The sequence below is a fragment of the Siphateles boraxobius genome, unplaced genomic scaffold (genome assembly GCF_051911475.1).
Source record: "Siphateles boraxobius isolate OS27281-9 unplaced genomic scaffold, OSU_SipBor_1 130, whole genome shotgun sequence".
Lineage (NCBI taxonomy): Eukaryota > Metazoa > Chordata > Actinopteri > Cypriniformes > Leuciscidae > Siphateles > Siphateles boraxobius.
Window position 1 is genome coordinate 2581536 of NW_027508734.1, and position 144179 is coordinate 2725714.

At 42.8% G+C, this 144179-nt stretch overlaps 1 protein-coding gene across 2 annotated transcripts; it reads left to right on the forward strand.

Annotated features, from left to right (window-relative positions):
- The first annotated feature begins 15323 nt into the window (after positions 1-15323).
- LOC143736762 (uncharacterized) lies at positions 15324-102297 on the forward strand. 2 transcript variants are annotated; one of them, XM_077227453.1, is made up of 10 exons: positions 15330-15444; positions 50088-50175; positions 50688-50809; positions 50951-51041; positions 97957-98057; positions 98847-98930; positions 99011-99078; positions 99192-99275; positions 99474-99528; positions 101272-102297. In XM_077227453.1, exons 2-10 carry the CDS (start codon positions 50088-50090, stop codon positions 102295-102297), a joined length of 1719 nt encoding a protein of 572 aa, XP_077083568.1. In that variant the 5' UTR covers positions 15330-15444. The 2 variants fall into 2 exon arrangements, 1 of the variants encoding a protein (XP_077083568.1); XR_013203570.1 differs by lacking the exons at positions 50088-50175; positions 50688-50809; positions 50951-51041; ... (4 more) ...; positions 99474-99528; positions 101272-102297 and adding an exon at positions 49977-49997 and having other exon boundaries at positions 15324-15444.
- The last annotated feature ends 41882 nt before the right edge of the window (positions 102298-144179 follow it).

The following is a 144179-nucleotide window of genomic DNA, read 5'->3' on the forward strand; positions in this document are numbered from 1 at the left end:
CTGTCTTTAATATAGAAAATATTTGAATGTGAATAATTGAAAAGAACAATTTGATAATGTTTAGGCCTTTATTTTTTAGAGATATTCACATTTTATTTGTACAACTATGTACAGAAAACCAATATATATGAAATATAACCAATACACACCAAATAGTAAGTTTTTCATTTTATTTATAGTACATATTATATAAATCTGAAAAAGGTAATGTATTAAATACTTAAAGATTAAACAACAACAACATTAATAATAAAAATAATAAAATCTAAAGTTTTGGAGAACACAGGGAAAAAAAAGAAAAATATTTTAAATTAAATAATTATGTGTAGAGTTTTAAAAGTTACAGTTATTACCATTTAGTTTTGACACATCTGAGCAAGATAAAATAATGCAAGTCAATAAAATAAACTTTAAAAACATTAAAATACAATGTAAACAAGGACAAAACTTTTGATACAGTATTTTAATGAACAAATGGAAATTAGTAAACAACAATTATAATAAAATCTAAAGTTGTGGAGAGCACAGGAAAAAACAAGATTTTTATTTTAAATTAAATAATTATGTACAGAGTTTAATTGTAAAAATAATTAACATTTAGTGTTATTTAAGTCTGAGAAAGATAAAATAACAATGCAAGTCAATAAATTAACTTTAAAAAATAAAATAAAATACAGATTCAGATTTTATTTAGTGCCATGTCAGCATTCAAAGCTATTTTTATGGCAAAAATTCAATTATAAAATACAAATATCATATAAATACAATAAAAACAAAACAAATATAAACAACAAGTCATAATATACAATATATATTTTTTTAAATTAACATATGATAAAAAATCCAAAACCTTTTCAGGCATAAGTAGTTATTAAGATTCACCTTGTGTCAAAATGATTGATGGTGACCTTTGACCTAGCCCCGCCCCCTGCCCTTCCGGTGAACCCTCCGTGGGATTAACCTTTGCCCTTGTCAGCGATCGATCATCCAGTTGAAAGGAATTTTTGACGGCTAGTTTTGAACTATTGACCTGGAAATGATCCGTCATTTTGACAGTTGGTTTTGATCCGGGGGTATAAATATATCAAGTTGACAGTTAGTTTTGAACTATTGACTGGGGTATAATAAGATATTTTGACAGGTGGTTTTGATGTTAACATAATGAACATAAGCTTTGATGATAATGGTTTATCAGAAGTGACAGAAAGTTTGAGATTTATTGGCTTTGATGTTTTTGATGTTATTGGCTTTGAAAAGCCGTAATTCCCCTACCACCGTGGTTACTCAAGTTAAAAAGCATTGTTCATTTAAAATGGTTATAAAATGTACATTTAGTAATTTACAAAATATCTTACACTAAGTAGATTTGAAAAAGCATTGATCTTTAAAAGTGTATAAAATATATTTTCAAAATAAAAATCATCCGACATGTTTTAGAGATGAAAAAACATACAGGTTATGAATGGGGTCCTTTAAAATAAAAAAAGCGACTGAAGCACTTATTAAAAAATAAAATAAAAAAAATCAACACTTACTTTTTCACTGTGGTGGTGGGAAAAAAAGTTCCCAGAGCATTTCTCTCTCTCTCTGAGTCTCTGAGTTAAATGTGTGTGTGTGTGTGTGTGTGCGCGCGCGAGGATGGTATTTGTTGTTTTAGTGAGTCCGTCGTAAAATTACTGTCTACTCCTCTCTCAAAGTCGCTCATCCTCCTATCTTAGTCAAAAGAACCGCGCGCACTTATTTTCCGTGTGTGTGTGTGTGTGTGTGTGTGTGTGTGTGTGTGTTACTGTGTGATGTCACCTGTTGTTCTCAGGATTCGTGCTTCATTATAGTAATTTAAGGTCGCGTGTATCCACAAAACACAAAGCAATAAAAAATAAATCCCAACACAGGCAGCAAGATTCAAAGGAGCCGATGTGTGTGTGTGTGTGTGTGTGTGTGTGTGTGTGTGTGTGTGTGTGTGTGTGTGTGTGTGTGTGTGACAGTTGGGCAAAAATTAGAGTGCCACTTCACCTCAGCGATACGCATTTAATTAAAAAACAGCATAGCTCAAGACAATTAGGGGAAGTTTTGTCATATTATCAGTGAACTACAGTGAGACCCACATCAGACGGCCTTGAGTAAAAAGATTCATGCATAGAACAATGGCGCCATCTTGTGGTCACACAGTTCTGCCTTTCTGCACAGCCTCCCACTCCAGTGAGATATATAAATAGCCACTCTGTTTTGGGCTGGGTCCAAAACTTTGGTGATTTCTTCTGGCTCATCATCTCTCCATCAAAGACAATGGCTAAAAGTGAGTATTGCTCTATAATTATTTATGTTTTTTATTTAAATAAATGTTTGTTTTATTTAAACAACGCTTATCTGCATTATGCAATAATGGTTATCTGCTGTAGCCTGTAATACAGTCTTGAACACATTATTGCATAATGCAGATTTTTAAAAGCCAAAGTCATACTTTATGATAAATTAATTTCTGTAACATCAGTCACATCAGATAAAAACACTGCCAATGATAATTACAATATGGTTTTATCTGCATTATGCAATAATGTGTTCAAGACTGTATATGGTTTTATCTGCATTATGCAATAATGTGTTAAAAGGTTAGTTCACCCCAAAATGAAAATTCTGTCAGTATTTACTCTCCCTCATGTTGTTCAACCCCGTAAGACCTTTGTTCATCTTCGGAACACGAATTAAGATATTTGTGATTAAATCTGAGAGCTGGATCACTCCTCCATAGCCTTCTTCAGGGATTGAACTTGCCGGCCCCGAAAAGTTATTAAAGACATCGTTAAAATAGTCCAAGTGACTACAGTGGCTCAATCTTAAGTTTATCAAACGACGATAATAGTTTTTGTGCGAAAAAAAAAAAAAAAACGACTTTATTTCAACTATTGATTTCCTTCTCTGTGGGCCTCGAGTGAGTTCACTAGAGTAAAAGCGTAGAGCTTCTGTTGTTGTACGTCACACACATCACACACATGACCAGCGTCGGCCAATAGTGAGCCTACGTGTGACGTAGCTCTACGCTAATCATAGATGCCACCTACGTCACTAGAAATAGAACGCTGCCATATTGACGACCGATCTCGCCTGGTATGGCCGCCCAAACTGCCCAACTGAATGAGTTGAGTGAGAGAGACAGAGATACATGGATAAAAATTTAAATTTTAGGCTCCGATCCTGATTTGTTACCCCCAGTTTTCTTTTGTCCTTTATTATCTGCCCCAGACTTGCCCCAATTTGCCTTCCATGATATATATATATTTCTCTTGTGCATAACCCCTCCCCATACATGGGGGATCGCTTGGAGGCTTTCAACAGTACAGACGCGTATCAATATGCTGTTGCTGGATGGGTAAAAGACGTAAAATAGCGGCACCTGGCCACCAAGGATTTATATTTAATCATGGGAAATGTTGGTATTATAAAAGAAATTCAAATGAATGATTATGGTGGTAGTTTGCTCTGACTAGGTAGCGAGTTGTTAGCTAGCTAAGTGGCTCAACTGGTAGCTTGCCAGCTGTTAGTGTAAAAGCCCTGAAAAGTGGGAATAATTGAGCGAAAGATGCACGGACACAAACTTTTCTCAGATCATGTGTATAATGACTGAATATCAAAAACCATATGCAACTTCAGTACAGTTTACATATACAAAATAATATTACGTGCGTTATACATACAATTCTATCTCTAGTCAGCAATTATACCTGTAGAAGCATTTCCCACTTTTAACTACAGAGTAAATACGGCAATACACAAGAGGTACAAAACACAGTTATACTGATAACATACATACATAACTCTTTCCACTATTAATAGTACTCAGTATATTTTAGAACTACTAAGTGCCGTTCTTTCATCCACGATGTCGCGGTTAACATTGCTAAAGGCACATTTGGCTAGCTTACTCGTCGTCATGTAATTAACGGCCTAACTTCACAATGTTCGACTAACTGTGCTACAAACACTCTCCTCGACACATGTAAACATTCACATAATACTCTGATAACCCAAAACACATATTATACAAGATTCATACCTGAAAAGGGGAATAATTGAGCGAAAGATGCACGGACACAAACTTTTCTCAGATCATGTATAATGACTGAAGGAAAAACGCGAGGTGCACCGTAACATAGCTCAAACGTTCCCCCTGCTGGAGCCCTCTTGTAACTATAACACACTTGTTCACACTCACTGCTGCTGTCATTAGAATGACATTTGCACATGAAAAATAAAAAAGTACTGTACTTTAACTGCTGCAACTAACAATAACAACTTAACCATAACATATGATATTCTATGATAATTGCAAAATTACCTTACTATGACCTCAACTGTTACTCTACTGCTTACTCAAATGCTAATGCTTGCTATGAATTACTGCACTCTTAGAACAGATGTGTTAAAAACAACACATAATGTGTTACATTTTAACACATGTGCTGAATCAGCTCAGGGACAACACATGTTGTGTAGATTTTAACACATGTAGTGTGTGTGCTCAGGGACAACACATGTTAAAGTCAGTGCTACCGAAACTTAAAGTCAGTGCTACCGAAATTTCACCAGCATGTTTCCTGTCACACCAGAGGAAACAAAACTTTAGACCATGTTTACACAAGCATGGCTGGAGCTTACGTCGCAACACCCCTCCCCCACCTGGGACAGTCAGACCACCTTTCTTTGTTCCTCACGCCCAAGTATGCACCTCTCATCAATCGCGTGAAGCCATCAGTGAAGACCATCAAGGTGTGGCCTGCGGGGGCAGATTTCTCACTCCAGGAAAGGTTTCTACACACTGACTGGAGTATGTTTGCCTCTCAAGCCACCAGTGACACTCACACGGACATTGACTGCTACACCTCCTCTGTACTGGATTATATTAATACCACCATTGACAGTGTTACAACCCAGAAGCAGATCACCACATACCCAAATCAGAAGCCATGGATGAACAGGGAAGTGCGACTCCTATTGAAGACACGCAACACTGCCTTCAGATCAGGAGATGCACAAGCCTATAGCACTTCCAGAGCAAATCTGAAAAGGGGCATCAAAGAGGCCAAGCACTGCTACAAGCTTAAGATAGAGGGACACTTTTCCAACGCTGACCCTCGACGCATGTGGCAGGGCATTCAGGCCTTCAGTGGCTACAAACCCACTCACTCCACCTCCGCACCCACTGATGTCAACTTCCTGAACGAGCTAAATTACTTTTATGCTCGCTTTGAAAGAGACAACAGTGAAACTGCCACCAAGCTCAAATCCCCAGCAGACCACCCGCCAATCACACTCTCCTCCACAGATGTCTGCAAGGCACTGAGCAGGATCAGCGGGCACAAGGCTGCTGGACCAGACAACATCCCTGGACGCGTACTCAGGGCATGTGCGGAGCAGCTCGCTGGGGTTTTTACAGACATTTTCAACCTGTCTCTTGCCCAAGCAGCAGTACCAACATGCTTTAAATGCACTTCCATTGTGCCAGTGCCAAAACACTCCAGCCCGAAGTGCCTTAACGACTACCGCCCTGTAGCACTCACACCCATCATAATGAAGTGCTTTGAGCGGCTGGTCCTGGCACACCTAAAAGACTCTCTACCATCCACATTGGACTCACATCAGTTTGCCTACCGTAGCAATAGGAGCACAGAGGATGCAGTTTCCATGGCACTGCACTCTGTGCTCACACATCTGGACAAAAAGAACACATATGCACGCATGCTGTTTGTTGACTTCAGTTCAGCATTCAACACTGTCATCCCAACTAAGCTAATAGCCAAACTTGGAGACCTGGGCATCAACACCTCCATGTGCAACTGGATTTTGGACTTTTTGACCAACAGACCCCAGAATGTTCGATCTGGCTCCACCTGCTCCACGTCCATTACACTCAACACTGGTGTACCACAGGGCTGTGTGCTAAGCCCGTTTCTCTACTCCCTCTTCACCTCCGACTGCAAGCCTGTGTACGGATCTAATTCCATCGTCAAGTTTGCGGACGACACTACGGTGATTGGTCTCATCAGCAACAACGATGAGACTGCCTATAGGGAGGAGATCAAGCACCTGGCCACATGGTGCACTGAAAATAACCAGCTCCTCAACACCACCAAAACGAAGGAGCTCATCGTGGACTTCAGAAAAGAGTCAAGAGGCACACATGACACCATCCACATCAATGGAATGGCTGTTGAGCGTATCTCCTGTTTCAAGTTCTTGGGAATCCACATCTTGGCGGACATGTCCTGGACAACCAACACCTCCTGCCTGGTCAGGAAGGCTCACCAGCGCCTTTTCTTCCTGAGGACACTGAGGAAGAATCAGCTTTCCTCGACTATCCTGGTGAACTTCTATCGCTGTGCAATAGAAAGCATCCTGACCAACTGTGCTACAGTGTGGTATGGGAGCTGTTCTGTTGCAGAGCGCAAGGCACTGCAGCGGGTGGTGAAAACCGCCCAACGCATCACTGGGACTCAACTACCTGCCATCGAGCACATCCAGAGGAAACGCTGTCTGCACCGAGCTCGCAGCATCCTTAAGGACTCCTCTCACCCAGCCCACAGACTGTTTTCTCTACTGCCCTCCGGCAGGCGTTTCAGGTGCCTCCGGACCAGGACCAGCAGACTAAAGAACAGCTTTTTCCCCAGAGCTGTCTCTTTATGACAGTTCAAGATGGCGCCGAGTATGGCTGCTGCGTTGCGAGCTCCGTCACAACATGGTAGTTTTTTGTTTGTTTTGTTTACAGTTCTTTTGTTTTTTGTCTTGGATGTTGTCTGTCTTATTGAGTACGACATACAAACACTTTTGGACATTGGTTCGGCAATCGAACACCGAAAACTGGACTTTCATTTCTTCAGTGATGCCCCGCTGTTTACAAACACGGCAGCGGAGCCCTTTGTCTGGGCAGCTCGGCCGCAGAAACGCAGACGGAGAAGGGGAAGAAGAGCCGGCGTTCTCGTCAGAGTAAGACGGCGCGCAAATCTACCCCCGCTTCCCAGTATTTTGCTAGCAAATGTTCAGTCTCTAGACAACAAGCTCTGTGAGCTGAGAGCGCGGATCTCTTTCCAACGGGAGACGAGGGACTGCTGCATTATCTGCCTTACAGAAACTTGGATGTCTGCTGAGATTCCAGACTCAGCCATTGAAACCGCGGGGTTCTCAGTGCACCGAGCGGACAGAGTTAAAGACCTCTCAGGTAAAAGCAGAGGTGGGGGTGTATGTTTTATGATCAACAAATCCTGGTGTGATCAGAGGAACGTACATTCTATCAAGTCTTTCTGCTCTCCTGATCTGGAATTTCTCATGCTTCTGTGTCGACCATTCTGGCTACCAAGGGAATTCACAGCGGTCATTATCACGGCTGTGTACATTCCCCCACAAGCCGACACAGACCGGGCACTAAAGGAACTGTATGGGGAAATAAGCGAGCAGGAAACCGCGCACCCTGAGGCCGCGTTCATTGTGTCCGGGGACTTTAACAAAGCCAACTTCAAGAAAATAGCACCTAAATACCACCAACACATAAACTTTAACACACGAGGGGACCAGGTTTTGGATCATTGCTACTCCTCTTTCCGGGATGGCTACAAATCCCTCCCCCGTCCACCTTTTGGCAAATCGGATCACTCTTCCGTTCTCCTTCTGCCCGCTTATAGGCAGAAACTGAAACAGGAAACACCCGCCCTCAGATCGATCCAGTGCTGGTCGGACCAATCAGATTCTATGCTTCAGGACTGTTTTGATCACGCGGACTGGGAGATGTTCCGGTCGGCCTCTGATGACGATATCGAGGTTTACGCTGACAGTGTAACATGTTTCATCAGGAAGTGCGTAGAAGACGTTGTTCCGACCAAAACAATTCGGATTTACCCGAACCAGAAACCATGGATTAATAGCGATGTTCGTGCGGCACTCAATGCGCGGACTTCCGCTTTTAACTCCGGGAGTGCGGAGGACAAAAAACAAGCAAGTTATGCCCTCCGTAAAACTATCAGAGCAGCAAAACGCCAATACAGGGACAAGATTGAAGGACAGTTCAACACCTCCGACTCTAGAAGCATGTGGAAGGGAATTAATATCATTACGGACTACAGAGGAAACATAAACTCCACAGTGAACAACACTGCCTCTCTCCCAGACGAGCTAAACACTTTTTATGCTCGCTTTGAGGGAACTAACACCCCCCTCGCGGAGAGAGTTCTCGCGGCTGAAGCTACAGAGGTTAGTACACTCTCTGTCTTTGTAGCGGATGTAACCCGATCTTTCCGCCGAGTGAACATCCGTAAAGCCGCGGGTCCAGACGGTATTCCGGGCCGCGTCATCAGAAAGTGCGCGAATCAACTTGCTGGTGTTTTTGCGGGCATTTTCAATCGGTCCCTCTCCTTGTCTGTAGTCCCCACATGCTTCAAAACATCCATCATTGTACCTGTACCGAAGCAAACCAACATCACCTGCTTAAATGACTGGCGCCCTGTTGCTCTGACCCCCATCATCAGTAAATGCTTTGAGAGAGTAGTCAGAGATTACATCTGCTCTGTTCTACCTCCCTCACTGGACCCACTGCAGTTTGCATACCGCAATAACCGCTCCACTGATGATGCTATTGCATCTACAATACACACTGCTCTCTCCCACCTGGAAAAAAGGAACACATATGTGAGAATGCTGTTTGTAGACTACAGCTTTGCATTCAACACCATAGTGCCCTCCTTGCTTGATGTAAAACTCCGGGCTCTGGGCTTAAACAGCTTGCTGTGCAGCTGGATCCTGGACTTCCTGTCAAACAGACGCCAGGTGGTTAGAATAGGCAGCAACATCTCCTCATCACTGACCCTCAACACTGGAGCCCCTCAGGGCTGTGTTCTTAGCCCACTCTTGTACTCCTTGTACACATGACTGCGTGGCAACTCACAGCTCCAATTCCATCATCAAGTTTGCTGATGATACGACGGTCGTAGGTCTGATCACCGACAACGATGAAACGGCCTACAGAGAGGAGGTGCTCACTCTGACGCACTGGTGTCAGAAGAACAACCTCTCCCTCAACATCAGCAGAACTAAGGAGCTAGTGGTCGACTTCAGGAAGAACGACAGAGAACACAGCCCCATCACCATCAATGGAGCACGGTGGAGAGAGTCAGCAGCTTCAAGTTCCTCGGTGTCCACATCACAGAGGAACTCACATGGTCCGTCCACACCGAGGCCGTCGTGAAGAAGGCTCATCAGCGCCTCTTCTTCCTGAGACGGCTGAGGAAGTTTGGAATGAACCGCCACATCCTCACACAGTTCTACACCAGCACCGTCGAGAGCATCCTGACTGGCTGCATGACTGCCTGGTATGGCAACACTACCGCTCGCAACCGCAAAGCCTTGCGAAGGGTGGTGTGCACTGCCAGCCGTATCATCGGAGGTGAGCTTCCCTCCCTCCAGGATATTTATGCCAGGCGGTGTGTGAGGAAAGCTTGGAGGATCATCAGAGACTCTAGTCACCCGAGCCATGGACTGCTCTCACTGCTACCATCAGGCAGGCGGTACCGATGCATCAGGTCACACACCAGTCGACTCCATGACAGCTTCTTCCCACAAGCAATTAGATTTCTAAACTCTTGATCCCTCATGATCAATAACCATAAACAGTCTAACTGTCAACACAGCACAACATAACCTACTGCATATAACAAATATATATATTTTTATATATCCACCTTACGTGCATCTATTGCATGTATACATACCTCTTTTTGTATTTTTTGTATATTGTATATTGTTGTATATTGTAAATTGTTGTATATTGTATAGTGTATATTGTATATTATTTATTGTTCTGTTAGTGTGTATGGTACTGTGAGTAATTGTGTGCACATTAGATGTGTAATCTATGTAAATCTGATGTTTGCTGTAATTGTTTACGTCACATCGTATCGTACTGCTATGTTGCTCGGAACTGCACCTAAGAATTTCACCCACTGTTGCACTTGTGTATATGGTTGTGTGACACTAAAAGGATTTGATTTTGATTTGATTTGATTTGATTGAAGCTTGTATGACCATCATGAGTCTGTGTAAGACCGCATTAAAAGCAGACAGCGCTTCCACTCTTCTACATCTGGATTTCTTGATTCCCAAACTGAAGGAGGAGGGAAAAGATGAATGGATGAAGAACCTGGAGGATCTGAGGAAAGCTGGAGAAGAAAGGAAAAACAAGTGAGCTTTACAGTATGTGTGGGAACGTACTGGGCAAAGATTTTACAATTTGTTCAGTGGTAAAAAATAATAAATGCAACAAATCTGAAAATACACGATGAAAGAGCAGAATAGATGTTAATCCATCAGTGAAAATGATTCTCAAAATGACTTTACATTATCAAATTACTGAATATATATAAAAAAAATGAACAACGCATAATAGCTAGAAATAACAAAATGAATGAATAACTATCATTTAAATGGGTACTGCTTTATTTAGTCTCTACTGTTTTAGTAATTGTTGAAGAAAATTGTATGTGTTATGTACTATGTTTGCATTTCTATATGTTTGATTGTCCTTTATTATTGGATTAAGGTGGTATTATATCTTAACAGGTTTCTTGGTGAAACAGTCTTGTGTTTGTATCAGTGGCTGTGCATTAATTTGGATGTAGTTTTACTCATGGAAAGGCCTTTGTTCTCCACATTACTGTTTACATGCAAAGTTGTGAATTAAACTTACGTGCAAAATTAGAATATTTCATAAAACATTTGCAAATAAAGCATAAAGTTTCCATCCCATGTGTTCAAGAGAATACAGTCGTCACTTCCTGGTAAAGTCACGCAAAGTATCAATGATAAAATTGAAAGATGCATAAAGTGTTACCATTTTTTTATAAAGAAAGTTGCCCATAGGAGTGTAAAATTAATTTGAAAAGTTGAGGAATCTTACAACTATCTGAACAACGGTTCAAACTAGGCTACTGTATTGTATTGGTTTGATTTATGTTAAAAGTATTTGAGACAAGGCTTTTAATGGTGAGCCTTGTTTATGTATTCAGACTATCAAAGTATATCAAAACTTTAATTGAAATTTATCAGCCAATATATTGGTTATCGGCTTTCAAATGTAAAGAATTATCGGTATCGGCCAAAATGTTAATATCAGTACATCCCTAAATGTTTTGAAATTAATATTGCTTGAGATATTTAGTAGCTTGCCTATGTCATTTTAATGGGAGCCCGTTTCCGCCACTGAATACAAAAAAAGAAAAAAATAAGGTAATTGTGACTTTAAAGTCAGAACTGTGAGATTAAAAAGTCACAATCAGCCTACCTTTTTTATAGTTTTATATGGCGGACATGGGCTTTCATTCTCTTTGATAGGCGGACATAGGCCTACATGAGTAAAAATGTATGAGCCTTTACACAAGAGTGTCATCTCTAGAGCTGCTATGAGTCACTTTGAGAACCTTTCAGCATTTAATTTGATACAAAAATAGGCCTAAATAAATAATAACAATACAAAACTTTTATTCACTACAACCCGCCAAAATAAAAGTTTGGTTTAACTTTAAGAAATTATTATATACATAAAGTAATATTGCAAAGAATGTAGCCTACTTCTCAAAGTAATAATAATAAAAAAATATTAAAACTAATTACACAATCACACAACATATTGTGTTATTGTAAAAATCGTTTTAATCATTTTAAATAATTATATCATTTTAATTATATAGCTAGACCTAATAAGATATTATTTATTTAATTTTTAATGTTATAATTTTAACAGTAGGCTAAACCTTTTTTTGTGCAGCATTGTTTTCTAAAATCAAATTAATTAGCCAATTATATTTTCTTTTGATTACATTTTAAAATATTATATTGGTAATGTTTCATGCCTTCATTTGATTACCCCCGTTTCTGAAAATAAATTTGTATTAAATCATAAATCCAGAAATATTAAAAAGAAACTCTGATATGATTGTGACATAAAGCCTACAATCTGTCAATCACTTCACTCAGAATAAAAATCTCTTCCCGCAATTTTTTTCCTGCTGCTAGCTAACTGACAAAAATGAAGTCGGCGACTGAAGCTTATTTCAAATTACCGTGTTGAGAAAATGCTGTGAGTTATATTCATGGTTTTATTGAGAATAAACAAAATTTGCTTTGAGTGTCAGGATACAGGCAAGGAGACAGAGGTAAGTGAATCCAAACACAGCTTTATTGAACGTGACACAAGTGCATAGGTGAGTATTCTCAGAGTTCAGGTGCAGATGCGGTGAGGGTCTCTACGTGCGGGGCAGATAACAGGTGAGCAGGTCCTCTTCAGGTTAATTGGATGTCAAGCGGTCACAGATCATTCATACTTGTCTTTTCTCTTTCAGGTGTCGTCGTGGATGAGGCAACTCGGCGTGAACACAGGGACTCAGGAAAATATAGGATTCTAGGGAACAGGGATCCAGACAGGAAATGCAGGAAACCAGGACTCGGGTAGGAGGTCTGAAGACAGTGGAACAGGAATGCAGAGGTCAGTAATACACAGGTGAGTATACGTTACTTGGTCGGCGATGACGAGGAGATAGACTTTGGTAGACAGCGGGAAATGGTCTGTTCCTGTTGGAGGCTTGACGGTGAATGAAGCTGTGGTGAGTGTTTTTATTCAGAGGCTTATAGATTGTGAACAGGTGCAGGTGATTAGAATTCTGGTGAGAGTGATCGTTGTGTTGTGAAGGATGTGGTGTCTGATTGGTTCCTGACACTGAGAGAGAGGCACACCCATATCATTGGTATTAGTTCATGTTAGCTCATCAAACTACAGTAGTTACTGTAAAAATGTGAGACTATAAGATGCAGACTAATTACTAGGATGTGTTCTGCAACTGTGTTAATTCTGTTATGATTTGTTGATTGTTCTGCCATTGATATATTAATTTTTTTATTGATATATTTATTTTTGATTATATATAATTTTAATCTAGGGAATTTTAATGTTTGGTTTTATTAGAACAAGCCTATGCTTGCTGTCTTGCTGTTGATTTTATGAAAGCTTTTAAGATAAATTACTTAGTATAAATGCTATTGAGTCCAAATGCAATTTAAATAAAAGACCCACTGTTTACAAGTATATAAGTGGTATTAACATGATTTAAACTGAAATGTGTTTCTGTTTTATAAACAGGTCTCAAGTTTTTAGGGTGAAAAATATTACAATGCAATTAATTCCAATGGCATTTAAGAGTACAAATAGTTTTAAGCATATTAATTACAGACAGTTATTGTTATGAGGGGGTCCTTGGAAATTTTTCTCCGCTCTAAGGCTTCCCTGGTCCCAAAACGTTTGAGAAACACTGGCTTAATGCGCAGGCGCTGAGAGATAAGTCTGAAGGGACCATCTGCAAAAAGCGGATTCAACACTTGAATGCGAGTAAGTTTAATTGAAAAAAAGCACAATTTTGAGGAAAAAGCTGATCAAATCACGTTTTTGTCAGACTTCATCCAGATCAGATTCAGAATGATGATTAAAACACAGAGTATATTGAGTCCATCATCACCCTCAAAGTTGCAAGTGTTTTGATCATCCTTCTGAATCCCATCTGGATGAAGTCTTTGAAAAGAACGTGATTTTCACAGCTTTTTTTATCAAAATGTTGCTTTTTTCAATGAAACTTACCCACATTCAAGTGTTGATTCAAAAAATAATGCATGAAGCTATAAAGGTTTTTGTTTTTTTTAAGCAGAGGGTCTGTTGTTTCTTTTGTTATATTGCATGTTCAGATATTCATACATTAATAAAAAAAATTATATAAAAAAAACGCTGTCTGGAGTTAAAAAGCTTTTATTTGTATGCTGTTTAATGTTTGATGACTGCGTTAGTTTGTGCGCTTCAGCGCAGTCAATGGAGAGCAACTGCGCTCCACTGCAGATTCGCGAGTTCAAAAACATTGTGTTGGCTTTTTAAAGATTATTTTGATGATGACTTTCACTCCTATGCTGTGGAAAAGATGGAGGAGTAGACAGTCAGACATTGATAATAATAAGAAATGTTTCTTGAGCATCAAAGAGACTTCTTTCAAAAACATTAGGACACTTAAATACTTCTTTTGGTCACCAGTGTACATGAATCCAACAAATCTTTGGAAATAATTATTTTGAAGGTGGGGTTATGTGTCATGTATTGTGAAAAGAACTGTGTTTTGCCCTGTTTTGGACATTTCCTTCTTGACTACTTAATGTATTTATATTCTGCAGTTTTATGAATGTAATGGTTGATTTCATTATAAAAATTGTATAAGCTAAACAATCAATGCTTCTTCAATAATTTTGTCAAATGCTAACGTTTTGTTTAGGAGTTTATGTACTTTTTTAAACAATGTGTACAGTAAAGGACAGCACATAATGTGTTTAACTTTTTTAAAATTTAACTTTACACATCTTTGTGCTAACCTTTCTGACATATTTACTGATGTACAGTATGTTAAAGCTAGTGTAGTAATGCAAATTATTATACTATTGATTTAGATTTTTTTTTTGCTCCAGATGTTGCACATACAGTATGGAAAATGTAAATTAAAATACAAAAATACATTGCCATTTTATACATTGCATTGCCATTGTGCATGTTACATTTCAAATTGACATTTGGTACCTGTATGCTACCATACTTTATGAATGTCAGTTTTATGTGAATATGCTTTCAATTAAGTGACAAAAATCTTTCAGATTTCATTTGAAGTGCAGTTTTACTGTGCTTTATCAAGATTGACAACACTCTGTCATTATGGCAAACAAACAACTTCATCAGAAAAAATTATATCCTATTAAGAACCTCAAATAACTCATTGTACTGATACTTGCCTCACAGCTGAGGATGCAGTCAGACTTTCAGATGTGTGATCAGTGAGACCAGACAGTTTACCCCATCATCTTCATGATCTAAAAATCAAAGACACATTTGCTGAGTTTCAACAAAGTTCTCTGATAAAATGAATGACATGTAGCCTATATGACAGGGAAGAATCAGGTAATCGCATTCATTTAAACACAGAGAACGAGTGATCAACTATTTATCTGTTTAGCGTTCAATCACGTTGTTCATTCAACAACTGCATACAATATTATGGACTAATGTAAAGTAGCCTACATGGCACCTCTGGTTAAGCATTCATTTACACTAATTACGTATTAAATGTGTACTTACGACACAGAAATTCAATAGTTTTACAATATATTTGCAGACGGCTAATATCACTGACTGGATTCTAACGTATCCCCAGTTGATCCGTAACACCTGTTATCCTGCCGCAACTATTTTTGGCCTGGGACACGACGTGTCCGTTTGCTGGGAAGAGTTTCTCCGTTTCAACTCGTGGACTTCAAGCGCGAGCTTCCCCAGTTTCATAGCATTTTTCTTTAGGGCGCAAAATACAGAAGAGCTTCGATCAAGACTGCAACCAGGTTTGTCTATTGTAACGTTAATGGATTACTGCAGTTTGCAATAACTTGTATTAAGATTGCATTTGTGAGGATTAAGCAATGACGCACCGAAAACCTGACCAAACCGAAACCAGCTAACGTTACACTTGATATTATTAGCTTAGACCTTGTTTAAAATAAAAATAAGAGTGAGCAGGTAATAGTCTATGATTAGAGTCTATATTATTTGTAATCAAAATGAGCCCTTTGTAGAGAAACTTGACTATATATATTTTTTTTCGTGTGTGCCTGTTTTGTGTTATGTTATACTTTCTAAAAACATTCCCAAACGATGCCATTTTTACCATTGAATTCAAACAATAAATGTTGCTTTGATGCGATTTAAGGCGCGTGACAGATCAAGCTTCCTGATTATTGCTGAATAACCGATCAGACTTTACTGTTATAGCATAAAAAGAAACATAAATGAACACGAGTCGAGAACTTCAACTCTTTGGAGTAAAAACATAGGCTACTTGGCTACTTATTAGAAAGCACAGACTTTGATTTGGTTTGAAACTTGTTTGATTTCGATGATTGTTAACAGTGATTGGTCTGCTAAACTGTGTCTTTATATGGCCATGTGAAACTATGGGATTATTTTGTTGCCTTTAATATCGTAAATTTTCAAGAAACGAATGAAAATATAAATGGACACTGAATAAAATGTCCTTGAAACCGGGGAAAAATCGCAGGCGAAATCCAAGAGCTCTTTATTAGACGTTACTGGACTGGACTAGGGTACATAAAAACAAGTTTAATGTTACACCACGTGACTGTAGTGTACACTTGCCAGTGTTCTTCCTGTGTTTTATAACTGAGGTGGTGTTTGGATCAACAAATAATAAACGTATTGTTAACTTGTTTTTATGTACCCTAGTCCAGTGACGTTTAATAACGATCCTGTATTAAAATCAATATTGCTTCTGTAGACGTCTGACTGAATCTGGTTAGGAAATAAATAAAGTCTACATCTGGTTAGTAATAACAAGTGGAAACTGAAGGTAATGCAGAATTTGAAAAAGACAAGAGGCATGAAGTGATTGGCTGCCAAAAACATCAACATCAACATCAACAACAACAACAACAACAACAAACAAAACCTTCAATCTAAAAGCTTTTAAAAATTTTGCGCGAAACTTGAAAGCGAAAAACAGTGGTTGAGATTCGTAGCAGCAGATTCAAGCAGCTGTAGTCATGCACTTGTGTTTGTGCTAGAAAAATATACAAGACATTTGTGAGAATTTTCTACAAGTGTGCAACTCTCATTGGATGAATTCACATACTGATATGCCTTGAGGCAAACTATAATTTATGTTTTTGTACAGCACCGTATTTGTATAGCCTGTTCTGTTGTCCTCCAGCAATGCTAACAAACGAGGCAGCCACGGGCGTTCACACATCGCTGTCGTCATGTAGATGCACTGCTGCGCTCGTGACAGAGCGCACGTTTATGGCGTTCCGATCGGCTCTTTAATATATGGCGTCTGCGTCTTCCAAACGTGACGTCTGCTGCGGGGGGCAGGTCGGCGGGGGGTATACCAAATAGCTCATATGGAATGAATAATACCTTATTCATTCTTTATCCCCCCCCCCCCCCCCCCCCCCACTGATCTTCAATTGTTTTTTTATATCAATTAAGTGTTTTTACCTTGCTTATAGCCTACATAGCTTTTTTTTTCAAATAGTAAATATTAATTCACACAAATTATCTAGCAAAGTCATATAAAACATTTCCTTATATTCATTCATGTGTTGTAACTAGAAGAGATAATCGATCAGTTCACGTCACAAAACTATGGTGACGCATTGCTGCCACTACATATTTTTTTTCCATTTAATTATGTCGCAGTAACAAGATGTTATGTCGTTAAAACGACATATTTTCTCGTAATAATGAGATCTTATGTCGTATTAACGACATCTTTTTCTCATAATAACAAGATGTTATGCCATTAAAACGACATATTTTATTGGCCTTATAAGGACATGCCATGTACAAAATATGCCTTTATCATAAAATGTATAGCCAATCATGTCTTTATATATGCTACTTGTACGTTCAAAAAGCTGAAGCAATAGCAGCCCACAATGAATATTTATGTTAAAAGATCAAATTCTGTACATATCTTATTAATAAAGCATGTGTAGCATACAGATTAGCAGAGCCCAGAATTCGAACATTGTGTTTAATTGCATTTTAGGCTAAGCGTTGAATTCCTCCCATAGAAAACCCTTATAGCCTATAAGAAAAAGTTTAAAGTGCCTTAATAGGCTATACTTCAGTAATAAAGATCAAATGCTGTACACGCCTTATTAATAAACCATACTATCCTACAGAAAAGCAGATGAGCCCAGAATATGAACGCAGCGCATTTAATTACACGTTAGGCGTTTTCCTCCCATATAGAAACCCTTTATTATAAAGAAAGTAAAGGTGACTCTTATGTCTTTCTATGGGAGGAGGGCATTGCGGTGCACAACAAATCCTTTAAATGGTATTCAATGCAAAACAAAAATGGAAAATATAAGTAGCCAATTAAATAAACAAATTATTGTGGCATTAATTAGCCTACAAACATTTATTATAAAGCCTAAACTAATTTATTCAAAGAAAAACACCAGCGTTGGGCGTTTATCTGGCTATAGTGTTTCAGCCGCCTTTTTCAAACTGGCACAAGGAAATGCAACAGAATTTGATTTGTTAAATATGAAGAGGACTTATCCTTCTGGTATGGCCGCTCTCTAACACTAACCTAGATAAATGTTCGCTATTATTAAGCGCATATCCGAGTGTGTGTGGGAGTGTGGAGTGCGCACTGCATGACATGGAGGCACCGGTGCCATCACTCGCATTTTCCTATCAACAGTGGAAACATATTAATACTCCATCATTTCTGGTCATACAGAAAATAATAATACATCAGTCGCAACTACTTTTATTTGGGGGTGAGAGAGAGATGGAGACGGACTTTTGATTTGAGCGCGGCGACTTCGCCAACGGGGGGGGGGTTTGGTGGACGGACTTTTGACTTCAGCTCGGCGTCTTCTAAGGGAGGCCCCCCACCTGCCTCGGGCCCTGGGTACTGGTACCCTTTTCCCCCCCCTACCACGCCCCTGGCTATAAGACAGACGGAAGTGTCACGTTCATTGAGACGAGTGCAAGTTGCAAATTCATATTAAAGGGGTGATGAACTGAGAAATCAAATTTTCCCTGAGCTTTTGACATCTAAGAGGTCATCATTTTATAAGAATATCCTGTAAGTTTCAGAACTGAAAACGTCCTTGTTAGTCCAATAAAAGCTTTTATTGACACCAGGCTCAGCAAACGATTTCAAAGTGGGGAACTATGACGTCAAAGAGGACGTCTTAGTTACCCCCCAACCCCGCAGAAGAAGAGCAACGCCGACTTCAACACGGCCGGTTTAGCCCCGCCCACCGATTCGCCTAAATAACATAGACATACCTTGTGATGACAAACCGGATCGAGCTACCGAGCAATAAACATGCCGTTTACAAAATATTGTGCAGTCCCAGCAAACATTTGGACGTTTTATGACCGTTGAAAAGACGTCCGTCCGACACGTCCCGTCATGGTTGAAAAATAGTTCCAAAATGGAAGTTGAACCGACGTCTTCGACGTCATCTGGCCGTGAACTCCACGTCTCTTCTGCGCGTCTCTGGACGTCTAAATGCGTCGTCATTTCTGTGTTTAAATGTGTTGCTGCGTAATTTAAGTGTATATATAATCCTGCATATAAAATAATCACACCTATTGTGTAACATCGTGAAAGGCAATGAAGTATTGAGGTTTACATGACAAAGGTCCAAAATTGGTCCAGTCAGACCTGACCCTCAATAAAATGTTTTAATCACGTGTACATCACAAACAAGAACACATTATTTGTGGACATAAGCAAAAAAGCAGCATGTTCTGATTTAGAACAACATTTTATTTATATTGAACAGACAATTTCTCTTAATTATTTTACATGTTTAACATTTGTTAACCAAACTAAATAAAATACAACAAATACAAAATAATGAGTTCTTATTTAAAGGGATAGTTCACCCAAAAATGAAAATTCTGTAATTTACTCACTCTCATGTTCCAAACCTGTATGAGTTTCTTTCTTCTGCTGAACACAAAAGACATTTTGAAGAATGTTTGTAACCATATAGGCGGAGTTTGACATTCGAGCCAGGGAAACAAAAAAAAACAAAAACAAAAAAAAATCATTGTAGCAGCTGGGACCTGCATGGCCTATCAATTGGGGAACGCACTAGCACATGGACAAAACAAACATGCTAAATAAACACATTTATTTTTAACCCAAGAAAAAACAGTACAACAATACAATCATATTTGTAAACAGGTAGAACTTCGCATAAACAGCCACTTGACTTCGTATCGCATCTTCGTTCGGACCAGTGCTCGAAGTGGGGCGGTACACTTCTACATTTTACTCTTAAGTAGTGATGGGCAGATCGAGGCTTCGTGAAGCAATGAAACAGTTGAACCAAATGGTCCATATTGTTTCGAGGCTTCGAATCAATCCGACACCCGTCTCAACGGTGACACCTAGTGGTCACCACTTTTTTTTTTTATTATTGTACTTTTCTAATATGTGAATCTTGTAACCTGGAGAAATTATCTGTAAAAAAAGAAGTAGGCGGAGTCCTTCCACAGCAGAAAAATTAATATTTCTGAATAAAAATATGTAAAAAAGTGAGACATTGTGGCTTGATTTATTTTATTAATATTCATTTTGCAGGACCAAAATAACATTATGCACAGTGAGGAACCTATACACTGAAAAAAATAATTCATTGGATTTACTCAATTGAATTGTGGACACTGGTTCCACATAATTTGTTTGGGTTCACAGTATCCAACACATTCACATAGCTTCTGTACAATAGTTTTGTTAATCACATGTATTTTAATGAAGTAATTTGTACATGCTCTGTTTAAGTTAACCTAACATAATTCAGTCATGTTAGCTGAATATTATTCTTTTATTTTAGATACATGCCTGGATCATGTTAATTCTACACAATCTAATCAAGTTATCTTTACATAATTTTTTGTTAAATTTTTAATGGTTTATGTTGTTACTTAAATGTGTTTTTGTACTAAACAATAAAAAAGCATTCATTTAAACCATTTAATTCGTTTATTGAATATTCATTCACTTCAATTCAAAATTATGCATGTAAAAACATACAAAAAGTACTGAATCTGATGTATGCAGTGACAGTCTCTATTTTCTAGCTAGACATATAATCTCATTTATGAAGACCATCAGATTCATATCATAGATAGATAAGATTGTAAGCAATATAATATCATATTTCTGTGAAAACGGAATTTTGCACAATTAAAAGAGAAATTAGTTCTCTCTGACTCTTCAAAACATTTAATATGCAGACCTAAAACGGTCAGTCCAGCACTGAACAAAATTGTATGACATCTTGAAATGACTTTGAAATAACATCTTTTTAGAATCTCTTTGGTGATTAAATATCAACAACACTTAAACTAGTATGTAAAAAAAACGGGGGAAAAAACTTACTGTTCTGTGCAGTATACATGCCCATTTTAGATCGAAGACGTGAACTCTTCATAAGAAATGTTTTAACAAGATCATAAACATGAGTTATATCTCATACCTGCATTCATGAAACTGTCTTTATAAACAAATAGAACATTTAAGCACAAATAATTTGATTTCATGAAATAAAAAAAAACTGTCCTCTAACTCCTCTGCACAACTTGAATTTGTAGAACTTGTGCTGAATCAAAACTGTAAGTGCCTATAAGAAAAGGCAGTACTCAGAACTGTTAGTTCATGCATCCTGCGAAAAAGCAGTACATCTCACAGGTGAAGTTTGGATTTGAAGTTTTGGGCCTTGATGGAGAGCTCACCCCCATCCAACTCCATGATGATTTTTTGCAATATATCAAAAATGTAGCACAACGTTGATGGGGTACTTCAGGTTAAGAGCATAAATGAGACCAAACAACATTGCAGTTGCAAAAGCCACATTCTCAAGGTCCTGAAGCACAATCACACGCTCAAGGACAATTCCCACACCTCTGGGTTCATTCTCAGCAATGTGCTTTATCACAAAGATCCCCATGGTGGTCTTCTCAATGGCACTGTGAAACAGATCCTCATCCATGTCCTAAAGAAAGTATTAAAATATTAGATGGTTATATAATTAAAACACTAACACGAACCATAAGGGGTAGCTTTTAGAGTTTTTACTGGGCAAGTGCATTTTTTATAATTTAACAGTTTAAATATACACATGGAAAACAACTATTACGTCCAAAATGTCTATGTTTCAGCCTATAATGCTGCAATAGTTTCAACCTACTTGTTACAACTACTGAACAGGCCCTGCTAGTCCACATTTACATAAAATTATATAATCATAAGATATGACGAAAATATATTAAACTACTAGGTGAGTGTATAATTCAGCAATTCTTGTAAAAAATCTTTGGACAGTAATTTTATAAAATCTTCACATGTTAATAATAAAATACAAATTACTATATGTATACTTATGAAATACATTCATTAAAAAACCATTTAAGTTATATTGCTGTTTGCAATTTGCCCATGGAGTCACAGTGAGCATTGAAATGTATGAAAAATACACATCGTAGAGTATATCTATCCAACAGTTTATAGATCATCATTTTGTTTCTTTACGGTTTTAAATTCCAGTTATTCTGCGTATGATGCCGAAAATCTGAACGAGGCCTGACCGGGCCTAACAGACAAAGGTAGCGGTGGCGACATCGTTTAGAAACCGCATTATTACCAAGCGGCAACCTCACCGTCTCTCTCTTGAAACCAACAAGGAAGTGAGTTAAACTGCAAATCATTGACTGGCCGCTTGAGGCTGACTGCACAAGTGAGTCAAATCTGTATCTCCCCCATGTTAAAATGACCAACTTTACAGCAGAAAAAAACATGTTTACAGCCTGGTTCTCTATGTGGCTTTGGTCTATACAGCTAATTTTGCCTTTCATAACAACTGTGAGGGGGTTGAATTTTTTTATAACTCATCCGTTTAGTTGATTAATATTTAAAGTTCTGCATAATTAAGGGTGTGTCCACTTTTGAGTGACAGGTGGATTCCCGCTGCTGTCGTTATAGTCATCATTAGCCGTGTGTCTGTGTCTGCTATCTGTTAGCCGTCACGTTACCTCAGCTAATTTATCGTATTCGGGATTATTTCATACAATTTAATACACGCATTATACCTTTGGCCACGGCGTTGGATTCCGTCGTTGTCGAGTATTGAGAGAACAACCAGAGCTGTATTTCCAGTTGTTTTCCTCGCATGCACTAATGGATGTCTGACCATTTCGTTGCTTTTTGGAGTATACAGGCTACACTCGTTATGCGGTACCATTGCTCTTACGGAACAGATATGCTTATTTAACTTTTAAATGTTAAATAAAAAGTAGGCCTACCGTAAGATGAAATCCTGCAGGTGCCAGAGCTTCTCTCCGTCCATGCAATAGATGCACGCCCTTGAATGAGCGCGGATTTCTATTGCATTTACTTGAACTTCTGAGGTAATATTTTTGGTTTAACCCATTTGAGAAATTGAGAGGCGGCCAAAATCAGATTTTAAAATCGACTGAACTGAATAAAGCTCTTTACAAACTTGACGTCGATGCCGTGCTGACTGACATGTATGCGCATGAATCACTGTCAAACGCACAAGCTCAGAGCAATATTGTAAGTTACTGCATGATAATACATTTTTAACTTGCAGAATAATAATGCATCACGATACACATAGTCTCCCTTTTAGTTAACTATTTTAATTATTATAGTATTTCGAAGGGCAAAAACATGAACTTTAACTATTGGCTTTACTTCTACATTCAGCTGATTCTTTAGCGTGAGGCCAGTAGCATAGCATTAGCACCTCAGCTCCACCCATGTCACGCCTCTTTGCCCATTTTATTTTATCCGGGAGTGACGAGAGATGACACGCTGCCAAGATGGCGAAGGTTGGCCCCTCCCACTTTAGGCTTCAAAAAACGCTCTTCAGAAACCTACGGGTGACGTCACGGACACTACGTCCATATTTTTTTACAGTCTATGATTATTACACTTCAGCAAGACGAAGTAATTTTATGCAGATCCACAGCCCTTTATATACAGATCAAGCATTATAATGGGATTATATCATATTAGAGAGAGTTTTACCGTGCTGACTCTGACTGTCGTAACCGTATGAGGCACGCTGGAATGCTGCAGCTGAACGGAGAATGATTGACAGCCACAGCAGACGGAAGACAAGTTTCCGTGAACTTTAATTTTAGGATGTAAATATTCTTATGCCCCTCACATTAATCTATAGAATGGCTTTAGATGACTTTGAATAGGCCTATAGTGGGACGAAATTTGGAGTCGGTCAGGTGGAAAACCTCGTAACGTTAGTTTTTAAACACTGACCAAGCGGCTAATGTTACAACATTCAACGAAATAAACAGTTGACATGATTAAAAACGTGTGAGATTATCTTAAAAAAACCTATTTATTGTATTTAAAGTTAGATGGACAGATATTTTCAGAATATAATATTACATTTGTAATAATATTCTTACCTCTTAAAGTCAATCCCCTCAGATGTCCTTCTCCAGACCAAAGGTCCTCGTGCAAGAGCGTGCACGGTCGCTCTCGTCCAAATACTCCCGCGCACACGAAAATTTAAAAATAAATAAAAACCTCAAAAAAGACAGACCAAACAAAAAATTTCGGGGATTTTTTTTCTTCCTTTCTTCAATAAAGCCAAATTGACTTTGTGGGCAGCATTTCAACATAGGTCTACAAATATGTTTTTTTTTCCCAGCATTGAAATTACACTACCCAGAAACCCGAATTTGCTAAATATTCTGATTGAGAACACATGGACACTAAAACGTCTTGTTTTTATCATATAAAAATTATAAAATAAAATAGAATAAGCTGAAACAAACATGTACCTCTCTTTTTTAATGCAGTTTCAGAAATACACTGATGGAATATTTACATGTTGCAACAACTGAATTAGGTTAATTATACATGATGAAATTAAGTGCCAAAATACAACACAATTGTGTTGTATTAGCTCATTTTAATTAAGTAAACGGAACAGCAGTAACATCATTTTGAGTGAACACCATCTATTTGATGGTAAATTGAATCTGAATTGATTTGAACATTTTAATGCAACATGATCATATCACTTTTTGATGACCGTGTTGAAATTCATTTGGAGTTTATGCAATGCAATTATGTTTGCATCTCAAACATAAATTAATTAAGTAGATTGTAAGTGTATTATTTTAGTATTCTCAATAAAGCTGCTTTCCTTTTTTTTCAGTGCAGCCTTTGAAAAAATCCTCTCACAAGGGACACTTGTTGCTGGCATGCAAAGATATTTTTTAGCAAGGACATACAAATGAGAAAAGATTACTGCTCTCTCTTTCAAGTAAATTAGTGGATCATGAGTTCTGTGCAAATACGCATCGTTGATGTATTTTTTCACTTCCACTGTGGCATCAGCTGTAGCATTGTGTATCATCTGGGTTTGATGGATACGAGTATGAAAAAGTTCCCATAAAATGCCCTGTGTTTCTACTGGTGTTGATGGTGATGGTGATGGTGATGGTGATGATGGTGATGGATACATCTATGCATACCTTGCTTAGATGGCCCAGCAGTGTCAGTAGCAGGTACAGGGGGAATGCCATCCTCTGCACCCTGCAGAATGGCAGGATGAATGCTCCTCAAATGGCGCATCATTGATGATGTATTGTTGCAGTAGGCGAGCTGCCGATCACAATACACACATCTCACTTTATTTGGGGTTTCTAAATGGAAATGCTCCCACACCACAGATGTACGGCATCTCTTCTGGGGAGCCTCCATTTTATCAATCTATCCAAATCTATCTAGATATGTATCTCTAATCTATCTATGTAATTAGATATATGTATCTACAATCTATCTATGTATTTAGATATGTATATATAATATGTATCTATAATCTATGTATTTATATATGTAGCCTATCTTTAATCTATCTATATATGCATCTATCTATCTATTAATCTAGCTGTCTATATATATTTATATCTATGTATCTATTAATGTGTCACTATACATAGTTCCTACATGACGTCACAACATACGGGCATTTGCAGACCCGGCGCCATTTCTGTGGGCAGAACATTAGAAGAAAAAGCTGAAACGAGTTAATGTCGTGATAAAAAGTGAAAATGGTCATCTCCTGCTGGGTCAATGGATGTTCAAATCGTGCCGGAGGTTCAGTTGAATTTGGATTTTACAGTATACCCGTTATTAGACTTCATGAATGTGAGAAGACTAAGCTTTTGTGAGAACAATGAAGGAGGTTATGGCTGCGGATAAACAGGAAAGAAACTCCCTCAAAACAAATATAAGTTAACACTTTGCAGTTTGAATGATGTCCTGTATCAACAAAATGACGAGGTATTAAAAACATACAAAAACAACATTGTTTCCACTGTTTGATCGCGATCGCGCCTGCGCCTCTCTCTCACTCACTCACTCACACACACACACACACGCACATTCCAGCATTGCAATCTCCGATTATGTCCCTAAAGAACCCGCGTATAAAGTAGTTCCGCATTACATTAATTAATTTGCATGCGGGTTTTATTTATTTTTATATTCATGCACCGAACCATGACGCCCGTACCGTTTCGGTTCAATACGAATACATGTACCGTTCCACCCCTATTCTTCAGTGTACAAATAAGTACATGCATATAAAAGAAAGCACCGATGACTGTTTTAATGGGAACATAGGAATTAAGTTGTGGAGGCTATGGCTTTTTAATAGACATTTGATAGTCTAGCATCATGCTACATTTGCTATGATGACTAATTTTCCATTGATTGCACTTGAGCAAACGTCACCAACCCAACCCTCGGCAAACTGATTGTACGCCTTCAGTGATTTCCAGGCTCGGAATTGCTCACATGTGAAAAAACTCCTAGCCAATACTAGATAATGGTACACATGAAAATACTGTATCTGAGGCAAAGCTGCATAATCAGTGCTCAGTGCTTCCTTCATTAGCGCATACGGATCCAAACCATTTATGAATGAAATTTTCGCATTGTACCTCTCTCTGTCTTGTGTTAATAGAGTCTCTTTATAATCTCTGTCATTTTGTCTCTTCATGATTTGCGTAACAATATTGTCACGTGTCTGTCCTGTCTCGTATTGCACATGGGTGTCTTTGTTATGTTGGGCCATGTGCTCTTGTCATTGTTTGATCCCTCCCCCTCGTTACCTGATTAGTGGTTGTGTTCTTCCACCTGTTCCCTCTTGATTTGTTCCCTATTTAAGTCTCTTCTTGTTTGCTGTCTTGGTCGGATCTTTGTCTTATGTTACCCCTGTTCTTTGTTATGGTCTTCGTGTTCTTGGTCAGTGTTTGTCATTCTAGTTCAGTTCTGTTTTATGTTTCATTGATTATGTTTTCCCCCTTGTGGGTTTTTGCTTTGTGTTTTTGTTTTCATTTGTTAATAAATATCCTTTTACTGCACTTGAGTCCTCTTCTCCAATTTTTGTAAATTGGATCGTGACAGAAAGATCCGACCACTTGTGGACTCAGCAGCATGGAGGACGAGGAGTTTGACTGGGTGAATCCGGATGATAATTATATGGACGACGATTACTTGGATTGCCCGGACTACACCATCGCCACATTTGGGTCAACCCAATTTTCGTCCATCTGTAGGGACAGCTCAGGACCTACTTCTCGCCGTCACGGACGGAGAAGGAGGGGGAAATGCCCGTCTGCCCAGCGAGAGACTGTTCACGTCCCGTCTGCCCAGCGAGAGACTGTTCACGTCCCGTCTGCCCAGCGAGAGACTGTTCACGTCCCGTCTGCCCAGCGAGAGACTGTTCACGTCCCGTCTGCCCAGCGAGAGACTGTTCACGTCCCGTCTGCCCAGCGAGAGACTGTTCACGTCCCGTCTGCCCAGCGAGAGACTGTTCACGTCCCGTCTGCCCAGCGAGAGACTGTTCACGTCCCGTCTGCCCAGCGAGAGACTGTTCACGTCCCGTCTGCCCAGCGAGAGACTGTTCACGTCCCGTCTGCCCAGCGAGAGACTGTTCACGTCCCGTCTGCCCAGCGAGAGACTGTTCACGTCCCGTCTGCCCAGCGAGAGACTGTTCACGTCCCGTCTGCCCAGCGAGAGACTGTTCACGTCCCGTCTGCCCAGCTAAAGACGGTTCACGTCCCGTCTGCCCAGCGAGAGACGGTTCACGTCCCGTCTGCCCAGCGAGAGACGGTTCACGTCCCGTCTGCCCAGCGAGAGACGGTTCACGTCCCGTCTGCCCAGCGAGAGACTGATCACGTTCCGTCTGTTCAGTCTGGGACAGAGCCAGAAATCCCCTTTGGCGTGGCCGCCAAGGTTGTGATGGACTATCTGGAGCGTCTGGCTCGGATCTTGGAGATGCCAGTCTCATCTGTTCCGGTTCCAGAGGCAGAGCCAGTGCCTGTTCCAGAGCCGGAGGCAGAGCCAGTGCCTGTTCCTGAGCCGGAGGCAGAGCCAGTGCCTGTTTCAGAGCTGGAGCCCATGTCGGTTCCGGACCCAGTGTTTGTGTCTGTGTTTGTGTCTGTTCTTGTAACTGTTTCAGTTCTTGTGGCTGTTCCTGAGCCGCTGTTCCTGAGCCGATGTCCGCTGTTCCTGAGCCGGTGTCCGCTGTTCCTGAGCCGGTGTCCGCTGATCCTGAGCCGGTGTCCGCTGTTCCTGAGCCGGTGTCCGCTGTTCCTGAGCCGGTGTCCGCGGTTCCTGAGCCGGTGTCCGCGGTTCCTGAGCCGGTGTCCGCGGTTCCTGAGCAGGTGTCCGCGGTTCCTGAGCAGGTGTCCGCGGTTCCTGAGCCGGTGTCCGCGGTTCCTGAGCCGGAGTCACCACCACGGCTGCCCCAAGGGTTCTCACCGCCACGGCCGCCCGAAGGGTTCTCACCGCCACGGCCGCCCGAAGGGTTCTCACCGCCACGGCCGCCCGAAGGGTTCTCACCGCCACGGCCACCCGAAGGGTTCTCACCGCCACAGCCGCCCGAGGGGTCTTCACCGCCCTGGCCGCCCGAGGGGTCTTCACCGCCCTGGCCGCCCGAGGGGTCTTCACCGCCCTGGCCGCCCGAGGGGTCTTCACCGCCCTGGCCGCCCGAGGGGTCTTCACTGCCCTGGCCGCCCGAGGGGTCTTCACTGCCCTGGCCGCCCGAGGGGTCTTCACCGCCCTGGCCGCCGGATGGACTTTGTGTTTCGTCCTGACCGCCCGATGGACTTTGTGTTCTGCCTTGGACTCTCAGGAATAAGCGCCTTGTCCCTCCCATCCCGCCCTGGTCTGTCCCTCCCGTCCCGCCCTGGTCTGTCCCTCCCGTCCCGCCTGATGGAGCGTCTGGTAGCCGCTCCGTAGGGAGGGGGTAATGTCACGTGTCTGTCCTGTCTCGTATTGCACATGGGTGTCTTTGTTATGTTGGGCCATGTGCTCTTGTCATTGTTTGATCCCTCCCCCTCGTTACCTGATTAGTGGTTGTGTTCTTCCACCTGTTCCCTCTTGATTTGTTCCCTATTTAAGTCTCTTCTTGTTTGCTGTCTTGGTCGGATCTTTGTCTTATTTTACCCCTGTTCCTTGTGATGGTCTTCGTGTTCTTGGTCAGTGTTTGTCATTCTAGTTCAGTTCTGTTTTATGTTTCATTGATTATATTTTCCCCCTTGTGGGTTTTTGCTTTGTGTTTTTGTTTTCATTTGTTAATAAATATCCTTTTACTGCACTTGAGTCCTCTACTCCAATTTTTGTAAATTGGATCGTGACAATTATAAACAGAAAGAAATATTCAAAATTTGCTTGTAAAACTGTATAAACACCGCAGATTATGCCATCAAAGATGGCGTCTCCGGGGAGGTCACGTGACATGAATTGGCCTGTGGGAACTATGTATATGTATACTCTGTGTCTCTAGCCTATCAGTCAATGTGTTGTGTAAATTTAAATGTAAGCCTAAATATAACTAAACAAATCTCACTATAAATGTCACTATATCACCAAAAATCCGCTATCTCAAAATCAAACTCCTCTCACAAAAACCCACGAGGTCAATATGCGTTGATTTCACTTTTATACAGATGTGCGATTGTGTGGTCTGTTTCCGACCGTGTCAATCAAACGCTGATTCGGCGGTTCACACCTGATGAAACATTTAGTGAAACACTTCGAGGCTTCGTTTGGCCATAGTCACGTGACATGGGTGCTTTGAATCACGCTTCGAATCAGTGTTTCGAAACATCTGCGCTTCGGGATCTCGCAAAGCTTCGGAACGACTGTTTCGCGTCAGCCATCCGTACTCTTAAGCGTACCTGCACTTTTTCTTGCGTACCGCTACTTCTCGCATGTAGCCGGTACTCTACCACTGACAGAAAAAGCGTCAGTGTCAAGCCCGTTTCACATATACTCCATTTGCAGTGCGTATTTTTTCCGCACCCGTGTTAACAGGTTAGAGCTTTCACACTGCACGCGGATGCGCCCCGGCGATCCGTTCCAGGAGCGGTGTGTATCCGGTGTGTATAGAGCTGGTAAGTCCCGCCCATCCGTAAAACTCCAAGTGGACCTCTAGGTTGAAAAGGCGTCAATGCAAGTGAATGAGAGTAAATAATTATTTTCTGATCCCGTTTGAATTGTGCCAGGAATGTGAACATATGTTGTCTGTGAATTTTTTATATAATTTTTCTTGTAACGAGTTTGACAGTATATTGTATGATTCTTTGGCTAGCAGTTGTGGAATAGACATAACGAGAAAGACTACACGTCGCATATGTGATAACGCCGGCCATCTCCCCACTTGCGTACCTAAACCCTTCCACATGCCCAGACCTGAAGTGGTTTTCACCACGCTCAACTAGTTTGTCCTCTCCCTGAAAGAAGGCGGTGAAGTGCACCAAATACAGAGGCATGTTTAGCGGGATCCGTGTGCTAGTGGTGGTGACGTATATCAAACGCGTCGAAAACAGCGAAGAGTTGTAGTCCACAAAGTGCTCTCACACAAAGTCTAACCGTATGAAAATTCTATCCGCTAAATTGTAGCATTCTTTACACGAAAAATTATATAAAAAATTCACAGACAACATATGTTCACATTCATTGCAAAATTCAAACGGGATTAGAAAATAATTATTTTCTCTCATTCACTTGCATTGACGATTTTTCAACCTAGAGGTCCAGCGGGGTTAGCGGAAGGGGCGGGACTTACCAGCTCTATACAGCAGTGCAGAGCATAGACATCATATAGAGACTAGATGTCCTATTGGCCGCTTTTTGGCGAAAGAAATGCGGCCGCCATCTTAAACCGGTCATACTCCTATTTGCGTTGCATAGCAGCAGTAGATGCCAGAGCACTGTGCAGCATATTCCTGCTCAAATCGGCGGACCATCACTCGGGGATTACTTTTCACAAGTAGGATTTAACATTTAACATTACCGTACTATTGTTTGTATTTTGTGAGTAAAATATTCAATGTGTCCTGTATCGTAGCTACGTGTATGACCTTTGCAGCAAAAAAACCCGTGTGAAAATCAGTTCGGTATTCAGTGAGATATGATTAATTAAATGCGCTGGCAGCTCATTGCACCTGCCAAACAGATTACACTGAGCGTAGCGGGTGACCGGTTTAAGATGGCGGCCCCACGGCTCGTCCGCGCCAATAGGCAGTAGCGGTCGATAGGGCGTCTATCTATATGATGTCTATGGTACAGAGCCATATAGAGAGAGTTGCGACAACGGAAGTTCTAAATGCTTGGTTGTCACGTGATTCGTGTAGACCTCAGATAGTTCCAGGAAGTGCTTCGGCGCCAATTCAAATCGATGGAGTTAGAGAGCAGAACTGTGATTTTTGGTAGTTTGTAGTCAATAAATGCGTTGGTTTACAATATGTATATAATACATTGATATTTGGATGTAGTATGTGTATGTAGTTACAGCAATATTGTTTTTAAAAGATAAAAATCTGCTAATATTTAATGTTTATTGTGGTCAACCAGCATTGCCTGCCTTTGTTAACATATTTTCTGGCTAACTTTACCTTGGTTAAAGACCGTTTTGAAGTTATTTTGAAGTATTTTTGTGTTCTTAAACGTGTTTGTTATTTAAGGGTTACACGTAATGTTCACTATGGTTTCACAAGGACAGGAGACTTGCAGGAAACAGGTGAATGTCTTAAAAAGCCATTGTAAACAAGTAAAATGTAAAATTGCATTCATCTTAATATTTACAATGCTTATGCACTTATTACTATATAAATGAATACATAATATATTTTATAGTCCTGTTATATCTTAACCCCCCCAAAATGTCAGGTTGTGCAACTGTCCGCACAAATGAACAGACTAAAATACTAATTTAATGATCCTTGTAGATCTCTATCAAATACTGGTAAAAAATGCTTTCAAGTATGAGTAGGTTGGTACACTTTCAGGTGAACTTAAACACTTAGAAATGTTCACAACTGAAACTTGTTTAAATACATTGTTTACAACACAAAAATATACATTACATCAGTTTTGAAAAGATTTAAAAAAACATTTATTTGTTTATTTGTCAATGACCTATATATATATATACACACTTTTGCACTGATTTAGCACAAAGGGATTTATAAATGTCTAATAAACTGCACGTCAAGCATGTTATCTGTCCTTTCCTCTTTGTTGTTCTTGTACTGTCCGACACAGAGAGCAGAAATATGCTCAAGTCAGGAGCAATCTAAATACAACTAAACATTTTGTGCTAATCATACTTGGGTGTATCTGCACTTTTTTACAAAGACCAACACTGGGAAGTTTAATGTTTATTAAAAATAAGGAGCAAGTAAAGTCTTGCAAAATCCAAGGATCTGAGACTGAAGGTGAGGGTACAGCGTCAGTGCAGGAGTCTTCAGGATCCACTCAATCCCCTTTGTGCTTCTTGTGTTGAAAGAGATAAAGGAAACAAAAACGGGATAAATTGTATATAGTAGTCAGTATATAATACAGTTATGGTATTTATAGTACCCCATTTAGCCTAGTGTGATTTGATCTAGAAAATGGCTTGCTGACGTTTTAAGCATGGTTTTTAATCTTACTTATAAACTTCCATCTCTCTTTCCCATCAATACAAATCAGCTGAGCTGAAACATAGACAGGTAATAGTCAACAGAAACACAATGAATAAAAAACTCCAACCATACGTTTTTGCTTACTCAAATATGAAATCTAAAATAAGGATTTTTTCCCGTTATTGAACATTTAATATGGAATGAAACCGATATTCTCATTTAATCAATTACAACTATCACACTCCCCAATGTTATATTTAACCCCTGTTTAGAAGTCTTTCCCTCTTATTACACAACAAAGGATATACATGCATTAATAGAACGGGTTTAACCATTAATAGGCTGTTCGTGGTTTGTTATGCGGTATTAACTTTATCCAAAGACCTTTATTTTACCTGATAACGTCCCCTAAAACTACTAATTTAGAGAGCAATAATCAACTAGCATGCTTTAATACATAAGTTAATTTGATTCAGATGTACTGATAATATACAATCTTATTCTTCAAACGTATTACCTTTTAAAAGTGCATCACAAACGGTCTGTTCTGCTGTAACTCTACCGCGCTGCTGCTACTTCCGGGAACTATTGAGAGGCCCCGCGAGCCGCCATTGCGGTAAAAAAACCGTTCTATTGAAGTCAATGGAGTTGTCGCAACTCTCACTCTATATGGCTCTGCAGCAGTGCAGCGATCGTTTCCACATTATTTCTGCTGTGCTGCGCTGCACGTGCTGAATTAAAGATACAGCGCATGGTTCGTGGTCAAAATGAACACAGATTGACATGAAAATATAATAATCTTACCATAATAAATACATTTATGTTGTAAATAAATAACAATAAATTGTTGTTGTACCAGCAATATCTCTTTGTTTTTCACAGTAGAAATTTCAAATGTCATGATTTGCCAATGCAAGAGAGTACCATGCAGCACCTTTCCCCCCCCCACTTCAAGCGGACACAATTGATCAATGAAATGTGGACCACTTTTGCACCGTTAAAATATTACCTTCAACCAAAACGAAAAGATTTTTGAAGTTTTTCTTTCCTTTTTTCAAAACACACTGTGGCAATGAGAGTGATTAAAACAAGTTATATTTCGCATTTTGTTGTAGGCTACTTCATGAAACATTTAAAACATTTTGAGACATGGGAAAAATGAACAGTCACAATACTCTCCACTTTTGAAACACATTGTGGCAAAGTTATATTTCGCATTTTGTTGCAGCCTACTGTCATGAAACATTTAAAGGGTAACTAAACACTGAAACAACTTTTTTTAGTTAATGATCTGTAAGAATACAGCTTCATAAATGCTGTTCTTTGATTCGAGTAAATTTTTTGACATTTGGGTATAAAGTGTTTTAATTTTCAAATATATGGTGTAAAAACTTCTGAGTGCTGCCCTCTTCAGGTTAAACGGAAAGCTCCTGCAGTAGGGGTACTCTCTGACGTAGAATACTCTCTGACGTCAATCTGTCACGCCCTTGGTGTGAGCTCACCACGCCCTTGGCAGCCCCTGGTATAAAAGCATCTGGTTCCGTCAAAACTACTGTAGGGAGTCAGGAGTTGGAATTACGAGTATTGAAAACAATCAGGATAGTTTTATATTTGAAAATCAACAAACAACAAATAAAACAAGCAGCTCTATGCACTTTTTAAGGCAAGATTCTATTCTGTGGCATTTCCTTCAGACCGTCGTCAATAGCAACGCATTATAAACACAGCGCAAATCCATGCATCACCACGGCCGCGCTCTCTCGTTTCATTCAAATACAACTTGTCGTCTTGCGTCTCCTTTTTGATTGTATTGAAAATAAAATCAGAGTTAATTTATTGTTTACAGAGTTTGATAATATTGTTGTGAATATCTTGTCTGGACGATTGTTTTGTACGCTGTACAAAATGGATTTATAAACAGGTAAGATTTAAAACATTAATGCAAACTTTTCTTCGTGGAAGCTTCGCGTTTATTTCAAGTGAGTGAGATAAAATATTTCAAATCAAAGCAACATTTTGAAGTGTATTGGAGCGACTTATTTTGTGCATGTTCTGCAGACAGGGTGACCATCATTGATTAAGTTTCCCTCAGGACTTTTGTAAAAGCCAAAATATGACCAAACCTCAGATTTGGTCCGCTTAAAAGGCAGAAAAATCAGGTGAAGGTGGGGAAGAAAAGACTTCAAATGACCGCTCTGTTGCAAAGCTACTTGCAGTCGGTCTCCATCTTAGCGAGTTTGACAGCAGCTGTCAATCAATCCCTCACTGCGGGTCTCAGGTGCATTACTGTTACTATTATATATTGTATATTATAATGTTACTGTTGTTTGTGTTGTATCCTTAGATCCCGACGACTGACTATTTGTATCATTTGGAGCTCGACGTTTTAAAAATCTCCTTATGTCCATATTTTGGTGTAACGAGTCCGACCAGATAACTATATAGGCTATTACATGCTAGCTGAGAATCGCTGGACTTACGTTAGCCTGTCACTTGTTACATGACCCAGAGCCCAGAATTTTTTTTTTTTTTACTAAAGCAATATATAAAATCAGATGTATTACCTGCCACCATTTAGTTGTTTTGTGTTATTTAAAATATTTATAATATATCTTTTTTTTTAATGCAATTACCCGTTTCAGCCACTGGGGGGGCAATGCTGACTTTCTGAAAGAAACTCTCAAAATACTATATTAATAAGTTACAGTAACAACTTTGACTGTATCATTAAACATACTTTATATTATGATATACCGTTGTATAAGTTCAAAGTAACTTTTAGCCTACTAGCTAATTTTAGCCAAACTTAGTAAATTTCAGTTGACAATGTGGGCATAATTTCTTTCGGTTCATTCATGCCAAACATGTAAAACTCAAGCACGTTAAACAAATAAAACAAAATGTACTTACCCAAAAGTAGATTTTTAACAATCCATACAACACCCTCCTCAACCCTTTCTCTCCTCGTGGTAACGTCAGTTAAATCTTCCGGAGTCTATGGGGAGAACGCGTTAACATCTCGTGAGATAATCTATCCTATCGCGGGATTTAGTAGTATGGCGAGATTTTTTGTTACTACATCTTGGCAGCACAGTTTATGGTTTGGGCAATTACATCCAACTCAGACATAAATGGTGACCGGGTATATTTCTGCTTTACATGTATTAAATACATTCCATAAAAAATAACAACGAATACATCAGGTACAACAGGTTAAAATAATGACTAAAATGCAGTGGCTTTGCAATCACTTGACTACACTGGGCATAAAGTAAAGTAAACAAGATAAAGTAAATATATTTTCTTTTGTATACAAATCGTGTATTTCATAAAGATAATTCCTGATCATTTTTTCTGTCTTGCTAGACTAGACGTGTAAAGGACGCCAGTGGACGTCTTCACAACCTCTTAAGAACTATTTGGGCAATTACATTAATTATTGCAGCATTAACCATGCGAGGATTAAGCGCAGCTTTTGCATATTTAACAAGGATTTCATAGAGGGTCATGATGGACTATAAATGCACGTGTAAAAGACGTTGCCATGGTGACATAACTACACGTAGCTAAAAGTTAAAATAACAATTATACATGCAACTGTAGACATGTACAAATGTATCTGAATGCATTTTTAGGAAATGTTCTGTGTTACATAATTTTTACCGATTTATGCCGTCCTGGCCCCAACCATTTTTGGCCAGGGACACGACGTTGCCGTCGGACCAATGTTCGCTGGGCACGTGCCTGGTTGTGGAAGAAGACAGTCGCTGCATAATTCCTCTGGATTCCAATAGGAATGCTGGTTAAACTTTATTTTTAATGACGTTCCAGCTGATGTGGGTAAAACATTGTCCGTTTGTTCGCTTCATTTCACTGAGGATTGTTTTGTAAACAAGACACAGGCCGAGACTGGATTTGCAGACCGATTAAGATTAAAAAACGGTTCTGTGCCTTCTTGGATCCCACAGGAATTGTGCAACACACTTATGTGAGTAAAATTTTGATTTAAATAATAATAATAATCTGATAGGCTAGTATTGCATTGTTACAGATCGTTTGATATCTAATAATTATGTGCACGTGTGTATCAGTCTAATCGTTACTGACGAGTGAGTTGAAACTCATTATAATATGCAAAACTGTTATCCACTCACAGCAGTGGGCGTTTAGTGATCGACCGATGTATCAGCTTACCGATATTTTTACCGATTTTTAAGCATTTTCCCATAATCGGGTATCGGTTTTGTAATATCGGATTTTCCGATAAACGGCGCCATCTTGTGGCCGTTTTGAGAATTCCGCCATTGCAGCCGCGTCTGAGGGGATCAGTCAATAACAACTCTGTGCACAGGTAAACTATATGTTCTACTTGCTTTGCTTTAATTATTTAACTTTATTTAACATAACAGACATGCATAAATGAGTTTTGAGACATAAATGCCTGATATAGTTTATTTATGCAGCTTGGTTCTAAAAAATTTAGACGAACTCATGGAGTCACGTAGCGTAATCCGTCATGTCATGCCCCAATAAAGACGTAACTTTACATGAATTAAATAAAACAGACATGGATGAGTGCATGTTGAAAATAAAAGCGCTGAATTTAATTCTCTATCTGTTGTATTTACTCACCATTAGTCTTGTCTTGGAAAAAAAAGTTCGCTCATATTGCTGAGCACTCACTGGGTTGATGATCAGGAATGCTCAAGCACCTCCACTGAATGAAACTTTTGACAAGATGATCTTGTTTAAACACCCTAGATTATATTATCATTTACTACATATACTGCAATTCTTTCGCTTTAAAATGATACAGCTTTGTGGAAATTAATTATTTATTACCTGCACGCGCGATCGCGGTTGAGTAGCCTAAGTTAGCCTATAGTTCTGTGTAAATGCATAGATAAACAGCACTTTGTTAGAAAGCATTTCATGATCTAGACCGACAAAAATATTATTAATAATTAGTAACATACTAGTTGGAAAATGCAATGATGTATATGCTGTTTTGTTTGTTACTTTCCTGACAATGTTATATTCCTAATATTATCTAATATTATCTAATATTATTCAGTGAATATTACCCAGTGAATTATTCCTCACTCTTAGTTTAAACCTATTAAACGACACATAAACCTTCGAAAACCGTTTAAAATTAATTACATTTCTGCAAAGGTGATATGACTCTTGGTGCGTTCAAGTCATCTCGTATAGATCGTAATTACGAGTTGAATGCACTTGAAGGCCACCACAATGTCGTAAATACCAGTGGGGAGCTCGGGATTTTCTTTAAGCCCCGATCTGTACGAGTTGGGGGCGTGTCAGTGAGAAATGGCGGAATCGATGGATGAAGATGTTTGGTTTCATTTCTTTGACATGTTTTGCGTAGCCACTATTTAGCTCGTAGTCAGACCGGTGTTGTGCCGAATTTCGACTCCCTGCCAAATTATTACCCCCCTCAACCCCACCCCTAATCCTAACCCCTCCCCCACCCCTAATCCTAAACCTACCATACAAGGGGGGTAATAATTTGGCGGGGGTCAGAATTCGGCACCACACCGGCTATTGTAGCCCAAATATAGTCAAAACTGATTAATTGTAGCTTTGTGGCCAGGCAGCGCATGAGGTAGCCTAGCTGATGACCCATCATGTTCGCATTGGTAATAATATGTGACCAGTCACGGAAACTAGGGACACAAGTCGGTTCTGGGGCATTTTGAGTTATTCATAGATTCTGAGAGTGTAATATCCAAGCTTTCCAACGATGTATAACATGTGGAAATCTGATAATATTTGGAGAAGTTGTGGCCATTTTAAAGTAGGCACTTAAAAAAGCTCAAAGAGGAGAAAACGAGCTAAAGATTGTGCAGTTCTCACCTGTCTCTGCTGCTGGGGGTGACAATAGGGCTCATTTACATCTCATTTAGATAAGCCATACCCCCTGTAAAGCTCCTCCATGTGCTTTACAGCTTTTTTTACACTTCGAATGAGTGCACTTCTGCCGCACTAGGCGAAAAACAATTGTGCTGCCCCTCTATTTGCAACGTACCAGCAACAACACACAAAGACCAATAATGCCATATAGCCTGCATATAACGCGAAACCAGCAACAACACATAAAGACCAATATGCCATATACATATAACGCAAAACCAGCAACAACACACAAAGACCAATATGCCATATAGCCTGCATATAACGCAAAACCAGCAACAACACACAAAGGCCAATATGCCATATACATACAGTATAACGCAAAACCAGCAACAACACACAAAGACCAATATGCCATATAGCCTGCATATAACGCAAAACCAGCAACAACACACAAAGGCCAATATGCCATATACATACAGTATAACGCAAAACCAGCAACAACACACAAAGGCCAATATGCCATATACATACAGTATAACGCAAAACCAGCAACAACACACAAAGACCAATATGCCATATACATTTAACGCAAAACCAACAACAACAAACAAAGACCAATAAGCCATAGGCCTACATATAGCGCAAATAGTACGCAACGCTCGTGTGCCCAAAATGTCAACAATATTAAAGTTTATGTAGGAGGCAAATGCCTGCTGGCATTTTTCTTTAAGCAGTCATTTCTGCAATTTTCCAAATAATCACATTTCACCTCCTCAAATTACTGTTGCAAATCTCTTTACACCACTTTCTTATGTGCGTATACACACACAAATGAAATGTCCGCAAGCACATTATATCATCAGCAGGTTCAGCATCTTAAATAACGACTAAAGAGCAAATGAAGCTTAACTTACATTTCAGAAACACGCACGGCAGGCCTTCATCGCAGCAGCAAAGGTCTTAACTGCATCCTCTATTTCGATTCTCCGTCACATATGAAACAGCCAGCCACCGCTGTCAGCGAGCCGAGCCGCCGTATTGAAGCACTGAGGGCGCGCGCGCTGCGCCCATACCTCCGGTTCAGTTTCCCGAGCCCACGAAGTGCGGCGAAAACATTTTCGGTGTAACTGCCAGACGGTTCATCTCGTCTGCGACAATCTTTGCGGCATCCATCTTCATTGAATTTTGATATCAGAGAGAGCTGGCCAGAGCACAGCATAATAAGTAGCCATGTGGTTGACTTGGAGGGCGGGGGCAAAAGCGCCGGGTTATTCAGTATGGAAATACACACAGACAATGACACGCCACGCCCCTACTGCATGCTAGAATCTCCGAAAACAAGCCGATTTCAACCTCAAAATGTAAGCTTTTAAATATACCAATACTGCTATCTCAAACATGGAGAGGCTTCTTCGTGATTTCAATTAACAGATTCTCCAAAAAATTGAAAATCACCAATTTTGAAAAAAAACTCTTCTTTCTCATTTTGCTCGAAAGTTGTGCTGCCGACTTGTGTCCCTGGTTTCTGTGACGGGTCACATATCTACATGGTGCAAGGGTTATTTCATTAAATGGTCGAATGTATTGACGATTTATCTCTGAATTGGACGGGCTATGTGCAGAGCCGGCGGCAGAAACAAATCAATGGACGGGCATTTAATATTCCTGGGGGGGCCTAATTATGACATCCAATAAATGGGGGGGGGGGCTGCTTACATGCGCTTCATGAGGCACACACACGCACGCAAGGTCTCGCGCTCTCTACCTCTCTGCCGTGCGCGCTGTTTGAGCATTCACGTAGACTTTCGAAAACCGGGACATATTCACGTAGCCTTTTGAAAACTGGGACATTCAGTGTCCCGGGAGAGTTTATACATTTCCCGGGACAGGTTGTTAAAAAGAAGAACAATCCCGGAAAAACCGGGACGGGTGGCAACACTAGCTACAATAGTTTCACAGCGATTTCAATATCCTAACTATAATTAGCCTATTGCCCAATCATATTTCGGCTATCATGAGATATCATGTTACAGTTATAGCCTTGGTCTGCATTGTTGCTGCATTGAACACAGCATGCTATACCAACTTCCTATAATAACAGCCTAATAGTCACAAATCTCAAGTTAAGTATTAAATCAACCATGCATAATCAACTACGACACACTCACACACATATTGCATATCAGTGTCAAATGCATAATTTACACCACGGCTGGTGCAACTTACGAAGAGTAATAAAAACAACTGGCCTACTCACGTTCACTATCTCACGTTCACTCACGTTCACTATCACTGGCCTACTCCACTATCATTCCTGTCCCCAAAAAACCCAAAATCACTGGACTTAATGACTACAGACCTGTCGCTCTCACGTCTGTGGTCATGAAGTCGTTTGAAAGACTGGTGCTGGCCCACCTGAAGGACATCACTGGACCTCTGCTGGATCCCTTTCAGTTGGCTTACAGAGCAAACAGGTCTGTGGATGATGCAGTCAACATGGGACTGCATTATATCCTGCAACATCTCGACAGACCAGGGACTTATGCAAGGATCCTCTTTGTGGACTTCAGTTCGGCCTTCATACCATCATGCCTGGTCTTCTCACAGCCAAACTGACCCAGCTCTCCATACCATCCTCGATCTGTCAGTGGATCTCCAGCTTCCTGACGGACCGGCAGCAGCGAGTGAGACTGGGGAAACACACATCCAGGACTCTCACCACCAGCACTGGTGCTCCCCAAGGGTGCGTTCTCTCCCCACTGCTCTTCTCCCTGTACAGTAATGACTGCACTTCTAAAGACCCCACTGTCAAGCTCCTGAAATTTGCAGACGACACCACTGTCATCGGTCTCATCCAAAATGGTGACGAGTCTGCTTACAGACTGGAGGTTGAACAGCTGGCTGCCTGGTGCAGTTATAACAACCTTGAGCTGAACACGCTCAAAACAGTGGAGATGATCGTGGACTTCAGGAGGAACAGCCCAGCACTCCCCCCACTCACCATCATGAACAGCACTGTGGAAGCAGTGGAGTCATTCAGGTTCCTGGGCACTATCATCTCTCAGGACCTGAAGTGGGACAATCACATTGACTCCACTGTGAAAAAAGGCCCAGCAGAGACTGTACTTCCTTCGCCAGCTGAGGAAGTTCAACCTGCCACAGGATCTGCTGATTCAGTTCTACTCAGCCGTCATTGAGTCTGTCTTATGCACTTCCATCACTGTCTGGTTTGGTTCAGCTACCAAATCCGACATCAGGAGACTACAACGGACAGTCCGGACTGCGGAGAGGATCATTGGTGCCCCCCTGCCAAACCTCCAGGACCTGTACTCTTCCAGAGTGAGGAAGAGAGCAGGTAAAATCATCACAGACTCCACTCACCCTGGACACCACCTGTTCGAACTGTTACCGTCAAGACGGAGACTCAGATCACTGGCCACAAGAACATCTCGGCACAGGAACAGTTTCTTCCCACAGGCCATTTCCCTCCTGAACAGTTAACACTCCTCCCAAGGCATATGCCTGTAAGTGCAATACTCCCACTGTTTAGTGCAATATCCTACAACTCAGGTGATACTTATATGTAGATTTATTTATTTATAATATTCAAAACACTGTAAATAGGTTCATAATCTGTAAATCTGAAAATGTCTATTCTGACTAAACCCAACTGTGATAGTTTTATTCTCATATATTTATATTTTTATTTTTTATTCTTATAATTTGTAGTATTATGTTTCATGTTGTATTTGTATCTGTATATGTCCACTGGAAGCCTCAGAACCAAAACAAATTCCTTGTGTGTGCAAGCACTGATTCTTTCTGATTCTTAATACAGCTGAAGTCGACCTTTTTGGGATTGGAATCTCCTCATGAGTTTCTCTTTCCATTCGTTTCTGAATCGGCAAAACCGAGCACGTCGCGTCGCTATAACTTTACCGAGATGCTGCGGTCAGAGCGGCTCAGCGGGAATCCCCTTTTTTGTAAACAATCAGTCAAACTTCCGGGAGTTTTTTTTATAAGATTATGAGTCAAACATTGCACTTAAATACACATCAATAAATATATAAATGCTGTGCGTAAATTATTATTATTATTAAAATAATTTATTAAATGCAAATTGGATGGAGGGGGGGCACAGGAGTTCTGTAGGCGGGCCCGGCCCCCTAAGGCCCGCCCATAGCGCCGGCCTTGGCTATGTGCAGTCTGCTTTTAGCCCACCTGCGAAATCGTGGCAATCAGTGTCTACGCTCAACGGCTTGGCTATAGCCCTGATTTAGATCGGCGATTAGTATAGCCAAATAGTCTTACAATTGTTTTTCGCACACGCAGCCAGAGGCGCGGCTAGAAATGTTGGGCCCTATGAAAGAATATGAGGTTGGGCCCCCTACCCCACCCATTCCATTAATAAAATCGATCTCTGGGGGCCCAAAAAGTGTGTGGGCCCTTAGAATCGTCCTAACTTTTCCCCCCTTAGCGGCACCCCTGCACGCAGCTTCATGTTTGCTGTCACACAGAACTTTATACACAATCTACGATATTATTTGACTGTCTTTAATTTTAAATTAAATAAAAATGCAATCACATTTTCAACCGCTAGATGGCAACAGCCTCACTGAGACATAACTACTGGCAACGCGAGACTTGATAGTTAGTAGAGATCACTGTTCTGGCGATCGCTCCATAAACATTTCCACCATTTTGAAACATTTTAAACGAGACAGAGCAGTGCATTCACTTACCTGTCGGTCGAAGAGAAGAGGTAAAATAAAGTCCTACTTATGTCTTGTAAGTATCTGTGTTTTCGTTTTGACATGTGCTCATTTTGTATATATACATATATATATATATATATACACATATATATGCACATACATACATATATATACATACATACACACATATATACATACACACATATATACATATATATATATATATATATATATATTAGAACTGGTTGAATAATTTATTTTAATGTGACATCAGGCTATATTAATATAAATGATATAGTCTCAAATCTCAATCTATATTGCTTTGGAAAATATATACATACATCTTAAAAACTCTGTATTGGCCAGCTCTAGTGTGCATCCAAGCAAAAGTCACAATTACTGTAATTAAAGTTAAAAATTATGATGTCAATAATGCTTTTCTTGTCGTTGTTTAAAAAAAAAGGTTTTGTATTTTACTTTTTATTTTGTCATTCTTAATATTTTTATTATCTTAAGTTGTTGATGTTCCATATTTTATTTGGTCATTCTTAATATTTTTATTATCTTAAGTTGTTGATGTTCCATATTTTATTTGGTCATTTTTATGTTTTGATCTTTTTGTAAGTTATCTAAGTTGTTAATGTACTTTTTCTAAATAAAACTTTTATATTTAATTTGTTTGGATGGATTGTCATTTATGAGAACCTGTTATATGTGAAAAATGATTTTAATCTTTTAGCCATAATTTTGTTGTCTATTAGATGTGGTTCTTCAATAGCTATGTTATTGATGACTAGTCTATATTTTGGGCTCTGGTTAGACGTCTATTAGATTTTCACTGACAGCCCAAATTCAGCCTTGTTTTAGCCTAGACCCATATTCACTGTCTATTATTTAGACGTATACATTAGTCGTTCAATAGCCGTCTATTTGATGACTAGTCTACTCTTGTGCTATGGATAGACGTCTATTACATTTTCACTGACAGCCCAAAATTAGCCTTGTTTTAGCCTAGACGTCTGGGCTGTGTTTTGACGGCTATTAGACGCATAATTGCTTGCTGGGACCGAAAACCTGACCAAAACGAAACCGAAACCAGGGACACTTGATAGACTTTGTTTGAAATAGAAATAAGCGTGAGCTCGTGATTAACTATGATTCGAGTCTATATTTTATTTTTACTCAAAATGAGCCCTGTAGATAAACTTTTATATATATATATATATATATATATATATATATATATATATATATATATATATATATATATATATATATATATATAAATAAATAAATAAATAAATAAATAAATATACATTTTTTTTTCTTTTTGCGTGTGCCTGTTTTGTGTTATGTTATACTCTCTAAAAACAGTCACAAACGATGCCATTTTTATCATGAAATTGAAACAATAAATGTTGTTTTGATGTGTTTTAATGTGGCGCGTGACAGATCGCTGTCTCCCTGTTTATTGGTGAATAAAGATCTCTACTAATCAGACATTTTATAGTAAGAATCATAAATGAACATGATTCGAGTGCTCACCAACTCTTTGGAGTAGAAACATACTAGCATATTTATCATTAGAAAGCCCAGACTTGATTTGAAACTTTTTTTTATTTCGGTGATTGTTATATTACAATCTGTCAGTGACCCAGATATTACCGACGCGTTTCCACAGAGATGTGTGATTGGTCTGTTTAGGCTAAAGTGTGTCTTTATGCCCATGTGAAACTATGGGATATTTTTTTTTTTTTTTTGCCTTTAATAACGTAACTTTTCAAGAAACGAATGAAAATATAAATGGACACTGAATAAAATGTCTTTGAAACAAAAAAAATAATAAAAAAAACCACAGGCAAAATCGTACTCGGTTACTAACGTGTTCTCAGTTCTCAACAGCAGCATCAGCCTACCGAGAGAGGCCCTGCGTGACGTAATACCCAATGGGGGTGCTTCGCGCCCATTTACGTTACGTCCCGCCACAATAGGCGTGGCCTTGGCCTATAAATATAGCTCGACAGGCTGATACAAACTGGTTTTCATCGCCGAAGCGAACCAGAGCTGTTGTATGCACGGCAAGATACGCAGTACTCGTTTCCTCTCTAGAGAGAACCGAGGTTATGTTAGTAACCGAGTACGTTCTCTTACGAGAGTATCTCTCGTACTGCGTAATATCTTACGCTATGGGGAACACAATAAAACACACCGTGCGTACTGGGATCCGACACCAAAGTCCCAAGGGCAGTAGCCCGGGGCTCATATAGTGCATGATCACCATAGACTCACAGAGAATCGGAGAAGAGAGGCTGCAAGCATCATTCCCCATGAAAAAGCATCCTACAGGAACTAGTTATGTTAACAGTGTTTCACGCAGACAGGGTGAATGCATTCAGCCTGAACTGGGTAATAGTACGGGTTATTCAACACCCATGGAGCTGTTCTATCGATCAGTGAACGATGCACAAGCAAAACTCAGCATACTGCGCCGGCGCAGCGGGACAGATAGTACTGAATTCTAGACCGACAGCAGCTTGGCCTGTAAGGCGGGAACCTCTAGGTTATAGAACCTTATAAATGTAGACGGCGAGGCCCAGCCTGCCACCATACAGATATCTTGCAAGGAAATCCCGCTAGACCACGCCCACGACGAGGCCACGCCTCTCATGGAGTGCGCTCTGACACCCAAAGGACACTGCAGGCTCTAAGAAGTGTAAGCAAGCGCTATGGCATCGACTATCCATCTGGATAGGCTCTGTTTTGATGTGGCCAGTCCCTTGGAACGTCCGCCAAACAAAACGAAGAGCTGTTCGGTCTGTCTGAAGACAGACGAGCGGGATACATAAGCTCTCAGTGCCCTGACAGGGCAAAGGAGACTCGTGTCCTCCTCCTCATCATGAACCGGGAGGGCGCACAGGGAAATAACCTGGGCCCTGAACGGTGTGTTGAGGGATTTAGGCACGTACCCGTGCCTTGGTTTGAGTATGAATTTTGAGTCATTAGGCCCAAACTCCATACATGACGCGCTTACTTAAAGCGCTTGTAAGTCCCCTATGCGCTTCACTGAAGCGAGAGCCATAAGAAACACAGCACTTCCGTAACCCCGCAGTCTACGAGTGAAAAGCCCTGAGCTTGACACCAGGCAGAGAACACAGACCATTTCGAGGAATAGAGCCGTCTAGTAGACGGGGCTCTAGCCTGCGTGATCGTGTTTAACACTCCCTCCGGGAGGTTAGCGGGTACCCGTTGATGGCCTATGCATGTAGGGACCATAAAGCCGGGCGAGGATGCCAAATCGAGCCCTTTGCCTGAGAGAGGAGGTCTCTCCTCACCGGTATCGGCCACGGGGCAGTGCTGGTCAGCCGCATCAGGACAGGGAAACAAATCTGGTTCGTCCAGAGCGGAGCCACGAGCAGCACTGGGCATCCGTTTACTCTGATTTGTTCCAACACTTGAGGCAGGAGCAAGACGGGGGGAAAAGCATAGAGGGGGCAGCGGGGCCAGACGTGGGCCAGCGCATCCCTGCTCTTGGAGAAAAAGTTCGGACAGTGAGCGTTTTCTTGGGACGCGAACAGGTCCACCTGCGCTCTGCCGAATGTCTCCCACATCAGTTGGATCGTCTGCGGGTGCAGCGACCATTCCCCTGCTGGGACAATGTTTCTGGACAGTCTGTCTGGTCCCAGATTCAGGTGACCAGGGACATGCGCTGCTTTCAGTGAAAGCAGCTTGTGCTGAGCCCAGACCAGGAGGCGTTTCGTCAGCCTGTAAAGGTTTCGGGACCTGATGCCGCCCTGGCGATTTATGTATGCCAACACTGACATGTTGTCCGACCGGACCAAGACGTGGTGGCCTTTTGTCTGGGGACAAAAGCGGCGTAGCATGTTGTCGACTGCCAACATTTCCATACAGTTTATGTGTAGAAGCTTTTCCCGTTCTGACCACTGGCCAAAGAACGCCCTCGAGCAACGCTCCCCATCCCGAGGTGGAGGCGTCCGTGGACACCACCGTCATACTCGAGGGAGTCCCCAGACTCACACCTGACTGAAAACCAGTCGGTTATTTTCCAAGGTTCCAGAGCCGAGACGCATTTCATATCGACCCTGAGGCGAAACAGACCAGAGGTCCATGCCCCGGGCGGAACTCGCGCTTTCAGCCATAACTGCAGTGGGCGCATGCGAAGCAGACCCAGCTGGAGTACTGACGATGCCGAGGCCATGAGGCCCAGCATTTTCTGAAACCTTTTGAGAGGGACTACAGAGCCGCGGCGGAAGGATTTCCTGGCGAGGATTTTCCTGGTTGTCAGCATTCTGAACTGGCGCTTCACAAGCACTCTGTTCAGCTGTCGCAGATCTAGAATGGGCCTGAGACCCCCGTCTTTTTTCGGCGGCGGCCGCAGAGCTCCGGTGTGCTGATACATAAACACTGTGTTTACAGTGTGCGAGGCGGGAGGCGCGCCGATCACATTGGGCAGCCTGGCCGCGCTCGATTTCTCTATGACAGATTGTGGAGAGAGAACGAGCGGGACAAACCCGTGGGGTTGAGCGTGTCTGTGAGGGAATGTGGGCGCGGGACAGCGGGCACACTCACTGCACTGAGAACACCGTCGGCTTGTGCTGACTGAATGTGTGCTGGTTTCGTTTTTACAGAAACCGCGGGACACTCATCGTGTAGTGTTTGTGGGCACGTTCACCACATTTATTGCACAATCGACATGAGTCGGTTTTATTTGTGCTAGCCCTGAACTGTGGCGGGTTGTGTCTGTATGTGGGAATGGGCACTGAGACGTGGGCATTCTTACAACACTCATAACACCATCGGCCGTGGCCGGGACACCAGAAAATACACTCTTTATTGGATTTATCTGGGTAGCCGTAAAAACGGCTTTTGTGTGCAGGCAAGCGGGCTGAGGAATCGGCTTGTTGACTGCTAAATACACTGGACCAGTTGCATTGTTTGGAACTGAACGAGCGAGAAGTGTCGGTGGAGTCTGGCCCCGGCGAGACTTAAACACCGCGTGTTGGTTTCGTTTTTACAGAAACCGTGGTACATGCAGTGTGTAGTGTTTGTGGGCACTGGGTTGTGGGCACATTCACTTACATTTAATGCACAATTGACATGAGTCTATCTCATTTGTGCGAGCCCTGCACTGTGGCGGGCTGTGTTTGTGTGTAGAAATGAACACTGGGCTGTGGGCATTTTTATTAGACTCATAACACCATCGGCTGTGGCCGGAATACCAGAAAATACACTGCTTATATGATTTTTCTGGGTCGCCATGGAAACGGCATTTGTGTGCAGGCAAGCGGGCCATGGTACCGGCTTGTTTACTGCAAAATACACTGGAACAGTCGCATTTTCTGGAACGGAACGAGCGAATAGTTTCGGTGGAAGTCTGGCCGCGGCGAGAGCTGGGATTGAACACGGGTCTCTCCTGCGAAGGCTTTGGGTTTCGCCATTGGGCCACAGGGGGAAACGACATAAGCTTAAATTAGCTCAAGCAGATAAGAGAGCGTCATCACAGTTTTGTGTGTGTGTCGGCATGTTTGCAGGCGTGCGTGTTATACCACAGTCTCATTGCTGCAATATTGACATTTTCAGCCTCTCAAACTAAGAGGAGCTGAGAAATGTTTGAGAAATGGAGATTGGTCCGGCCTCGGCGGGACTAAAACACACTCTTTCCTCATTTCGCCGATGACGCACGCCCATGGGGGGCGGAGGTGGGGTAGCTTTCTTATAACGTAAAGAAAGCTAGCCTCGGTTATGATGCTGGCCCGTTTCCCTGACGACTCGCGGGCAGAAGGGAGGGAGGTCCACAGAGCTCGCCCCATCCTCACTGTCCGACGCCAGGATAGAGCAGCTGGCCTCCTCTACAGATGCAGCTATCTCGTTGTCATTAAAGGCGGAAGCGGCGGCGCGCGGCGGCCGTTGTCCGTCAGTGAGCGACTCGAGTGAAGCTGGTGATGCTGGCGGGCGAACCGGGGAACCTATGTCTGCATGCTGTCGCAGCGCGTTTTACATTGATTCAAAATTAAGGATAATTTTTGGCTTCAATATCTCGTGGAAAAGAGGTTTTCCCCATAGTGTAAGATATTACGCAGTACGAGAGATACTCTCGTAAGAGAACTACATCAGCCACACGTGTTTCGTGTTAGGCTACATGTGACTTTAGTGTATATTTGCCAGAGTTTCAGAGTTACATATTGTTAACTTGTTTGTATGTAGTCCAGTGACGTTTCATAAAGAGTTTGTTTTAAATCACTAAGAGCTTCTGTACACGTCTGACAGAAACACAGTCAATCTGGTTTGTAATAACAAGTGAAAAACACGGTGAATGCAGCATTTGAAAAAGACAAGAGGCATGAAGTGATTGGCTGCCAAAAACACCCGTTAATCTTTAAGGTTTTAAAAATGTATATTTGATTTATTTATTTTAATGTATTGTTTTATTTATTTTAGAGCTTTTTATGGGAGACTATTTAAAATATATATTTTTTCATAAACACAAACTGCCCTCCAAACAGTGCTATTCTATCCAGTAACATTTTAACACACATTATGTTAAAACAATCTACACAACATGTGTCAAAATATCATCAACACACTCTGTGTGCTGTTTTTTTAACACATACTGGTTATACTGGTTGGTTTTTTTCACATCCAATTGTTTATATACAACTATTGAATTTTTATTTTATTTTTTTTAATTCTGAGTTAAGAGTATTTGTTTGTAATGAATTATTTTTGTTTAGCAGATAACTGAAGAGTTGTGAAGGGAGCTAAAAAGTAAAGGGGGGCTCGATCAACTATATTTAATGTGAATTTCATAGATTCTTTATTAAGAGGACGATTTTTTCCCCCTAAAGATGCATCACTATCGCCAACTCTCTGATGCCGTTGATGACAGTGACAGTGATTCCTCAAATAACAGCATCGAAATACCTCCTTCATTCAGTAAGTACACTTCATGATGAATTTGAGCAACATCAGTTTTGTGTTAGCAGCTTTAAACATCAAATCACCCTCAGAAAATGACAATTAATTTTTTTTAAGTGTAATAATGTGTTTGTACTAAATTTATTTGAAAATAATCATGTTTAAAGAGAAATTAATATTATATTTAGTCCTGCGTATGTGTATTTAATATCGATTGATCCGTAAATTTAATGTGCTAAAATTCATTGATGCATCAGGATTCTCTCTTCTGAGCTTAATTCTTTTCTTCAATGATTTGTTGGAATCCGACAAATAACAGTTCTTAGAGTCAATTCAGCAAAGTCAATTTAAAAAAAAAAAAAAACATACCTTAAAATCCCTGGTAATTTGGGCTGGGTATCGTTCAAAAATTAAAAATATTGTAAAAACGATTTTTAATTATCGTTACAAATCTTAAAATAAATGTATAATTAAAAATCATTAAAAATATTTGGGGATATTTTATTTCTAATTCTAAACTTTGATTTTAGGGTTGTTAGAAAAACATGGACACACTGTAACCAAAGAATATGAACAAGGGGTATCGGGAAAAGTGTGTCTGACCAAAAAAGAGGAAGTGTCCTATGCGGTCAAAGAGATCAACTGCAGAGATGTAAGTACAATCATCAATATGCCATAATAATTAGTTTGTTATTAAAATGTCATTTTTCAATGTGTGTGTAAGCTTCATTTTTTAATTTAAGTGATTCTTTTGCTACAAATATAATCAAAAAAAAATATATATTCCTCTCAGAAAAAGAGTCATCACAGAGTCAAGAAGGAAGTCAAGATCTTGAAGTCTCTGAACCATGGATATATTGTTTCCTATGTGGATTCATTTGAAGGTGTGTTTGTTTTAATTTTCTTAGAGACGGATGGTAATGTTCCTTTATCTATTACCGTTTGGTAAAACTTTATATATAATACCTGCATGCTGAATCATTAGGACGTTTTTCTATTGTCTTGGAATCGTTGGTATTTGCACTCGGGCTTGGTCATTGGTCTCGCCAAATGTTCGAGTTGATCTTGACCGAGTCCAGCAATGTATGTTTTTTTTTTCTCCTTCAAAACCAGTGATGGTGTGCACTTATTCAGAAAACGGGTAACGTTATTGGTTTAATTCACAATCCATCTAGAATATACATTGATATTGGTCGCCTGCTATATGTCTGGCTCCGCTCTATTCCTGGCTCCGCGTGTGCGCGCTGCGCAGAGGTATCAATCATTTTCATTTAGCTAACGGCATGTTCCAACCCGAATGTAAAAGTTAGCCTTAATTTTCATTTGAGTCTTTTTATGAGGTTAGAAAGTAGGGCTGAAAGATGAATTGTAATTTCAGTGTCATTGTGATATGAACATTATTCATTATTTAGCGATGGGCACCGAAACGTGTTATTAAACGGGCCGTGGGTCTGCAGACTGGCAGCCTCTGTTCTCTCTGTCGCACATATCAGCGCGGGCACACACACACACACACACACACACACACACACACACGCACGCACGCACACACACACACATCAATCAAGGTGTAGTGAAGAAGCGAGTTAACAACAGGTGACCTTAGTTAGCCTACATTTAGTTATATTCAAATTCAGTGGCGTCCTACCTGAATTAATAACTGTTAATAGTGTAGCAGCGCACAGACTCTCTGTAATTGTTGTGAAATTACGTTTTTTATTTTGCCCCAGCAGTTATAGGGTTAATGCGGTGACTTCGGACAAGGTCGGATAGAGAGAAACGAGCGAGTGAGTTCGGCTTGTGTTAGGGCCGTTACATAGTCAACGCGAGAAAGCAACATGAACGACGCGAGCGACGCGCTCCCTTTCATAGTCTAAACCAGGGGTTCTCAACCTTTTGCAAAGCTGTGCCCCCCCAAAGCTGGTTCATTGCAGATGACGTGAAAATGCTGACGTTATTGTACGCCTGCTAGATGGCCCCGCTGCAGTCAAATCGAAATCTGATTGGCTGATTAAATCTGACTGATTATCTGATTGGTTAAAGCAACAGTTTTATTGCCATTCATTGTAAGCTACAGGCGCCCGCACTGTCGATTCTGAAGGCCTGAAGGCAGATTTATTTGACCCTAGCAACGCATGATGGCTGAAATATGATTGGATAACAGCTCTAACATAAACATACACTACTGGAAGCAGCGCAACCAAGAGAAAAGCTATGGAATTAAAGCAGCACTATGCAGAAATTCTATTTTTGTCAAACAGCGACCCCTAGAGTCGCTGTAGAGTACTTGTATTTAACGTTACTTGTCGAGCGTGACAGTCTATGATCTGAACTCACGCCTCTCCACTTTATAATAATAAAGTAGCATACCACGTTAGGCTAACCTGAGCCTAAATGCCAGATGACATCAATAAAGTTACATCATGTACGTCGCATTATTTCATAACAATGTCCATTATTATGATGTTGTTAGACATGATTATTGCAATTTATCATAATAGTTTGCAAATTGCGCTCATTTACACTATTTACAACGTGTAGGCTTATTTATGTCCTGATAATTATGTGAGATATTGACAACTGTTCTCATGAGAAACAACTTTAACAGTGAAAGCCTGAGCGAGTGGGACTCTTGTCCGGTTCCTCACGCTGTCAGATTCTCGTTACCTTTTTCTAGACTCTTCCGACCGCACTGTCTTCGTTTTTTTCTCCATTCTGAAAACGCAGGTCCAATATTTACTCGTGTCTGACTCCTCGCTCGGTCGGTCTGCCGTTTCCTCTTTCTCTGTTCCTCCGACAATGCTTTCCTGGCTTTCTGCTTCTTGTATGCCGGTTTAGCCATGACGATAGTTGTTCTTATAGCTAGCCGGATCTGGATGGGGGTGTGTATGCTAGGGCTGGGGCGGTATGGATTTTTTCTAACCGCAGTTGAAAAGCAAGATTTTCCCGCGGTATGGCGGTAAACCGCTTTAAATAGCCAGCCCCCAAGCCTTGTCACCTACATCCGAAAAAAAAAACGAGCACAATTTGAAATAGTCATATTTTCATCAAGCAGTAATCTGGCATGAAACAATCACTGAATAGATTTCCTTATTTAAGAATATTCTCAGATACATTCGCATTGAATTAATCATTTTCAGGAGAATACATTATGATGTTCACATTGGAAATGAAAGAACACCTATTGCAACATGTCTTAATTACAAATATTATACTCCATATTTATGTTTACATAATATAATGTTATTTTTTATTTAATCTATGTCGATTATGAAAAGTGAACAGCATGAGTAAGATAGGATCATAAGATGGGTCAGACACGATTTTGACCAATTTATTAAGTTTTGTTTTGTAGAAAGCCTTTCTTTAAATTAAATTTCGTTTTGTATAAATTGTACCTTAATTTTAATCACCGTTTCATTAACTAATTGCCTGGAATTAATAAATAAGAAACGAATATAGCAGACATATAATCAGGAGGATGTGGAATCGCCGGTGCGATCTCTTGCGGGTGAACTGGAGCTCGTCTCTTAAATGAACCAACAAAATTAAAAACGAAATGATAAAATTTTAGTCTACAGTAGCCTAGTCAGGTAAGGTCAGGTTTGCCGATGTGCGTTATAGGCCATTTACTTATTCATATTTATCCCTGTGCGCCGATCGGAGACAGAGTTCACTGCTGATATTCTGGGGATACGACATAGCCAATATACTAGGCACTTTAGCCTTTAAATATCTTTGCTGCATTGGATCTTTCTAGAACAGCCAAGAGCTTTCTAGCCTCGCGACAGCAGCGCCTCGCATTGCTCATAGACCTTAAAACAGTCAGCGCCGCGGATGCGGTTTCGAAAATTGATCAAAAAACGTTGGTGCGGATGGATGGCGGACAGATGATGAGTTTTGTGATGCGGTTGCGGATGGAATAATAATAGCCCATCCGCGCATCTCTAATTCGAATGGAATGTTATTATGTGTCGTGGAACATTGCGCTCCTCAACTCGCGAAAGGTCGGATTTGCTCCATCTTTTGATTATAAGTTTTGTTTAGAAAACCTCGAATCCATGTAAGCCACAATATCATTAGACATAATCCATGTCATAGACACAACGTGCACATGTGCAGGCCAATGTTTTTTTTTTTTTTTTTGTTGTTTTTTTTGCGGTGATGACGGTGACTAGCTCAGACCCGCGGTTGGAGTCACGTGACCGCGGTATTGCGGTAATGCGGTAACCGTCCCAGCCCTAGTGTATGCGTGTAATGTGTGCAGTGCCGTAAAGCAATTCGTTACATCGCGAGAGCTGAAATCACGCGATACTTCCTGACCGCGGTCCGCCGGCCCAAAGTTGCAAGTGCGGTTTTTCCACTCACAGGCACCAGGGGGCGAGACGACCACCATTCAACCCGAAAAGAGTCATATAACCATTCCAATAATTCTGAAGCTGTTCAGTTAAGCTAAAAAACTGCATAGTGCTGCTTTAAGAGAATGGACTATTGAGAATAATTGAATACTCATTCATGGAAAACATATATTAAAGTACAAGTCAGTGATTCTGATAGTGTTTAGGCCAGCAGAGAAGGCTTTGCTGGCCCTGATGGCCCACCACTGTTCAAATTAGTGCTGTCAATGCTAACGCGTTAACGTATGCGATTAATTGTCCGTTTAACGCGTTAAAATTAGGGCTGTCAGTTAAACGCGTTATTAACGGCGTTAACGCAAAACCATTTTAACGGCGTTAATTTTTTTATCGCGCGATTAACGGTCTTTTTGGCCTAGCAAACTTTGTAGTTTTTTTTCACATGCTTTTGCAATAGGACGCGGCATGGACGTTTTGAAAGCGCAAGCGGATCTAGCTAGACCGGAAACAAAACAACAGGCACGCCGCACACACTTGTTTGGGCTTGCGAGCCGGATGCGCGAGCGCGAATCTCTCTGCTCGCGCGTGGAATATAATGTGCCGAGCACGAATCTCTCTGCTCGAGTCGCGCGCTCTCAGATACACGCTGCTCTTGTTAGAATTTTCTCTGGGCTCGCTCAGACAATATGTGCCTGCACTTAAAACGTGTTCAGTGCAATCGCGAATCTCTCCTCTTCCCCAGCTAACAATTTTAGGTTATAAGAACGTTTTCATAACGTTCCCATTAAGTTATAAAAACGTTATTTCTGAATGTTATAGGAACGTTCAAAACGTCCAGTTTTGAGTGGATGACGAGCGCGAGACACCGAAATGGATGCCAATAAGATTCTGAATGGAACGTTTACTTTTAAAAAGTTGCCAAATGGTTCCATTGACGAGACCAAAGTGATCTGTGTGTTTTGTCGTTGTGAACTGAGCTATCATCATCGCAGCACGTCCAGTCTGAAATACCACTTGATGATGGCCAAACACACACACACACACACACAGCTGATGCGAATTCTCCGCCCCCTCGTCAATATCAGGACCTCGTCAGTATTTCTTTCACCCTTTTATTGATGGACAGTGTTACATTGTGTGAGAGATTATTTGCTCCAAGTAAGAATGTTTTAGTGTGAAATTGAACACAATATATGCCAATGTTGTTTTCAATAAAAAACATTTGCACAAAGCAAGCCGATCCACTTTTCCATGTTAATAAGAGCATTAAAATGAGAAAAAATTATGGGACAAAAAGAAATCAAGAGACATTTAGAATAGATAAAAATGTGCGATTAAATGCGATTAATCGCGAGTTAACTATGACATTAATGCGATTAATCGCGATTAAATATTTTAATCGTTTGACAGCACTAGTTAAAATATTTAACGCAATTAACGCAGCATCCGTATTTTCTGCCATCCTTTGGCAAGCGTTACATTATATGATCACGCTCTTATTCATTTAAGTGCTTTAAACATTTCAAGCGCGGCAAGACAAAAGAGAATGCGCTGTCTGTGAATGTCCTTTTTATGTGACGCGCACACACACACACACACAATACATAGATAGTGCGCCAGAATCCAGTTCTCTTTCGCGCTTCAACTAACAATAACAATCCCAAAAGGTCCTTACTAGGGATGGGACGGTATGAAAATTTCATATCACGATTATAGTGACCGAAATTATCGTGATTATCAATATTATCACGGTTTTGTTAAAACAAGATGAAACTGTTAAAAAAGAACTGATGCTCACACTGAAAACATTTCAACAAGTTTAATATTTGAGAATCAACAAACAACAAATAAAACAAGCAGCTCTATGCAATTTTTAAAGCAAGATTCTATTCTGTGGCATTTTGATTTTCTTCCTTATGATGACCGTCGTCAATAGCAACATATTATAACAGCGCACATCCATGTATCACAACGGACGCGCGTTCTCATTTCATTCAAATACAACTTGTCATCTTGCGTCTCCGTTTTTGATTGTATTGAAAATGAAATCAGAGTTGATTTATTGTTTACAGAATTTGATAATATTGTTGTGATCATATTGTCTGGACGAGTTTCAACATTTTCAACTCAAAACAACATTTTGTGCCCAATTATTTCCCAGACGTAGTTTTAGTATTGCGATCAATGTTAACTTGCCTTGCGTTCGCTACAACAGTGGATGATGGTCACACAAGACGACTCGGCAGATTTGAAGTGTTTACCTCTATCACTGCGACTTTTTTTGAGCATGTTCTGCAGACAGAGTGACCATCCTCGATTAAGTTTCCCTCAGGATTTTTGTAAATGCCAAAATACGACCACACCTCAGATTTGGTCCTCTTAAAAGGCTGAAAAATCTCCCGAACACGGTCACTGCCTTCCGCCATTCCTTCTCGAATAAAAAAAAAACCCAACATTGTGCGCCTGCGTCAGACTGTTGCTGGCTGGACAGGATTTATAGTGAGTTATTAAAATCGCGATAATCAAACACGGTTTTAATGATAATTGAATTCTAAACGATATTACTAACCGTCAGTACATTTTATCGTGGTTTATAGTGAAACCGGTAATCGTCCCATCCCTAGTCCTTACCAAGGCAACTTCTCCTTCAAGCAAGGGAGATCAAAAACTGACTACAATGTACTCACAAAAAAAGAAAGAAAAACTGATCTCACAAAAATACGATTTATTGACAAATAAACCAATATATCAATAACATATATATATATATATATATATATATATATATATATATATATATATATATATATATATATATATATATATAATATAAGAAAATACATTGAATTGAATTTATTAAGGATAGCCTCTTGAGATGCATCATCTCATTTTCAAGAGGGTCCTATAAACACAAATACAGAATACAAAAGACAAATTATAAACAAAATCATTACATAACATACATTACAGATACACATACAAAGCTCATTTACACACTACTCATTCATACACAAACTCTCACCCCAGCTCACACCTACCCCTCACACTAACCTAAGTTTTTTACTCAAAGTTAAATACAAGTTGTAATAGTATTAAAGATATCACCAGTAAATTTATAAATTTAAATTAATAAAAAATAATAATAAATAAATAAATAAGGAAAAAATAACATTTAACAAATGAACAAAGGATTGAAGTTAACTTAAAAGTTAAAAGCATAAACAAATTGTTTTAAGGTATAAAAACCGGGATGATCTGAAAAGGCGAACAGAAGTTAAAGATCTCAGGAAAAGAGGAATATTATTCCAGTCCCATGGCGCTTTATATTGAAACGATCTACGTCCAACTTATTTATAAATTCTAGGTACAAAGAAAAAAGGGTGTTGCATATGTCTGAGTGGATATGAAGATCTGCTTGGAATTAGATGCTGTTTTAAATAGGTGGGACAATTCAAATAAACACATTTAAAGATAAACTGCACCCAGTGGAAATGCCTTCTTGCTTTAGGTTGCAACCAGTTTAGTGATTCATACATTAAACAGTGATGGGTTCTGTAAGGACACCTCAAAACAAATCTACAAAGTGAGTTGACTAGAACATTAAGGGGCATTAAATTAGTGTCGATGGTGTTCTGGTAAACAATGTCGCCATAATCAATAATAGGCAGAATCATCTGAGAAATTATTCTTTTTCTGACAGGAAGAGTGAAACAATTAATAGACCGGTACAGTGAATTTAGACAGCCATAAGGTCTTTTATGGCGCTTTTCCACTACACAGTACCAGCTCGCCACGGCTCGGCTCGCCTCGGCTCGGCTCGACTCGACTCGACTCGCCTTTGTTTGGTTTTCCACTGTGTAAAAGTTGTACCTGTTCCTGCTTTCGGGTACTTTTTTTCGTACCACCTCCGGCGAGGTTCTAAGCGAGCTGAGGCGAGCTAAGGCGATACTAAAATGTGACGTGAAAACAATGCCGACTGCTGATTGGTCAGAGAGAATCGTCACTATTCACTGCGTCATCATTGCACGCGCCAGATGGAGTATCCAGAATAACCCCGCCTTTTTAAAATAGTTTAGCCAGAGATAGTTACTAAACTTACTACTATTATTATGGCAACTCGGAAGAATACGCCGTGGTCAAACGAGGAGGTGCAGACATTCCTTTGTTTGGTTGCCGAAGAGAGGATCCAGCGAGAGCTTGATGGGGCAACGAGGAACGAAAGGCGTCGCTATGACGACCGGGTACTATTTGTGGCGATACTTTCTGCAATAGAAAACGAAAAGCGAGCCGAGTCGAGGCGAGCCAAGGCGAGTCGAGTCGAGTCGAGCTGGTACTGGTAATGGAAAAGCGCCATTAGTAATGAAGTCAAAATGTGATTTAAATTAAAGTTCAGGGTCAATCCAGAGTCCAAGATATTTGAACAAGTCAACCTTCTCAAGTAGGGCCCCATTATCGAATTTAATTTGTAAGTCTGAGGAATAAACACAACTATGTCTAGTTCCAAACATCATGCAACATGACTTCTTCCTATTCAGTATAAGTTTATTACTATAAAGCCATTTTTGTACTAGGTTGAAATCAGATTGTAAGGAATTCTGGATTTGTAATAGATCTGAGTTAGAGGTGTAAATAACAGTGTCATCCGCATACAGATGAACAAAAGAATTAGAAAACATTTGAGGTAAGTCATTAATAAAAAGTGAAGAGCAGTGGTCCTAAGGTGGAGCCTTGTGGAACACCCTTATCTACAAGTAGATAGTCAGACTGGCAGCCCTGAGAAACAACACACTGGCGTCTGCTATGAAGATAAGAGTTAAACCAAAGAAGAGCATTTTGATTCAAACCAATGGAGTAGAGCTTAGCGGGAAGAAGATAGTGATCAACCAAATCAAAAGCCTTAGTAAGATCAATAAAGATTGCCCCTGTGAATTTGGATTTATCAAAGGATGAGAACACATCATTTGTGAACTTCAGTAAAGTGGTAGTAGTGGAAAAATTAGATCGAAAACCAGATTGTGAAGGAGATAATATATTGAATTGACTTATATACTTTGATAATTGATTAAAAATAAGTTTCTCAAATATTTGCAATAGTACAGATAATAGAGATTGGACGAAAATTGTTGATATCCGACCTATCACCATCTTTGAAAAAAGGAGTAACTCTTGCACATTTCCATATGGAGGGAATTGCACAGGTAAATAGAGATAAGTTAAATAGGTCCGCAAGAGGATACATTAATACATGCGCATAGGAGTTGAAGTGATGGGAGTCACAAATGGAAAAGAAATGCTGATTAAAAGCCTTAGAAATAAGTACTGGGTCTGAAATAATTTCATTATTTTTATCTGATTTATAGAGCTTTTTTTTGTTTTATTAAGCATGTGATTCAAATGATTCCAGAACTGTCTGGAATTACGAAAATCTTGAGAAAAAATATCTTTATAGTAATTGGATTTGGCGTTCCTTGTTTTTGTCTTGCATAAGTTCCTGAGGTATCTAAAATTTTCCCAGTCATTAGAATCTTCTGAGGAACGATATTTGGCCCAGGCTTTATCCCTTTGTTTAAAAAGACTTATTAGATTAGAGCTAATCCAGAGTAAATGCGTGCCTTTGACTCTGCTAGTTTTCATGGGGGTGGTGATGGCGCAATGGATAAGACACATGCCTTTGGTGTGAGAGACCCGGGTTCGAATCCACTGTGAGACACCAATGTGTCCCTCAGAAAGACACTTAACCCCTAGTTGCTCCAGAGGCGTGCGAACTCTGACATATATAGCAATTGTAAGTCGCTTTGGATAAAAGCGTCAGCTAAATGAAAAAAATGTAAAATGTCATGGGAGCATGTTTATCAATTACATTAGTAATTTCTGAATGAAAAAAGGTCCATGCGTCATCTACATATGGAATTAACTGAAATCTCTCCCACCTAATTGCAATTACGTCCTGAATAAAGCGATGAACATTCATGCTCTTGCATTGTCTCACCTGAATAAATCTGGGAGGAAAGCTTGGAATTTTAATTTTCCACACACAAAATATGACAGAATGATCGCTTAAGGCGCAGTCTGACATTTCACCCGATTTAGCTATTCTTTCAGGGTGGGTGACTAAAATCCAATCCAAGAGGGATGCAGATTGATAATCAACTCTAGTGGGTTCATTAATTAACTGAGTGAGTACACTGCTAATTAAGTTTCTATCATTAGAGGAGGACCTATCAAGCCAATTCCTATTGAAGTCTCCCAAAATAATCATTTCATTATGCCACATTCATATTCACATATTCACAACATCCATAACTCCTTGCGTTTGAGGCCTACAGCGCACACATGCAGGTATTGACTATAGCTGTGGAATCAAACAAAAGAAAATACAAGAGGAACAGCGATCAACTAAACCTAATACAAAAACACAATTAACAATACACAAAAATAACCACAAAACGTATTTTGTTTACTTTAATCTAATTAGAAAGATAAAATCAAGACACTTGCAAGCACTGTATAAAAACCTCACATTACCGGCGACACAGCCACAAACTCTGGACTAACTTCCCAGATAGGAACGGGCGTGACCAAATGACCTACTGTCACGACTACCTGGCTCACAGTAGCAATGACATAGGGGAGACCACACCGTTTGTTAAGTTAAATCAAAAAAACATTTTATTCAAACATTAGATTATACGATGAAATCATAATTTAAATCAACAAAAGTATAAAGTCAGTAAATGAGAAGCAAGAGAAAACTAATCAAGAGTGTAGTGTAGATCAGTTAAGTGTAGACTATGTGTAATGCAAACAAAACAAAAAAGGAGTAGGATTGATGCTGGTGCTGCCGCCAGAGCAATGCTGAGACGCACAGGCCAGAGCACACCAAACAACTGGCAGGAGAGGTTTTTAAACCGTCCCGCCAATCAGCTGCTGTTAGATGGACCGAAAACGAACAGCTCCCCCTTCAGATTGGAGGGAGAGAAACGGCCCAAACATTGTCTGTACATGGTGGAGTGAGCACACCCCGCACGGCAAAGCGGGGCGTGACATCACTCCCCCCACAAAACAGAGACCCATGTGGGACTCTGTAAAACTACATTCTACTCATTACACCATTTCCCATAATCAATACTAAAATAAAAACCAACCCAAAAACTAAACTACCCGCCAAAGACAATAAAATGTCTAAACCCATTACCCTTTTTAACCAGAACCCCGAAAGACTAATGTTAGATTAAACCAAACTCTCATCCCCATTCCCCCACCCCTTCAATACCACAGCCACTACAAAAAAAAAAAAAAAAAACAATTAACCAACCACCAACATAAACATCAAAATGTTGGAGTGCCCAAATCAGGGCCAGTGCCTCCTTTTCAATGGTTGAATAGTTAAATTGGTGGCGATTAAACTTCCGAGAAAAGTAGGAAACTGGTCTATCTATTCCATTTTCGTCCTTTTGAAGGAGAACGGCACCTGCCCCTACCTGGCTGGCATCTACTTGCAGCTGGAAGGCTTCCTCCAGCCTAGGAGCAGCCAAGACAGGAGCAGAACTCAAGAGAGACTTGGCGTTTTCGAATGCGTGTTGACAATCAGCAGTCCAATTGAATTTAACTGAACCCTTCAACAGGTTAGTTAGTGGAGCAACGACAGATGAAAAATTACAGCAAAAGTTCCTGTAATACGCTATCATACCAAGGAAACGCATCAACTCTTTCTTAGTGACAGGACGTGGGAATTTGTCAATGGCCAGGACCTTCGCTCTCACAGGCCGAACGTTCCCCTTTTCGACCACCTTTCCCAGATACACCACTGTAGCCTGAGCAAACTCACACTTTGCTAAGTTTACAGTGAGATTTGCAGCCGCAAACCGTTCAAATAATGAACGTATACGGGCAAGGTGGACTGTCCAAGTGTCTGAATAACAGACCACATCATCAATATACACAGCGCACCCCTCCAGACCCGCAACAACTCGATTCATGAGCCGCTGGAAACTGGAAGGGGCGTTTCGCAACCCAAAAGCCATTCTCGTATAAGAATAGAGACCTGACGGCGTAATAAAAGCAGAAATCTCTTGTGCCCTAGGAGTAAGAGGAACCTGGTAATAACCTTTAAGCAAGTCGAATTTGCTCACATAACGAGCCTCACCGACTTGATCAACACAATCTTCTATCCTAGGTAATGGATACGAGTCTGGTTTGGTTACGCTATTTACTTTTCTGTAATCCGTGCAAAATCTATACGTACTATCAGGTTTTTTTACTAACAAACAGGGCGAAGCCCAGCTAGAGTACGACTGTACGGCAAGACCATTTTCCAGAAGATATTGGACACTATCATCCAGACTTTTACGTTTATCAGGACCAGTGCGGTAAAACCTCTGACGGATTGGCTTTGCATCACCGACTTCTATGTCATGCTCGATTAAAGTTGTGCAGGTCGGAGTATCTGAAAACAGACATGGAAATTCAAAGATTAAAGCTTTCAATTCTAATTGCTGTTGCAATTCCAAATGATCTAACACTCCCTTTAATTTGCCCAACGTCTCTGAATTATTCAGACGAGCATGCAACATGGAATCGTCAGGGCCCTGCACATCATTATCTAACTCTGAAGAGGCTACAGACGTTTCACCCTTAATCTTAGGCGACTGTGACGATGCATAATATGGCTTAAGTAAATTGATATGACATAACTGTGTCGCCCGCCTACGATCAGGCGTAGCAACCGCATAATTGGTCTCTTACACTTGACGAACCACACTGTAAGGCCCTGAATACTTTGCCCCAAAAGGAGGACCAGGTATAGGCAACAATGCCACCACCTGATCCCCTGGACTAAAGACACGAGCTTCTGCTTTGCGGTCATAATTACGCTTCATTTTACTTTGGGCATCAGTCAAATTTCCGGTTGCCATTTTACATGCTAAAAGTAACCTGCGTCGAAAACCATAGACATAACTGGACAAACTCTTGGGTGGTTCACTTGTATCCAGGTCACTTGACAACACCGACAATGGGGTACGAACCTTGTGACCAAATACCAATTCATTTGGACTAAAACCTGTGCTTTCTTGCACAACCGTTCTAGCCGCCAACAACAGCCATGGTAAACCATCCTCCCACTCCCGTTTCATCTCTATGCAGTATGCACGCAAAAGAGACTTAAGAGTGGCATGGAAACGCTCCAACACCCCTTGACTTTGTGCATGGTACGCGCTACTCAAGTTGTACTGGATACTCAGCTGTTTCAAGGCTGCTGCGAACGGTTTTGAAGTAAAATTTGAACCCCGATCACTTTGAATGACTCTGGGAATACCAAATATTGAAATAAACTGCGACAATGATTTCAACACAGATCTTGTAGTAATGGTCCTCAAAGCATTCGCAACAGGATAACGAGTCGCCTGGCACATGATGGTAAACAAAACATCACAGCCTGATTTTGACGGGGGTAAGGGGCCCACACAATCAATGATCAAATGCTCGAAAGGCTTACCAACAGACGTAATGGGCTGTAAAGGCGCAGGCTTAACGACAGCATTTTGCTTCCCTGCCACCTGACAGACATGACACGTTTGAACAAACCGTGCAACGTCCCTCTTTATCCGTGGCCGTAGCAATGTTTTAACAATTGATTGTAGGTTTTCTTTACCCCAAAATGACCCGCTATTTCCCCAGGAGCTGTTTTTAGTGCCAGTTCACGAAACTTTTCAGGCATCACCACCTGCAAAACCTGATCCCTCACATCAACTCCCGCAGTGGGTAACCATCTTCTTAGCAACAAACCATCCTTCACAAAATAACAGCGATCTAAACTGTCATCTGCAGTCAACTCAAAAAATTTCTGTAAGCTCTGATCACTCTTTTGAGCCTCAGCAATGTCAAATCGAGACAAAGGTACTGGTAACTGCGGAATAAATACCTGAGCAGACGTGTGCTTAGATACATCAGACGAGTTTACATCCTGCTTATTCACCATAGCGCGCGTCACAGCGCACACCGTGAAAACCTCTGGAAAATCTTTTTGACACCTATCTGACTCATCCACTAAAGAAGCTCCATTCTTATCCACAGGGGGTGATGAGACCTGATCAAGAAAAACACGATCATGAGCTAAATTATTACCCACAATCAGATCAACTCCCTCTATAGGTAAAGATGGACGCACCGCAATGGTTACTTCCCCGTTAACAAAACCAGAAAACAATTGAATTTTGTGCAGCAGCACTGGAAATGACTGGAGACCAATTCCCCGTATTAACACACAATTTCCTGTATCAGATTCAGACGAAAAAGGCAAGACAGATTGACAAATGAAACTTTCTGATGCACCCGTATCACGCAGAATTTTCACTGGAACGCGACGTGCATCTCCAACCAATGCCACAAAACCCTCCGTGACAAACGGTGCATAATCCATTATAATAGATGCAGAAGATTAAAGCTCATCACATTGTACATTACCTTTATCAACTGACGCTGTACATTGTGCACGATCCAATGTCTTTTCTGGAATTTTCTTATCTTTACTCCCTGAGCGCACACCAGGAACAGATGAGGTGCAAAGACCAACTTTTCCTCCATCAACCTTCCCCCGATTTCGCTCCAATAACACCGGCCAATTTCTTTTCCAATGATTTTTCCCAAAACCGTAATTACAGTCTGTTTTAATATCAAAATCCGATGGTTTACCATGTGCAATTGAATTTGAAAACACAGATTTGTCCGTATTAACACGACTATAGCGACGTTCTTTGTAATTAATGTTAGGACGCAGACAAAAATCACTAGCTGGTGTCTTGTGTATGAGAGAAAAATTATCAGCAAGAACAGCGGCATCTGCTGCTGTTTTCACATGATGTTCGCTAATATAAGTGGCTATGCGATCAGGTCAAGTATTCTTAAGTTGTTCTAATATCACACGATCACACAACTCATCAAAAGAATCAACCTCTTCAGCTGTAAGCCAACGATGAAAGAAACTGCTCAATTCCCTAGCCCATTCAACGTAAGTTTGCTTGTCTAACTTTTTCCATGAACGAAAACGCTGTCTACAAGCCTCGAGGTTTAACTCATAACACTTTAACACAGCTGTCTTAACGCATCGATAAACCCCTTTTTCAGAAGACGGCAAAGCCACAAATGCCTTCTGAGCACGGCCAGTTAACGTAGTTTGTAACAATACAATTTTATCCTCATCACTCCAATTTTGATCAGTAGCAATATTCTCAAATAACGGAAAAAAACACATCTGGATCATGCTCATTAAATTTAGGCAGGAATTTGATCATCCCGGCCAGGCTAGAATGCTGCGATTTTCCAAGTTTGCCTTCAGCTATACTGCAGCCTAGAACGCTCAATCTCACGTTCCTGCTCTAAATTTTTAAGCCTTTCCCACTCCAACTCACGGTCCTTGTCTTTCTGAGCAGCTTCTTACCTTTTACGGTCCATTTCGTTATCAAGCCTTCTTTGAGCCAAATCGTCATCTAATTTTTTCCTTGCTAATTCTTGTTCACACTCCAATATCTTTTGTTTCACTTGCAAATCATGTTGCAGTTTTAACATTTCGACTTGCTGTTCAAATGTTAATACACTGGATTTTTGCTGTGAACCTACAAGAAAACTCGGAGCGGACTCACTACTTTGATTGGACTCACTATCTGAACCCGACGCTCCCTGACTACAGCGCTCCGGTAATTTCTCGTCGGGTAACACGTTCTTGTCAATTAAACACGCACGAATGAAGTCAAGCAGCTCATGCTTCTTAGCTCCCCTCGGCAATGTTACATCAACTTTATAGGGTTTGGCCACACTATGCAATTGTTTAATATTCAACGCTGCAAGCAAAACCACTGAAGGAGCAGCCAAAAACGAATCAAGTGTACTCATTATTACAACTTAAATTACAAGTCACCCATCAACAATCAAACCAGGCTATGGTCTAAACACCCAATATCAATACATCTAGCCAAATCAACAAAACCTAGTTCTATACCTCAACGTCTTTCGGGTTACTAAACAATTCCAACCACAAAATTAACTCTGGCGAAGCGGAATGCAGCTCACATTACAGGACAACTACGGAGTTTCCCCCTAAACATTTACCCCCCTACTATTCTGACCTATCTTCACACTAAGTCCAAGAACAGGGCTCATTTACTAACCAATACCGATGGAATTGTACTGTCCCGACACAAGTCAATTCAGCCGGTGCTCCACGGCGGTGCCCTCGTTCGGACTTCAGTGACCAGCAACCTAAACCCACAACGCCTTAGCGCACTAATTGGGGATAAAACAGACTCCGTAAAATGCCATCCTGCAACATAAATAATCATACAAACACACTTCCCCTCTAAAACTCAGCAAACAAACTAAGTTTGGCCAAATTGCTCTAATCTACACAAATACTCCCAATTTTTTAAAAATCAACAAACTAACTTTAACGACCAATGTGCTAAAGTAACATCCAATTCATTAACTGAACACCCGATGCGGAACTCCCCAACAAACAAACACACCGCGTGCCAGATGATTAGACTATTACTATCAGCCGATCACCGGCACATTTCATTCAGAAAATGTGAACCACTGACGTAGCACTACTCACGCAACTAGGCCTGCACTATTTTGCGAATTATAGTCTACTTACAATTCGGGATCCAAATGGCTAGACGAGCCCCCATATGTCACGACTACTGTTGTGGTTTTCAATCTTTGTGGAAAATAACTTCGCAGAGATCTTTGATGCCAGAAATAATTAGACTTTATTTTCGAACGCCGTTCCGTTCCATAGAATGACGCTCTAACGCTCTGGCCCTTCGGCCCACTGGCCCTCTGGCCTTCCACCGCGCTCCCCAGTGTATTTTGGTTTAGAGTTATATACATACATCTTCTTCCATAGAAGGTCACACACCCTATAGATAGTTTTGGGTAAATAGCTTATACCATGTGACCTCTCAGAATAGAACTGACATTCAGGATCTTTTTACACACAGAAGGTCTTGCAGCTTTCAAAGTCACCTAGACAGAGAAATAATTGTGTATTCTTATAAGGCTAAATTACTTGTTTTGTAAATAATAAAATCTTCAACATTCCCTCCTCTGAGGCTTATCTAAGCCTCACTTTTACTAGCCTTTTCCAGAGTGTAGTTTCAAAATCCAGCTCTCTCAGTTATGCTACCTAGTGACTCAATTGAGTCACTCATTCTCCTTTCCAATTACTGGATTAAGCCAGCACACTCCGGAGGAGCACTCGAGCCAAACATCTTCTTCCATACATTTTTATTTATTTTAGTTGTTCTTTCTTTTTTGTTTAATGGAAAAAGTAAAAGACTCGAGTTCTCCCTAATCAGACAAACTTAAACATTGTTATAAGTGTGTGTATACATTTGTTCCAGCATTGCATGTTATTGTCACAGTTATGTAGTGTATGTCAAACATAAAAGTCTCTTATACTATTAAGAGTTTTCTTGCTGTGTAGATATCCTCTAGGTTCTGGCTCATCATCATCTTCTTTGTCCTCCTTCTGGAGGTACTTGAATCAACATCCAGGGTTGTAAATATCAATTTGGTTGCCCTCTCAAATTAGTTTTCATTATCTTTTTTCCGCATTTCCATTCGTTTAACCGTGGTTTTCCAACTAGTGATCTTAATATACAAAGTACACAACAGAATAATAACCCACTTTCAATACCCCTAATTGAGCAAACCTTAAATTTCCAAACTTTTATTAAGTTTTCCTTAACTTCTGCTCTTAAGTTTTTCTTGACTCAATCGTAATTACTAAATTTTCCTCCCTGCACAATATTATTTAGTAAAAGTGCAACAGTGATCTTCAAACATGAGTCAATCTACTTTTTTCACATAATTGTTTTTCTCCTAATGCAGACAAAGCATTATAATAAATCTTCTGCTTATTATAGTAGTCTAATTGATTTATTATGCATTTTTGTTCTATTTGATCCATATGACTATGTATTAATTCAAAATATGGCTGGGTAAACATAACTCTCTCATTTTTATCACTTCTTATGAGAGAATATCAATTCTTAAATTCAAAGAATCCATCTTTTAGTCAGTCAATTTTAGTGAACAGAACACTTTTCACCTATCTAATAAAATTGCAATACATTTCACTTACTGTCTATTTTATTACCAAATTTAAACAATAAATTCCATTTTGACCTTTTTAATCTCGCATGTTGCTTCCTATTCTCATTGTAGCTCCTCAGTTCAAGACTAAACTGAATAAATTTTCTTCGTTTCTACTAATTTCTAAATAAACTATCATGAATAAACTAATTATGTGTCATGTAATCACTCTAACTAAGAAAGCTTCAGAGCAATGTTACATTTATCTCATTAAAGTCATTCAATAAACTCATTAGACAATTAGAAAAATAACTCTAGCAAATAACTTTTTGCACTCTTACATATTCCTTATATGTACATTTCTTTTTCTTTATATCTAACAATCTAAAAGTTTGTCTATCAACCATTTAAACCATTAGCATTATAACTTAATCATTATTAAAACTTCCTTGTGTTCGTATGCAACTTATTTTTAATTTTTAATACTTCTGTTTAGTTGACATATAATCTGACCTTATTTCTGATAGACTTCCAATCTAAGGATTACTTCTCTGTCAGAGATTTAATTTCTGTTCCTGTCCCTCCTCTGTTGATTTCATTGCTTTTACCCATCTATATAATGTCCACATAATCCATTACCAAGTGATTTAATAGTTCTTCTGTAGACTGATATATGGCCTATTTTTGTCGCTGTTCTTTTCTTAACTTTGTTTTTGCCTCAAATTTCACAAAACTTTGCAAAAATGCCTTTTAATTTAAAATGCCTTTAATTTTAACTTCATTTTAATTTAATTTCCTTATTCTTAATTAATTTTGCCTTCATTTTAATTTCCTTACCTTACTCCCCCCTTTGCGCACTGGTTTAATACCATTGCACATTTGTATTGAGTATAATCAAAAGTATTGTTGGTTCAATAATCTATGTGTAACCCGCAGCTACCCGTTTTATGGCGTAATAACTTGGGTACATGTGATCTATTCTAGGACCAGATTACAGAAGGTGGGTTTGACTCACTGGAGTATAGAGAATTTATAACAGACACTAAAGAAAGAAAGCAACTCAGACTCAAAGGTAAATGTTAATTACTAGGAAATTAAATGTATTGTTGTTAAGGAAAAAAAATAAATAAATAAATGAATGGAATCTTTTGACAAATAAAATAATATGAATAAACAAATAGACAACAGTAATAAACAGTAGTTCAGTCCACAATTGACACTTCAGTTCAATTTGTAAATTTGGATTTCAAAATCAAGATTTCAAATCAGATTTCACAATTCAAAATCAGCATCCAGAGAAACAAAAAAAACAAAAACAACTTCAAGTATCAGATTCAATGTTCAGATGTCACTGAATATTTTTAGTTCAGTTCCGGTTCAATAAGAAAAATCAAACGATTGATCCAGGGGAAATCCAGAAGGAAAAAAAACAAAATATCACAGTTCAGGGTGAGTATATTTTGTCCTACCAGTTCAGCAAAATGATAGTTGTTTTAATTTCCAGGTACGATCAAGCAAATGGTTGGCTCGCCATGTCCAAACCACAGACAGAGCATCCACGGCAGGGACAGATCAGGATTCAATAGGCAATGATTTCGATGAAATCAGAAATAGAAGAAAAACAAGAGAAACAAACAAACAAAAAAAACCCGGCCTTGCAGAAACAAAGCCAAAATAATCATTAATCAGCTGTTCAATAAACTGTTTAAATTAAATAAATTGTCTGGTTTATCACTCAATTTCCTATGCACTTAATATACATGCTAATCAACCACATGTTCACTCTTAGTACCTATGCACACAGCTAGCAAAGCTAGCTTCACATGTAACATTTTTCATAGGCCTAAATAAAATAACTACTTCAACAAATACACAAATTATGAACCATTAAACATTATTTACACAGTTATCATGAAAATATAGATTAAATTACCGTTTTTAGATGCATGGCTATCACATTACATTTCAAATGATAACTTTCCATATTTCAAAACCACTTAATACATATATTATAGCAAAAATGGTACTCACCAAGGAAAAAGTAAGTGAAAGAGAAAAATAAAATAAAGTTTTCTTTTGGTTTGGCCTCAATCTAGATGGTTTTAGTCTTCTTTTTTTTAATGTGCGTTTCTAACTTTTCCTGTTCGTCTCGATCTCTTCTTCTGTCGGCTTCTTTTACGTTTAAAGTGTGACTTCTAAGAATATTTGTCACTAAAATAATCTAAAAATAGATTATTTCAATTCTCTTTTAAGAGTTATGAACACAATGCACTGTCTAGCGTCAATCTGCGTTATTTTCCTTCGTCACACTCTCTGCTGCTCTCGTTTTTTGTTTCTTCGCGCTGTAATCCGAACTCACTTCCCGGAGGCGGGACTAACCTCCGACCTCATCCAATCGAAACTTTCTTTGGCCAATTTTTTTCTAGATTAATTTTTGTAATATAATATAAAACTTAAATTAACTTATCTGCGTTCTTTTGTTATTAATACTAAACAGATATTAATAAAAATACAATTATTATAATTAATATTGATCTAGTCAGTGACCAGGGTTACACTCTCCCCTCCTGAATGTATGCAGGTCCCTCTGCATCTGAGGTTGGACAGTCACAATGCCATGTGGACTGCTAGGGGGTTCCAGGTCTTCCAGCGAATTAGTGAACGCTGTACTCAAACTTGAAAACAAAGACTGAATCACCATACTGAGAGGATTTCCCAACTGGGGATAGTTAAGTCTTTTTGGTGGTTCATGCGATCTTTGGGTACGTCTTAGTCCACCCACAGGTTCAGTTTCTTCATTCTGACCAATTTTAGGATTTTCAGAAATAGCACTTTCTTTTTGTGGAAAAGCGTTATCCCTTACATCATCTCCATTTGAGTTTTCTGCTGGGTTGTTATGATCACCTGGAGATTCCTCTGGATCATGCACTCCTTCAATCCCTCTTTCAGATTCATCTTCCAAGTATTCATCAACAACTTCATCCTCGGATAAATCCATTACATTTCCTTCCACATGTTCAGGTAAGTTTGTATTATGAACAGGTTCTTCCCGAACAGAATATTCTGCATCCTTCTCTGACACAGATTCCACATTGGGTAAGTTCACAGTTCTTCCACTTCCAGAAGTAGTAAGAGGGTTTGTATTTGACACTATTCTAGTTTCAATTTCTAGTATCCTTTCAGGAACATTGTACTCAATTGGATCTTCGTCAGATTCCGAATGCCCACTTTGGATTTCAAATTCCTCAGGTTCTTTGGCATTACTCGTTCTGGTTCTGGGCTTCCGAGGTACTTTGGTAAGTGTTTCTTCAGAGTTGTCCATCTGCAGGAATCCACATGGCAGCAACAAATCCCGATGTAACGTTCGAAGGGGTCCCTCCTTTCTTTCAGGTTTGATTGTATAGACAGGTAAGTTACCAGCCTTCTTAGTTACAACGTACACATCAGACTCCCATTTATCTGCTAGCTTGTGCTTTCCCCTTATACGGACATTTCTCACAAGCACACGGTCACCCACATCCAAGTCAGAGGCAACAACACGTTTGTCATACCTCCTCTTGTTACGTGCGGCTACTTTAGAAACATTTCCTGTTGCTACCTTGTAGCTCTCCTCCAGTCGTTTTTTGAGGTTCTGCACATACTTTGAGTGGGATTCAGGCTGACTGTTAACTGGTAGCCCAAAAGCTAAATCAACTGGTAGTCTGGGTTGTCTTCCGAACATCAGTTCGTAGGGTGAGAATCCAGTCACATCATTCCTCGTGCAGTTGTATGCATGCACTAGAGGTTTGACGAAATCCTTCCAGTTTGACTTCTCCTTAGTGCTCAGCGTTCCTAGCATTTGCAGAAGGGTCCGGTTGAACCGTTCTACCGGATTACCTCTTGGATGGTACGGAGTAGTTCTTGTCTTAGATATTCCTGCTACTCTACACAGCTCTTTTATAGTGCGAGACTCAAAGTCTGGACCTTGGTCGCTATGTAGTTTCTCTGGAAACCCATAGTGTACCAGAAAGTTGTCCCACAGGCTCTTGGCTACAGTCTGGGCTTTCTGATTTCTCGTTGGTACAGCCACAGCATACTTGGTGAAATGGTCCGTTATCACCAGTATGTCCTTGGTGTTACTTTGGTCTGGCTCAAGTGACAAGAAATCCATACAAACTAACTCCAATGGTCTGCTGGTTTTGATGTTCACTAATGGAGCAGCTTTCTCTGGCAGAGTTTTCCGTCTGACACATCTCTCACAGGTTTTTACTTTCTGTTCTACAGCCAAAGACATCTTAGGCCAGAAGAATCTGGATCGAACTAGATCAACAGTCCGCTCAATGCCTAAATGACCCATTTCATCATGTAGTTCCTTCATTATCATATCACGAAGATCAGCAGGTAGTGCTAACTGATATGACTCACCTCCTTGCTCTTGCCTCTTCCTGAACAACACTCCATTTTTCAGCTCCAAACGATTCCACTCCTTGAACCACAGAGATAATTCAGAGGGCATGGTCTTAGGACAGGGCTTTTCATTGGATTCCAGCTGCTTGATAACTATTCCAATTTCTGGATCCGCTCTCTGTCTTTTCCGTAAATCTTGTTCAGACAAGTGGGAAATTTCTCCAGACCGGTAAGTATCTTCCTGCTGGAATGCTTGAGGTAAGGCATCCACTCCAACTGCGAGAGATTCCACTAAAGTCACTGGTTGGTACAAGGGATCAGAGTCGTCACACTGCTGACAAACTTGATGGCGGTCACAGATAGCTTCTATTGCTTCTGATGAAACAACTGACTGTGGGGCATCGGTCAAGTGATGGTAAGCAAATTGCCTGATTCTTTCCCTCTCCTTTCTCGTTTCCAAATCATCAGGAACTTCCTCTTGTGGGCGTCTTGACAATCCATCCGCATCCTGATTCCTACTTCCAGCCCGGTATTGGATTTTAAAGCTAAAAGTCGACAGACTTGACAACCACCTGTAGCTGGTAGCATCCAGTTTTGCGGAGGTTAAGATATATGTCAGCGGATTACTGTCAGTCACCACGGTGAAGTCAGCTCCATACAAGTAATCATTGAATTTGGCAGTAACGGCCCACTTCAACGCCAAAAATTCTAACTTGTGTGCTGGATATTTGGCTTCACTTCTAGTAAGTCCGCGGCTTGCAAAAGCAATGACTCTCATCTGTCCATCTTGTTCTTGATACAGTGCTGCGCCAAGGCCGCTGGTACTAGCATCAGTGTGCAACACATATGGCAGCTTAGGGTTGGCAAATCCTAACACTGGAGCAGATGTAAGTTTTGCAATGACAGTGTCGAATGCTTGCTGACAATCTTTGGACCATCTTTCTCCAAATTGCTCCTTTGGGTTGAAGTACTGTTTTGTCTTATCCATCTTCTTTCTGCGATCCTTTTGCAGTGGAGGATATCCAGTCGTAAGATCATTAAGAGGCTTCACGATCTTCGAATAATCCTGTACAAACCTCCTGTAGTAACCTGAGAATCCGAGGAAAGATCTTAACTCCTTTAGATTCATAGGTCTTGGCCAGGTTTTAAGGGCTTCTACTTTTGAAGGGTCCGTCTCCACTCCGTTTTGAGATACGATGTGGCCCAAGTATCTGACAGATGTTTGACCAAACTTACACTTCTCCGGTGAAAGCTTTAATCCAAACTCTCTGAGTCTTTTGAGTACTTGCATCAATCTTGTCTCATGTTCCTCCAAAGTGTTTGAGAAAACTATGAGGTCATCAATGAACACAAGAACTTCCTTCCGGTTTAGGTCTCCCATACATCGTTCCATTAGCCGTTGAAACGTGCTAGGTGCATTGGTGATTCCTTGCGGCATCCGATTAAATTCCCAGAACCCAAGTGGGCATACAAAGGCGGTTTTCTGCTTATCAGACTCTTCCATCTCAATTTGATAATAGCCTGACTTCAAGTCAAGGACTGAAAACCATTTTGATCCGGTCAAGACTGAAAAAGCTTCTTCCAAATTAGGAAGGGCGTAGGCATCCTTTATTGTCTGGGAATTTAACTTCCGGAAGTCAATGCATAGGCGCACAGAGTTATTCTTCTTCCGTACAACGACTATTGGAGACGAAAATGGAGATTCTGACTCTCTGATGACACCTGCTTCAAGGAGCTCTTGGAGATGCTTTCTGACTGCGTCCACATCTTGGGGATGAATAGGACGAGCTCGATGCTTAAATGGTGTTTCATCACTAAGTTTTATTCTGTGCTTCACTTTATTGGTGTGACCATAATCCAAATCATTCAATGCAAAAACATCAGGCATTGAGTTCAGTAGGGATGTTATCCTCTCCTTCCACTCAGGTGATAGAGGGGAATTTCCAAAGTCAATAGGGATCGTGGGAGGATTTAACTCCATCTTCTCATTTTCAACTCCTTTGGAAAACTCTTTCCCCATTACTCTTTGGACCGCATGAACTTCAGCGATGACAGCCTTCGCGGGAATCATGAGGTCAGTTTGAGTTTCATTTTTCATTACCACAGGTAACTGTGCAATACGTTGTTTTGCAGGTAGACTGTGCAGACCACTTGCCACTAGAAGACCACCAGGTAAGGAAGATGGTACAGGTAACTCCACTGATACCCATTTCTCAAACAGAGGACCTTTCACTTGAACAAGGCCGTCTAGGACTACAGTACATCCTGCTGGCACGATTTCTGGTTGGTTTCCTCTCAACTTTACACACCCCACTGTTTCAACAGAAGCTTGCCGTTTCCTCTTCTCTAGAACATTTATCACCGCTTGATAGCCATAGAAGAATGACTTGCAGGTAGATGTTTCTCGAGTGCAGTTGGCATATAACACATCAAGTGAATTTGTTCCAATGAGAATCTGTGGGGAGTTCATCAGATCAGGAACTATCAATGCCAGGGTGGGGACTTTAGCTTCCATACCAAGGAAATCTTTGGGAAACTTCAGGCTGAGCTCCACATAACCCAAGTAAGGTACTGCCTGGCCATTGGCTCCTTCAACTTCTAACAAATGCTCCAATGACTTCATGGGATGTCTGGATAAATACCTTTCATAATAGGACCTAGGAATGGTGGTTACCTGTGATCCGGTATCTAGAAGACAGTTGACTTCCCTTCCTTCAATGTGAATCCTGGCAGTACACCTGGTTCCCACCAATCCTGCAGGTAATTCATGACATGAAGCGTCATAAACATTCTGGTTGTGCAGACGGCCATGCTTCTTTGGGCATTGTTTTCTTTTGCCAGTCTCTGTCTGCCCCATGACAGAGACTGATCTCAGTTTAAAGATTGCAAGTTAGAGGGATCCTTCAAGTCCCAAGCGGCTTGACGGTCCCTCAGCTCGCGACGCTTTTCTTCCACTCTGCGGGGATTTGGATCATTCTCACAATTGACCGCAAGATGCCCGTCCTCTCCACACCTAAAGCAATAGCCAGGACGGGGTCTGTTGGCTGAATACCAAGTGGGTTGTGTGCGTTCATTCATCTCTGGTTCCATCATCCTAGGTCTATATTTCACAGGAAAATGCCTAGAAGCTGAAGATTTCTCTGAATACTTCTCTGGTACTCTGGGAACAAGATTGGCTTGGAGCTCAGCCACTTGACACTTCAGTTCATAAATTTCGTTCTCATCAGAACGAGTCTTCTCTTTTCTGACAGGGTCAGTCTTCATCATAGAAATCTGGGCTTGAAGCTTTGCGACTTCTTTCTTAAGTGCATCTACTTCAGACTTATCAACATTGCTTTTAGGCTTAGCTGACTTTTGCTTTTGACCTGGGTAATGTTGCACTTCTTCCTTAGGCTCATCAGATACATCGCCGCAATAGACAGACTGTTGGTGAGTGGTCGTCCGGAACTTGACTGGAAGAGGAGCATGCTTATTTAATCCAAGATGTTTCCTCATCCTCTCCTCTTTTAGCGAATGTTTGTCTTCTGCAGTACGAATGAGTACTACAAGTTCAGCAAAAGAAGGGGGTGATGATCTCCTTCCATCCAGCTGCAGGTCGGCAATCAAGGTGTTGTCCCAGCACCCTCGACAGAATTGCTTGAGAAGACAACGATGGCGTTCAACCTCTGAGACACCACCACGCCTGATTGTGGCGCTCAACATCACATGGAGACGATGCAAGTAGGTTGAAGGTTTTTCTCCCTGGTTTTGCAGAGCACTTATGAACTTCACCAGCAGCTCATCTCCATCTTCCACTGAGCCATACATAGATTCCAAAAGTTCAAGGCACTGTGCTGGTAATGCATCCGGACCAACATGCCTGACGACATCTGAGGCTGGCGGCAGCAGACAGTCAAGAATTCTTCGGGTTTTATGCAAGTCAGAGAGTGACTGGTCGTTAAGCAGAAAGTCAACGCTGGCCCGCCAAGTATCAAAGTCAGGTTCAGTACTCGGTCTTGGACTTCTTCCTGAGAAAGCTTTAAGACGCAAAACAGCATGGGAAGAGGACATTGCATCATTGGTTTTCACTACATGCTCCATCACCACCCGCTGAATACCTGGAGGATTCAGAGCACTTGTAGGCAGGTTCAAGGACATTGTCTCAGCAACGCTAGTGTGAGGGCTTCTCAGCTGGTAAGATGACTTTACCGGTGTGCTCTCCTTGGCAGGGTTTTTAGGTTCTGGAATCACTTGTGCAGGAGTACCAGGTCTAGAGGGTTCGTTTGCTGGAAACTTCAAAACAGAGATCTTTTGCAGCTCACTTTGAAGAACATCCTGCAGAGACATTCCACTGGCTTGGGCGATGGCCTGCAGGCTCTCCAAGTACCCTTCAGTAGCACTGCTACTAACTGCAGAGGCATACACATTCCCTAGGCTGCGAACATGGAAGACAACATTTGCATCATCAGTACTTTGGATAACCATAGGCAGTGAGGGCTCCAGATCACTCATGGCAGATTCATTAACAAACTCCACAATTGCATTGTGGTGGTACTCTGATTCTGGGTCGTCGATAAGCAAGTTGCGCTTGATTGAACCATATATCTTCAGACTGGCTTCCAGCTCTTGGTCCAGGTCAGAGAGAGTTATGCCACTGACAATGACTGAATTCGGAACTTTGATATTTTCACTATTCACAATTTCCATGACTACTAATTGCTTACTGCGTGTTTAAATCTGTTAAAATGTAATTTGTATACTCCTGGCTGCTGGCTCGCCAACTTTTACCTGTAACCCGCAGCTACCCGTTTTATGGCGTAATAACTTGGGTACATGTGATCTATTCTAGGACCAGATTACAGAAGGTGGGTTCGACTCACTGGAGTATAGAGAATTTATAACAGACACTAAAGAAAGAAAGCAACTCAGACTCAAAGGTAAATGTTAATTACTAGGAAATTAAATGTATTGTTGTTAAGGAAAAAAAATAAATAAATAAATGAATGGAATCTTTTGACAAATAAAATAATATGAATAAACAAATAGACAACAGTAATAAACAGTAGTTCAGTCCACAATTGACACTTCAGTTCAATTTGTAAATTTGGATTTCAAAATCAAGATTTCAAATCAGATTTCACAATTCAAAATCAGCATCCAGAGAAACAAAAAAAACAAAAACAACTTCAAGTATCAGATTCAATGTTCAGATGTCACTGAATATTTTTAGTTCAGTTCCGGTTCAATAAGAAAAATCAAACGATTGATCCAGGGGAAATCCAGAAGGAAAAAAAACAAAATATCACAGTTCAGGGTGAGTATATTTTGTCCTACCAGTTCAGCAAAATGATAGTTGTTTTAATTTCCAGGTACGATCAAGCAAATGGTTGGCTCGCCATGTCCAAACCACAGACAGAGCATCCACGGCAGGGACAGATCAGGATTCAATAGGCAATGATTTCGATGAAATCAGAAATAGAAGAAAAACAAGAGAAACAAACAAACAAAAAAAACCCGGCCTTGCAGAAACAAAGCCAAAATAATCATTAATCAGCTGTTCAATAAACTGTTTAAATTAAATAAATTGTCTGGTTTATCACTCAATTTCCTATGCACTTAATATACATGCTAATCAACCACATGTTCACTCTTAGTACCTATGCACACAGCTAGCAAAGCTAGCTTCACATGTAACATTTTTCATAGGCCTAAATAAAATAACTACTTCAACAAATACACAAATTATGAACCATTAAACATTATTTACACAGTTATCATGAAAATATAGATTAAATTACCGTTTTTAGATGCATGGCTATCACATTACATTTCAAATGATAACTTTCCATATTTCAAAACCACTTAATACATATATTATAGCAAAAATGGTACTCACCAAGGAAAAAGTAAGTGAAAGAGAAAAATAAAATAAAGTTTTCTTTTGGTTTGGCCTCAATCTAGATGGTTTTAGTCTTCTTTTTTTTAATGTGCGTTTCTAACTTTTCCTGTTCGTCTCGATCTCTTCTTCTGTCGGCTTCTTTTACGTTTAAAGTGTGACTTCTAAGAATATTTGTCACTAAAATAATCTAAAAATAGATTATTTCAATTCTCTTTTAAGAGTTATGAACACAATGCACTGTCTAGCGTCAATCTGCGTTATTTTCCTTCGTCACACTCTCTGCTGCTCTCGTTTTTTGTTTCTTCGCGCTGTAATCCGAACTCACTTCCCGGAGGCGGGACTAACCTCCGACCTCATCCAATCGAAACTTTCTTTGGCCAATTTTTTTCTAGATTAATTTTTGTAATATAATATAAAACTTAAATTAACTTATCTGCGTTCTTTTGTTATTAATACTAAACAGATATTAATAAAAATACAATTATTATAATTAATATTGATCTAGTCAGTGACCAGGGTTACATATGCTTAATGTGAATACCAAATATACATTTTTTGACCCCCCTCTGGTACCATTCAGATTGTTCAGAAGGGCCTGTTTGTTATCGAATTTCAAAGTCTATAAACTTTCTATAAACACTACTTGATATATTTATAATTAGTCAATAGCATATTGAATCAATTCATAATCTTAATTTAAATCTAATATTTGTTAATACCCAATGTTAATACTTGCTTCAATTTCAACTGTAGCTTTAAATTAATTTTGTATACCTTTGTATTGACAAGTTTCATCTGAGTATAAGATTTATTTTAAAAGTTCTTTTTAGTTCTAATTTTTCCTTCAAGAATTGTCTTAATTCCCACTGTACTATATCAATTTCTTAAATTAATCGTTAACATTATTTTAGCTTCTATTCTTAATTAGTCATTATCATTGTTTTCCATGTTGCTTTAATATAATTTTCTCTTGAATCGCTTTTTGTTATGGTGGAGTTATTATTAAGTTGCTACTGAATCTATTCAAGGGCTGAACATTCATTCGTAGGAAAGTTGGTTGATGTTGACTATTGTTTGAGAAAGTTTTCATCTCTGTTGATTCTCTTTTCTTTGCACAGTTCCTCTCATTACTGTGTTTCTGGTCAAGTTTGTCTTTTCTTCCATTCATGATTTGATCATTCTGTTAACCTTGTCATCAATCATTACATCTTTCACCAGGGTGTCTCCAGTGAGTCGTTCGTTGTAATGGACTCTTTCTCTCATTGTCAGCATGTCCTTGATCCCTCAGTTCAGTTGTGGGGGGTTGCTGAAGTCAGTTGGTGTATTTTAAGTTGAGAGGCATGGACTCAAATATCACTCTGCTGATCACTTCCTCTGAAATTATAAAGCACAGTTACTGGTTCTTTTTGTTAGACTTGTTCCAGAATCCTTCCTGGAATCGAGCTGCTGCTATCTGTAAATTAAAGCTTAATTATTTTTGTTAGTGACAACATCATGTGATTTCAATCATCTGCTCATCTGTCCCATTGTCCTTCTTGATGTTACCTGTAGAAAGGCCATGTGGGCTGAGTGGTGTCCTTTCTGCTTTCATTAACAGCAGGACTTTAATCCATGTATTCATTATTCGCAACTTTTGCAACTATTGCATTTTTTCTCACAATGAATTTCAAATATACTCTTACAATTAGTCAATTCAACTCAGTTATCTCTTTGTCTTGAGTTCCACTATTAGCACATTATTTATTAGGCATATTGGACAATACTCAACCCACTGTGTTACAATACAAAAGTTACAAGACAATATTTCATACTTTTGACAAAGATCAGCTCCATCATGATATGCTGAAAAGAAAGTCAGATATGTTATGCGCTGCGTAAATGTGGCACTGTTTTTTATTTTTTTATTTTCCTCTTTTCATTCTTTGTTTTTTCATATCATTACTTCAGTTCCTGACCAGGAAATTTAACCAAATGCATCCATGGTCATTATTATTGGGCAGAATTTGCCGTGTGGGCCCACATGTTAAAATTTAAATACAGCTGTATTGGCAAAATAATTGATTTGCCTTAGTGTCTCTTCAAACACCATCTCTCACTCATTCACACTCAGTGTCTCTCTCACACACACTGGCCAGCATACACTCTTGCAGGTTGTGCTCTAAATGTGGCGTCCTATAATTTTAGCCATAAGGTCTGATCAGGTCAACACAACTATGTCAAACACTACTGAGAAGTGTCAATGATCATAAGGTTTAGTTTAACACCATTGTTATAATCCTTTTTTTTCTTTTTACAAATTCTAATAGACTAAGTATTTTAGAATAATAAGCCTGCCAATTGTAATTTTTCAAATACATTTTGTCATTTGTTTTTCTGATTTTTCCTATTCTTTTTTGTTTTTGCTCATGAGCTGCTTTAAGAAAAAAAATTGAGATCTCTGCATAATCTTGGAAATGTTGTTGGCCATGGATCCAAGATTATGCAGAGATCTCAAATTTTTTTCTTAAAGCAGCTCATGAGCAAAAACAAAAAAGAATAGGAAAAATTAGTGGGTTAGTGTAGCAGCGAATAGAAAGAATTGCTTATGAGGCCAGTGAATAATCAGAATAAATAAAGTTAATATAATAATTAACTAAATTTGAAGCAGTCTCTATAGAGCGATCATTGAAGTTGCCACACCTGTGTTGCCTGTAAGGGAAGGATGTCGGTCGGTTTTACTGTTTTTAGATTATCAGTCTGTTAAAGCTTCATGGCTGACGCTCTGCATGTGTCGTCAGCCTGTCACTCAAAGGCCTGTTGTCGTAAACTGGAATATAGGCTCTGTTGTTTCTCTGCCCCTTCTCAGTTTGGGCTTTGATAGATTTTGCCACAGCTTTGCATCTCAGGATTTTCCCCTTTGTCCTCAGGAAAAAGTCTCCAGTGAAATAGTGAAAGTTTCACCTTTTACAGCATTAAATCAGTCTTTCTCCATGCCAGTTTTCCAGAGAGTGGTCATCTTCTGAAGGGGAGCTGAATGCCCCTCACCCACTCTTCTTCTTCTCTCTGCAGTCGTCTCTGACCTTTCACCTCTTCCATTCGACACTGAAGCCATCTGAAACTTGAACACTCAGAGAGCTGCATAGATCAAATTAATCTTTATAAATATTTGTTCCTGAGCTATTAGTTTTTTTTTATCTAAATTCCACTTTTTAACCATCTTTTTCCTTGTTCTTTTATACTATATAATAATCACTGGTTGACAACAGCAGTTCTCCCATTCTGTTTTTAGTAAAGCAAGTTCTTCGTTGCAGGAAAAAGCAAGCTATTTCTTCTTTGTAATATCAGCAATAATCTAACTTTTGACTATCTGAGTATAATACAATTAAATAATTTTCCCTATCATGAAATCAGACTTCAATCTTTCTCCTATATTTGCATGCTGTGCTCCAAATAATCTCACATGGTGAATATTTTTGTTTTTGTTTTTTATTAAACCTTTATTTAACCAGGGAAATAAACACATTGAGATAAATATCTCATTTACAAGTGTGCCCTGGCCAAAATAGCAGCACACAATATACATAACTACATAAAACAGATTTCACAACACACACATATATAAAAATAAAACAAGATTAAACGTTAAGAGCAAGTGCAGACAGATTTGAATAATTTGTTTAAATGTAACTTGAACACATGTACTGAAATAAGTTCATCAAGTTTCAATGAACTTTGGATCTCATTCCAAGCAGCTGATGCACTATAAATAAAAGCAGTTTTTCCAAACTCTGTCTTCATTTAAGGAACATTTAACAGAATATATCTACTTGAACGTAGATTATACCCTTGACTATTAAAAGTTAATAAGCTATTGATATATTGAGGAAGCTGGCCGACTAATGCCTTGTATACAAGTATGAGCCAGTGTTTGTACCTTCTTATGTGAAGTGAAGGCCAACCTACCATTTCATACAGTGCACAGTGGTGAGTGTGATATTTTGTGCAAGTTATAAATCTTAGAGCAGAGTGATAAACAGAATCTACTGATTGTAAGAGAGCTTTAGTGGTATTTCTGTAAAAAACATCTCCATAATCTAAGATAGGTAAAAAGGTAGATTCCACCAACTTTCTCTTGGCTGACTGTGAGAAACATGCACTGTTCCGAAAATAAAAGCCCAGCTGTAACCTTAACTTAGACAACAGTTGTTTAACATGTAACTTAAATGATAAGTCCTCTTCCAACACAAACCCTAGGTATTTATAAGAGGAGACCAATTCTATAGAGTTACCCTGCAAAGTGTAAATAGGTGGTGGAGAAGAATCAGTCTTATGTTTCCTAGAAAAGACCATGTATTTTGTTTTCTTATCATTTAGGACTAATTTTAAAGAAGATAGGTTACGCTGAACTAATTCAAATGCTTCCTGCAACTTTAAAATGCAATTTTCAATAGAAGATGCAAAACAATATAAAATGGTATCATCGGCATATAAATGGATACTTGTATCTGATAGATTAGCACCAAGGTTGTTAATATATAATGTAAACAACAGGGGACCCAAAATGGACCCCTGTGTCACACCAGATTCAATGGTGAGCTTATCAGAAAGAGACCCCTTAATTTGCACTCTTTGACACCTATTATTTAAATAATTCCTGACCCAGCCTAATGCGGTTTCAGAGAGACCGATACAATGTAAACGCGACAAAAGGATACCATGATTGACCGTATCAAAAGCTTTAGTCAAATCAATAAACATTGCAGCACATGATCTTCCAGTATCTAGGGCGCAGGTAATGTCATTTAAGACTTTCATAGTAGCAGTTACTGTACTATGATTTTTTCTAAAACCGGACTGAAACCTAGATAAAATACTATTGTTAGTTAAAAATTCCTTTAGCTGTTCAGTGACAATAGATTCTAAAATTTTTGCCACAGCTGATAGCTTCGAAATCGGTCTGTAATTATTTAGAATGGTTGGATCACCGCCTTTCAGCAGGGGTACAACCAAAGCAGATTTCCAAACATCAGGAACAATATTCTGCTCCAATGATAGATTAAAAATATAGGCTAATGGGCCAGCAATGATCTCGGCAGCCAATTTAAAAAAATGTGGCTCAATTTCATCCGGCCCTGCAGACTTCTTAGTGTCTAGATTTTTTAAACCTTTTAAGACCTCACTTCTTGAGATTGGAGAAAAATTAAAAATCGGACTATCTTCTCTCAGAAGAGATGGATTTGGTGTAACACTCACCGGAGTTTCTTTAAAAATAGAACTTGAAGAAATAAAGTGCTTATTAAAAATATTTACCATAACCATATTATCATTAATGAGAATATCGTCTGCTAAAATTTGGTCAGGAAAATCATTAGATAATGTGGAGGGAGACAGTGATTTGATGGTTTTCCAAAATTTTGTAGGATTATTCAAACTTTGTGAAGTTTCTTTTAAATAATATTCAGATTAAGATCTGCGTATAAGAGCTGTGCATTTATTTCTCAATACTCTAAACGCTACCCAGTCTCTTTCTGTATCTGACTTCCTCGCAGTGGCCCAAGCCAAATTTCTGCTCAACACTTGAGTGCGAAGAACTTCACTGGGCTTCTGGAGCATTTTCTGCTCAGCACTTGAGTGTGATAAGTTCACTGAGCTTCAGGAGCATTCCTGCTCAACACCTGAGTGTGATAAACTCACCGAGCTTCAGGAGCATTTCTGCTCAACACTTGAGTGCGAAGAACTTCACTGAGCGACAGGAGCATTTCTGCTCAGCACTTGAGTGTGACAAGTTCACTGAGCTTCAGTAGCATTCCTGCTCAACACCTGAGTGTGATAAACTCACTGAGCTTCAGGAGCATTTCTGCTCAACACTTGAGTGCGAGGAACTTCACTGAGCACCAGGAGCATTTCTGCTCAGCACTGCGTGTGATGAATTCACTGAGCTACCTGTGATGGACTCACTGAGCTACAGGAGCATTGCTGCTCAACACCTGAGTGCGATGAACTTCACTGAGTTTCAGGAGCAATTCTGCTCAACATGAAGAGTGATGATTTCACTGACTTGCAGGCGCAAGGCGACCCTGAGTCGCAGTCACTTTTAGAAGGCTCACTGGGGTTAAATGCATTTCTGCGGCCCCCTGGGGCAGCTGAGTCCCAGTGTTTGTCCAAGGGTAGTCCGCTCGGTTTAGCCAAACACTGGCGGAAAAATAAAACCGGGGGGGCAACTGAGCGGCCCCGGAATGGTCATGACCCAGCCGGACCCAGGGGATGGAGTCTCCACTTGCCCTGGCTATAACTGTCGTGAGGCTCGATGGCGGCACGATTGAGTAAGCGGGAGGAGTGGAACAAGGCGCCCTCAGAAGCGTCTGACTCCAAGGAGGAGGTGACGGGTGAGTTTGTGACATGCAGGGGAAGCTTGCGCAACGGTCGCAATGTCTAACAACTCGAGGCACGAATGCCCGTGTAGTCGGGGGTCGCCCAGGCCCCCGTTAAAACACGCCCTTTGTACATGGCCCCTCTGTTGAAGAGGGTTTGGCAGCAGACCGGGATGAACTATAGTCACACAGGGTGAGCTGCTCTGCCACGGTCACCTCGGGACTCGATCGTGAAGCTAGCGCTGAAGCGGTCACATATGGAGGGAGCCAAAGGCTGCGACTACCATATACCCCAGGAGCCTCTGAAAGTTCTTTCAGTGGGACCCTTTCTCACTTCAACACCAGCTGAACACATTCTCATTGGAGAGACATGTTGGACCGAGTACCTCTCCAAAACTAGAAAAGAGATACTCAGCCCGTGGGCGAGATTACTCTCTTCCAGTTGACCTGAAGACCCAACGGGCTCTGGAGCACTCGAGGGGAAGGACACTGTACTGATACTCCACCCTTAGATGCAACACACAGGATGGCCTGCGGTGCGGGAGGTAGAGATCTGAAGCACCTGTCTTTCAGGTCAAAGCTGCAGACCAATCTTGGGCCAAGATGGTCACGACCCACCCCCTAGTAGCACGAAGAACGAGTTTACAACTGGCCTTCGTACCGGCTGGAGGAGCGGCTATATCAAATCCTTCGCCAGCAGGATAAGATAAGCACGCACAAGTCAGGAGCACTGCTCAACACTCGGTGTGATGAATATCACTGAATTTTCAGGAGCACGTCTGCTCAACACCTAATGTGATGACTATCACTGACTTGAGCAGGGTAGCCGAGCCTGAGGTGGGGCAGCAAAGTAGAGAGAGTGGTGTTAGTGTGCTGTGCAACACTTACCTGTCTCCACAAGCGGCAGGGGGCGCGTGAGAAGGCGGATGACCGGGTCCTCGAACGCACCAAGCTGCCTGCTGGCGACCAAGGGGGAGCTGAGGGGTGTAAGGCTATACAGGGTCACACCCGCCAGACTGGCCCTCTCGGGACCCAGGAACAGATGAAATTGCTCTCTCTTTGAAGTGTGGGTACCGCTTGCTCCGCTTTTTTTTTTTTTTTTTTTTTTTTAGGGAGCCAGCGGCGGAACAGACAAACACAAACAAAGGCTCCACCCGGCCCTCACCCGGGGGGAGGGAGTGATCGTGCCACTCCAAGAGCATCTCATCCATTCCTGGGCGGCCCGCTCCGGAATGCTTTCGCTGTCGCTTGCCACCTGGCTTGGCAGCGCCTGGAGCGGGCTGGGCGTCTCTACTGCGGCCGGCTCCATGCTGAGGCCTGGGTGGAGGCTGCTGCGGAGGGCCAGCAGGAGCGGCGGCCGGAGAACACCCACGGCGACGAGCAGGCGGAGGAGCTGCCACCGGCGGCGGGTGGAGGCAGCAGCTGGCCACCGGGGCAGGATGTGCCGGATGACCTCCGTCTGCGCTTGAGCGGCAGAGAACTGTTTGATGCAGTTCTCCACCGCGTCGCCGACCAGCCCAACCTGGGAAATTGGGGAGACCAGGAACCGAACCTTGTCCGCATCCGCCATACCAACCAGGCTGAGCCAACGAAGGCGCTACTGGACCACGAAGGTGGACATCGCCAGACCGATCACGCACGCTACGACACCCGCACCCCGGAGGGTGAGGTCGGATGCAGTGCGGTGCTCACCTATGAGCGCACGGTCTGGATTACCCTCGTGCATGCCATGGGTGCCCTAGCCTGCAGCAACGCCATGGCACGCAAGAGGAAGGGGCTTGCCCACAGGCTTTGTAAGCTCTGCCCGTCGGAACGGACGAAACTCACAGGCCTTAGGGGGGAGACGAGGATCCCCCCAAAAGGCAGCGGCCGCCGGACACAGGTGCACCTGTGTCGACAGACCGCTCCAATGGAGGGACACCTCGCAACCCTTCACCGTTCCTCCATCAAGGGTAATGAGGGGGGGAAAGCTATTCAGGCAGTTTCTGGCAGAGAAAGATGCTGTTCACCACCTGATAAGCTCTCCATGCATTTCGGGAAAGAAAGGCACTGGGGCGGCGAGCTGAGAACCAGCGCGGCCCGCCCCAAGATACTAAACTCCAGATTCCAACCGAGACTGAACGGGACACGGTGGAGGTTCCACTCGAGCCCGGCAGCCTCGGCGGCCCGTTTCAGCATAGCTGATAATTCTGGATCCGGCTCGGGCAACATTGAACTCCCGGAGGGAGACAATGCAGCCGAGTCATCATCTCTAGAAGTCAGCTCACCCTCCGATGCTGCAATCGGCGTCCTGTCCTCCAGGGGAGCCCCGAGTGAAATCGCTGGCCCACCCATTACAGATGGACCAGCAGACAACACAGGAGGCTCCAGTGGTTGCAGTGGAAGGGAGGAGTGAGGAGCCCACAGGGAATGGTTACCGGGCGGGACATCCAACACTATCCTCCGGTCACCCATCCCACACAGCACCCGAGGGTGGGGCATGGTAATGGGGACTCGCTCTCCGCGAACGAAGGCGAGTCTCGCCCTCAACACTGCGACAGTCATGTTCCCACAGTGAAAACATGAGCTGTCCACAAAAGCTGTCTCAGCGTGCTGTAAGCCCAAACACGTGACACAACAGTTGTGACCATCAGAGAGAGACAGGGAACGACCGCACCCAGAAACGCACGGGCGGAATGACATCTTGAAAAAGACGCAAACGCACCCGTGTTGCTCTTTCAGAAAATAGGACCGTCACCAGTGCCGGAGCACACAGGGGAATGACCGCGGCAACACTGAATAGAGAACTGAAACAGTGAAGCACTCACTTTTCCGCCCTCTAACCAGCCATCAACACACACAAACATTTAGAAATTTGTTGCTGTTAAAACAGCAGTTGAGAGCTCAAAGCTCGCGATCACCGCTGCACTCGCGCTGTAGAACACCAGCACTGGGAGAGTCTTCCTGAAGAACACCGACACACTCGCTCGTTGTAGACAACAGCACTCTCAGAGACATCAAACGATCGGCTCCAAAGCGAAAGGCAACTAGTGCGTGCATCCACTTCCGTATTTATACCCGCGCCGCGGGGGCGGAGTGTGTGATGCGAATCACGCACGCCAATTACATTGGCTCGTTCAATAGTACTCGAAGAAGACAGGCTCTCTAGCGATCTCCCAATTCACTCGACCGTCGACTACGTCTGACGTTCTCGACTGAAAGGGAACTGTGATTCTGCATACATATCCAGAATTCTAGCTATAATATAAAGGATTTCTTAAAAGTTTTCTAAAAAAAAAAAAATCTTTCTTTTAGGCACACACAGACGTCAAGATTCAATCTATGCATCTCAACAATGGTGACGAGCAGAATATTCAATTAGGAAAAGTAAATTACATAGAAAATTCAGATCACAATTTATTCATATCGCAATGCATGATGGGAGCCATTAATGAGTTGTGATTGGTGGCAGCCACTGCATTGGCTTGGTTTTTGGTCCATTCATAAAAAACACTCGGTGCTGTCGTCATGACAGCGATTCACAAAACAACGTCCCTCAGGGCTTTAGCTCAAAAATGTGCAGACTTGGAGAAATATTGATATATTCTCATAGATTCACATCATATTTCTATAGACAGGAATAATATTTATTGAATTTATACCCAAATGCGTCGATGTAATCATTATGATCGCTTCTTACTGAGATGTGCTGTGTTTTCAATTCATACCAATAGCCTGAGGGCGCTATATGCACAATAATAGTCCATATATGGATCATGAAGAAGACCCATAGTCATGTGACATTCCACGACGTCACTGATACAGAAAGTAGCTGACAGAGATCGCTGTAACATGCAGATAAAGATGTTTTGAAGACAATAAACATGATTGCAATGATATTTGAGTTACCTGTGTTCTTCAAGCCATGCCAGGTATTTCATAATAATAGATTATATTTATAATGTAATGCTAATCGATATAGATTTCATCATCGTGCAGAACACTATAAATAATACATTTTCTGTCTGATTTTTTTTAATCTGAAGCCAAATTAGATCACAGAAGATTATTTAAAACACTCGACTTGCGTTATAAAGTAAGTTTGGAGCACAAACATGGTTTTAATCTCATAAATGGTCGTGTATTGATGGTGTGCTAAGCTAACATGCTAGCTAGCCCAGGTGCACCTGCCACCAGCAGTTATTGTTTTATGATTTTTTTCTAAATAGGAATGCTTACTGAAATGTTTCAGTGCATTTGATACCAGTTTCAAATATTTAGTGAGAACTTTGATAAAATAAATTAGGGTTTGAAACCCTATGAATAGCCTGTGAATAGCCAGTCGTTAGTAGCTATAATGCAGACAAAAGAAATGCATATTTAGAGCCATAACCAGGCTGGAGAGGTGTAAATGTGTGCAGGGGACACTGACACTGAATGAGGCTCGTTTGCACCACAAAACAATAGAGACAATAGACTGAATAGATGACTCAGAAGATGACTAAACATCAGTTTGCATTTTAGAGTCTAATCAAAATAAAGTAATTTGACATGATCTTGAAAAACATTTAACTAAATACAGAGTTTTAGACTTATCATTTTCAGATTTTAAATATAAAATGGTCACACATATGGCTTTAGCGGCAGTGCATTTCTAGATTGCTCCAGGGCCAACTTCAATTTTATTTTCATGAAGATGTTTCATAAAAATAAATTTCTAATAACTTTACAAAACTTTGAAGCTATTTAAAAAAATAATAATTAATTATGACAATAATTAATTCTACATTTACAATAAACTACCAGGTGTCAGCTTTCAAATGAGATCATACTTGTGCTTTTAGTGCAAAGGGTTCATGAACTGTATCTGTTTCAGTTTGGGTATGTCATTTCTGGGGATTTTTCAAAAGTGAGCTTGCAGCCTAACAGGTTAAAAGAAGATAGTTCAAGCTTCATTATGGAAAAAACACTCGTGCCTGTATGACAAGTATTTGCGGAATTACCGTTAATTTTCGGATGCGTTTCAGAATGGACTTCACTGACAGAGAGAAGGCAGAACGCGCACCATGTTTGTTTTTCTTTATTTGGCAAAAAGCACAACACTTTGTTTTTATTGTGAGTATCCAGAAAAAAATGGACACTTATCAGGATCTAATGATGTACAACACTTAATATGTAAGATCAAAATCAACAGAGTATTTTGAGTTTCTTTTGCACTGATAAGAAAAAAAGTGAGCTGGTATCGCCCACGATACCGCCGACCTCAGAGGGTTAACATCAGGTGTCTTGAGATAGGTCTGACTGCAGAACCGCAGAACCATACGTCATAGCAGTGTGAGGACGACAAAGCCAGCCAAACAGTCTGGTGCCGGAAGTGGATACCATACATATCCACCTTACCAGTGTTGGGCAGTAACTCGTTACTAGTAACGCGTTACTGTAACGCAGTTACTTTTTACAGTAACTCATACTGTAACGCATTACTTTTTAAATAAATTAACCCCGTTACCGATACCATATGTTGCGTTGTCCGTTACTTTTTTAAATTAATTAATTTTGGCTGAAGTGTAGCCTACAGCCTAACCTGTTTGCAGCAGCGACGCATTGTAGGATTGGTGGTAGGGTTGCTTGCCACCCGTCCATTAAAATACGGAATTGTCCCGTATTTACAAGTAAAATGATGCGTCCCGTATCAAATCAATAAGGGAAGCGATTTGTCCCGTATTTTACATAAGGCCCACACATAGTTGGATAAAAACATAAGGATTTACTATACTAATAGCAAATAGCCTATAAAGAAATCCATTTCACAATAATGTTACATTATGATTAGAATCAAATGAATTTTGTCCATTTTCTAAGCTTAGAAAATGCACATTTATACGAGCTGAATTTTATAGGCCTAAAATATTGTTTAGTAATTCTGTGAATTACACTGCGCAAACCAAAGTAATACTACCCACCGGATGAAGAAGGATTGTCTCTCAGTCTCCACAGAACAAAATATAAATTTTTATTTTATTTTATTTTTAGTGTTCGCATTTATGAGGAAAAAAACAATGTTACGGACGTGACAGTTCTCTGTACGTGAGCGCTCTGAAAGCGGCACTAAAATATGCTTTAAAACTTTCAGAGACATCAAACAGAAAGCACAAAACCTTTCTTTAAATTGAATTTCGTTTTGTATTAATTGTATCTTAATTTTAAGAAAAAAAGCTGCTTTGAAACAATGTGTATTGTGAGTTGTACCTAGAGCATGGCGCAGAGCAGGGGGAGTCTTTATACCCAAAGGAAAAGATGCTACAAGCATCAGTCAGTTTCGCCCTATTTCACTATTAAACGTCGAAGGAAAGATTTTCTTCAGCATTATTGCTCAGAGATTGTCAACCTACCTATTAAAGAATGGCTTCATTGACACTTCAGTTAAAAAAGCGGGCATTCCAGGATTCTCAGGATGCTTAGAACACATCAGTGTTATCTGGCAACGAATTCAATCAGCTAAAAAGGAGAGGAAGGAGCTCCACGTGACATTCCTGGATTTGGCTAATGCATATGGTTCAGTGCCACATGAGCTTCTTTGGGCATCATTTGATTTTTTCAGGGTACCGATGTCGATAACAAATTTAGTGAAAGCCTATTTTGGAGATTTGCAATTTAGTTTCTCAACTCCAGAATTCAGCACTACATGGCAATGCTTAGAGGTTGGAATAATGGCAGGATGCACCATTTCTCCACTGGCTTTTACCATGGCAATGGAAGTAATCATTAGGGCATCAAAATGGGTAGTAGGAGGAGAGCGCTTGGCTTCTGGGATGCGACTACCACCAATCAGAGCATACATGGATGACATGACAACCATGACTACAACGGTAGCCTGCACTAATCGGTTATTGGGGAAGTTAACAGATAATATTGAATGGGCACGAATGCAATTTAAGCCCTCTAAATCAAGGATCATCTCCATAATTAAAGGCAAGGTAGTAGATAAAACATTCTTCATTAATGGTGAGGCAATACCAACAGTTTCTCAGAAGCCAGTGAAGAGTCTAGGGAGATGGTACGATGGGGATCTAAAGGACACAGTTCGAGTGGGAGAAGTTAGACGACAAGCAGTGGAAGGGTTGAAGAGCATAAACAGCTGTGCTCTACCAGGCAAACTGAAACTCTGGTGCTTTCAGTTTGGTCTACTGCTGTGGCCACTGACTGTGTATGAGGTTTCTTTGACAACAGTGGATAAGCTGGAAGCGTTAATAAGTTCATACATCAGGAAATGGTTGGGAGTTCCACGCTGCCTCAGCAGAGTGGGACTTTATAGTAAAGGAGTATTGCAGCTGCCAGTCTCTGCTTTAACCGAGGAGTTTAAGTGTGCCAAGGTCAGACTGGAAATGACTTTAGCAGAGTCACGTGACAAATGTGTAAGGGAGACAGCCCCTGTGGTAAAAACTGGTAGAAAGTGCTCAGCAAAGAAATCTGTAGTAGAGGCAAAGGCTGACCTTCAAATTGGGGATATCGTGGGACAGGTACAGCATGGAAGAGGGGGTTTTGGGCTCAGTTCAGCTCCTCCTAAATGGCACAAGGCAGGCCCAGCCCAAAGGAGGAAGCTGGTAGTCAACGAGGTGCGAAAGCAGGAGGAGAGGATGAGATGTATAAAGGCCATTTCCCAGGCCAAGCAGGGAGAGTGGATGAGATGGGAGAGTGTGGAACAACGCAAAATGGGCTGGCAAGACCTTTGGTCAATGGAAGAGAGTAGGATCAGTTTCCTTATTAGGTCAACATATGATGTTCTCCCATCACCGCAGAACCTAAACCTCTGGGTAGGAGAGGATCCATCTTGTCCTTTGTGTTCATCACCTGCCACATTAAGGCACATTTTGACAGGATGTAAGGTGGCTCTAAGGCCGTGTGTCCACCAAAGCGTTTTTTCACGCAGCTGGCGTAAAATTCCAATTGTTTTCAATGGGAGCGCCGCGTTTTTTAAACGCCATGAGCGTAACGAGGCGCTGAGCGTGTATTTAACGCTCAAGTGCTGAGCGCCCGGCGTTTTTTACTGGTCGCCGAGAGTTGAAAAATGTTCAACTTTGGGTAAAACGCTGCGCTCATCACTGTCACTTTTTACCCAGACGTCCAATCACAGTGGAGGAGGGGCGGGACAAATACCACACGACCAACTGTCACAACATCCTTTCTGTACAACGACGTCAACCAGCAGAGCTAACCGAACAAAATGGATGAAAAATACATTTTTAGTATGAAACAAAATTATCTGCGAAATCAGTTACAAGTAAACTGTGCTGCTGATATTCTGTATCATAGCAACGAATCGTCTCAACTGAAAAAACGCAGCGCTGCCGAAACGCTCTCAAGCGCCCACAGCTAGGCGTTTTCAGCAGAGCGTCCAGCGTTTTCAGCCGACTAAAAACGCTTTGGTGGACACACGGCCTAAGCCAGGGTCGGTTTACTTGGCGCCATGACCAAGTATTGCGATGTTTGGCTTTAGCATTGGAAGGCAAGCGTAGTATGACCAATAAATTGCCGCCTGTTCTAGCAAAACATTACACGCAGAAGACAATATTCCTCCGCCCAGGCGAGCAACCACCAAGAAAAGGTGCTAACACCAATTCTCGCCCAGGACAACTGGAAGCTGCTAGGGACTGGAAGATGCTGGTTGATCTTGATCAACGGCTTATTTTTCCACCTGAGATTGCCACCACTAACCTACGACCAGATATTGTTTTGTGGTCTGGATCAGCACGCATTGTTCAACTGATAGAGTTAACAGTGCCATGGGAGGATGCGGTAGATGAGGCATATGAGAGGAAGAAACTGCGGTATGCTCATCTGGCCACTGAAGCAGAACAGCGAGGATGGAGAGTCCAGGTTTATCGAGTGGAAGTGGGTTGTCGTGGTTTTGTGGCACACTCTACAACCCGGTTCCTCAGAGACGTCGGATTCAGTGGCCAAGAGTTGCGTCGTACAGTAAAGAACTTATCTGAAGCAGCAGAAAGGAGCAGCAACTGGCTGTGGTTGAGACGGAAAGATTCTAGCTGGCTGTGTACAGGCTGCCATGCTACGGTTTCGTAGAATTCTTGAAAACTTGAAAGGTCTGTTGGTTTATTTGTATAGGTTGTATAGTATTTACAGTCATTACGTTCCTGTGTATATTGCGTGAATGACGGGTGGTTGGGCAGATATTGTGTTTTGCGGTAGGTGGTATGCCATACGGAACCGTTGCCACTGAAACTGCATATTAACGCACCAGCGGGGCTCGACAGCCTTAGTCAAACGGGTTGGCGCGTATGGTTGGGTTGCGGAGAGATTGTGAGATTGTGGTTAGGTCTCAGCAGCAACTGTTGGTTTATTTGTATAGGTTGTATAGTATTTACAGTCATTACGTTCCTGTATATATTGCGTGAATGACGGGTGGTTGGGCAGATATTGTGTTTTGTGGTAGGTGGTATGCCATACGGAACCGTTGCCACTGAAACTGCATATTAACGCACCAGTGGGGCTCGACAGCCTTAGTCAAACGGGTTGGCGCGTATGGTTGGGTTGCGGTGAGATTGTGGTTAGGTCTCAGCAGCAACTGTTGGTTTATTTGTATAGGTTGTATAGTATTTACAGTCATTACGTTCCTGTGTATATTGCGTGAATGACGGGTGGTTGGGCAGATATTGTGTTTTGTGGTAGGTGGTATGCCATACGGAACCGTTGCCACTGAAACTGCATATTAACGCACCAGTGGGGCTCGACAGCCTTTGTCAAACGGGTTGGCGCGTATGGTTGGGTTGCGGAGAGATTGTGAGATTGTGGTTAGGTCTCAGCAGCAAGAGGGAAGTAGAGGTCAGTAAGCTGGGCTGAGTTGAGTGGGGGACGGAGGGGGGTGACTCTGTGACCGCACTGTGGTTGCAGCCGTTGTGTGTGCTGACGCGCAATACACTTTATTAACACCAGACAGAAGATTCACGTCACCAGATGGAAAGAAGCGTAAATGGATGGAGAAGCATAGGTTACTGTAAAGCTACGTCTTAGTTGGTGATTATCTTGGCGAAAGCCGAGTACAAATCAGCATGAAGTTTTAACATCTACTCTCGTGTAATGGAAATCATGAAAAGCCCTATTTAAATAAATTCGACTTGATTGCAATTCTATATTAAATGCACAAGTTTGATGTTTCTTGCCAAACAACTAAACTTAGCATTATGCCTGCGAATCTATTAAAAACAGGGTTTTTATTGTCTTTGCTCCTAGATCAAATGAAGAACTTTTCAAAAAAGGAAAAAACAATGTTACAGACGACAGTTCTCCGTACGTTAGCGCTCTGAAAGCGGCACTAAAAGATGCTTAAAAACTTTCACAGAGACATCAAACAGAAAGCACAAAACCTTTCTTTAAAGTGAATTTCGTTTTGTATTAATTGTACCTTAATTTTAATCAGTGTTTCATCAACCAATTGACTGGATTTATTAAAAAGATAAATAATAGCAGACGATATAGATAATCACGAAACGGAGGCGCCGGCGCGTGAACTGGAGCTCGTCTCATACATGAACCGAAACTCGGCGTATGAGATAACCTACTTGCCTCACAGACATGTCTACTTTTAAACAGAACAATTCAAAATGAAAGAAAACAGACTACAGACTGCTCTCTGCTTATGTAATCCGTATGAAATGTGCATTTCTCTCTGGCGCGTCTACTGCGAAGATCGCGAGTCAGCATAGCGAGTCACCTCAGAAATCCTTGTGATATATTCAGTTTGTGCTGGTCTGACTTAAATAAAATAGTGTTTAAAAATTACTTTCAATTACTTTCTGTTTAAGTCAGTTTTGTGTTTGTATAGACCATAACGCATAAAAGAGCATTAATGGGAACATTAAAGAATGTTTTTTTAAAAAGTAACTAAAAAGTTACTTTTGACAGTAATGCATTACTTTTTGGTGTAAGTAATCAACAAAGTAATTGAGCTACTTTTTGAACGAAGTAACTAGTAACTGTAACTAGTTACTATATCTTAGTATCTAGCACAACCCTGCACCTTACATATACCATACCTAAACCTACCCATCTCAACCCCCTGACTCCTAAACCTACCCCTAAACCTACCCATCTCCACCCCTGAACCCTAAACCAAACCCTAAACCTACCCATCTCCACTCCTTAGATGCTTTTACCCCACCCACTTCCGGCATCAGACTGTTAGGCTGGCGCTGTCGTCCTCACACTGCTATGACGTATGGTTCTGCGGTTCTGCAGTTGGTTAATATTGGGTGTCTTCAATAAAGCTCAATCATCCCAATATCAAGCTCAGTATATCGCCCAGCCCTAGTCAAGACCCCAACTAAAGCAAACAATGATCGCCATAACGGTGGCTTACAATTTGAGGTTTTCTCCTTCAGTGATTCTGCTTTAGGTGTCTTCAATAATGCTCAATCATCACTCAATTAATCACTTAATTATCTCATTAACTTTAATATTCTTGAGTGTGGACTCATATACACTCGCAGGAGTGTTAATTTAACACTGGAGTCGTTGCTGTGTACAAAGAGCCGTAGTTAACTGACAAGCTGAGCCATATCGCATTAATTATCACTAGCGATACGTCCGCGATATTAATGCGATATGGCTCAGCTTGTCAGTGAACTACGGCTCTTTGTAGTAAATGCCGCTCCATCTGAAAGCAGGTGAAGGTGATTTACTACTAATCAAGGAACCGGCTTTACTGACGAGATGTGCATAACAATGTGATGCGATATATCGCCCAGCCCTATTATTTAGCCTACCTGCTCATCAGACCAATCATGCTGAAACCAACATGGACATGTCACCGAACAGCACGATGTTTGTGTCTGCATTTAAAACATATAATTCAGTGAAAAAAAGATTTGTAAACATAAAACAAAAAAGTCAATATTCGCTTGGCCTACCTGCTCAACCAGACTACATCTGTGCACCAACACACAAAGAAGTGCTACCAAACAGCACAACTCCACACAAAAGATTGGACCTCCTCTCTAGGCGTGATTTTTTTTCCGAAACCACTTCAGCGGAAATCCCGCCCTGCAGCCGATTTCATTGGTTTAGGTTACAGTGACGGGTAGGTTTAGGGATCAGTGTTTGGTGTAGGCAATCTGTACAGTGATTGACATGACCAATGAAAACTTTAGAATCAGCTGCAGGGCGGGATTTCCGCTGAAGAGGTTTGGGAAAAAAAATCACGCCCTCTCTAGGCCTCTTCTTCTTCTTCTTCTTCTTCCTTTTATTGGCAACCGCACTTAACAGTGCATTACTGCGATCATCAGGTAGCTTGAAACAGAAACACTTCCTATTATTTTTTAACATGTCTTACCCCCCCACTAAAAATATACCGTCTTTATGTTGTTTCTACACTAATTTGATTAACTGTGAAATCAGGACATTATAAAATATATTAAAAATGTATAAAAACATTTCTTTTTTATTGCGATTAATTGCGATTAATCACTGAAAAAATGTGTGATTTATCTAGTTAATGTTTTTTTTTCGATTGACAGCACTAATTCAAATATTCTATTCTAAACCTGTAGTGAATTTAAAAACAACCAGGCAGCTAATATGCAGACTTTAATACATGCTTTTTGATCATTACAAATAATAATGCAAAATTATTATCTTAGAATAGATACCAAACTAAACAAAAACATCTGTATAGCCATCTGAAAATGAAGCTCTTTTAATACACTGTGAGTTAATTTTTTGTCTGACTGGATGTTGATTTATTTAGATAAAGATAACCAACGCTTTTATATTGTGATGGAGTATTGTGAAGGAGGTGATCTTTCAAAACTGATGGAAAAACAGAAAGGTGTTTTTGAAGAAAAACAGGTGAGTTTCTTATGCAGACATACCGTATATTCTATATTCTGTCCTTTAAACAACCCTCACATAAAACTTTCAAAACTTTTTGATTTAAAAACATGATTTAGTATGAAATGACCCATAAAATACAACCCTTGTGGACACACACACACACACACACACACACACACACACACACACACACACACACACACACACACACACACACACACACACACACACACACACACACACACACACACACACACACACACACACACACACACACACACACACACACACACACACACACACACACACACACACACACACACACACACACGTTGGTGCAACAGCATTATGAGGACTCTCCATAGGCGTAATGGTTTTTATACTGTACAAACTGTATATTATATCCCCTTACACTGCCCCTATCCCTAAACCTACCCATCACAGGAGACATTCTGCATTTTTACATTTTTAATAAAACATTGTTTTTTATGTTTTTTAAGCTATTTGAATTATGAGGACTTTTGAATTGTCCTCATAAACCACCTATAAGTTGTAATACCAGTGTAATACACATGTCATTATACAAATTTGTGTCCTCATAAATCACATAAACTAACCCCCACACACACACACTTATTTAGCTGTCTAAATGGGGACATTACACATACCTTTATTGTTTTAATCAAATTTATAAATATTATAATCTAACACCAATCACAGAAAATGTCTCTATTTTTACAATTAAAATGAAACAATATTTACTTTATTTAAAAAACACACACACTCACTTATCCATGTGTGCAGATCCTTGACTGGCTGGTTCAGATTTGTCTGGCTCTGCAGTATCTCTTTAAGAAGAACATTATTCATAGAGATATTAAACCTCAGGTATTCACTGATAAAGCTCAATTAATCATATCTCATATCAAGTAAAATATGTAAGTATGAGATTTATGTTGCCTTTGTAGAATGTCTTTCTGACTGAAGATGGCTATATCAATCTAGGAGATTTTGGATGCTCAAAGGCATTGGAAAGGTAAACTAATAACAAAAATATGATCTAGTGATGGATAAAAATGAAACTTATTGGCCAAAACCAAAAGCCCTGGACTTTTATAGGTTTGAGTTTACATTGTTTTTCCTCTGCAGTGCTGATGATTATGCTGAATCAGTTGTGGGTGCCAATCTCTACATCAGCCCAGAAGTTTATCAGGGGAAATATAATTACAAGAGGTATTGGATAATTAAATGTATATAAAATATGATTCTGTTCAACATTATAAAATGCTTGTTAAAATGTTAAAGGTTACAGTTCCATTAAGTTCTTTACATGAAGGTTGACTATTTTAATTGCCTAAAAAAAAAACTTTAATTTATAAATTGAGTACAGTATACTTCTTGATTGTCATTGTCATGTATCGTCTGTTTTAGTGACATATGGTCATTGGGATGGTTGCTACATGATCTCTGCATGCTTGATGTGTGGGTGAGTATTTTTCTTTTTCTTTTTCAAAAATCCCTGTATCAAATCATACAAATGCAAATTACAAAAATATAACTTTCATGGGTCTGTTTTAATTACCTCTATAATCTACAAACAGAGAACACAGTGCTTTTCCATGGTAAATAAAAGGCTTCCTTGATTTTCAAATATATTGAAATTAAATATTAATATAAAAATTAAATTTTCAATAAATATTCAAAACTCTCAACAATGATAGGAGTAGATGATATGACTAAAATCTTATATCACAATATGAATGATATTATGTGGTGATCAAAAAATATAGCTATTTTTGCTAAAAATACGATTTTGTCCTCAGTTTACATGTAGTTATCCAGATGAAATGACAACACAATCTCATGAAAGTGCGTATCTATAGCACAAATGTTATTTCTCGTGCCATTTATACGCCAAAAAATGTTTTTTGGGAGCATAGGCTACGCACTGAAAACCCCTTGGCTAGGATTAGGTGTGGGGAGTGTGTGCGTATTACACACCATAAAGTGCATATCATATGCACGCAAAAAAAAAATTTTGGCGTATAAATGGCACGAGAAATAACATTTGTTGTATAGATACGCACTTCCATGAGATCGGGCTTGAAATGAACACTGCTCAATGTGCACACTACAGGGTGTTAAATGTAACTGAATCAGTGTTGGAGTTCATGAGATAATTAACTGATTAATTGAGTTGAGCATTATTGAACTTAACTGACTTCCTGCCAAAGCATTAGATGAAATCAACTGAAGATAAAAGAAGACATTAAGAACGCGTTTACACGACAATGATGTGCTTAAACCGGAGAAGATTTTCCTTTGAGTTTTCCACGTACAGACGACTACGTTGTCAAAATGATCCCCATTCACACGGATCCGTGAAAACCACCAAAAAATCTGTATTCTGCTGCCAGGCCATTAGATGGTGATGAAACACTATAGACTGAACACGTAATACGCATGTGCATAACGTCATCGTCTTCAGAGATTCACGTTTTTGTTTACAGGGAGACGGAAGTTCAAAAACTTTCACTTTGAAACCCGTTTTCAAAAGTTTGTTTTTTTCAGGCACCCACTTGACTTTTTAACATCAGTATTTGTCTGGCTGCTGTATGACGAGAATAACAAGACAAAATGTGATCAAATAACGTTGGCTTTTTTTTGACGATACAGTTGTAATTCTCACAAAGCAGTCTTGTTTACTGTTCTCATGAGAATTAATGATTATAGTAACACTGTGAATCTCAACAATGGTGACATGCTTCATGCCACAATGCATCCTGGGAGAATCATATAAAACTCACCCATGGATCCCAGAATGCATTGCGCCATTAAGCATGTCACCGTCATTGAGATTCATATGCTGGTTATTGATGTGTGTGTGAGAAAAACTTGCAGGACTACAAAATGTGTAAACTGTGTTTTAAAACAGATTTTCTGATTAAACTGTGCTGGACTCTTGCTGTAGAACCCCAACACAACAATAAAACAAATCTAATAACATATCAGCCATATAAAACTCACACATAATATCAGTAAATTAAGACACTATATGATGATTATGTTCTCACTATCAAGAAGCTGACAGCATCTGATCATATTTTCTCTTGCTGTTCTTGCCATAACAAACAGTTACAGCAACCAGAGAATTTATTTCAGTTTTTTCTTCAACCCCTGCTGACACTAACCAGACACTTATTTTATTTTTATTTTTTTACCTCCACAGGCAAATAAAATGCAGCGTCACGTACTACATGCTAACAGCATGACAGGAACCCCTCCTCCCATCTCAGAGAGATACTCAGAGGAACTGAGGGAGTTGATCAGACAAATGCTCAGCCGTGACCGTAAAGACAGACCTTCAGCTGATGAGATTCTAGCAAAACCATTCCTGAAAGAAGCAGTAAAGAGAAATAAGACGATTCCAGATGCACTGCAACAACAGTTATTGACTTCCATCAATAACTTTAATGAGGCCTACGACAAGCACTATAACGACTTTGAAACTGTAGTTAGCGAGTGGAAAACAGCTACAGATTCACTAGAGGAGATCCATCATAAATGCACTGTAGGCAGTCTATCAGGTGCAGTGATCGGAGCCGCTGGAGGAATCACTGCATTGGTTGGGGCAATTTTGACACCGTTCACATTTGGAGCGTCTCTGATTGTATCAGGTGTTGGGATTGGTGTTGGAGTTGCAGGTGGAGTAACAGGTGCTGCCTCCAACATTACTGATACAGTCAAACAAAAATCACTCCGTGAGAGGTTTGAAAAACTTCAGCAGGACTACAAGAAAGCAAGTGAACCAATTCTTAATTCACTCAGAACACTGGGAAAGTTACAGAAAAAAGTTACAAAGTTCAGTGATTTCGTCAGTAAATCAACTTCAGATAAAGTGCAAATGTCATGGAGAATAGGCAGAGTCGGAGTCGCTGGCGTCACAGAATTCGTGGCTCTTGGAATGTTGGCAAGTTTCGGCAGAATCGCTGTTCAGTCTGCTGGTGTCGGAGAAGCAGTCGCAGCAGCTTCAGGAGTGTTGAGTGGGATCTTAATTATAGCAGACATCGCCTTCATCGTGAAAGATGCCAGAGAGATTCACCGGATGAGACAGGGAAGAGAAGATCCAGAAAAGGTTCAATCCAGTGTACTCAAAGCCATCGCACAGATGAGGAAAACACATTCAGAGCTTTGCCAGGTCTTGACAGTAATTCAAGAAACAAAAAATGAATTGGCCAATGATGGCAGAGACTGAGTATAAACTTAAAGGGTTAGTTCGCCCATTTAAGACATGAAGTTGTATGCAATCATTACCAGCACTATAGTGTATACACACTGACCCACTCTGTTGTCACCTCCCTGGTCCGAGTTCTGACCGCTGGAAGTTTTTGAATGAAGTAATCCCGGCTACTTTCCGGGGCCACAAAACTGTGCGTTTTTACGTGAAAAAAAGATTTGCGTTTCAAAGCTTGATTAATTTAACACAAAAAAAACACGCCGGGCAAAATTCATACCTCAGTTTTAATGCGGCACTATTTTCCTTCCGTTTCTATCAATCCGCGCTGCTGTCAATGTCAACAGTGCGCACGTGACGATCAGCTCTTCCATAGTGTTTACACAATCGATCGACAACAAGGTAAAAAATATTAAATTAACAATGGTGCGAACTTGTAAATTCCCAGGCTGTGACAACAAGGATGTGCCGGGATCAAAGTTCAAATTTCATCGTTTTCCTGTATCAAATATGAATATGAGACAGCTTTGGCTGGTTGCCATCGGCTACTCAGCGGGAGCTAAATTATCTCGAATAAAGGATTTTCGTGTGTGTAGTGCTCACTTCAGCGAAGACGATTACATCTCCAACCAAGGAGGAAAAGGAAAAAACATGATTTTAAAGAGTTTTGCTGTACCAGTACCACGGGTAAGCTCTATTTACTAACTTTATGATCCCATGTCTAAACTGTACGGTAAACAAGATGATGTTTAGACTCCATTATAAAACACGTGAAAAGATGTGTAAAAAAAAATATATATATATATTGTTACAATTTGCTGTGAAAAATATTTGATTGAACACACCATTTGTCATTCATCCTGCCTCTTGCTACAGCTGTGGTGGGCCCAGCATCAGATTGGACAACTTCTCTGTCCTCTCGCTCTCTCTCTTCCCGTTCTTTGTCCATCTGCTCAAGTTCGGCATCGGTATACTCCGGTTCATGAAGATATCCCTTTGTCGTTGAGTTAAAATTACTGTCTTCATCTGATCCGTCTGACACTGTGCTAAAATTAGTTTCATCATCTGAAGTTTCGTAGTCGGACATGTTGTCGGCGAGTCGCGCTATCAACAGCTAATCGTCACGTGCGCACTGTTGACATTGACAGCAGCGCGGATTGATAGAAACGGAAGGAAAATAGTGCCGCATTAAAACTGAGGTATGAATTTTGCCCGGCGTGTTTTTTTTGTGTTAAATTAATCAAGCTTTGAAACGCAAATCTTTTTTTCACGTAAAAACGCACAGTTTTGTGGCCCAGGAAAGTAGCCGGGATTACTTCATTCAAAAACTTCCAGCGGTCAGAACTCGGACCAGGGAGGTGACAACAGAGTGGGTCAGTGTGTATACACTATAGTGCTGGTAATGATTGCATACAACTTCATGTCTTAAATGGGCGAACTAACCCTTTAAATATGATACAAGACTAAAGAAACATTCTACTGATTTATATGTGAGGTTAAGTGAAGAAAGAGGTTTTTGCAGAAAACGATTTAAATGTACAGTATGTTGCACGAGCCACACAATAAGAGATGTGCGACGTGAAGTCAGACTTTGGAATCATTCTATTTTGTAACTATCAACTATACTATATCTACAATATATACGACAATAAGTTTGATTTACTAATAATTGCATGGATTATTTCTATATATTTGCACAGGAAAACTTCTCTGAAATTATTTTGTTTTAAAGTTAATTATGTATTTGTGAATACTTCTGTGAACAGCACACCTGGGATTAGTAATTTGCATAAACATGCCCAAATAATCTCCATATAAAGGCTTTCGTTTACAGCCTTTCATCACTCTCAGCAAACATACAATAGAGTTCACTCTGAACTTTGAAATACTGTAATAAGTATAAAGTATAAGGTACAATAAACACCTTTAAATACAGACTACGACACAGTGTGTGCACGCGCGTGTGTGTGTGGTTATTGATAATTTAGAGCCATTCGCTTTCACACAAAAATGTATGTACACAATTAGTGTTTGAGACCCAATGTTTTAAATAATAGCATATTATATATATATATATATATATATATATATATATATATATATATATATATATATATATATATATTGTGTGTGTGTGTGTGTGTCATGCACACTCTTATTAGTTTGTTCCTTGTATCAATATCCCCGTTTTTCGGTTCTTGTTAATGTCAATGTTAGGTCTGAAGTGTTATCTCCTGTGTATATTGCTGTGTTTTGAGTTATTTTGTATTATTAAATAAATCTTATTTGCGTATAACTCCTTCGTCGTGCTATTTGACTCTGCTGTTTCCCTTCAGCCCTCGACTTCTCCTCTAACTCACTCAGTTGTGTGGATCTTCCTCAGGTCTTCTGGTCTCCAGCATCAGAGCTCATCACTCCACCTCGGCCTGTCAACCTGGAAGGTTTTTCTCCTTAAATATAAACATTTTCCATTGCAGGATGAATTGGATGAAATCGCATGTCTGTGGGATGCAGATGTAATCAGACCTTCACAGAATGATCCATTGTCAAGCGGTACTTGTTCCCTGAGCTCTGACGAATGGACCAGTGGATAGATGGAGACCTTTTATATATTGTCTAGACCAGTGCTTCTCAAACCTCTCCAGGACCCCTCGCAACATCTCATTTTACATGTCTCCCTGATCTAATACTCCTGATCAAGTCATTAGTAGAGACTCTACGAGCTGAATTGAGTGTGTCTGATGAGGGACATACAGTGTGCAGTGGTGAGGTTTGAGAGCTCTGAGATAAACCATGTTCCTGGGAAACCTCTGGTCTAAGAACCCTTTAAAGAAGAAATTTCACCCATTTAACCTGAAAAACACATTCAGTGGCATGTTAATATTTTGTCATGTTCTGTTTCTTGAAAGATGCCTTAGTTGCCTCAACGTATCTTCCCTATATTTGTAATATGGCTCAATGTCCACTAGAGCAGTGGTTCCCAACCTTTTTTTGTCTGAGACCCCCTTTTTCCCAATAAAATATTTTAGGGCCCCCCTTCACATTTAATGATATTATCGCTCTTGTAAGCTTGCAGCAAGGATGACAAAATATGTTGTTTTCAAACAAATGGTATGTTTACTATAACCAGATAGGTTTATGCACAAATAATAGCCTATACTATTGAAAATACAATAACAAAAACATCAGTAGGCCCTTTGTAATTTAAAAACGTAAGCCTAGGAGAAGCCTATATATTGGCCCTATTTGAAATGCAAAACCAAAAATATTTCCACTGGTGTGTAGGTAAAAAAAGAAAGAATATAGGCTATTACTAAATGACTGCTGTCTGGGGCCTCAATACTTGCACGTTATTTGTGAGGCTTTATCAATGTGAGGCTTTATTTTTTACGTTTTTGGCGCTTTAGCGAGCGATAGTAAACTTGCGTTTATTAACAGAATAATGCGTCTTTCGAAAGAACGTTGTAGCCGGAACTACCTCTCTGTGTACGTCTATGACGAGTCACGCCGGTTCTGGGCTACTCCGCAGCGGCAGCGATCCGAACCAGTGTAAAATAGTCCCAATGTAAATACTTATTATAGGTGTACCATAGTGGTTCAGGATAAGACAAAAACACGGATTGATGGATTCATGATGAACTCGCTCATTATATAAATTTTGAACAGGAAAAAGTTAAGGACTTTTATTTAATGCTCATTTCTCCAAACTTTTCACAATATGACACGACCCCCCACAGAGCTCGCTGAGGCCCCCTTCTGGGCCGCGACCCCCCTGTTGGGAACCAATGAACTAGAGGGTGAAATGAAATCCTGAACCAGAATGAGTTTTAACATGAGAACGGCTGCATTTACACTGCAGGTCTTAATGCACAGATTTGGGTCTTTTGACCATATTCGGGGGGGGTTTGTCCCACCTGTTTATATTCACTTTAATTAAATTCACATTTATTTGTATAGCGCTTTTCACAATACACAATGGCGCTTTTCGTTTCAAAGCAGCTTTACAGAAAATGCACAAGTCTACATTACAATCTAGAGTCATCTGTTATCAGAGGAAAATGTATCAAGTTATGTATTTAAGAAATGTACATTTACAAATCACACAGTTAGCTAACAATGAATTAATTAAGGCACAAACAATGAGCTTATTGAGGCAATAAATACATGTTAACAAATGTTTAGGATATATAGAACAATGTAGCATTGGTGCATGTTGATTCAGAGTTTGCTTCATCTGAAGTCTTCATAAGAGGCTTGATCACAACTGGAGCTGACAAAGTCTAGTTAAAAGGATGGGCATCCCGAGATAATCAGAGAAGTAAATAGACAATGATTAGTGTAGATGCTGTTCATAACATTAAGCAAAGATAATCATGTGCATTTGATCTGAGTATAAGGTCATGAGACGCATTATATGAATGCTTGTCTAAAGAGGTGTGTTTTTAATCTTGATTTAGGCATGACTAGTATCCAATATATGTGTTTACATTAATCCCAGCCCAAAATTATTATATTCTATGCATCATGGTTGACCCTCGGGTTTTGAATGGCCGTATATAAATGATTTATACACTCACCTAAAGGATTATTAGGAAAGCCATAATAATACTGTGTTTGACCCCCTTTCGCCTTCAGAACAATCTTAATTCTAAGTGGCATTGATTCAACAAGGTGCTGAAAGCATTCTTTAGAAATGTTGGCCCATATTGATAGGATAGCATCTTGCAGTTGATGGAGATCTGTGGGATGCACATCCAGGGCATCCCAGGAAAAATCCCAGTAACTGAGCAGATTGTGAAATACTCAGACCGGCCCGTTGGCACCAACAACCATGCCACGCTCAAAATTGCTTAAATCACCTTTCTTTCCCATTCTGACATTCAGTTTGGAGTTCAGGAGATTGTCTTGACCAGGACCACACCCCTAAATGCATTGAAGCAACTGCCATGTGATTGGTTGATTAGATAATTGCATTAATGAGAAATTGAACAGGTGTTCCTAATAATCCTTTAGGTGAGTGTATAATTCACGCCGGGTGTCCGTGATTATTTGCCAAGTTAAAAGCTGTCATGGATGTCCGTAGCACAAAATTTGTCTGAAAGGATTAAGACTGGAAAATAATGATAATTTCCGTTTTTACTTTATATAACAAGCTCATTCCCTAAAATTGCTTAATAATCAGAGAAGAACAAAGTCGACGGTTTCATTGTTTCTGCACCACTTCAGCCGATCGCATCCTGAGCAAATGGTCATCCATTGTGGGACACGAGAACCATCTCAGACTATGGGTCGTTTCAACTTCATTAACACACGCACGCACGCACGCACGCACACACACACACACACACACACACAGCTGGTACAACTGGAGCAACTTCATTAACACACACACACCACAGCTGGTACAACTGGAGCAACTTCATTAACACACACACACCACAGCTGGTACAACTGGAGCAACTTCATTTAAACACACACCACAGCTGGTACAACTGGAGCAACTTCATTTAAACACACACCACAGCTGGTACAACTGGAGCAACTTCATTTAAACACACCACAGCTGGTACAACTGGAGCAACTTCATTTAAACACACACCACAGCTGGTACAACTGGAGCAACTTCATTAACACACACACACCACAGCTTGTACAACTGGAGCAACTTCATTAACACACACACACACACAGCTGGTACAACTGGAGCAACTTCATTAACACACACACACCACAGCTTGTACAACTGAAGCAACTTCATTAACATACACACCACAGCTTGTACAACTGGAGCAACTTCATTAACATACACACCACAGCTTGTACAACTGGAGCAACTTCATTAACACACACACACCACAGCTTGTACAACTGGAGCAACTTCATTAACACACACACACACACACCACAGCTGGTACAACTGGAGCAACTTCATTAACACACACACACCACAGCTGGTACAACTGGAGCAACTTAATTTAAACACACCACAGCTGGTACAACTGGAGCAACTTCCTTTAAACACACACCACAGCTGGTACAACTGGAGCAACTTCATTAACACACACCACAGCTGGTACAACTGGAGCAACTTCATTAACACACACACACCACAGCTGGTACAACTGGAGCAACTTCATTAACACACACACACACACACACCACAGCTGGTACAACTGGAGCAACTTCATTAACACACACACACACACCACAGCTGGTACAACTGGAGCAACTTCATTAACACACACACCACAGCTGGTACAACTGGAGCAACTTCATTAACACACACCACAGCTGGTACAACTGGAGCAACTTCATTTAAATACACCACAGCTGGTACAACTGGAGCAACTTCATTAACACACGCACACACACACACCACAGCTGGTACAACTGCAGCTACTTCATTTAAACACACACCACAGCTTGTACAACTGGAGCAACTTCATTAACACACACCACAGCTGGTACAACTGGAGCAACTTCATTAACACACACACACCACAGCTGGTACAACTGGAGCAACTTCATTAACACACACACCACAGCTGGTACAACTGGAGCAACTTCATTAACACACACACCACAGCTGGTACAACTGGAGCAACTTCATTAACACACACACACACCACAGCTGGTACAACTGGAGCAACTTAATTAACACACACACCACAGCTAGTATAACTGGAGCAACTTCATTAACACACACACACACACCACAGCTGGTACAACTGGAGCAACTTCATTAACACACACACACCACAGCTGGTACAACTGGAGCAACTTCATTTAAACACACCACAGCTGGTACAACTGGAGCAACTTCATTTAAACACACACCACAGCTGGTACAACTGGAGCAACTTCATTAACACGCACACACACACACACCACAGCTGGTACAACTGCAGCTACTTCATTTAAACACACACCACAGCTGGAACAACTGGAGCAACTTCATTTAAACACACACCACAGCTTGTACAACTGGAGCAACTTCATTAACACACACCACAGCTGGTACAACTGGAGCAACTTCATTAACACACCACAGCTGGTACAACTGGAGCAACTTCATTAACACACACCACAGCTGGTACAACTGGAGCAACTTCATTAACACACACACACCACAGCTGGTACAACTGGAGAAACTTCATTAACACACACACACCACAGCTGGTACAACTGGAGCAACTTCATTTACATTAGGGCTGGTAAAGTGTCACGGGATAAAAGGTTTGAGTTTAAGATGTTCAGGGTTCATTACGACCCCGTTGACCTCAAGCTGCTGTATGCACTTTATCACTGCTAAGCTGCAAATCACTTCTTCATTGCAATCTTAAACATATTCATCTTTTTTCTTACAATGTCCAGAAACTTATTTAAAAAATATGCACTATATTACATATTGATATTTATGTATTGTAATAACATTCAATATTACTAAAACATTGTTATAAAAACTGCATCAATTGTATTCAAATCAGTTGTTAATAGTCTTTAATATTATGGTTTTCCTTGAGAAAAATGAACATGTTCAGTAAAAATATATATCCAAATGATTCGAGTTGAAACTGTATGGGAATCGCAAGCTTATGAATAGAAATCAAATCATGAAATGTGTGTCATGCCCAGTCCTAGTTCTCTTACGAGAGTATCTCTCGTACTGCGTAATATCTTACGCTATGGGGAAAACCTCTTTTCCACGAGATATTGAAGCCAAAAATTATCCTTTAATTTTGATTAATGTAAAACGCTGTGCGGCAGCGTGCAGACATAGGCAAGACGGCTCGCGCGCCTATTGGCTGCCCTGCGGCAACAGCAGCAAGCCTATCGAGAGAGGCCCTGCGTGACGTGACATCCAATGGGGGTGCTTCGCGCCCATTTCGTCGCGTCCCGCCAGAATAGGCGTGGCCTTGGCCTATAAATACGCTCGACAGGCTGATACAAACTGATTTTCAACTCTTCAGCGAAGCACTACTTCATCGCTGGATCCGGAGTGAGAAGCCGCGCCGTCTGATTGTAAGCCTTCTGCGGGACGAGCCTTCGAGCCTGAAGTCGCTGGCCTACACCTCGCCGCCTTCAGCCGCCGTACCTGCTACGCTTTCCGGCGTTCATATCCTTTTCACTGCTGAGTGTGTGTTCGCCGCTGCGACTCACACTCTATCTCTGTTTTGTATCTGTTCTAAAAGAGCAAGCGTCTTTTTGAAGACGCTTCGTTCCTGTGGAACTATTGCCATGGTGACTGAGGACTTGCCTGGCATTTTCTCTCCGAGTCTGCACTCCCGCCCGCTGTAGTGCCGCGCCGCAAAGCGCCGTATTCAGCGGGTCCTCGAGCCTTCTCCAGCCCGTGAAAGCTCGCCGGTAGAGGTCTGCACTCCCGCGGACGCAAAACAGTGCGGCGCGGGACAAATTTTTAAAGGTCATTGCGGGAGCGGGCGGGATGATGAGGTGCACTTGCGGGTGCGGGCGGGAGGGATGATACGCTGCACTCCCGCAAATTAAATATGAGTATAAAGTAAAATATATAAATGATTAAAGTAGCGTACATAATTTGTAGTTGGGAGGGAGATTCTGATTGGCAGCAATAAAAACGTTTTAAGCAGCCTAAACTTGTGAATGTTGTCGGGAAGGGCGGGGCCTAATCTCACGCACACTTGTTTAGAGACAATTCCTTTCCCGCTGCTCCGAGTTCGAATTCGAAAGCTAGTTCAAGTTCAAAATAGACAGCATGGACGAGGAACAGAGCGCCTCTAGTGCTTCAGATAAAGTACTGTTGTGAATATTATGCTGTTCGTAATATGGGACCAATAAATATGTTACCAAGTATTGGTAAGGAATTTTGTGTGCACGCATTTTTTTCCCCAAGACCTTTCGTCAGACAGAAAGTGCGGGCGGGAGCGGGACATTATATCACAGATGCGGGCGGGAGCGGTACTAAAAATGACAAATCTTTGCGGGAGCGGGCGGGAGCGGGACTGAACACTGCGGGAGCGGGCGGGAGCGGGTCTGAAAATTGTGTCCCGCGCAGACCTCTACTCGCCGGTTCGCCCGCCAGCTTCACCAGCTTCAATTGAGTCGCTCACTGACAGACAACGGCCGCCGCGCGCCGCCGCTTCCGCCATTAGTGACGACAAGATAGCTGCATCGGTAGAGGAGGCCAGCTATTGCCATGGTGAGTGAGACTCCCGCCCGCTGTAGTGCCTCGCCGCAAAGCGCCGTACTCAGCGGGTCCCCGATCCTTCTCCAGCCGTGAAAGCTCGCCGGTTCGCCCGCCAGCTTCACCAGCTTCAATCGAGTCGCTCACTGACGGACAACGGCCGCCGCGCGCCGCCGCTTCCGCCATTAATGACGACGAGATGCTGCTATATCCCCGCGTCGGACAGTGAGGATTGGGCGAGCTCTGTGGATCTCCCCCTTCTGCCCGCGAGTACGGGCCAGCATTAAACCGCGGCTAGCTTTCTTTACCTTATAAGAAAGCTACCCCGCCCCCCGTGGGCATGCGTCATCGGCGAAATGAGGATAGAGTGTAATTTTAGTCCCGCCGAGGCCGGACCAATCTCCATTTCTCAAACATTTCTCAGTTCCTCTTAGTTTGAGCGGCTGAAAATGTCAATATTGCAGCAATGAGCCTGTTGTATAACACGCACGCATGCAAACAAACGCCAACACACACAAAACTGTGATGACGCTCTATTATGTGCTCGAGCTATTTTAAGCTTTTGTCGTTTCCCCCTGTGGTTCAGTGGTGAAACCTAAAGCCATCGCACGGGAGACCCGTGTTCGATCCCAGCTCTCGCAGCAGATAAAATTTAGTCTCGCCGCTGCCAGACTTGCACTGATACTTTTCGCTCGTTCAGTTCCAAGAAAATGTGACTGTTCCAGTGTATTTTGCAGTAAACAAGCCGGTACCATGGCCCGCTTGCCTGCACACAAATGCTGTTTCCACGGCGACCCAGAAAAATCATATAAGCAATGTATTGTCTGGTATTCCGGCCACAGCCGATGGTGTTTTGAGTGTAATAAAAATGCCCACAGCCCAGTGTTCATTTCTACACACAAACACAGCCCGCCACAGTGCAGGGCTCGCACATATGAAATCGACTCATGTCAATTGTGCATTAAATGTAGTGAATGTGCCCACAACCCAGTGCCCACAAACACTACACACTGCATGTGCCACGTTTTCTGTAAAACGAAACCAACACACATACAGTCATCTAAGACCCACGGTGTTTAAGTCTCGCCGCGGCCAGACTCCACCGAAACCTCTCGCTCGTTCAGTTCCAAACAATGTGACTGTTCCAGTGTATTTCGCAGTAAACAAGCCGGTACCACAGCCCGCTTGCCTGCACATTAACGCCATTTTTACGGCGACCCAGATAAATCCAATAAAGAGTGTATTTTCTGGTGTCCCGGCCATAGCCGATGGTGTTATGAGTGTTGTAAGAATGCCCACGTCACAGTGCCCATTCCCACACACAGACACAGCCCGCCACAGTTCAGGGCTAGCACAAATAAAATCGACTCATGTCGATTGTGCAAACGTAGTGAATGTGCCCACGACACAGTGCCCACAAACACTACACAGTGCGTGTCCCACGTTTTCTGTAAAAACGAAACCAACACATATTCAGTCAGCGCAAGCCGACGGTGTTTTCAGTGCAGTAAATGTGCCCGCTGTCCCGCGCCCACATTCACTCACAGACACGCTGAACCCTACGGGGTTTGTCCCGCTCCTTCTCTCTCCACAATTTGTCATAGAGAAAGCGAGTGCGAACAGGCTGCCCGCCGTGATCGGCGTGCCCCCCGCCTCGCACACTTTAAACACAGTGTTCATGTCTCAGCACACCGAAGCTCTGCAGCCGCCGCTGTGCCGCGGCCAGAGCCCGGATATCATTCTGCCTCTAGCTATCCACGCGAATGCATGGGCAATGCTTCCCGGGGTATCAGAATGGGTGTTGAACACTACAAAGAGAGGCTATTCGCTACAGTTCGCTCGACGTCCCCGCCGTTGCACGGCGCGTGTCGAAACCACGGTGGACAATGAAGTATCTCATCTACTTCGAACCGAAATAGCGAAACTACTGAGCAAAGGGGCCATATAACCTTTATCTCAGGCTCAGAGCGAAGGGGGTGTATACAGCAGATATTTTCTGGTACCGAAAAAAGACGGGGGTCTCAGACCCATTCTAGATCTGCGACAATTGAACAAAGTGCTTCTGAAACGCAAGTTCAAAATGCTGACAACCAGCAAAATCCTCGCGCATGTGCGCCAGGGAGACTGGTTCATGTCAATAGATCTGAAAGACGCCTATTTCCAAATACAGATTGCGTCACGTCACAGGCGATTCTTGAGATTCGCCTTCGAGGGCCAGGCATATCAATACACAGTCCTACCGTTCGGCCTGTCTCCAGCACCCCGTATATTCACGAAGTGCATGGACGCGGCTCTCGCACCCCTGAGACTTCAGGGCATGCGAATTTTGAACTACTTGGACGACTGGTTGATTCTAGCTCGATCACGATCAGAGCTCATAGAACACAAGACCGCATTACTCGAGCATCTCGAGAATTTGGGTCTCACAGTCAATTGGGCGAAGAGTTCGCTGTCTCCCAGCCAGGAAAATCTCCTTTTCTGGGAACAGTGATGGACTCGCTGTCTATGACAGCACGTCTGTCGCCGGAGCGAGGACTGAACATTCAGCGCGCCGTGAAATCCTTCCGCCGCGGCTCTATAGTCCAGCTCAAACGGTTTCAGAAAATGCTGGGCCTCATGGCCTCAGCATCTTCAGTACTTCAGCTGGGCCTGCTTCGCATGCGCCCACTGCAGTTATGGCTGAAAGCACGAGTTCCGCCCGGGGCTTGGGCCGCTGGTCTGTTTCGCCTCAGGGTCGACAGGAAATGCGTCTCGGCTCTGAAACCTTGAAAAAAGCCGACTGGAACCAGTCAGGCGTGAGTCTTGGGACTCCCTCGAGTGTGATCCCTCCACGGACGCCTCCACCTCGGGGTGGGGAGCGCTGCTCGAGGGCAGACCGTTCTTTGGCCAGTGGTCAGAACGGGAGAAGCTCCTACACATAAACTGTCTAGAAATGCTGGCAGTAGACAACGCGCTAAGGCGTTTTTGTCCCCAGATAAAAGGCCGCCACGTCTTAGTCCGGTCGGACAACATGTCAGTGGTGGCGTACATAAATCACCAGGGCGGCGTCAGGTCCCGAAGCCTTTACAGGCTGACGAAACGCTTCCCTGGGCTGGGCTCAGCACAACCTGCTTTCACTGAAAGCAGCGCATGTGCCTGGTCACCTGAATCTGGGACCAGACAGACTGTCCAGAAACAATGTCCCAGCAGGGGAATGGTCGCTGCACCCGCAGACGATCCAACTGCTGTGGGAGACATTCGGCAGAGCGCAGGTGGACCTGTTTGCGTCCCAGGAAAACGCTCACTGTCCGAACTTTTTCTCCAAGAGCAGGGACGCGCTGGCCCACGTATGGCCCCGACGCCCCCTCTATGCTTTTCCCCCCGTCTCGCTCCTGCCTCAAGTGCTGGAACGAATCAGGGAAAATGGATGCCCAGTGCTGCTCGTGGCTCCGCTATGGACGAACCAAACCTGGTTCCCAGTCCTGATGCAGCTGGCCAGCACTGCCCCGTGGCCGATACCGGTGAGGAGAGACCTCCTCTCTCAGGCAAAGAGCTCGATTTGGCATCCTCGCCCGGAGTTATGGTCCCTACATGTGTGGGCCATCAACGGGTACCCGCTAACCTCCCGGAGGGAGTGTTAAACACGATCACGCAGGCTAGGGCCCCGTCTACTAGACGGCTCTACTCCTCGAAATGGTCAGTGTTCTCTACCTGGTGTCAAGCTCAGGGCTTTTCACCCGTAGAATGCGGGGTTACGGAAGTGCTCTCCTTCCTTCAGGAGCTGCTGGATAAGGGTAGAACCCCGTCCAAGCTCAAAGTATACGTGGCGGCCATAGCGGCGTTTGCAAAACCGACGTCTGGCCAGTCACTGGGGAAGAACGACCTCGTCGTGCGATTCCTCAGGGGAGCTCGGAGGCTGAATCTTTCCAGACCTCCCTCAGTCCCTATGTGGGACCTTTCTACGGTTCTGGAAGCCCTGAAAGGTGCCCCATTCGAGCCAATCCATTTGTCAGACATGAAGCACCTGTCTTTCAAAACGGTATTTCTTGTGGCTCTTGCTTCAATGAAGCGCGTGGGGGACTTGCAAGCGCTTTCAGTAAGCGCGTCCTGTATTGAGTTTGGGCCTAATGACTCAAAAGTCATACTCAAACCAAGGCACGGGTACGTGCCAAAATCCCTCAACACACCGTTCAGGGCCCAGGTTATTTCCCTGTGCGCCCTCCCGGTGAACAATGAGGAAGCGGATGCTAATCTCCTTTGCCCCGTCAGGCCGCTGAGGGCTTATGTGTCCCGCTCGTCTGTCTTCAGGCAGACCGAGCAGCTCTTTGTTTTGTTTGGCGGACGCTCCAAGGGACTGGCCGCATCAAAACAGAGCCTATCCAGATGGATAGTCGATGCCATAGCGCTGGCTTACACTTCTATGGGCCTGCAGTGTCCTTTGGGTGTCAGAGCACACTCCACGAGAGGCGTGGCCTCTTCTTGGGCGTGGTCTAGTGGGATTTCCTTGCATGATATCTGTATGGCGGCGGGCTGGGCCTCGCCGTCTACATTTATAAGGTTCTATAACCTAGAAGTTCCCGCCTTACAGGCCAAGCTGCTGTCGGTCTAGAATTCAGTACTATCTGTCCCGCTGCGCCGGCGCAGAATGCTGAGTTTTGATTGAGTATCGCTCACTGATCGATGGAACAGCTCCATGGGTGTTGAATAGCCCGTATTTTTGCCCAGTTCAGGCTGAACGCGTTCACCCTGTCTGCGGGATATACTGTTGACATAACTAGCTCCTGTGGGATGCTATTTCGTGGGGAATGATGCTGGTAGCCTCTCTTCTCCGACTCTCTGTGAGTCTACGGTGATTATGCACTATATGAGCCCCGGGCTACTGCCCTTGGGACTTTGGTGTCGGATCCCAGTACGCACGGCGTCTTACATTGTGTTCCCCATAGCGTAAGATATTACGCAGTACGAGAGATACTCTCGTAAGAGAACGTACTCGGTTACTAACGTAACCTCGGTTCTCTCTAGAGAGGGAACGAGTACTGCTTATCTTGCCGTGCATACAACAGCGCTGGTTCGCTTCAGCGTTGAAAACCAGTTTGTATCAGCCTGTCGAGCGTATTTATAGCCCAAGGCCACGCCTATTCTGGCGGGACGCGACGAAATGGGCGCGAAGCACCCCCATTGGATGTCACGTCACGCAGGGCCTCTCTCGATAGGCTTGCTGCTGTTGCCGCAGGGCAGCCAATAGGCGTGCGAGCCGTCTTGCCTATGTCTGCACGCTGCCGCACAGCGTTTTACATTAATCAAAATTAAAGGATAATTTTTGGCTTCAATATCTCGTGGAAAAGAGGTTTTCCCCATAGCGTAAGATATTACGCAGTACTCGTTCCCTCTCTAGAGAGAACCGAGGTTACGTTAGTAACCGAGTACGTTTTCATAGCTAATATTTTAACCTCTAAACTCACAGATTTTTTTTTTTTTTGTGTAATTTTTATGTACTAATTCATGTTTTAGTTAATGTTTAACTTAATTGTCACCGTCGTTTGCCATTATATTTGTAAAATCTCTAGTTAGTTTTCATATTTGGTGGCTGTTTTTTTTATAATAAATTACAGAGGAGCAGTAATTTATCAATTTGCAACAATAATATTTCATATTCATTAGGCGTGTTTAGGCCTTTATTTTGAAATAGCAATAAACATGAAAAATCATGAAACATTGGTAGAAACCTCAGTTCCCTTTCGTTGTCACTCCGAGTTACGTCGGATGACGACGAATGGGGTTTCGCTTAGAAAGCCTATCAACTTCGAGTATTACAAAACGAGCCAATGGCAAAGAAATGCCATGGGTCTGCGGAATTTGCATGGCGTAACTCCGCCCCACCTCGTGGGTATAAAAGGAGGAAGCCGGCAGCAAGCAGATATGTTTTCGCTTCGGAGCCAAGTGTATTCTTCTCTCCACAAGCCATCTCTGAATTGTCAGCTTTACAAACGAGTACCTCGAGTGTTGGTGTGACGGCGATCTACGGCGAGAGCGTGCTTCCTGCTGATCTGTTGCAGTGGTCTGCCAGTCGGTGCGTTTCTCCCCGGGTGCTTCAACACTTGAGTTTTCTCTCACTAAAAGAGCTTACACGTGGCACGTCTTTTTAAAGATGTCTCGCCCGTGTACTTCTGGTTGCGGCAGATTGGTATCGGACTCTGATGGGCACGAGCGTTGCATAGTATGTTTGGGCATTGATCATGCTAGAGCAGCGCTCGTGGATGACTCATGTTCTCTCTGTGGGAACATGACCATCGCGTCATTACGGTCGAGACTCCGTGAACTCGCAAGAGTGAGAGTCCCCTCATCCACCCCCCGTCCTGCGGCTGGTGGCCAGGGTGATCTGAGGGTTACGGTCTGGAACAAGGCGCCGACTATGTGTCCGCGACCCCAGCCCCCCTCTTCAATGACGGTGCCCGCTAGTGAACTGCTGATTCCCGCGGGTCTACCCTCTGGTGGCCCGCGGGCTTCAGTTGAAGCTACAGAGGAAGATGCCATGTCTGTTGCAGCATCACTAGGCGGGTTTGACTCTTCTGGAAGTGAGGGCTCGTCACAGCTGCCACCTTCCGGTGTGCATACGGCTGTGCTCGAGTCTGATCCGGAGATGACGGCCATGCTTTCCCGGGCAGCCGCGAGCATCGGACTTGAGTGGAGGCCTCCACCCTGTCCTGAGCGCTCGCGGCTGGACGATTGGTTTTTGGGTAAGGCTGCCGACCCTCGTCCTCGGCAAACCCCAATACCTTTCTTCCCGGATGTGCATGATGAGATCTCGAAGTCCTGGAAGACCCCCCTGTCTTCTCGGGACCGCTCGCTGGTCTCATCCGCCTTTCCTCCCCTCGATGAGGCAGCTGCCCGTGGGTACACTGGGCTTCCCCCGGTTGAACGCTCTGTTGCCATGCAACTATGTCCTCAGAGTGCTTCTTCTCGGGGCGAGCCTAAGCACCCATCCAAAGCCTGTAGATTTTCATCGACCCTGGTGGCGAAATCTTACAGAGCGGCGGGACAGGCGGCTGCTTCACTGCATGCTATGGCCACTCTGCAGGTCTACCAGGCCCAGATGCTCAGAGACATGCACGAGGGTAGGACAAACCCAGGGCTCTTTGATGAGCTGCGCGCCGCGACCGACCTTGCTCTCCGGGCGACGAAGGTTACCGCGCGCTCCCTGGGTTTGGTGATGTCCACAGCTGTGGTCCAGGAGCGACATCTGTGGCTGAACCTGGCTGACATGCGGGACGCTGAGCGGACCCGTCTGCTTAACGCCCCCTTGTCCCAGGCCGGCCTCTTCGGCGGTGCAGTTGAAGACTTTGCCCAACAGTTTTCAACTGCCCAGAAACAGACCGAGGCCATCAAACACATTCTGCCCCGCCGGCCCGCTGCTGCCTCCACCTTGCCGGCCGGGCAGACGCCTCGACCTGTTTCCCGCCGAGGGCGCCCTCCTGCGGCTCCCGCCCCTCCCGCCCGGACCACGCAGCAGCCTCCACCCAGGGCCGGTCGCGGAGGAAGCCGTAAGAAGGCGCCACAGCCCTCTCCTGCCCCGCCCCCCGCTAAACGCCGGGCCAAGCGGCGCTCCTGAGACGGGCTGCTCAGGGATGATGATTGTTTCTCAGGAGGTGGTAGCAGGACCACTCCTTCCCCCGGTGGAGGGCCGGGGGAGAATCTTTTGTTCTCCACTCCCCGCTGCTCACCCACGGGTGGGCAGCACCCTAATGTGGTTAAAGACAGAAACAATCCCCTCTTCCCTGAGCTCACAGAGTTCTCGGGCGACACAGAGCGCCGCCCACAAGCCGTGCTCTCCTCGCCCCCCTCTGTCCCAGAGGCGGTTGACACGGCGTGCCGTCCACGGACCGCTTCGCCCCTGTCCCCCTCTGTCGCCAGACCCCTGGCAGAGCAGGCCCCCGCGGGACGACCAGCCTGGTCCTCCCCTGGCCCCCTCTGCCAGGGTGCGGTTGCTAACTGTGCCCCCTCTCCGGGCCGCTATGCCGTCCACATCTGGGCCAGTTACTCCGCCTCGCTGCCCCTCCGGGGGGACGCCTGTGGCTCGCATGATCCCGTTGGTTCAGTTCCTGGGAGCCTGGCTAGAGCTTCCCCGTCTGTCCCACTGGATCGCGCGTACCGTCAGGCTCGGCTATGCGATTCAGTTCGCACGGTCTCCTCCCCGCTTCAGGGGAGTCCGCTCCACTTTGGTCGGTGGCAATGCCCCTATCATGAGAGCAGAGATTGCCACCCTGCTGGCGAAGGGTGCAATCGAGACTGTCCCTCCAGCCGAGATGAGGTCCGGCTTCTACAGCCCCTACTTCATTGTCCCCAAGAAAACCGGTGGGTTACGGCCAATCCTGGACTTGCGCGTGCTGAACCGCTCCCTTCACCGGATGCCGTTCAAGATGCTCACCGCCAAACGCGTTTTCGAATGCATACGGCCCCAGGATTGGTTTGCAGCGATCGACCTGAAGGACGCCTACTTTCATGTCTCCATTCTTCCTCGACACAGACCGTTCCTCCGGTTTGCTTTCGAGGGGCAGGCATACCAGTACGCGGTTCTCCCTTTCGGGCTAGCCCTGTCTCCTCGCATCTTCACGAAGGTCGTCGAGGCGGCCCTTGTTACCCTTCGAGAGCAAGGGGTTCGCATCCTGAGTTATATCGACGACTGGCTGATCCTAGCTCACTCTCGAGATCAGGTTTGCGAACACAGGGACCTAGTGCTCCGGCACCTAGCCCGTCTGGGCCTTCGGGTCAACTGGGAGAAGAGCAAACTTTGCCCCGTGCAGAGGATCTCTTTTCTCGGTATGGACATCGACTCGGTCGCCATGTCCGCGCAGCTTACGAGCGAGCGCGCGCAGTCACTGCTGACTTGCCTAAGACAATTCGAGGGCAAGAGTGCGGTTCCACTGAAACTTTTTCAGAGGCTCCTGGGGCATATGGCATCTGCAGCCGCGGTCACGCCGCTCGGATTGCTTCATATGAGACCGCTTCAGCTTTGGCTTCGCGACCGAGTCCCGAGGTGGGCATGGCAACACGGCACGTTCCGAGTACCAGTTACTCCGACCTGCCGTCAGTTCTTCACCCCGTGGTCGAACCTCGATTTTCTCAGGGCCGGTGTCCCCCTGGCACGAGCTTCCCGGCATGTTGTTGTCTCAACAGATGCCTCCACCACGGGCTGGGGCGCCATGTGCAATGGACATGCTGCTGCGGGCTCCTGGACAGGACCCCAGCGGCTGTGGCATGTCAATTGCCTCGAGTTGTTGGCAGTACGCCTTGCCCTGCACCGCTTCCGGGCGTTGCTCAGGGGTCAACACGTACTAGTCCGCTCAGACAATACCGCCACTGTAGCGTACATCAACCATCAAGGTGGTCTACGCTCCCGCCGTATGTCACAACTCGCTCGCCACCTCCTCCTATGGAGTCAGAAGCATCTGAGGTCGCTTCGAGCCATCTTCATTCCCGGAGCGCTGAACTGTGCAGCCGACGAGCTCTCACGGCTTCAGCCCCTCCCTGGAGAATGGCGACTCCATCCCCAGTCGGTTCAGCTGATTTGGGACCAGTTCGGGGACGCGCAGATAGATCTGTTTGCCTCTCACGACTCGACCCATTGCGCCCAGTTCTATTCCCTGACCGAGGGCACGCTCGGCACGGATGCTCTGGCGCACAGCTGGCCGCAGGGCCACAAGTATGCGTTTCCCCCAGTGAGCCTTCTTGCGCACACTTTGCGCAAGGTCAGGGAGGACGAGGAGCAGGTCATTCTGGTTGCCCCTTACTGGCCCAACCGGACCTGGTTCCCTGAACTAGTACTCCTCGCGACAGCACCTCCCTGGCCGATCCCTCTGAGGAAGAACCTTCTTTCTCAGGGACGGGGCACCCTATGGCACCCTCGTCCCGATCTTTGGAACCTCCACGTGTGGCTCCTGGATGGGACGAGGCAGGTTTGAGTACCCTACCACCAGCGGTGGTGGCTACCATCACTTCCGCTAGAGCGTCGTCCACGAGACACGTCTATGCGTTGAAGTGGAACCTCTTCGTCAACTGGTGCTCTTCTCACCGAGAAGACCCCCGGAGATGCTCGATCAGTGTTTTGCTTTCCTTCCTTCAACAGGGGCTGGAGCGAAGGCTGTCTCCCTCCACCCTGAAGGTCTATGTTGCCGCCATTGCCGCACATCATGACCTCATCGAAGGTAAGTCGGTAGGGAAGCACGACCTGATCATCAGGTTCCTGAGAGGAGCGAGGAGACTAAATCCTCCTCGTCCTCCTCTCGTTCCCTCTTGGGACCTCTCAGTGGTTCTAACTGCCCTGAAGAGTGCTCCCTTTGAGCCCCTGCAATCAGTCGAGCTTAAGTTCCTGTCTATGAAGACAGCGCTCCTGGTTGCACTGGCCTCCATCAAGAGGGTTGGGGACCTGCACGCATTCTCCGTTGACGAAGCGTGCCTGGAATTTGGGCCGGCTTCCTCTCACGTGATCCTGAGACCCCGGCCTGGATATGTGCCCAAGGTTCCTACCACTCCCTTTCGGGACCAGGTGGTGAACCTGCAAGCGCTGCCCTCGGAGGAGGCAGACCCAGCCTTGGCACTGCTCTGTCCAGTACGCGCTCTCCGCGCCTATGTAGACAGAACGCAGTGTTTCAGGACCTCAGACCAGCTCTTTGTCTGTTATGGTGGGAAGCTGAAGGGAAAGGCTCTCTCCAAGCAAAGGTTGTCTCACTGGATAGTGGACACCATTGCTTGGCTTACCAGCAGCAAGGTCGACCGTGCCCCCTTGGTGTGACTGCCCACTCCACCCGGAGTGTGGCGTCCTCTTGGGCTCTAGCGCATGGCGCCTCGCTAACAGACATCTGCAGAGCTGCAGGCTGGGCGACACCTAACACATTCGCCAGATTCTATAATCTCCGAGTGGAGCCTGTGTCCTCTCGTGTACTCGCTTCAACCAGCTAGTACCGGACCCGCTCAGGTGTCTTCGCTTGCTCGCCATTCCACTCCACGGACTGGATACGTGCGATATTTTCTCAGGTGAGCTTCTCCGAAAGCCCTGAGCTCCTCCAGCACTCCTGACGTCGGCGCCAGTGTCTATTGCCTGTGCGTCGGCTAGGTGCCTCCCGTGTGCATGGTCCCTCCTCTGAGCGACCCCCACATGTGTATTTCCACTGTAAGCCTCTCTGAGCGTGTGTCTTTCCCTTGGCAAGCCACCTTGCCACCCCTGGGGTTGAAATATTCCACCTGCGGCTGGACACCCCAGTGTTTCCCATATGCTTCCTTCGGGTCATATGTGTATTCTCTAAGTCCCCCCCCTCCGGGCTGGCATTAATTGCATACTTCCCCTAGCTTGGGATATGCTTCCCAGTGTACCTTGGTATTCCTGTGTTATATGGAGTCCTTTGTCCAGGCTGACAGGGATCTCGATTTACGCAGGGCACTGGAAGACAGCTGAGAAGGTGGCGTGATTAGACTGGTAACCCCATTCGTCGTCATCCGACGTAACTCGGAGTGACAACGAAAGGGAACGTCTACGGTTACGTATGTAACCCTCGTTCCCTGAGTAGGGAACGGAGACGTTACGTCTGCCTGCCACTTTCCGCTGTACCGCGGGGATCGCCTGAGCTCAGTCTTGGCTCCTCAGCGAAGAAACATATCTGCTTGCTGCCGGCTTCCTCCTTTTATACCCACGAGGTGGGGCGGAGTTACGCCATGCAAATTCCGCAGACCCATGGCATTTCTTTGCCATTGGCTCGTTTTGTAATACTCGAAGTTGATAGGCTTTCTAAGCGAAACCCCATTCGTCGTCATCCGACGTAACGTCTCCGTTCCCTACTCAGGGAACGAGGGTTACATACGTAACCGTAGACGTTTGTTTTCATGCCAAGAGTTCAAAAGATAACAGCAATTAAATTGTATTAGAAAAAGAGGTCTGAAAATGTTTTAGATATAAAGAAAAATATTATGGATTCTCGATTTGTGATGCGGCTGCGAGCTATAACGCACATACGCCATGGGCGTAGGTTTGGTCTCAGCTTTGGTGGGGACATCGGGACATCCTTTCAGAACTTGTGGAGCAAAACAAATCTAAATAAATAAATAAATATAATAACCTTTTTCTATTATAAACACTTTTTACCCTCCAGTACCTCTAACAAATACTCACACTCACGTTAATACCTGGGAATGTGAAATGCTGAACAACCATACGGTTTAACAAACAAACATAATTTACTATGTACGTTAGTAGCCTATTTATACTTACAAAAAGTAAGTACTATGACACCTTCACAAGATGTCTGAGTTTCCTATAGGTAATTAAATAAACTTATGAATAAAATATACACATATCATATAGTATGCATTCAACACATCATGTTTATACTTCAAAGCAATTTAAATATGAAGGGGACATGGTTTTGTGGATTAACAAATCCATTATTATTATTATCCATTATTACAGTATTCTATTAATACTAAAATTGTATCTTCTATTCTATATCAAATTCTATTGATATATTCTATTCTTAAAAGTTTAACCCTCCTACCAGATATTGTTATTTGGATATTATCAATCAAATAATGATTAATTATATTTGAATAACCAACAGTGTTAACTTTTGCCTTTTTAACATTGCCAACATGTTTTTCCAGCACATGTGTCTAGCAAGTAGGCTACACTCACAAATACATTACATAAACAGAATGTAGAAACGAAAAATGTCTCAGATGATCCACTGTTTATGACTGCAAGATTCTAAGTTAAGGTAGGCTAATTAACATTCAGTGACTTGCTAACGTAGCATTCTATCATGATAGTCCGACTTCTATGAGTCTATCCGTGCTGCACACCCCTAATTAATGCTCCTAACCTTGAAAGATTGCAGAAGCTAGGTTTAACTGTAACAATATCCTGGGTAACCAGGATCACCAGTTAATACTATTTTCCACAGTAGAATCTGCATTTGAAAGCCTGGTCAGCCACTACTACTGCTAGTTATTGGTGTGGCTAGTTATTTTTTGCCTACTTACACTCTGCTTTATGAAAAAGTTTCGTACGTCCCCTTTCTTCTTCTTGGGCGACATAACTGATCTACAAACTACAAAAACGGGCAAAAAACGGAATATTAAAATGTTTTACTCTGGCCTTTGTATATCAGGCAGAGAGACAGCCCTGTCCCTTACCGTCGGCGTCATCACGCGCACACACACACGCACGCACCACCTGAAAGGCTAAAATTAGGATTAGAACTTATTATTGATGAGGGGCAGTCAGGTTTTATAAAAGGTAGGCATATTTGTAATAATATTAGGCTTCTATTAGATCTTATAGATTATAACGAAATTATTAATGAAAATAGTTTTATTTTGTTTGTCGATTTTTACAAGGCCTTTGATACAATTGAACATGACTTTATTTTTAAAACTCTTACATTTTTCGGTTTTGGGAACAAATTTCAAAAAGTAATTAGAACCCTATATAATAAGATTAATAGTTCTGTAAAATTGGCATATGGAACTTCTCATAGATTCGAAATTAAAAGGGGAATTCGACAGGGCTGTCCGATTAGTCCATTGCTTTTTTTGTTGGTTACACAAATTATGGCCATTCATATTAAGAAGGACAATTTTCGTGGTATCAAAATAGAAGATACATAAATTAAATGCACACAATTAGCGGATGACACTACTCTTTTCTTAAGAGATTATACTGAAGTTGAAAAAGCAATAAAGTGTTTGCAGTTATTTTCATCTGTATCTGGTCTTTCCCTGAATATAAATAAATGTGAAATTATGGCTCTAGGTGCATGTGACTTTACCACAATATGCAATATTCCCGTAAAAGAAGTTGTCAAATATTTAGGTATTAAGATATCAAAAAATCAGGAAGTTAGGAATGAGCTAAATTTTACTCCTATAATTCAATCATTTGAAAAGAAGTTGAATTCTTGGCTGATGAGAGATATCTCTATAACTGGTCGTGTGTTATTGGTTAAAGCTGAAGGTTTATCCAGGTTGGTTTATAATGCTCAAGTGTTAGAGGTACCCCCCTCACTAATTAAAAGTATAGACACTAAACTCTTTAAATTTATTTGGAAGAACAAATCACATTATATTAAAAAAGAAAATATTTGTAGATCAAAAGTTAATGTAGGATTGAATGTTTTGGATTTTAAGACTTCTAATATGATATTTAAAATAAAATGGCTTCAAAATTATTTAAAAAATAAACAAAGTATATGGTATACGGTACCTAATTATATCTTTCAAAAAGTAGGTGGTATAGAATTTATACTAAAATGTGATTATGATGTTAACAAAATACCCGTTAAACTTGCAAGTTTCCACAAACAAGCTTTACTTTCATGGACTCTAATGTATAGTCATAATTTTTCCCCTCATAAATGTACCATTTGGAACAACAGATGTATAAGGATTAGAAACAAATCAATTTTTTTTGAAAATTGGTTCGTAAAGGGAATTATTTGGGTTAAACAGTTGATAAAAAATGATGGTGTCTTATACAATTATAATGAGTTTGTTCATATATATAACTTTTCAGTTGATCCTGTCCAATATTTTTTGGTTTTACATGCAATTCCCAAGGAAATTTTGAGATTGTTAGAAGGTCATAATAATTGTTCTCTACAAACAACAGTAGAAGAATTTACTTCTCCTGGCAATTACAAATTTTTTGAGATATCAACCTAAAATTTGGAACACAACTTGTTCAGATTTTTGGCTTTCATTTTCTTGCAGTTTTAGAGTAAAATATATTTTGTAATATATATATTTTATATAAAATATAAATAATTATATTTTTACATTGTACATTTTCATAAACTCAAACTTATATGACTTATTTTCTGTTTCACTTTCATAATTTATTTCACTTCTACAATAATCTGGCATTTCTTCTTAAAAACAAGACCAACCATAGGTCTATATTCCAAAACATTCATGAATAACAACCATTTAAATTTGGATAGTTATTTTCATGTCTATGCAAAAATAGGGGGGGGGGGGGGGGGGGGGGGGCAGTTGATGTTAAACATTAGCTGATCAGTTTTTACTATAAAATAGATGTTTTGAAGAGTATTCATATGTAAAAAAAAAACAAAAAAACTCAAGCTAACAAGTTATTGGTAAAGTTGATTGAAATTAATTTGGATAACTAAATACAAATAAAGTTTAGTTAAACTTTAATCTTATAAAGCATTTTATTTGGCATTTAAACTTTTGTTATTTATAAATGCATTTCTGCATTTCCATAAAGTAATTTCTCAATCATTTTGGTAGAGTTAGAGGTAGAGTTAGTAGAGGTTTTCCTATTTTTTCATTTTTTCATGGTGGGGACATTAAAGGGTTAAAGACAATTACTTTATTTTATTCAAATACAGTTCTCTTACGAGAGGTTCTCTCGTATTGCGTAAGTTTAGCTTACGCTACGGGAAAGATTCATCTTCTCGAGATACTGAAGCCAAAAAATTATCCTTAATTTTGTATTCCTTGTCAACGCAGTGCAGCAGCTAGCAGACCTAGAGCAGGCCATCTCGCGTGCTCATTGGCTGCCCTGCGGGCAACTGCTGCAGCCTACCAGTGAGCCCGGCGTGACGTCACGACCAATGAAGGGCGCCCGCGCCTTCATAGCGTCACAGCCCGCCAGAATGGGCGTGGCTTAGCGTATAACACTAGGGGCTGTAGGCTGAATTCCCTGATTTTCGTCTCTTCAGCAGAGCTCTTCGCATCGCTGGATCTGAGAGAAGCCACCGCCGCCGTCGAACAGCGGACAGCCAGCTTAGGAGAGCGCTGAGGAAGCCGGCCGTCTTCGCCACCTTCAGCCATCCGTGCGAGCTACGCTATCCGGCGACGTATCCTTTACCTTGCTAAAACCTATTCTAAAACCTATTCTAAAAGAGCAGCGAGTGTCTTTTTTAAGACGCCTCGCACTTCCGGCTGTGAAGCGCTTCCGCTGTCGACCCTGCGGGCTCGACTCGAAGCCTTCAACACCCCCCGCCTCTCCTCACCGACGCGCAGCTGCCGCTCACGAGCCTCACTGCCGTCGCATCTGAGAATGAGGCCGAGGGACACGTACGAGCACGCGGCTAGCTCTCTTTACGTTACAAGAGAGCTACCCCGCCCTCGTGTCCCCGTTCGCGCGTCATGCAGAGCCCTCTCGAGCTCTCTGCATGACCCGGACGGGCATCATCTGTGTTACATGTAGGTCCCGTGCCCACTACTCGTGCGCGTGCCCTCGTACAAACACTGTTCCAGTTCTGCTCGACCACCGAGCACGCGGCTAGCTCTCTTTACGTTACAAGAGAGCTACCCCGCCCTCGCGTCCCCGTTCGCGCGTCATGCAGAGCCCTCTCGAGCTCTCTGCATGACCCGGACGGGCTTGCGCGCCGCCGTCGAAATGTCTCGCCATGTCAGTCCCCTTAGATAAGGCTACTGCAGTGGTGTGTTTGGCAGCCAACGAGCCGGTAATGCAACCCGCTCGCCTGCACACATCCACCGTTCTCGCGGCGACCCAGAGAAATCTCAAGTGAGTATAATGTCAGATTAAGAATGTAAGTTACGTGCCCGCTCACGAGCGCTCACGCTTACTAACAGACACATCGCCTCCGAAAAGACGTGCGTGTTTAAGTTTATTCCCTGTCAGTCCCCTTCAAACAGGCTACTGCAGTGGTTCATTTAGCAGCCAACGAGCCGGTCTGTTGACCCTCTCGCCTGCACACAAACGCCGTTTTCACGGCGACCCAGAAAAATCTCAAAATGAGTAAAATGTCTGGTCCGGCTCATGCCGTCGGTGTTGTAAGTGTAATGAAAGTGCCCACGCCCCAGTGTTCACCACTACACATAAGCACTCCGAACCTCGCAGAGCACACTCTCATGAAGCGCAGAAAAGCCGCTCGAGTGTTGAATGTAAGAAATGTGTCCACAAGTCTGTGCCCACTATCTGCCCGCTCTGTTACACGATCAAGAAAGCAGGTTATGAATGTAAGTCTCGTGCCCGCCAGAGTGCGTTCACGCTTGCTAACACAAACCTCCCCCCGGGCTCCGCCCGCGCGTTTAAGCGTTATCACAAAACGCAAGGCATAAATAAAACGTTCCCCATCCACTATGATCGGGGCGTCAAATACACTTGTAAGTCTAGTGCCCGCGCTCACGCTTACCGGAAGCTTTTCCACCCGGAGCGCTGCTCGCGCGTCAAAGAGTGAAAAAAAGAATGTTCCCCATCCCTTATGATTGGGACATCTCACATAAATCAGCCGGTCTCGGCTTTCAGCGAGCAGCCATTGCCCAGGACCGAGAGCGCGCGCGCCACGCTTTCGGCTAAGGGGTCAGTTTCACAAAAGAAAGCAGGTCATGGATGTAAGTCTCGTGCCCGCCAGAGTGCGTTCACGCTTGCTAACACAAACCTCCCCCCGGGCTCCGCCCGCGCGTTTTAAGTGTTATCACAAAACGCAGGGCATTAATAAAACGCTCCCCATCCATTATGATCGGGGCGTCAAATACACTTGTAAGTCTCGTGCCCGCGCACACGCGCTCACGCTTACAGGAAGCTTTTCAGCCGGGAGCGCTGCTCGCGCGTCAAAAAGTAAAAAAAAAAAAAAAAAAGAATGTTCCCCATCCCTTATGATTGGGACATCTCATATAAATCAGACGGTCTCGGCTTACAGCGAGCAGCCATTGCCCAGAACCGAGAGCGCGCGCGCCGCGCTTTCGGCTCCGGGTCAGTTTCACAAAAGAAAGCAGGTTATGAATGTAAGTCTCGTGCCCGCCTGAGTGCGTTCACGCTTGCTAACACTAACCTCCCCCCGGGCTGCGCCTGCGCGTTTAATTGTTATCACAAAACGCAGGGCATTAATAAAACGCTCCCCATCCATTATGATCGGGGCATCAAATACACTTGTAAGTCTCGTGCCCGCGCACATGCGCTCACGCTTACAGGAAGCTTTCCCGCCCGGAGCGCTGCTCGCGCGTCAAAAAAATGACAAAAGACTGTTCCCCATCCCTTATGATTGGGACATCTCACATAAATCAGCCGGTTTCGGCTTTTCAGCGAGCAGCCATTGCCCAGAACCGAGAGCGCGCGCACCGCGCTTTCGGCTCCGGTTCAGTTTCACAAGCCCGCAAATGGCGATTTTCCCCCCTAGCGGCTCACATAGCTGCGTGGGAAACTATCCCAGGGATTTCAGAATGGGTGTTGAGCACAATAAAGCAGGGCTATACACTTCAATTCATTCGCCGTCCCCCGCGCTTTCAAGCCCGGACCGCGACGATTGTGAATGCGTAAGTAGCACACCTACTTCACGCAGAAATAGCAAAGCTGCTGTGCAAAGGGGCTATAGAAAAGGTACCGCCTTCTCTGAGCGAGTCAGGCTTTTACAGCCGATATTTTCTCGGACCCAAGAAAGACGGAGCCATCAGACCTATCCTAGATCTGAGATATTTGAACTAAGTGCTTGCGAAAAGACCGTTCAAAATGCTTACGACCAGGAAAATCCTCACGCACGTTCGCCCGAGGGACTGGTTTATTTCTCTAGATCTGAAGGATGCCTATTTTCAGATTCAGATAGTACCCCGTCACAGGCAATTTTTGAGATTCGCCTTCTAAGGTCAGGTATATCATTACACCGTCCTGCCGTTCGGCCTGTCCCTGGCACCCTGTACATTTACGAAGTGCATGGACGCGGCGCTCGCCCCCCTGAGAAGTCAGGGGCTGCGAATAATGAACTATCTGGATGATTGGATGATATTGGCACAGTCAGAGACAGAACTGCTATCTCACAGAACAGTGCTTCTCAGTCATCTGGAAAGCTTGGGTCTCACGATCAACTGGACCAAGAGCTCATTACTGCCCAGCCAGTCAATTTCCTTCTAGGAATAGCACTGGACTCGGTGACCATGACGGCTCGTTTATCGACACAGCGCGCGCGCCGTGTTCGCCACCTAGCCGCATCTTTCCAGAAGGGCAGCTTTCTCCCTTTGAAAACATTTCAAAGGATGTTGGGCTGTATGGCATCAGCTGCAGCGGTGCTCCAGCTGGGCCTACTGCGCATGCGCCCGCTCCAACGCTGGTTGAATGCTCGCGTGTCCCGCCGGGTGTCTGGCGGCCAGAAAATCAGAGTGACTCAGGCCTGCATAGCAGCTCTGCAGCCCTGGTTAGTGACCGACTGGTACCAGCAGGGAGTAATGATGGGAACCATCTCTTAACGTAAAGTCATCTCGTCAGACGCGTCCAACTCGGGTTGGGGCGCACTGTTCGAGGGCAGACCGGTCCGGGGGCCTGGCCATTTGAACGATGGCCCAGACAAACTGTCCAGGGACAACGTTCCCCCAGGGGAATGATCCCTGCACCCCAAACGGTCCAGAAACTGTGGCGCCTATTCGGCAGAGCGGAAGTCGACCTATTTGTGTCAAAAGACAACGCTCAATGCCCGACGGTCTGTTCGAAGGATGAGGATGCGCTGGCCCAGGTTTGGCCCAGCCTCCCGCTATAAGCTTTCCCTCCGGTCTATCTGTTGCCACAGGTGATCAAGAGAATCAGGGAAACGCGCCACTCGGTGCTCCTCATAGCCCCGCGTTGGGAGAATCAGATTTGGTTCCCGGAACTAGCAGGGCTGTCACATACAGCTCCGTGGCCGAATCCGGTGAGGGCAGATCTCTTCTCTCAGGCTCGCGGCACGATCTGGCATCCCAATCCAGAGCGCTGGTCTCTGCATTTATGGTTGATCAACGGGTACTCGTTGCCCTGCCAGAAGGAGTGATGAACACGATCACGCAGTCTAGAGCCCCTTCCACGAGAAGGCTCTACGCGTCTAAATGGTCGGTGTTCTCTGGATGGTGCACCGACAGAGATCTGGAACCGCGGACGTGCGGGGTGGCGCATCTGCTCACCTTCCTACAAGAGCTGTTGGATAAGGGAAGTTCCCCATCCACGCTCAATGTATACGTGGCGGCCGTGGCAGCGTTCGCGGAATCGACGCACGGCCAGTCATTGGTAAGACACGAGTTGGCCATCCGCTTCCTTAGAGGAGCTAGAAGGATGAATCCGCCGCGCCCCCCGTCGGTTCCCATGTGGGATCTTTCATTGGTCCTCGAGGCCCTGAAAGCTTTTCCATTTGAACCACTAGACACCGTGGGGTTGAAATATCTATCACTGAAAACCGTCTTTCTGACTGCACTGTCGTCAGTAAAACGTGTAGGGGACCTGCATGTGCTGTCTGTCAGCGCGTCGTGTCTTGAGTTCGGACCGAATGACTCTAAAGTCATCCTCAGACCTAGACATGGCTATGTCCCTAAAGTGATGGGCACTCCATTCAGAGCGCAAGTTATTTCGTTGTCAGCTCTCCCAGCATCTGACAGCGAAGGTGATGTGAATCTCCTCTGCCCTGTCAGAGCGCTGAGGTTTTACATTACGCGCTCCGCCTCCTTCAGGCGTTCGGAACAGCTTTTTGTTTCGTTGGTGGGCGCACCAAGGGTCTCGCCTCCTCGAAACAGAGCCTGTCCAGATGGATAGTAGACGCTATAGCGGCCGCTTACGCGTCAAAAGGTCTGCAATGCCCTCTGGGCATCAGGGCTCATTCCACGAGAGGCGTGGCCTCTTCGTGGGCATGGTCCAGTGGAATTTCTATCCATGACATATGTGTAGCGGCGGGCTGGAGCTCCCCGTCTACCTTTGTCAGGTTTTATAACCTAGAAGTTCCTGCCTTGCAGGCTAAACTGTTGTCATTCTGAAGGAGAGGTGTATTCTGCCCAGATCTCCTGCTCAGATCACTCTCACATGACTCAGCTCTCCTGGTTGAGCTGCACTAAGTAGGGTATGTGCCATGTGCCTATACAGACCGGCGCGCTGCTCTGTATTCCCTATGTGTGCTTATGTACAAGTGATGGCCCGCGTGGCTGGCCACCTTATTTTTTCCACTTATGGGGTCCCCCTGAAAGCTCGGGGTCTCATGTGGATGCTTGGCGCGCACGGCGTTGACAAAGTGTTCCCGTAGCGTAAGCTAAACTTACGCAATACGAGAGAACCTCTCGTAAGAGAACGATACTCGGTTACTAACGTAACCTCGGTTCTCTCTAGAGAGGGAACGAGTATTGCGTAACCGGCCGTGCTCGCGCCACGAGCGACTTCGCTTCAGTCGACGAAAACCAGGGAATTCAGCCTACAGCCCCTAGTGTTATACGCTAAGCCACGCCCATTCTGGCGGGCTGTGACGCTATGAAGGCGCGGGCGCCCTTCATTGGGCGTGACGTCACGCCGGGCTCACTGGTAGGCTGCAGCAGTTGCCCGCAGGGCAGCCAATGAGCACGCGAGATGGCCTGCTCTAGGTCTGCTAGCTGCTGCACTGCGTTGACAAGGAATACAAAATTAAGGATAATTTTTTGGCTTCAGTATCTCGAGAAGATGAATCTTTCCCGTAGCGTAAGCTAAACTTACGCAATACTCGTTCCCTCTCTAGAGAGAACCGAGGTTACGTTAGTAACCGAGTATCGTTTTGTGTGTACATTTTATTGCATGTTTTGTAATGAAAGTGATACATGTGAAGTACATGATATATACAAAATGACATCATTCACTTCTTTTGATCAATAATGCAAGCAAAATAAGTCTTAATCTTGCATCTCTGCATTTAACAAAGTATCTTATTTCTTTATCAAAAAGAAAAATGACTTTAAAATATATCCTATATATTTCTAACTTTTAACAATGTTAACAGTCGTAGGATAATGTAATGTTGAAATTATTAAATTAAATTTGATATTGTTTGCTAGTTGTGTTGTTTTCTGTCAGGTGGATCCAGTAAAGCAGTTCATACTTTTTTTTTCAGGTTGAATTGAAAAGATTCTATATTCTGTCTATTATTTGGTTTATTTCTTTCGCTGATTTTTTCAACTGGAAAATTCCTTTCTGCATATCATTAATGAATGTTTCTGCTTTCTCCTTAAACTCCATTATATACTTTTGTTCATGTGTAGGTTTTGCAGGTTTATCCTTTAGCCTCTCGTTGTCTTCTAGAATCTCTTTGAGGATTTCAGGCACAGAATTAACCCTGGCGATCATTTCTGAAAGGTTTCCAGACAAAAGCCCAACTTTAGACATCCAGTCTCCCACTCTACCGTCCTGTTTCTGAAAGAGCTGCGCTTTTCCAAAGCAGGAGGAGAAATGTTCACCTAAAACCTGGGCTTTGTGCTTTGATAGCGAAAGGTCTCTGAGTATTTCTTCAGTACGTTGACAGTTTCTTTCCAGTATGTCAATAATAAGGCTAATTTTATCCTGAAATCCCTTACGTTCCTCTTCAATGTTTCGTTTTAAGTTCTTCTCCTGCTGTGTTTTCTTGTATATTCCGAAAGCAGCACATGATACAGCGACTACAGCCACAGATGCCCCGGCTCCAGCAAACATTTCAGAAACTTCATCATTATTTAAAATGACAGATAATGCTGCAAACACCACCCCTATTCCTCCAGCTATTACTGCGCCTCGAAGGGCAAAAATAGCAAGTCTGTAACCATTATCAAAATCATTGGTGAGATCACTCATTTTCTCTAAATGCTTGTTGAATTCTGGGAAAATGTCCTTATTGAGTCTATTCAATTCCTCTTGGAGATAAAGAACATCAGATCTAAAAGGAAAACAAATCAGAAACATCAGGGATTTTTATATAGTATATCCTGTACATCTGATAATACAAATATTTAATATATTAGTGCATTTGTGGTTATTGTGTATATTAGCTTATATGTATCTGTTATGATGTGGTAGAAATGAAGCGGAGAGTGAATCCAAATGGAAGGACTTTAATAATCCAACAAACAGGTAATCCAGGGTAAACTCAGAACTAGGAACAAGGTACTCAGACTACAAGCAACATTAAACACGACCGACAAAACACAACTGAAGCACAGGGGTTTAAATACACAGGCAAACAAGATAACAAGGGGGCGGGGCTAATTAGAAACACCTAGAGAGACTAATAAACAAGAAAAACTACAAAACATGGCACAGGACAGGAAATAACAAAAGTCAACACAAGACAAGGAAAACATAAGACAGGAATCGTGACATAGCCCCCCACTTAAGGAGCGGATTCCAGACGCTCCTCATGAACAGTCCAGGAGGGAGGTGGAGCAGAGGCGGACCCGGGGGCGGGATGGAGGGCCAGGCCCATGGAGCGGAAGAGGACCTGGAGACTGCGGCAGGACGGAAGGCCAGGGTGGAGCAGGATGTGCAGGCGGCCAGGGTGGAGCAGGCAGTTCAGGCGGCCAGGGCGGAGCAGGCAGTTCAGGCGGCCAGGGCGGAGCAGACGACCCATCGGGCGACCAGGGCGGAGCAGACGACCCATCGGGCGGCCAGGGCGAAGCAGACGACCCATCGGGCGGCCAGGGCGAAGCAGACGACCCATCGGGCGGCCAGGGCGAAGCAGACGACCCATCGGGCGGCCAGGGCGGTGACTCAGGCGCAGGAACAGCAGACACCGGCTCAGGAACAGCAGACACACACACTGGCTCGGGCTCAGGAACAGACAACACACACACTGGCTCGGGAACAGACAGCACACACACTGGCTCTGGTTCGGGAACAGACAACACACACACTGGCTCGGGAACAGACCACACACACACTGGCTCGGGAACAGACCACACACACACTGGCTCAGGAACAGACAACACACACACACTGGCTCAGGCTCAGGAACAGACAACACACACACTGGCTCGGGCTCAGGAACAGACAACACACACACTGGCTCGGGCTCAGGAACAGACAACACACACACTGGCTCGGGCACAAACAACACAAACACTGGCTCGGGCACAAACAACACAAACACTGGCTCGGGAACAGACAACACACACACTGGCTTGGGCTCGGGAACAGACAACACACACTCGGGCTCGGGAACAGACCACACACACACTGGCTCGGGAACAGACAACACACGCACTGGCTCGGGCTCAGGAACAGACAACACACACACTGGCTCGGGAACAGACAACACACACACTGGCTCGGGAACAGACAACACACACTGGCTCAGGCTCAGGAACAGACAACACACACACTGGCTCGGGCTCAGGAACAGACAACACACACACTGGCTCGGGCTCAGGAACAGACAACACACACACTGGCTCGGGCTCAGGAACAGACAACACACACACTGGCTCGGGCTCAGGAACAGACAACACACACACTGGCTCGGGCACAAACAACACAAACACTGGCTCTGGCTCGGGAACAGACAACACACACACTGGCTTGGGCTCGGGAACAGACAACACACACTCGGGCTCGGGAACAGACCACACACACACTGGCTCGGGAACAGACAACACACACACTGGCTCGGGCTCAGGAACAGACAACACACACACTGGCTCGGGAACAGACCACACACACACTGGCTCGGGAACAGACAACACACACACTGGCTCGGGAACAGACAACACACACACTGGCTCTGGCTCGGGAACAGACAACACAAACACTGGCTCTGGCTCGGGAACAGACAACACATACTCGGGCTCGGGAACAGACCACACACACACTGGCTCAGGAACAGACAACACACACACTGGCACGGTAACAGACAACACACACACTGGCTCGGGAACAGCGGTGAGGGCGCAGTGCTGGACGGGACCAGCGGTGAAGGATCTGTGCTGGACGGGACCAGCGGTGAAGGATCTGTGCTGTATGGGACCACCGGTGAAGGCTCTGGCTGGAAGTGGCTGACGTGAAGCTCTGGCTGGACGTGGCTGACGTGAAGCTCTGGCCGGACGTGGCTGACGTGAAGCTCTGGCCGGACGTGGCTGACGTGAAGCTCAGGCATGTCGTGGTGAAGCTCAGGCATGTCATGGTGAAGCTCAGGCATGTCTTGGTGAGCGTGAAGAACAGGTGATGACGTGGCGTGCCACGGGAGGAAGCTCTCCAGACATCTCCAGACCGGAGAGATCGGGGAGCTCCCTCGGGTCGACCTCCTTAGCCCCCAGCCGGTAACACATCTTAATCGCCTCATCACCCAGAGAGCAGGAGGCAGCGAGGGGAACAAACCCCCAGGTGTACTGGAACAGATCAAGGCTTTCCAGGGTTATTGTGTATATTAGCTTATATGTATCTGTTACGATGTGGTAGAAATTAAGCGGAGAGTGAATCCAAATGCAAGCACTTAAATAATCCAACAAACAGGTAATCCAGGGTAAACTCAGAACTAGGAACAAGGTACTCAGACTACAAGCAACATTAAACAACGACCGACAAAACACAACTGAAGCACAGGGGTTTATATACACAGGCAAACAAGATAACAAGGGGGCGGGGCTAATTAGAAACACCTGGAGAGACTAATAAACAAGAAAAACTACAAAGGACTACAAAACATGGCACAGGACAGGAAATAACAAAAGTCAACACAAGACAAGGAAAACATAAGACAGGAATCGTGACAGTATCAATGAAAACATTTCTTTAGTTTGAGACTACACAGGCTTTTATTATTATGATTTTAAACATTGCCTCATTATCAAAATTATGTTAAACACTCAGATAATTATTCTGGTCCTTCGTATCAAGTGAAAACCCATAAATATCATGAACATGATAACGTATTAAAACAGTAAGAGCATCTCTCACAGCATGTTGGGCGGTTCCTCCATGCTGTCGCGCCGACGTCCGTGTGAAGACATTCTGCTGTGATTAAACAACACAAGAGTTGAGTATCGTGTCAGGATTAGCATAGCACCACATTGCACATTTAAGCAACTAGCAGATCATAATGCAAACAGTCAAGCCGGTCATCTATTGCTGATGCTGCTATACTGCTGGTTTAAGCTACTTAAAAGCAATCGAATAAAACTACACAAAACAAAACAAAATTATTGACAACATATCTTCCCTTCCACATAGATATATAAAACTTGTTTATGAGAGACATGCGAGAAGTAGTCTTACATTCATTAAGCGCTCACTTATGCACCATTTTACACAAATAAACCAAGACATAAAGCCATATCAACTTAAAATGTAGCAAATGAAGCTTGCATATAATGTCATTTTGCTCTGCTGAAAACATCTGTTCCCTTTCGTTGTCACTCCGAGTTCCGTCGGATGACGACGAATGGGGTTTCGCTTAGAAAGCCTATCGACTTCGAGTATACAAAACGAGCCAATGGCAAAGGAATGCCATGGGTCTGCGGAATTTGCATGGCGTAACACCGCGTGGGTATAAAAGGAGAATGCCGGCAATATGCAAATATGTTTTCGCTTCGGAGCCAAGAAGTTCTCTTCACTCCTGCAGCCTATTCTCTGACTATCTTCGAGAATCTTCTAGACGAGCAGCTTCCAGTCGGTGTTGGTGTGATGGCGAGTTCCAGCGAGTTTCACTTTCCTGCCTGCTGAACTGAACAGCGTGTGTGTTTCTCCCTGGGCACTTCAGCACTGCTGCAAGCTTTTCTCTCACAAAAAGAGCGTGTGCGTGGCGCGTCTTTCTAAAGATTATCTGCCCGTGTATTTCTGAGTGCGGTATTCTGATAGATTCAGCTGATAGGCACGAGCGCTGTTTTGGCATTCAAACAGCGTTCGTGGATGCGTCGCGTTCTCCAAGCGGGAACGTGACCATCGCAATGTAACGGTCGAGACTCGATGAGCTCAATAGAGCGAGAGTCCCCTCATCCACACCGCGATCTATTTTCTCCACGTGAGAGAATACTTTGGCTGGTGGCAAGGGTGACCTGAGACGGCTGGTGTCGAACTAAACTGACGATAAATATCCTTGGTCTCTGAGGAACCTGTTTCCTCAAACTCCCCCATATCCCAGGCTGGCCTCTTCGGTGGCGTGGTCGAGGACTCTGCCCAACAGTTCTCGGCCACCTAGAAGCAGACTGAGGCTACCAAACATGTTCTGACCCCGCGGCCAGCTGCTGCACCCAGGTATGGACTCAGTCGCCATGTCCGCGCAGCTTCGAGGAGCGCAAGTAGTCACTGCTGACTTGCCTAAGACAATTCGAGGGCAAGAGTGCGGTTCCACTGAATCTATTTCAGAGGCTCTTGGGGCATATGGCATCTGTAGCCGGGGCAACGCCGCTCGGATTCCCCATATGAGACCGCTTCAGCTCTGGCTTCGCGTTCGAGTCCCGAGGTGGGCATGGCAACACGGCACTCTCCGAGTACCAGTTACTCCGACCTGCCTTCAGACCTTCACCCCGTGGTCGAACCTCAGTTTTCTACGGGCCGGAGTGCCCCTGGAACGAGTTTCCCGGCATGTTGTTGTCTCAACAGATGCCTCCACCACGGGCTGGGGTGCCATGTGCAATAGACATGCTGCTGCGGGCTCCTGGACAGAACCCCAGCACCTATGGCATGTCAATTGCCTCGAGTTGCGAGCAGTTCGTCTTGCTCTTCACCGCTTCCGGTGTTGCTCAGGGGTCAACACGTACTAGTCCAATACCGCCACTGTAGTGTACATCAAACATCAAGGTGGTCTACGCTCCCGCCGTATGTCGCAACTCGCCCGCCACCTCCTCATATGGAGTCAGAAGCATCTGAGGTCGATTCAAGCCATTTATATTCCCGGAGCCCTGAACTGTGCAGCCCACAAGCTCTCACGGCTTCAGCCCCTCCCTGGAGAATGGCGACTCCATCCCCAGTCGGTTCAGCTGATTTGGGACCAGTTCGGGGACGCACAGATAGATCTATTTGCCTCTCACGACTCGACCCATTGCGCCCTGTATTTCCCTGACCGAGGGCACGCTTCGTCAACTGGTGCTCTTCTCACCAAGAAGACCCCGGAGATGTTCAATCGGTGTCGTGCTTTCCTTCCTTCAAAATGGGTTGGAGCGAAGGCTGTCTCCCTCCACCCTCAAAGTATATGTTGCGCTATTGCCGCACACCATGATACAGTGGAAGGTAAGTCCGTAGGGAAGCACGACCTGATCGTCAGGTTCCTGAGAGGAGCGAGGAGACTGAATCCTCCTCGCCCTCCTCTCGTTCCCTCTGGGGACCTCTCAGTGGTTTTAACGGCCCTGCAGAGTGCTCCCTTTGAGCCTCTGCAATCAGTGGAGGTTAAATTCCTGTCTATGAAGACAGCTCTTCTGGTTGCACTGGCCTCCATCAAGAGGGCAGGGGACCTGCACGCATTCTCCGTTGACGAAGCGTGCCTGGAATTCGGGCCGGCTTACTCTCACGTGATCCTGAGACCCCGGCCTGGATATGTGCCCAATGTTCCCACCACTCCCTTCCGGGACCAGGTGGTGAACCTGCAAGCGCTGCCCCTGGAGGAGGCAGACCCAGCCTTGGCATTGCTCTGTCCAGTAGGTGCTCTCCACACCTATGTAGACAGGACGCAGTGTTTCAGGACCTCAGACCAGCTCTTTGTCTGTTATGGTGGGAAGCTGAAGGGAAGGCTCTCTCCAAGCAACGGCTGTCTCACTGCATAGTGGACGCCATTGCTTTGGCATACCAGAAGCAAGGTCGACCATGCCCCCTTGGTGTGACTGCCCACTCCACCCGGAGTGGGGCGTCCTCTTGAGCTCTAGCGCATGGCGCCTCGCTAACAGACATCTGCAGAGCTGCAGGCTGGGCGACACCCGCCAGATTCTACAATCTCCTAGTGGAGCTAGTGTCCTCTCATGTACTCGCTTCAACCAGCTAGTACCGGACCCGCTCAGGTGTCTTCGCTTCCTCGCCATTCCAATCCACGGACTGGATACGTATGATATTTTCTCAGGTGAGCTTCTTCCTCAAGCCCTGAGTTCCTCCAGCACTGCTGACGTCGACGCCAGTGTCTATTGCCTGTGCGTTGGCTAGGTGCCTCCGTGTGCATGGTTCCCCCTCTGGGCGACCCCCACATGTGTATTTCCACTGTAAGCCTTTCTGAGCATGTGTCTTTCCCTCGGCAAGCCACCTTGCCACCCCTGGGGTTGAAATATTCCACCTGCGGCTGGACGTTACGTTTTCCGGGGTTAACAGTTTGGGAAACTGTGGCATAATGTGGTTTTGCAACACGATCTGATGAAAGTGCGTATCTATAGCACGAATACATTTTTTTGTACCATTTATACGCCAAAAATAGTTTTTGCATGCAAATGATTCGCACTCTAAACCCCTTGGGTAGAATTTGCGGTGTGGAGTGTGTGCGTATTACACGCCATAAAGTGCAGTTCTTAATTTGAATGAATATGATTGTTTGTCATGTAATTTGTAATCAGTTTTATTTCAATAATGTTAATAACTATGACCTTACCCAGATAGCGTGTAGAAGTTGAGCTGAACTCATCAGTGGAGTGTCAATATGGCTCAGATTTGGCATCGATCTTCTTTTAGCTTCTTGCCTGTAAAAAAAAAAAAATCAGAAGAGAAATTTGACAGACAGATATAATATACTATCAGAGAGTTTCTGTCTGAATAACAGTCAACACTAAACAGAAATCTTATTATCTAATATCTTAATAATCAAATGGACCTTGTCTATCTATTTTTTTTTTTGTCAAGCTTTTCTATCAATAAAAATGAACATTTTAACACTTTAGAGTATCTATTAGAGTATCCTAAATTGATTAGGATATATTAATTTCCTGATAATATCTTTTGTAAATACGGTAGATTTTTAAAATCTTTTTATTTTAGTTTATTTTTAGTGATAAACAGATAATGCCCTATCATACACCCATTGCAATGCAGCGTCAGGCGCGATGCAACTGATTTTTGCTAGTTTCAGCCTGACGCAGTTTTAATTTTCATGTTTAAATAGCAAATGCATTTGCACCCATTTGTGCCCATGAGCTGCTGGTCTGAAAAACAGGGTGTGTGTGCAGGCGCATTGTTGGCGTGTTGCTATTTTCAGGAACTGAAATAAACTGAGCCATTGACCAATTGAAACCCTGGTCTAAAGTTAATGGCAATATTTGTTTTGTTATTTAATATTTTACTATTTAATATTTGTTTAGCGCTTTAGTAATGTGCGCCTATAGGTGGCTCCACAAGTGCGCACACTTTGTCCCGTTGATCCGTTTGCTCTCTGGAGACGCGTTCAGTCTTTCCGCTTGCAAATGCCGTCATGTAAATAGCAAATCCGCCACGGCGCGAGCGCAACTGGCTTTTAAAAGGGAATGGGAGATGAGGCTCTGATTGGTTTATTTCAAGTTACGCCCAAATCACACCCATTACTCATTCAGAGAATAGAGACAAAACACACCCATTACTCATTCAGAGAATAGAAACAAAACACACCCATTACTCATTCAGAGAATAGAGACAACCCTTTTAGACCATGCGCCGGGAGCACCTACCATTTAATTAACTCGTCATTAAACTAGCAAAAGTCGATTCGGACACGCAATGAGTGCACTTGCGCTTTAGACCATGAGCTTAGATCGTTAAAATAGGGCCCGTCCATAGACACTGTAAGACTGGAAGAACTGGTTGATGGAATCAACCTCACCACAGGTCTATAAGACAAAGGACCTTGCTTGCACATTAACATTTGAACATCACACACACACCCCGCACCCCCCTTCCTCTGAGCACCTTATCTACATTTCTCTCCCCCATTCTTCATCCTGGCAGAGATCTCCCAAACTCACACAAGAATCTAAATGGTTTAATGTGAATGACTATCATCGAATTTTATACATGTTCGATATTATTTGAAATGTCTCGGTGCGACTGGTACAAAGGTCTTATTCCCAAAGAAATAAACCAAAAGTTAATAAAGTTCTTAGGAAGTTTAGAAATATCTTCCACACCCTCCAATACTGGAGGGTGTGTCTTTGAGTTAACACCTTCTGACCATTTGACTGAATGCTAATTTTCCACTGCGAGACTCTCAGGCCCCGTCCACACTACTGCGTTTTCGTTTAAAAACGGAGACCTTTTGCTACGTTTGCACCTCCCGTCCACACTAAAACGGAAAAAAAGAAAACCCAAAACGGAGAAGTTTAGAAACGCTGCAGCTCCGTTTTTCGTTTTGAATCTCCGGAGGGCGTTTTAGTGTAGACGGGACAAAACGGAGGAGTTTAGAAACGATGACGTAGAAGGTCACGCTCGGCTCTATGATTGGGTGTCATCACCCATGACGTATCCTTCCCTGATTCGTCAGCCAACCATCACATGTCCCGTCACCGGAAGAAAACAAACAAAAACATCCTGGACTACGTAGCTGATGTTAGTGAGTGCAACATGGATAACGAATTACAAGCGTTACTGACTTTGATGTCTTTGTTAGCAGCTGTTGTGCAAGCAAATTCTGCATTTTACAATGCTATAACTGCCTACATGCGCCGGAGGCAAACTATTATTCGAGCGATCTATGACAATTCCCGTGTGCAGCGGCGGTCCATGAAAAGAAATCTCTGGTCTTCGACATTTTCTAATCTTTGCAGAGGTAGCTAACGTTCCCTTTCAGTCGATAACGTCGGACGTAGTCGACGCGACTGAAATGGGATCACGCTAGGGAGCCTGTCTTCTTCGAGTACTATTGAACGAGCCAATGTAATTGGCGTGCGTGATTCGCATCACACACTCCGCCCCCGCGGCGCGGGTATAAATACGGAAGTGGATGCACGCACTAGTTGCCTTTCGCTTCGGAGCCGATCGTTTGATGTCTCTGAGAGTGCTGTTGTCTACAACGAGCGAGTGTGTCGGTGTTCTTCAGGAAGACTCTCCCAGTGCTGGTGTTCTACAGTGCGAGTGCAGCGGTGATTGCGAGCTTTGAGCTCTCAACTGCTGTTTTAACAGCAACAAATTTCTAAATGTTTGTGTGTGTTGATGGCTGGTTAGAGGGCGGAAAAGTGAGTGCTTCATTGTTTCAGTTCTCTGTTCAGTGTTGCCGCGGTCATTCCCCTGTGTGCTCCGGCACTGGTGACGGTCCTGTTTTCTGAAAGAGCAACACGGGTGCGTTTGCGTCTTTTTCAAGATGTCATTCCGCCCGTGCGTTTCTGGGTGCGGTCGTTCCCTGTCTCTCTCTGATGGTCACAACTGTTGTGTCACGTGTTTGGCTTACAGCACGCTGAGACAGCTTTTGTGGACAGCTCATGTTTTCACTGTGGGAACATGACTGTCGCAGTGTTGAGGGCGAGACTCGCCTTCGTTCGCGGAGAGCGAGTCCCCATTACCATGCCCCACCCTCGGGTGCTGTGTGGGATGGGTGACCGGAGGATAGTGTTGGATGTCCCGTCCGGTAACCATTCCCTGTGGGCTCCTCACTCCTCCCTTCCACTGCAACCACTGGAGCCTCCTGTGTTGTCTGCTGGTCCATCTGTAATGGGTGGGCCAGCGTTTTCACTCGGGGCTCCCCTGGAGGACAGGACGCCGATTGCAGCATCGGAGGGTGAGCTGACTTCTAGAGATGATGACTCGGCTGCATTGTCTCCCTCCGGGAGTTCAATGTTGCCCGAGCCGGATCCAGAATTATCAGCTATGCTGAAACGGGCCGCCGAGGCTGCCGGGCTCGAGTGGAACCTCCACCGTGTCCCGTTCAGTCTCGGTTGGAATCTGGAGTTTGGTATCTTGGGGCGGGCCGCGCTGGTTCTCAGCTCGCAGCCCCAGTGCCTTTCTTTCCCGAAATGCATGGAGAGCTTGTCAGGTGGTGAACGGCATCTTTCTCTGCCAGAAACTGCCTGACTAGCTTTTCCCCCTCATTACCCTTGATGGAGGAACGGTGAAGGGTTGCGAGGTGTCCCTCCATTGGAGCGGTCTGTCGACACAGGTGCACCTGTGTCCGGCGGCCGCTGCCTTTTGGGGGGATCCTCGTCTCCCCCCTAA

What these genes read in the sequence shown, in the direction of transcription:
- LOC143736762 (XM_077227453.1), top strand. Translation starts at nt 50,088, where the DNA reads ATGCATCACTATCGCCAACTCTCTGATGCCGTTGATGACAGTGACAGT. An exon ending in TGCTCAAAGGCATTGGAAAG is followed by an intron (nt 99,079 to 99,191) that starts GTAAACTAATAA and finishes TTTCCTCTGCAG; the next exon opens with TGCTGATGATTATGCTGAAT. An exon ending in GGGAAATATAATTACAAGAG is followed by an intron (nt 99,276 to 99,473) that starts GTATTGGATAAT and finishes CGTCTGTTTTAG; the next exon opens with TGACATATGGTCATTGGGAT.